Source organism: Colius striatus, chromosome 9 (assembly GCF_028858725.1).
Source record: "Colius striatus isolate bColStr4 chromosome 9, bColStr4.1.hap1, whole genome shotgun sequence".
NCBI classification, from domain to species: domain Eukaryota; kingdom Metazoa; phylum Chordata; class Aves; order Coliiformes; family Coliidae; genus Colius; species Colius striatus.
In genome coordinates this window covers 4,851,592-4,981,676 of record NC_084767.1, presented here as the reverse complement: position 1 = coordinate 4,981,676, position 130,085 = coordinate 4,851,592, and the positions used below count along the sequence as shown (strand labels likewise).

At 58.3% G+C, this 130,085-nt stretch overlaps 5 protein-coding genes and 1 long non-coding RNA gene across 11 annotated transcripts; 1 reads left to right on the top strand and 5 right to left on the bottom strand.

The window, feature by feature from the left end:
• Positions 1-12,318: 12,318 nt before the first annotated feature.
• LOC133626063 (uncharacterized) lies at positions 12,319-21,804 on the bottom strand. Its single transcript, XR_009819268.1, has 2 exons — positions 21,653-21,804; positions 12,319-14,323 (listed from the first exon to the last, which is right to left on the bottom strand). It is a non-coding gene; the product is annotated as an uncharacterized LOC133626063 (long non-coding RNA).
• An 8,559-nt stretch (positions 21,805-30,363) lies between these two features.
• On the top strand, positions 30,364-31,240 carry IL17B (interleukin 17B). Its single transcript, XM_010207630.2, has 2 exons — positions 30,364-30,623; positions 30,809-31,240. Exons 1-2 carry the CDS (start codon positions 30,364-30,366, stop codon positions 31,062-31,064), a joined length of 516 nt encoding a protein of 171 aa, XP_010205932.1. The 3' UTR covers positions 31,065-31,240.
• An 817-nt stretch (positions 31,241-32,057) lies between these two features.
• Positions 32,058-35,382, bottom strand: PCYOX1L (prenylcysteine oxidase 1 like). The gene is made up of 6 exons (XM_062002571.1): positions 35,277-35,382; positions 34,705-34,911; positions 34,000-34,174; positions 33,698-33,909; positions 33,465-33,605; positions 32,058-32,885 (listed from the first exon to the last, which is right to left on the bottom strand). The coding sequence occupies exons 1-6, from the start codon at positions 35,380-35,382 to the stop codon at positions 32,227-32,229; spliced, it is 1,500 nt and encodes a 499-aa protein (XP_061858555.1). The 3' UTR covers positions 32,058-32,226.
• Positions 35,383-37,441: 2,059 nt separating this feature from the next.
• On the bottom strand, positions 37,442-49,436 carry GRPEL2 (GrpE like 2, mitochondrial). Of its 3 annotated transcripts, XR_009819300.1 has the most exons (5): positions 48,726-49,436; positions 43,411-43,579; positions 42,537-42,618; positions 41,049-41,479; positions 37,442-39,566 (listed from the first exon to the last, which is right to left on the bottom strand). XR_009819300.1 is itself a non-coding variant. In XM_062002868.1 (4 exons), exons 1-4 carry the CDS (start codon positions 48,791-48,793, stop codon positions 41,124-41,126), a joined length of 675 nt encoding a protein of 224 aa, XP_061858852.1. In that variant the 5' UTR covers positions 48,794-49,436; the 3' UTR covers positions 37,442-41,123. The 3 variants fall into 3 exon arrangements, 2 of the variants coding, with proteins under 2 accessions (XP_061858852.1, XP_061858853.1); XM_062002868.1 differs by having other exon boundaries at positions 37,442-41,479; XM_062002869.1 differs by having other exon boundaries at positions 37,442-41,479; positions 43,411-43,546.
• A 698-nt stretch (positions 49,437-50,134) lies between these two features.
• On the bottom strand, positions 50,135-72,428 carry AFAP1L1 (actin filament associated protein 1 like 1). 4 transcript variants are annotated; one of them, XM_062002123.1, is made up of 19 exons: positions 72,346-72,428; positions 59,488-59,616; positions 58,555-58,638; positions 58,100-58,197; positions 57,833-57,944; positions 57,644-57,742; positions 56,770-56,981; positions 56,261-56,440; positions 55,462-55,548; positions 55,073-55,166; positions 54,778-54,930; positions 54,169-54,380; positions 53,505-53,650; positions 53,064-53,142; positions 52,820-52,937; positions 52,525-52,689; positions 52,052-52,233; positions 51,794-51,922; positions 50,135-51,397 (listed from the first exon to the last, which is right to left on the bottom strand). In XM_062002123.1, exons 1-19 carry the CDS (start codon positions 72,359-72,361, stop codon positions 51,374-51,376), a joined length of 2,319 nt encoding a protein of 772 aa, XP_061858107.1. In that variant the 5' UTR covers positions 72,362-72,428; the 3' UTR covers positions 50,135-51,373. The 4 variants fall into 4 exon arrangements, with proteins under 4 accessions (XP_061858107.1, XP_061858108.1, XP_061858109.1 ...); XM_062002124.1 differs by having other exon boundaries at positions 52,052-52,230; XM_062002125.1 differs by having other exon boundaries at positions 52,820-52,934.
• A 2,718-nt stretch (positions 72,429-75,146) lies between these two features.
• On the bottom strand, positions 75,147-128,990 carry ABLIM3 (actin binding LIM protein family member 3). The gene is made up of 20 exons (XM_062002128.1): positions 128,794-128,990; positions 97,382-97,522; positions 94,756-94,939; positions 94,268-94,380; positions 91,022-91,148; positions 90,823-90,916; positions 86,522-86,609; positions 85,587-85,645; positions 85,139-85,210; positions 82,836-82,965; positions 80,575-80,625; positions 79,104-79,223; positions 78,784-78,848; positions 78,354-78,501; positions 77,950-77,979; positions 76,919-76,977; positions 76,361-76,421; positions 76,144-76,151; positions 75,526-75,606; positions 75,147-75,275 (listed from the first exon to the last, which is right to left on the bottom strand). The coding sequence occupies exons 1-20, from the start codon at positions 128,804-128,806 to the stop codon at positions 75,162-75,164; spliced, it is 1,758 nt and encodes a 585-aa protein (XP_061858112.1). The 5' UTR covers positions 128,807-128,990; the 3' UTR covers positions 75,147-75,161.
• Positions 128,991-130,085: the final 1,095 nt, after the last annotated feature.

Below are 130,085 nucleotides of genomic sequence, written 5' to 3'. Positions count from 1 at the left end.
GAGCTGGAGAACAGTGTGTGCTAATAAACATTTGTATAGATAATCTGGGAGTTACAGGGAGGCAGCAGGTCTGCTGTGCAGTGCACATTTAGAAACTTGAGTCAACATGGCGTCTCTCTGTAACCCAGAAGGTAGAAGAAGAAATGTAGCTCATTCTTCTGGGTAGGATGTTTTGCCCTATCCCAAGAAGGATGTTTCACAATCAATGCCTCCTATGAAAACTGTTACGTTTCTGAGAACTGGTAGGTGGGATGCTTGGTTATGTCCTTATATGTGATTTCTGCTGTCTGGGCAATGTATCTGACAACATGCGTGGGCAGAAGGGGGAGAAACGTCAGTGACGTGCTCTCTCGGCTCCAGAGGTGGCTGCTTGGAGGTGCTTTGGCACCGCATTTCTTGCTTTGCTACGAGATATTTGAAGTGGGGGGAGATCAGTTGGTTCCAGCAGAAGAAATAATGGACAGAGGAAGTTAAATTTCCTCATGACTTGGAGGAGGGAGGGCTGTCATAGTTCTGAAACAAAGGTGCCCCTGATCGCCACTATAAGCCGTAAGAACAGTTCATGTGCTCAGAGTGTCAAAAAGCTTTGGTTTGCAGTTCTTTCACCTGCAAGCTCTGTCCTGGGGAGGAGCCTGGACTCTAGTCTTTCAGCCATGGGCTGTGGGGTTTACTTGCATGAGCTTAACTGTCAGGTGTGTGGTGCTGCTCTGCACCAAACCAGCCTGTACCAGAGGCAGGGGCCTGAAGTTTATCTACGGTCCTGACGCAGTCAAAAACTGCAGGCAGTCCCAGGCCCTTCATGAGTAATTGTCACAATAAAAGACACCATAAAAGTGCAAGAACAACAGCCTTACGCTCCCGGGAAAGTGCTAGAACGCAGGTACTGACATCAGCCTGTGACAACAGGTTTTTAGTCACCTTATTAAACTGTGGACAGGATTTCAAAGCAATTTATTAACTTCCTTATGGGCACACTGAGGCATCCTCTGGATAGCTTAATTTAGTGTGGCGTGTTCCAGTGTGCAACATCCTGCTTCATTATTTTAACCTATTTAACCCATTCCTTGATAGGAACAACTGAGAGCTTTTTTGTTTGAAAACAAGTCTCAGAAAGCTAGTTGTGCATCTAGTAGGTGGGTCAAGCCTGGCCACTGTGTGCCAGCCAGCTGTTTCTTGTTTTGTTTTTGCTGATTTCTATTGAATTTTATCTGTGCCTGGCTTGTTTTTCGAGCTTGTGTGTCAGCTCACTCTGCTGTTGTGTTCTGCCCGTGCTCAGCTTGGTCAGGTGTGTTGCTCATGATGCTCTGTGGGCTGTGCCGTCCCTGCAGCAGAGCCGAAGGTGCCCGAGCCGTGGTGAGTAGGGGGTGGGGGGAGCTGTGTCCCCGCAGGCTGCTCCAGCTGCAATTTGCGAGCCCGAGTTGGCTTTTTGCATAAGGCTTTAATTTCTGTTGACAGCATTCTCCAATTTAGAAGATTTGTTGCTTAGCCAGCTCCATCGGCCCCATCTGCTCCTCGCTTAATCGCAGTGAAATCATGATTTCACATCAACTCGACGTCATGATAGGAGTTTACGAGCAGGGCAGACAACAAGGGGACAGGGGCCGGGAGGCAGAGGCGGCTGCTGCGAGCGCTGCGGGCTCTGCAAGGCGAGGCGAGGGCCGGCGCAGAGCAAGCGGCCGCCCTGCTCACGGGGCTGCGGGGCCGGCGAGCTCTGCCGGGGAAATGGCTCTGTAACATCATCCTTCTTCTCCGGGGCCGAGCAGGAAAGGGGGAGGGAGCTGCCAGGTCTCTGTGCAGAGAATGGAGATGGATTGCTGTGCTGGGACAGCAGGACCTTCAGCATTCCCCCTGCATTAATGAAGCGCTTCATAATGGGCCCAGGACCGTGTCCTTCACTGTGAGGAAAGGTGGCATGTTAAGGGGCGACCGTCTCCTTGTTTTTAAGGGAACCACAGCGGGCTCAGCTGCTTTGCAACCCTCAGTACTAAAAGGACTGAAGTTGTTTAAGCCGCTAACATGACTTTTTCCATCATGAGGTGTTCTTAGATGTGAGTGCTGCTAGTGCGGTATTTGGGTAGCTGAACAGGGAGGAGGAAGGGAGGGTTCTCACACCAGTGACTGGCTTTCCAAGTATTTTTTCTATAAAATAACTGCAAAGGTGATGTTCCTTTTCCAGAGAACAGCTTGACGTCTGATTCCAGGATCTGCTTCTGGAAGTAACCTGAGTACACTCAGTCCTGACTCTTCTGTTTCCCCTCCCCAGGAGCCTTTTGTTCCTGTGGATAATGGAGATCGATTTCTGTAAATGCAGCTGGTTTTAATTTCATTTCCCTTTCCCAAGTTTGCAGGACAGCATCGATATGTGAGGCTGGCAGAGAAGCTCCTTGGGAGCTGCCGCGTGCACAGCTCGTGTCTGAGAGCGCAGCAGCTCCTGGCTCCCCGTGCTCTGCCGCCCTGGGGGTAACAGTGAGCCTTCAGCTACTTTGCAGGTGACGGACTTTGAACTTTATATTTTTTAATGAAAGCAATTTGAGATCATCAGAAGACCTTCAGTGGGTGTGTGTGCTGTTGTACAGGGCCGGCTGGCTTTTGAGCTTCCCATGTTGGAGCCAAAGCCTGGAATGATAAGTCGGGGCCGTATCCTTTACAGCCCTGTAAATACATGGGGCAGGTGCTCGGCTGGGCACAATTCAGATAGCTGGCAGAGGTGGGGCAGCAGCGCTGGCATGACTCAGCTGCACGTTGGGTGACCTCATGGTCCACCAGACCACGAGCAGCCTGAGCAAATCTTCCCTTTCCCTTCTTTGTACCTTGGGCGAGTCCCTCCTGTGTGCCTGTGGCACCTACTGATGCCAGAGGCGCTCAGCAGGACTCCAGAGGAGACCATCAGACGTGTTTAACTCAGAGCCCCTGGGGTTAAGGCTGGTCTTCTCTGCACAGCTCATCCGGATCTGTCTCACCCTACTTCTGCTGGGTTTTGGGCACCAACTGGTAACTCCACTTCTCGGCAGCACGGGTCATTTTAAAGGTCTTTGAGCCCATCTCTGTACGATTACACCGACTGATGCTTCACACATCCTGCTGTCCTTAGGTGGGCACAGAGGGCTGAGCCCAGGGCCAGAGTGGGGCTTGCAGTTAGCTCCAGTGTTCAAAAGCAGTTTCTTATTTCTGGACCAAGCTGGCTGGCCTCTGCCAGCTCTGTGCCTGGTGGCAGCTGTGGGTAGGGCTTTGCCCAAGTCAGGCTCTCTGCCTGAGCAAGGAAGCATTTGCCTGCCTCGGTGGAGCAGGCAGTGGGGGAGGAGAGCCAAGGGGTAAAGCTAGAAACTAGTGCAAGTCCTTTCAGCTGAGAAAAATCACTTGGGCAGCAAATAGTTTTGTTCATATGTGCCAGAGGCGTTTCCCCAGCACAGTTCTGACTCGGGCTGAGCTGCTCCCTCCTCAGCTGCTGCTGGTGTGGCAGCAGCTGCCTTGGGCCGGAACTATTGGAAGCAGGGGCCTGCAGGTCGGAATGACCTGGTGGGGCAAAGCCTGGGAGCATCAGGAGTGTTTGCACAGTGGAGAGTGTGTTCACGCCCCCCCAGAGCTGGCACTCGTGTTGTGCCACTCAGAACTCTTGCTACACGGCATTGTTTGCAGGTACAGCCGGAGACTGCTGCTGACTCACATCCTGGAAGTGCTTGCCTTCCTTAGGAGACCCCTTTCTTCTGGGGGAGGAACAGGGAGGAACCCAGCTGTGGCCATGCTTCCTTTGGGCTGCCCAGGAACTATTAATTGATGGCTTTTATTAGATGGGCTGGTGCTGCAGTGACCTGTGCCTGGGTAACCGAGGGGCATCACCAAACCCTGTCTGTGTTTCAGCCCTGGTGTGGGGAGGGGCTATGCCAAAGCTGAGCTGACACTGGCTGGCCCGAAGCTGATCTCAAATCCCATCAGCTGATTATGGGCAGAAGTCACTGCTCAGTGACCTTTCAGCTTTTTACATTGAACTTCTTGACCTGCCCTGTACCAGCTGCAGGCAGCACAGGAGGGCTGTGAGCCACGCACAGGCCATGCTCTGCCCACTGTGCCACGGTGGCTGTGAGCTGGGCTTGGGCTATGCTCTGATCACTGTGGCTGAGGCTTGCTCGCGTGCCAGCAAGCAGCAGGCTCTGCAAGAGCCTGGCAGCGCCTTCCCAGGAGGAAAGGCATGGGCTTGGCAACTTGACGTTGATTGGAAGTGGCTTGTTTTTGCTTCCCAGCATGCAAACAGGTCACGGGGGCTGATCTGTGCTGCACTCAGCCTTTCCTAGGCAAAGACCATCAGGGTTTGTCAGCCTACTGCTCCCACTCCTCTGTCTGCTGGAACCCCAGCAGCAGGCAGGGGCAGCTGTGTGAGCAGGATCCATTGCAATGGCCACCGAGAGGTGGAATGGTGGCACTGGCCAGACTGGCTCATTTGTGGCTGGGCAGCTCTTCCCGGGCTGGCTTTTCCAGGGAAGGAGTGGCAGGGGTGACGAGGGGCACAGGACGTGTGTGAGTGTATTTATGACCGGGTGGGGAGCAGGGACAGGAAGCTCTAACACAGCCCAGGTCCCAGTGCCAAGATTGTGCAGGCAGCCGCCTGCTCCTGGTTCCTCGAGGACTCTGAGGAGTGTGTGTGTCTGTGTGTCTGTCTGTGTGTGTATGTGCCTGGGAAGCCCGAGGGAGCTGCCCTGTCCCCATTCAGGTGCTGCCCAGTCCCTGTCCCAGCGTGCTGGCAATGGAAGGCCAGGCACTGCCTGCTTGCTGCCCCCCCTCCTGCCTGCTCTTCCCTGGGCCCAGCAGCTAGGCAGGCCCTGAAAGCTGAGCTGGGTCTGCTGTCCTCGGTAGGGTTGCCAGGTGACTGATAAACACAGCAAAGGCTGTTCCTTCCTGGAACCGGGGCCCAGCAGCCAGGCTGGCAGCGAGGGCCACGGCTTGAGGAGCAAATGGCCCAGAGCTTGGGGCAGGGTGAGCCCCAGCTCACAGGCAAGAGCCGTCTGCCATGCCCCAGCCAGGCTCGGATGTCCTCTGCAGGGCTCCCTGCCCGAGCCCAGGGGCTGCTGGCTGTTGCTTACCCCAGCATGGGGTTTGCCTGCCCGCAGAGCCCCGCTGCCAGGGGCCGACAGCCCAGCGCGGGGACTCGGAGCTGCAGCGTCCCCACAGCCCATGGGGCTGTGGAACAATTCCAGCAGCTTCCCTGTGACCTCCAGGATAAGTGTAAACCCAAGATACGGAACAGAGCGGGGCCCAGCCAGGCCCGTTGCAGTCCTGGCTGTCCCAGGGCACGCCATGGTGGTGTGGGTGGAGTGTGGGGGCAAGGCTGCGAGGCTGGAGCGTGCGTGGGGCTGGGGGGCTGTCGGCTGGCAGGTCACGGGAGAGGAAGGCAGTGCTGGGAGCCATCCTGCTGCTCTAAATAGCTTGCCAGCTGCTGATGTTCGTTAACGTAGCTGAGCCAGGGCCCTGTGGGAATGTGGGGGACCTGGGATCTTTGTGAGATTGGAAGGAATCCCAAACCCCGGGGAACACTTTCCAGGAAATAAGTGCTTGTGCCCAAATGGCATTTCTAGAAGGGCAGGGCAGCCTCCTCTGTGGATCTATGCCTGCTTTTATTCTCGCTGTGGTAATCCAGAGCTGGGTCTGAAGGCCTGATCTTGACCTCTCTGCCAGCATCCTGGGAGCTAAAGGCTGAACCAGCTCCACGTCAGCCCTGACAGCTTTCCAGCTGCCCTGGAGCCGGCTGCTGGCGTCTTCAGGGTGTTGCCCTGGTCTAGAGACCTGCACGTCTGCCCTGGAGCGGGTTCAAGGGAGCAGTGGGCAGACAGGACGGAGCTCAGGGCTGCTCCCTTGTGCCCTGACTGGCTCCTCGCCCTGGTGCTGGGGAGCAGTGGTGAACATCCCAGCTGGGGGCTGAGCTGCTGCCCAGAGGGTACTGAAACTGCTGCAGGGCTCTGCCTGCTCCCAGCCTGCATGGCAGCACACCTGGGGACCAGGGAAGCTGAGGATGTCCTCGGCAGGGCTGGCTCCCTACCGCCCTTGGACCCGCACCTGCGTGCCAGCAGCCTCCCTGGGAAATTCCCTGCTTCTGCTCAGCCCCTTCTGCCTGATCTCAGGTGAACACAAAGCAGCTGAAGCCTCAAGACCATCCTGGTTGCCGGGCCTGTGCCAGCCCATGGAGCCGTGCCCCAAGGAGGATGGTTGCTGGGGGATCTGCCACATAGTTTTTCCCCCAAAGAGAAAGGTTTTGTGCCGGGCTTTGAGTGTGGAGGAGGGTTTGGAGGTGCTGCTGTGCCAGGCTAGCAGTGGTGCTGGAGGCTGGCTGAGGTGTCTTAACAGCTCTGCTGCAAGAGCCTGTAAAGGAGACAGGGAGGGTTTGGCAGCACGGGCAGGCACGGCAGAGCCGGGTCAGGGCTTGCCTTCTCGCCGGTTTTGCCAGCTCAGCTGTGTCTCTGTCTGCTTGAGTAACCTCCTGCTCCCAGTGGAGCTTAGGCAAATGCCTGAGGTGCTTTGCATGGGAGTTCAGGATGAGGTACTGTAACAGACCATTTCATATCCACCAGATAACACAGCTCAGTCTGGCTGCCCTCTCAAACCCACCCACCCAGTTGCTGGGCCCCCACAGTCCAGCTTGAGGAAGAAACACCGCATTTCTTTCAGACGGGGACAGAATAAGCTGCTGGTTGCTTCAGGAGGAGCGTGGTAAATCCCCAGTGTCTAGCCAGGCTCTGCCCAGTAGCTGGAGTACGGAGGTGTTGCTGATGGAAAGCGGGGCACAGCGTGGGAAGTGCTTTGCCTTGAACCGTGTGAGCTGCCACCCTGTCTCCTTCCTGCAGAGACACCCAGGTGCGGTGTCTGCTCCTGCCGGGGCTGGGCCGGGGCCCTTGGCTTTCCCAGGCTCTGGAGCTGGAGGGGAGGTGCCAGCTCCTGGTGGTGCTGTCTCCAGGAGAGATTCGCATCTGACTCGAAGGGCCTGTTAGATAAGCACTTCTCCTTGTAACACGCTTGCTGGGCAGGGCAGGGCAGGGCAGGGCAGGGCAGGACCAACGCCTGCCTTTCAAAGCTGCCATCGAGTTGAAACATCGCTCCCTCTGTCAGCAGGATTTCATCAGGCAAGCGCCTGCTCTGACTCTTCCCCTGCTCCCACCTGCCGGCTGAGAGAATCCCCTGGCAGGAGAGGAGCCCAGAGCTTCCCTGCAGCTGCTGGAGGGGCTGCCCCTGCATCCACCTGCACTCGTGGTTCTTCTCCCTGCCTTCAAGGCCTTGGTGCTGGCCGAGGGCTGGCTGGTGGCAGGAGACACAGCCATATGGGCTCAGGAGGGAGGGTGCAGCATGAGGTTGTTTTGAGACTGGATTTCTCCTCACCAGCTATTAAAAGTTTTAGGGCATGTTTTCAAATGCTGTGAACTGGCTTCTCTGCCCTGTATGAATCTGGAGCTCCTGGGTTCAGCCTCTTTTGTGCCACCAGCTCCAGCTCCTTCATCCCACTTAGCCCAGATTTTCTTCTAAATAGGTCACTTGTTAATTGAGGGCAAGTACAAAGTTGTTCTGTTTCTCCTAGTCCTAGGCTGGACAGACCCACTTCAGGAGCTGGGAGACCGGGACAGGCTGAGTGATGAAATCCTCGTTGGCTGCTGCAGCTCTGGCTGGACTCTCCAGCTCCAGGACTGGGGTCACTGGTGTGTGAAGCTGGGGAGAGCAGGTTGGAGCTGACTCTCAACAGCCATGTGAAAGCCTCACCTTTGGTCGTTGGCAGGAGGAGGACAATAAAAGCAGGAGTCTGTGTTGTGGCTGTTAGGAGGGAGGAGTCTTGAGCTGGTGAGATGGAGCTGTACACTTCCATGGCGGAGGGGAAGCAAGTGCTCCGTGTGTTCCTGTCCTCGGCACGGGCTCAGCATGAGGACACTGGTGCCAGGCCAGCGCTGGGGGGGTGACAGCAGGGGTGCAGACCCCAGTGAGGGCTCCGTGCTGGGGAGGGGAGACAGGGAGAGCTCTGCTCTTCCCTCATGGTGCAGGGTCACTGGGCTGTGCAGGCCCTGTGGGTGCTCCAGGTGTAAGGGGGTACCGAGGTCTGTCCCAGCACCTCCCTCTGCCCTGTGTGGGCTCCAGCTCTCAGCCTCTGTGTGTGTGTGTATTTGGTTTTCCCTGCTCGTTTCCGTGCAACCAATGGTGGAGGGAGGGAGCAGGCTGCAGCACCTTGTTCTGGCTTAATGGGCTGAAATCCAGCTGGGAGCACAGCCACAGCTGACTTGTGGCTGTGAGGCCTTTTGCTGCCTGTGAGGGCTAGACAGGCCACAGCTTAGGGTCTCATCACCCTGGTTATGGCATTACCTCGCTCCTGGATGGTGTGCGGTGGCCAAAACAGCCTTAAGCTGTTTATCCTGCACAGGAACTAATCCCTAGCCCCGGGGTAGGGCTTAATGCAGCTTGGGAGCTGATACAAGGGCTTGGGCGACTTCCCCAGAGGAGGAGACGAGATAAAGTCAGAGCTTGGCCCCTGGCACCGAGGGTGAAGTGTGCCTTAAGTCAATATTGGTCAGCAGCAGCCCGGGGGCCATGGCAGGGAGAGGAGCGGGGCAGGCAGCTGCTGCCTGCCCGGCCTCTGCTCACAGGGCAGGACAGGGCCAGACCCAGGAGGACCAGAGCCAGACCTCCCCCAAGCCCCTGGGCAGGAGAGGAGGAGGGCAGGACATTGGGAAACTGCCTCGTTGCTCCCTGGGCTTGCGTGGCTGCCCCAGGCTGTGGGGGCAGCGGGGCAGGGCGAGCCGGCCTGGCTGCGTGCTGGGCCAGGACCAGCAGCTTGGGGGCTGCTGGACTGTGCTGAGCAGGTCTGGGGTTGGTGCTGCTGGCTGGGGCAGGGAGTGCTGTGAGCTGCTGAGGATGTGGGCTGACCATGCAGTCAGTCTGGGGTCAGCCTCAGGGGTGGGCTGGGCAGGGCTCTGGGGGCTGCCTGGGCTGCTCCCTGCTCCGGGCTGTGTCCTGGGGGACTGCCACCAGGCTGAGCAGGGCTGGTGCTGGGTGCTGGCAGGACTCTGCCTGCCCACGCTGGGCTCAGCCAGCACAGGGCCGCCCAGCTCCTGCCCCGCTGGGTTTGGCACGCGGGGGCTGAGGCTGGGTGCTGACTCAGCAGGGGCGGGTGGCTGCGAGCCCAGGCTGGGAGCCGGCGTGGCCACAGGTGCCAGATGGGATGAGCCCTTCCCAGGCACAGACACCCGTGTCCCCCAGCCCTGCGTGTGGGCTGGCAGCCTCCCCCGCGCCTGCACCCGCTGCCTGCCTCCTGCTCGCCTGGCCTCCTCAGGGGCCGTGCCCGCCCCCTCCCTCTCCAGCTTCCCAGCACACGCTGATCCGTCCTGCTGCAGCAGCGAGAGTAGATCAGCTCTGGCCAGGATGGCTTTGCAGGCACAGCCCCTGAGCCGAGGGCTGTGGGATGCTGTGAGTCCCCAGCACCTGACAGACACAATCCTTCCTGGGCAGAGCTGCACAGGCCCACATCCAGCACAGCTCTGGGGAGCTGGGGGGCTCGGCAGTGTGGCAGGAGCAGGTTTACCCTGAGGACGCTGATGGGCTCTGCCCTTGGCAAGAGACACACCAGAGTACCCCACAGCAGCTTAGGGTCAAGCACTGAAGCACGGCAGTACAGGGCCCCAGTGCTGGGCACTCAGGACTGCCACCGGGGCATGTTCAAGCCATGTCAGCCTGTGGGAGCTTGGAGAAGAGCAATGGGGTACCCTGCTGTGGGTGCTGCTGAGAGCCAGGGGCCAGCTAAGGGCTGCCACACCAGCACCCACCACCCCACTGCTGAAAGTCACCCAGTCTCCCTCCAGGCCCTGGCAGCGGGTGGCACCTCCTGCCCCTCCAGGGCCCTGTGCCCGGGGCCAGGGCAGGACACAGGGATTAGTTTTAAGCCGATTGCTGCTGCCCGTCAGAGAAGAGCTGAGGTACTCGGCAGTGGCAACTCGGGGGGGATGGTGGCTGCTGGGAGGCTGGCACTGCATCCTCACAGGGCAGGATGAGGTTCTGCCTCTTCCCCAATCCATTTGAGTTCGCCACCACAGCTTACAAGGACTCATCACCCCGATGGACTCCAGCAGGGAGGGTGAAAGGTGGCCTGTCCTGCCCAGGCACAGGGACCCTTCTGCCCCCCTCCACCCTGGGTGCTGGGGCAGGGAGGACTGCAAGAGCTGTGGTTTGGCTTCCAGTACGGTGCCTCTTCTCTCTTGAGCTAAGCAGGAAGAGACCTCTCAGCTTGTCTTTGAGGGACGTGGCACACCACATGTGGGGCTGGGAGGACGTGGGGAGGAGGCAAGAAAGCATGAGTGGGCAGTCCCTGCAAGCAGAGGATTTGTGGCCACCAAGTTTCTGCAAAGACAATAACTGTGTGGGACTCTTGGAGGGGGTGGAGGGGGAAAAGCTGCCCAAAAAAGGGAGTGTGGCAGCTCTGCCTCCCCTCCTGGGGGTTTTCCAGGGCGCAGGGAACATGGAGGGGCTTGTCCTGCCAGGAATAAGAAAGGAATGAGCATGTCTGCCTGCGAGCCTGGGGGAAGCAGCCCTGCACTGCTGTTGCTGCCAGTTCCCAGCCTCCACCTCCTCGCTGGGGCGCGGGTGCTGCTCCCAGGCTGTGCCTGCTGACTCAGGGCTGCTCCCATCCCAGCACGGCAAGCCTGGCATGGGGCTGAGCTGTGCCAGGTGGCTGAGCACTCCCCAGCCACACCGTGCCAACGCTGTCTCACCAGTGCGGAGGGGGTGTGCATGCCTGTGACTGATGCCACGGTGGCATCTCACCTGGGGGAGCAAGGCTCTGCCATCCTGGGGCGAGTGCCTCAGTTTCCCTGTCAGGCAGATGCATCAGCACCCTGGGCTTTCTGCCCCCAGCTGCTGGGTGCGCTGCTAAGCCGTGTGCCTGGGGCTGGGGGAGGCAGGGATGGGTCCCAGGGGAGCCAAGCGTGGGGTCTCTGCTCTGCCACTGCAGCTGCTGGCGCCAGTGCTGCTGCCCAGGTGGAAGCTGGCTTCCCTGTGGGAAGCTGAACCTGGCCCTGCTTTGGTGAAGAGACTGGTGCTTGCTGGCAGTGGCAGGCTGGGGGGAGCAGGTCAAGGGTTCTTTCATTAAAGAACTTTTTCTTGGCCAGAAGTTGCCAATATTGTCCAAACCTAAATCTGTCTCAAGGACAGGGTCAGCCTTGATACATTTTCTGGCTGAAAAGAGAGAAGGGAACAATGAAAGCTGAGCTGGTGTTTCCTGGAGTGCTGTATCAGGTGTGTGTGTGAGAGACACGGCTTTCCACCCTGCACCGGCACGTCCTGTAACCCCGCAGCAACCCGCAGCAGGACGCTGCTTGGAAAGGGAGCAGCCGGAGCCCGGGCAAGGCGGCAGCGCTGCCGCAGGAGGGAGGCTGGGTCTGGGGCTTGGCTTCGTGTTCCCACGCAGGTTTTGTGCTTTCCACTCTCCCTCCTCGTGCGGGACGGGAAGGGCTTTCCCCAGCCCTGCCCTCGCACGGATGGGCTTTGAGGTGGCATCTCCTCGCCCTCCCAGCCCTGTCCCAGCCGCCTGCCCACCCCAAACCCCGCTGTGGGCCTCGGCAATCCGAACGGCAGCCAAGTCTGCGGCAGCCGAGGCCGGGGGGCAGGAGGGGCACGGGGTGGGGGGCACTGGCTCGGGGGGGCTGGGGACGTGTTCTGCTGCTGCGTGGGGCGAGAGTGCCGGGGGGGCGGGCACGGGTGGGCACGGGGGGCAGCATGGGCAGCCCGGGCCGCCTTCCCCGGCCTGGCCACCACCGCCACCTGCCGTCAGCCCTGCTCGCCGCGCCGCCACAGCCTGCCCGCCCCTTCTCTTCTCCCACCGCCCCTCCGAGACAGCCTGCCCGCCCCTTCTCTTGTCCCACCGCCCCTTCTCCCATCGGGACAGCCTGCCCGCCCCTTCTCTTCTCCCACCGCCCCTTCTCCCGTCGGGACAGCCTGGCCGCCCCTTCTCTTCTCCCACCGCCCCTTCTCCCGTCGGGACAGCCTGCCCGCCCCTTCTCTTCTCCCACCGCCCCTTCTCCCTTCGGGACAGCCTGGCCGCCCCTTCTCTTCTCCCACCGCCCCTTCTCCCGTCGGGACAGCCTGCCCGCCCCTTGTCCCACCGCCCCTTGTCCCGCCCCTTGCTTCTGCCGCCGCCGCCCCCCGCCCGCCCCGTCGGGCCCGTCGGCGGCTGCGTTCGTTCGTTCGTTCGTTGGTTCGTGCCGCAGGAGCGGGGCAGTTCCACTCTGTCTGCCCCAAACTGTGCTGGCCCCGAGCCGCGGGCTCCCACCCTGCTCCCAGCCCCAAGGACCGGCCAGGACAGAGTCGTTTGGGAGTCGAGACCTTTATTGCCCCCCGGCTGGCCGTGCAGGGCAGGGCAGGGTGCGAAGCATCAGCGTGACCCACGGGGTCACCCCTTGGCGTGGGGGAGCTGCGGCTGCCCGGGCTGGGTTGCCCACCTCTCCATGTTTGGGGGAGATGTGGGCTCTCCCACACTCACAGCCCCCCGTTCCCACAGCCCCGTACCTCAGTCACAGGCTCCTGTGCAGGCAGCGGCTCGCTGCCCCCTCCAGCCGCCCAGCCGTGGCCCCAAGAACAGTATTTCCAGGAATCCCCAACGTAGTGCCTAAGGGATTCCTGGGAAAACTGGACCCTGAGGGCACGGCGAGCAGGGCTCTGCGCCAGCCCCACGCGGCCTCACCAGCCGGGCCCCACGTGTGGCTGATGGGGGATGTCCCTGCCGTGTCCCTGCTGCCCCTCACCACACAACGGGCCCCCTGCCCTGTGCCCAGCAGACACGGGGGTGCTGCAAGGAGAAACCTCCCCACTCACTTCTCCCCCCTTGCTCTTTGTGGTGGGCCCTTTCCTGGGGCCAGGGGTCAGCTCTCCTTCCGCCTCTTGTCCTGGCGGGTGGGTGCCCGGCAGTCCCCAGGTGCACAGTTCCTCCCTTCCCGAGCTACAGTGCTTCATCTCAGACTCCCAATTGACCAGAGATGCAGCACTGCACCTTGGGCTGGGAGACATGGAGGAGCCCGTGGTCAGCCTCGCTGCGGCTGCTGTGCGTCCGTGGGTCGTGCCATGGCGAGGCTGTGTGTCTGCCCACCTTTCTGGCTGTGGCACAGGTAGCCCCATCCTCCTCGAGAGCCATGTGCCTGCATCCCCTGTGCCCAGCCCCAACACGATAGCAGGACAGAGCTGGGCTTGGTAGCTCAGCCTAGTCACAGCTCTGCAGGGACAGACAGGGACAGGGACAGATGGGGGTGGGGGATTCTGCCTCCAAATCGGTGTACCCCACTCCCCAAGAACTGGTGTGGGGCTGGGTGAGGGGGGGAGGGTGACGGGAGTCAGCCCAGGGCTGCCACTCAGCAGGGCCGGTACACTTCAGGATGGTGTGGGGCTGTGGGTACCACGCAGCACATCCCCCAACCCTCTGCCCTTTCCCCATCCTGGGGTATGAGGAGCCCGTGACGGCTCTTGCTGTCCCTTCCCACCCTTGTCCCTGTCCCAGTCTCCATCCCCATGCAGCTGGCCAGCACCTCGGCTTCCCATGCTGAGCCAGCCCTTCCCGCGGGCAAGCACCAGGGGCTGTGGGAGGGAGCCCATCCAGAGCCAGGGGCGAGGATCCGGGGTGGGGGAAGCAGGAGGAGAGGGAGGATGGAAGGAGCGGCCAAGCCCAAAAATGTCTTTTGCAGGCAAACACTAACATCCTGAGCAAAGCTGCAATGTGATAAACACACCATCTATCAGAGCCCCGGCAGCTGTGGTGCTGCCGGCAGCCTGACAAGAAGCAGATGCTGCAGCCCTGGCCCAAGCCCCTGGCTGCCTGCACCCACTGCGAGCCAGGGCAGAGCCCCCCTGGGCTCCCCAACTGCTGGGAGGAGGAAAGAGGGGGGGAAAGAGCCCCGTGGTACCCCGAGCTCACAGCACCCGTCAGTCAGGAGTGAGGTTTGGAAGCGGCCTCAGCCAGCACAGGGTTATCTCCCAGCCACCGCCAGGCCAGCCCCGAGCTCTGGCCACGCGTGGAAACAGCCCCGGGGACCCAGAGCCAGAGCAGGTGCTGCAGGGACCCTCCTGCTGCCCTGTGCCATGGCACAGCTTCTGCCTGGCCCCCTGCACACCCCAGGAAGGGGCTGCTGAGCTTCGGGAGGGAGCGATGAGCGGCCCTGCAGCGTGCCCGGGGGCAGCCCCTCCGCATGTGTGGCTGCCTGTGCCCAGGGAAAGGGCACGCGCTGCTGCTCTGCCTCTGCCTCGCCGCTGGACACGTTTTGGGGGCCAAACAGTCATCAGGTGCTTTCAGCAGCTTCCATGTCCCCAGGGCCTCCCATGGCTGAGCCTGTAAGACACAGAGGATGGCAGTCAGCATGGCAATGCAGAGCTGCTGTGGAGCTTTAGCTTCTGGGGTCCCTTCCCGGGTCCCTTCCCAGGCAGCTGCTCTGGGGCCTGGCACCCCATGGGCCAGCAGTGCCAACAGCTCTGTGAACACAAGAAACCCATCAACAGCCACTCAAAGGAAGTCCTTTTGATTGCTCAGGGCCATGTGTGCCCCAAGAGTGTGAGGCTCGCTCCCCTTTCCCAATGATGGCTGCGGGGAGCCTTGGGGATGGCTCCTGTCCTCTCCCTGCCACCGTCTCAGCCTTGGTGGGAAAAGATGGGATGGCGCCTTCTCTGCCCCCAGGTCATGGGTCTGGGAGCTGCCATCCCTGGGGAGCTGCTGGTGGGGAAAGGAACGCAGAGAAAGGCCGAAGGAATGTGCTGGGCTGTGCATCCCGCGGGGCGGAGGCAAAACATCTGCCCGAGGGGAGGGTTTGGGGGAGAGGGAAGCACCCCATCCTCCCACCCATGTCCCCATCCTCCCACCCATGTCCCCATCCTCCCACCCATGTCCCCGTCCTCCCTCCCATGTCCCCATCCCGTGGCCCCAAGATGGGGCAAGAAAGCCAGCTGAGGCTGCCCCTTCCCCCCTTGTCTCCACTCGGTTTTGTCCCGGTTTCCCGAGGAAAGGAGGCTGCTGCCAGCGTGCCCTGCAGCCCCCCACTCTCTGCCCCCAGCACCCCTGCTGCTCCATGCTGGGGACACCAGTGTCCCCTGAGCAGTGCCAGCCAGGAGGAGAGCGACAGCCCCAGCTTGCCCTTCCCCTTGCTCGCGCGAGTGCCAACGTGCCAGAAGATGAAACCAAATCAAGGGGACCGAACCGGTCCCGCCATGCCCAGGGGCCACCAGCCCCCAGCCTGAGCTCTCTGGAGAGCACCCAGACAGTGCCCCTGCTCCTTCCCTGGCCACACCAGCGCTGCCTGGCACTGGCCTGGCTCCTACCCGCCGCTCACCTCGCCGAGCCGTGTCCGCGCTGGCCGGCCCCGCGCCGGGCGCTGGGTGTGAGGACGGCAGCGGGCGAGCGCTCGGGGCTGGAGCTGCCTCCCCCGCGGCGCTGGGCTGAGTCAGAGCTCGGCCCTCCCCACGCTTACAACACCGTGCCCTTTCCCCTCTCCAGGCAGGCGGCCGCTGCAGGAAATGTCCTTTTTTAATAGCAGTTGGGATTTGTTTCCTCCTTGAAGTTCTCCAGCCCCGTGAGGCTGTTGGTGAGGCCAGGCCTGGGCTTCAGGGCCCTCCAGCCAGGAACGCTCTGCTGTGAGCGGTTCCGGGCTGCCCTGCTCGCTGAGGGAGGGTGCGAGGCACTGGGTGATGCTGAGCTCCATGCAGGCACCCTTTCACCTACTCCTGGACCCCAAAATCTCCATCTCCCCCAGCCATCAGGGCTCCATCCCTGCTCCAGGTGAGCTCTGATCCAGCTCTGGTCACCAGCCATCCAAGCAGCACTGATGCCACCGCCTGCTGGCCAGGACACTCATTTCTGGGTGACACCTGGCAAAGTAAATCCTGCCCAAAGAGCTCAAGGCATGCCTCCTTCCCAGGTGGGAAGTGCTGGAACAATGCAGGGGAACATGCTGTTGCTGGAAGAACTCAGCTCTACGGACATCTCAGGGACTGACCCCGCCTGATGGGTGCCCCTTATGGGCAGCAATCACATGGGGATGCTGCTTTCTGTCACCTTGCAGCACAAGCTGGTGTCAGGACAGCTACAACACGCCTTCCCAGGAGGGCATTCCAGCTCTCCCAGCATCTCCATCCCATCCCCAGCATCTCCATCTCATCCCCAGCATCTCCATCTTATCCCCAGGATCTCCATCCCATCCCCAGCATCTCCATCCAATCCCTCAGCATCTCCATCCCATCCCCAGCATCTCCATCCAATCCCTCAGCATCTCCATCCCATCCCCAGCATCTCCATCCAATCCTCCAGCATCTCCATCTCATCCCCATCATCTCCATCCAATCCTCCAGCATCTCCATCCCATCCCCAGCATCTCCATCCAATCCTCCAGCATCTCCATCTCATCCCCATCATCTCCATCCAATCCTCCAGCATCTCCATCCCATCCCCAGCATCTCCATCCAATCCTCCAGCATCTCCATCTCATCCCCATCATCTCCATCCAATCCTCCAGCATTTCCATCCAATCCCGCAGCATCTCCTTCCCACCCACAGCATCTCCATCCTGTCTCCCAGCATTTCCATCCATCCCCCATGGATCATAGTGGCCTCTGCAGAGGAGAGGTACCTCCTCTCTCCCTTCCTCCTCCCTCCCTCGCCAGCACTGGTATTAAATCAAAGGTTTATGAGAAAATGGAGGGGCCAAGAGAGATCCTAATCTGGTCGCAGGCTGATTAACCCTGAGTTCAGGCTGAGGTCCTGATGCTCAGCTATAAATAGCTCTGCCTTCCCTTTCCCATCCTCCCGCCGGGGCTGCGGCGTGCCTGCCCTTTTATGGTCAAAAAGGCAGATTTGGAGACCGAGCGGCCCCCATCTCCCATGCTGGGGGCGAGCCAAGGGGGCCCAGGGGGATGCTGCTCTTTCTCGCTGGGTTTTGCTGGGATAAATTACAATACCAAGAACAAAGGAGCAAGTTTGGGGGGCTGAGAGCAGGGGATGGGTGCAGAGGGGAGAGCGCATCTGGCTTGTGCGCCTTCCTCCTGGGCCAGGCGGCACCTCTCCTGCTTCCAGAGTGAGGGAGAAATCGCCTCATTTGGTGTCTGTGCAGAGCTGGGCTCCTCCAGCCCCTGCCTGAGGAGCAAGGTGCTGGCACTGTGAGGGTGGTGGGAGGGAGCCCAGGGGCAGAGGGGGCCTCTGCTACCTCCAGGCTGCACACACGAGCTGGCATCTCCCTGTTTGTCACGCTGGGGCAGGGCAATGACCCGCTGAGCCCACCTGTGCCCAGTCCTGTGCTGCTGTGCACAACCCGCTGGTGTCAGATGCTGCAGCGAGGGGCTGCAACCCCCCAGCAACACCAGAGCCTGGCCAGGGGTGAGAGAGAGTCCCCAGATGGGCAGAAGCAGCAGGAAGAGGCTTCGTGGCTGGAAGCAGCACGGCTTGAGCAGGGCCGAGGCACACAGCAGCCCGGTCGCCGTGCCCTCCGGCTGGGAGGTGTTTGTGTGCCGGGGAGCCCACCGGCGAGGGCTGTGGGCTGGGGGCTGGGGGCTGGGGCAGCCGGGCCGTGGGAGCGGGGCCGGCCCCAGCCCTCCCACTCTGTTTACACGTCCCGTTCCCGCTCTGGAGGAAGCGGTGCAGGGGTGAAGTCCCAGCGGGGACAGGCCGGCACGTCACCGGCCTCCAGCCCTCGCTGGGAAGGGCTGGTGGGAACCAGAGCTCCCCGCAGACACTGTTCCCAGGCGGTGTGGGGCGGCTGCTCCAGCCTCCTCCCCACTCCCCGGGCTCTGCTCCTGCACGGTGTGGCTGCCAGGCAGAGCTGCCCAGAGGCTGGGCAGGCAGCAGCTCACACGAGGCCTGCAGACAGGATGGAGTTGGAGTGGGCAGGGAGCAGCCAGGCTCCCTGTTCTCTCACAGAGTCTCAGCCGTGGTGTGGCTGGGGCTCATTAAGCTGCCAGGCTCATGGCTGCTCATCTGGGCTTTAACATCTTCTCTCTGCTCCAGCAAGGGGGTGGGGGAGGTGTGTGCAGCATCCCTGGTCATGAGAGGAGCGCAGTTAGTAAAGCACTTCCCCTGCAGGGCCCAGCTTTCCCAGCCCTGCCTGCTGCCCGCCCAGCCCAGGAGGAAAAGAGACTACAAGAAAGTGCCCTAAATGGGCAAGCAGGGGAGGGGATGTGGAAAAAGATCAAGCACAAAGGTTCCATCAGGATTGGCAGGCAGGTGCTGTTTCCCTGCAGAGCTATGGGAAGGGATGGGCTGAGCATGCAGCTCCTCTGCTCAGGTGCTGAGAGGCTCATGGGGGCTGGAGGTAGAGAATAAGAACAATGACATTTACAAAATAAGGTTGAAAAGGGAGTGGGACAAAAGGAAGGGCAAGTGTGCCATGAGGGATCCCAGGTATGAAGGCCAGGCTGAAAGAGAGATGTTGCCCTGTGCACCAGTGAGTCAGTCCCATGGCCACCACAGAGTATCTGCCCCACACACAGTGTGACGGGTCCCACAGCCCTCTGCTGCTGTCCTTTGTCCCAGGGGAGCTGCTCATCCAGCTCCCAGCAGTGCTCAGCCCAGGGAGAGCCCGCGCTGTCCTTCCCGTCCCAGCCCTGTGCTGTGCCCACCGTGCCAGAGATGTCCCTGCAGAGCAGGGGACCTGTGCTCCCTCCCAGTGCTCTCAGGGCAGACCTGGCTGCCTGCACTGGGAAGCCTCCAGCATTGCCAGCACATCCCACCTCCCTGCAGTCACTGGGGAAGGGGCTCAACAGAGCTGTTGCATCTGTATCCCAACAGAGCCTCAGCTGTGGGGTTCTCAGGGACAGCGTGCCAGGCCCATGGCAGTGCCTGCTGCCCAAGTGGGATGGCAGCCTCTGGGCACGCTGGCTGATCCCACACAGCACCTTGCTTCCCTGCTCCAGTGACAGTGGGACAGGGAGGATGCCGATGCTCGGCGCTCCTGCTGCCGTGTCTCACGTGGAACAGACCCCAGGCTGACTGGCTGCCTCTCGCTCAGCCCTCCTGTCTCTGCTCACCTGCCTTGCACACAGAGCACTCCCAGTGTGGGCACAGGGCTGGCCCCAGGGGCTTGCTGGCCATCCAGCAGCCTCTTCCCCATGCCCACGGTCAGTGTGACCATCCCCAGGTTGCCCAGGCAGTCAGGCACCGGCTGGCACTGCCCTGGGCTCTGCAGAGGCCAGCCCTGCCCCGGTGCCGCTGCTGCTCCCTGTCCCAGCACAGCCTGGCATGGCCTGGCATGGCCATACCAGCTCTGTGCTCAGCCCGTTGCTGCACATTCAGCTGGGATTTGGCTGCCAGTGCCGGGAACGGTCCCTGTCTGTCCCTAGGGCAGCCCAGGGCATTCACTGGCCCCTTTCCCTGCTCAGGCTGGTGTCTCTGGGCTATGGGACACAAAAGCCCAGTTCCCTACAGGTCCCCACGTCCCTGGCTATGCACAGAGGCTGACTCTAGCCTCTACCTCTAGCCTCTGAGTGTTGTCCCAGCACCCGCTGGGCTGCAGCCATGGGACCTGTGGGGGCCTTCACCCCACCCCCTGTCTGGAAAAGCCTTGGAAAAACCTAATGAGAAACAAGGCTGATTCTCAGATAGAAAAGGAGACCAAGGGAAGGGGAAAAAAATGCGCCTTTAATCATCTCCAGACTGCCTCCTGACAAGCAGGGAGGGAAATGCCACTGTGTCCAGCAGCCACCCAGAGCTGCAGCCTGTCTAGACACAGCCGTCCCCGAATTCCTGCTGATAACCAAAGGGAAGCCTTTGGTGGAGGCGTCTGCTGCGGGGAGGCAACGGCACTGCCCTGCAGCACAGCAGCCTCTGCCGTGCCCAGTGAGCTGGGGCAGGGCAGCCCTGTGCCCGGGACACATCCTGCTGGCACAGGGACACGGGCCATGTGGCACCAGTGGCTCCTTGTCCCCATTCACAACGCCAGTGCCGAGGTGCCACCGCTTCCCTGGGAGCAGCCAGCCGCAGCGGCGAGCCCTGGAGGCACAGCGAGCTGGGGACAGGCCGGGACCCAGAGGTTACGGTGTCCTGTCACCTATCACCAGCCCCTTGCAGAGGGACACGCTGCCCACACAGGAGCTTGCATCCCCAGGGATGGCCTCGTGTCCTGGCTGGGTGCGGGCAGCAGCTGGGGGGTCCCTGCGGCACTGGGAGCTGCCCCGCAGAGGAAGGAGTCTGGGGACATGGCAGCTTGTCCCCGGGTGACACACTGAGAGGTGACAGCCGCTGCTGTCACCCTGGGAGCAGCCATCCACAGCCCAGGCAAAGGCAGCAGCGTGTCCTGCGAGGGACGGGCAGGGAGGAGGCACAGCCCAGCCAGGCTGTCCAGGAACGAGCCCTGTCTGTGCCCTCAACCGTGTGGGGCCGGTGCCTGCCATTGCCCTGTGCCCTCACACTGTGTGGGGCCGGTGCCTGCCATCGCCCTGTGCCCTCACACCGTGTGGGGCTGGTGCCTGCCATCGCCCTGTGCCCTCACACTGTGTGGGGCCGGTGCCTGCCATTGCCCTGTGCCCTCACACCGTGTGGGGCCGGTGCCTGCCATCGCCCTGTGCCCTCACACCGTGTGGGGCCGGTGCCTGCCATTGCCCTGTGCCCTCACACTGTGTGGGGCCGGTGCCTGCCATTGCCCTGTGCCCTCACACCGTGTGGGGCCGGTGCCTGCCATTGCCCTGTGCCCTCACACCGTGTGGGGCCGGTGCCTGCCATTGCCCTGTGCCCTCACACCGTGTGGGGCCGGTGCCTGCCATTGCCCTGTGCCCTCACACCGTGTGGGGCCGGTGCCTGCCATCGCCCTGTGCCCTCACACCGTGTGGGGCTGGTGCCTGCCATCTCCTCGTCCCCTCTGCACCAGCCCCACGGCCGGCCAGACCCAGGCTGACTGTGCTCCACAGCCGCTGCTGCAGCCCCAGGGGATGAGGATGGGGCAGCCATTCAGCCCTGGGGCTGGCTGGGGCCATGGGCAGCAGGGCAATGGCACAGCCTGGGCTGGCAGCGGGGTCCCACAGCGACAGCTCAGTGCAGGAGCGCTGGGTAGAGGGGCTTCTGTGCCCTGCAAACCCTCGCTACTGAGCCCCAGCCTCACCCCCTCCCCAGCCCGTTCCCCCCAAAGCAGCAGTGGCACGGTGGCTGCAGGAGCAGAGCGAGTGGCCGTGGCCCTCTGTGAGGGGACTCTGCCTGCCCTCGTCCCCGGCTCCTCGTGTTTGACGCCCCAGACGTACACCGAACAGGAAGCAATCCTGCCCCAAGCCCCAGCATGGCCCTGCTCCACCTCTGCAAAACTGGGTGAGCCCCACCAAGCTCCTTTCCCTGGGCCAGGATGCAAGTGGAGGGAAAGTCTCTTTGCTCAGCACTGCCTGGCCCTGAGGCAGCTCTGGCCACTCCTGGCCAGCCCCATGGCCAGCAGGATTCCCCACCAGCAGCCTGTGGCTGCTCTCTGCTCGCCTCCCTCCTTCCCCAGGCACAGTGTCCGTGCGCCCCTGCCCACCTCCCCGCAGCCAACTGGGCTGAGCATCCCACGGCTGGCAGAGGGGGCTGCTGGAGGGGCTGTGCTGGGGCAGGCACTGGCACAGAGCAGGAGCACCCACGCTGCTGGGGGATCTCAGCACCGACTTCGCCCCATCCCCGCCACCCCACACACCCAGCAAACCCGCCCATGCACCCACAGGCACCTACCTGCCGCCCCACACCTGTAGCGGGCACCGTGGAGCTGCGGGCACACGCCAGCCACCTCCTCCCAGCACCCTATAACCTGCCACTGGCACCCTGGAGCTGCCGGACGGCGTGCTTTAAGCATCTGGCACGGGAGCCCTCGGCGAAAAACTCCTTCCAGGCTGCTCAGAAGCTGGAAAACCTTTTTCTTTTTACCTTATATGAGCTGCAGGAGGAGGCCAGGCCACCGATGGCACTGCTGTCAGGGGCGCCTCGGGGATCCATTGGCTGGGGGGCCGTCACGTGGGCCCACCGCCGCGACCCGCCGCGCGCAGCCGAGTGTTGCTTTTACCCCCTAAGGAAGGGCTGCTTGACAATTTTCATATTTCTTCTAAATTTGGAGATTTCAGACAATGCTGGGAGGCTTGGCTCGGGATGCCAGAGGCCCATGTGGAAGTCATTAAGCCTGAGAGGGGGAGCGAGGGAAGGAGGGCTGGGGGGAGCGGGGAGGAGAGGCAAAGGGGGGGTGGGGAGGAGAGCGGCCAGGGCTCTGCCGGCTGCCAGCGACGCTGCCTGGGAACTGGAACCCAGGCCATCCCGCCCGGAGAAAGTTGTTTGCAAGAGCTGACTTCCTCCCAGCCCCAGGCCCCTGCATGGGGAGCAGGGGGGGAACACACGTCCTGGGGGTGGGGGTCTGGGCGACCCGCTGCCCGCGGGGCCGGGGGTGCTGGCGGCCGTCCCGCCGGCCGCGGGAAGGAAGTGGAGATGCTCCCTGGCCCGGCTGGAGGCGGCTCATGGTTCCCATTACTTTGAAAAGCTCCATCTGGCCTGGGAAAAAAAAAAGATGAAGGGGAAAAAAAAAAGGCGTTTTGGCAGCCATGGGGCCTCCTGTGTGTGCAGGGTGAGATCCCCGAGGGGCTGCGACCCCACTGGGGCAGTGGCGGGAGGGCTGCCTGCCCATGGCACCTTGCCCCAGGTTCTAGCAGCATGGGGAGCTGCAACACCACTCCAGCTGGCACCAGGGCCCCGCTAATGAGCAACTAGTTGGCAGCTCAGGAGGGAAACCCCCCACCCCAAAGTGCCTTCCAAGTGCCCCAAGCAGCAGCCATCAGCCCCCTAGCATGGGAAGGAGGTGGGTGGCTGTGCTGCCGACAGCAGGACCCTACTCTGGAGCCTCGGCGGTGCTGGGTTCCCGCAGGCAGCGAGGGCAGTGGCTCTGGAGGAGGAGAGAGCAGCCTCTGCAGGACCCTCGGCAACAGGCGAGAACTAAGGCAGGGCCAGGCAGAAAGGAGGAGGCATCAACAGCTTCTCCTCTGGGTTTCCCAAGGTGATGCCACTCCCTGGAGGAAGCAAATGGCTGCTCACTGGGGTCTCATGCCCCGAGAGGTCCCCTGGGCCGTGGGAAGGAGCTTGATCCTAAGCCACGCGTGGGCACAGTGGCTGCTAAGCACGCTTGGAGACATGCATGGGCTGCTCCAGCCTCTATGGGGGCAAACATGGAGTGAGAGACTGACACGGTAGGATTTCCACCAGCAACACATGCCAGAGGGGTGGGAGTGGGGAAAGGATGGTCCTACCACTGCCAGATCCCCAAGACTGGGAGCTGGGGACAGCCCCAAAGACAGGACCAGGGCCCCTCTGCCCTGCTAGGCTTTAACAGAGACAGTGTGGAGTGCTTGGCATCCTTCCTGCTCCCTCCAGACCTACACACTAAAGGCAGAAGCCAAGCACCCTCTGTGTTCCCCCCGGGACATCCCTCCCGTGCTGAGGTCATGGCTGGCCACCAGCACTCTTTCCCCACTAGCCCTATTCAAACCAGGTGGCCACCAGCCTGGCACAGCTCTGGATGACTGCAAGCATCTCCAGAGTGTTGGGGCAGGCAGCAAAGCCTAGTGCCTGCAGCTGGCAGGGAGATGGGTGCTCAGGCTCTGCCATGGAAGCTGCAGGGCTGGCAGTGGGGAGGGCAAGACGTGGGTTAGCAGCTACCGGCACAGCCCTGGGGTGCTCAGCATCTGCCAGGAGCACAGGGACTGGAGGGACAGTGCCTGAACCCACGGGCAGCCTGGCCAAACACGGGCAGACAGGCAGCTGGAGCTGAAGCCGCTACCGAGGTACCTGCCCAGCAACACAGAGGACTTCCCTGGGGCCGGGGGTACCCAGCTCATCCCAACCCCCTCATGCCCACTCCTCACCCTCACCCCGTGCCCCGGCAGCCCAGCAGCCTCCCCAGGAGCCTCTCCCGGCCCCTGTTCTTGGTGGGCTGGCTTTGAGTTGAAGCACAACTAACTGCTGCCATTAAACAAACCCTATAATTAGAAGCCAGGTTTCCTAAATGAAGTGAAAAATGTAACGTTAGCCTCTGTTTGTTCGCTGGATGCTGCTCTCTTGTTCCATGACCCAGAGGGGTCGTGCCCTGTGGTTTCTGAGAAGCCTTAATAAGGTAATGTTTAGGAGGTTACTATCTTTACAACTCTTGTCTTATTACAACTCTATAAGAAAAACATTTGGGGCAAAGCAGGATTCCTTGGCGCGGGTTTGTTTTTGTTCCTTCCTCACTAAGATGCTGCCCAGCAATCCCTCCTGGCGACACATTCAGTTTCAGTATCTCCACAAAAGTCGAGGCTTTTTTTCCCACCCTCTGCTGACCTGTGGCCCTTCAGCTGGGTGTGAGGGCCCGAGTGGTCAGGGAGGTCAGGACAGCCCCGCTCCCATCCCGGGCAGGACCTCACCCTGGGGCAGCAGAGGAGAAGGAGCCCCTGGGCAGGCTCCTCAGGCTGCTCCCAGCTTCCCAGGAGCAATGAGAGAAACTCCTCAGCCACGAGCCTCACTAACATCCAAACACATCGAATTTACAGCCTTTTTCTCTGCTGCCTGCCATCAGAGGGGGCTGCTGGGGGCAGGTACAGCTGGAAGCAGACACTGCCCTGCCTCCCGAGTCCCTGTGCATGTGCTGTCCCAGTCACAGAGGCAGGACAGTGTGATTAATGGGTGAGCTGGGCTGGAGCAGCTCTGAAGGTGACCTTTAGGACTGCTCTGTACTGCTTTGTAAATCCCTTTGCTCCATGGACTGCTAAAACAGCAGCATGTGGAATGCAGGGCACTGGGATCAGAGCAGGAGACTTTGTGCCCTGATTTCACCAGTTCTCCACTGGTGATGGTTCCCCAGGAGCTCGGGGATCCCTCACAGACGCTGCAGTTGCCCTGTGCTGTGGTGAGAAGAGCTTTGACTTGAGCGTGACCTGCCAGGGCAGACGTTTTTGCCACCACGGAGCTTTCCCTCTGCCTTCCACCTTGCCCTGAGAAACTGGGAACTTGGATGTTTGCCCACAAGCAAGAGCCACCAAAGCCCTACAAACAAGAGGCTTTCTCCTTGCAGCCTGGAGGGCATCGCTGCCCTGGAAGCATGGCCCTGGGAGCTCCCTCCAGCCCTGTGGCCTTGCAGGGAGGGCAGCAGGGATGGCTCCAGACTACTACTGCATCCCGTGGCCAGGAGAAGGGAGGCGGAAGGGATCCCTTTTGCAATCCACAATAAAATCCAGCCACTCGTCCCAGGTGCCCAGGGGTTGGTGTCTGACCACCACGTTCTCTGCCTTGGGCTGTGAGGAGGAAGCAAAACCAAATCATTTGGAAACTCAACATTGGCTGCCCGTGCTCTGCACCAGCGGGCAGCAGGGCACTGCCCATGCCCTCACCCCATTCCCTCACGTCTCTCCCACAGCAGCCAGGTGTGGGGCAGCAGGAGCAGGGAGCTGCTGGGGCAGCGGCCCGGCGGGCGCCGTGCCGGGCAGGGGCGGAAGGAAGCGGGTGTTTCCAGCACCGGGAGCGGCAGAGCAGGCTTTTTCCATCAGGTGCTCTGTCTCCAGGAGCAGAAAGCAAAAGAAAACAAAAAGCAGGAGAGAAGCGGGACAGGAGGAACCTGTGTGTCTGGATCATGTAACCAGCGACGTGCTGTAAACGCTGGGCGGCTGATGGATGTGCCGCGGCAGGATGTACCGGACACGCTCCCTCCCTGCCTCCCGCCGTCCCGGCGCTGCCGGGGGCCGCTCTCCCAGGCCCCTGAGCTGCCGGCAGCCTCCTGCTCCCAAAGGCCCCTGGCCCAGAGGCTTCCCAACGCCACAGCCTGGCTGTGCTCCCATGCCCCTGCTCCCTAGTGCGTGATGTACGGGCTGCCCCAGGCATGGCCCAGCTGCCTGCCCAAGGGCTGCCCCAGGCATGGCCCAGCTGGACAGGGACTCTGGGGAGGGGAAACGGCTCCTTGTGTGTGTCCCAAAGGAGCTGCCCAGGGCAGGGCACCCACCCCCCTGCTCGCCGCCAGCAGCAGACCTGGGCCGTGGCTCCGTGTGCAGGAGTCAGCGGAATGAAGCACTTTTGGGTTTTCCCTTTGTTGGGAACGGGGAGTTTTAATTCCCACCAAACAATGTTCTTTTTTCCCAGCAAGTTTCAAAGCAGTTTTTCTGGCCCCGGCGTCGCTGGAGCCACGCAGGGGCTGAGCGGCTGTTGTGCAAATATGGATGTGAGGCACTACCTGCCGGGGGGGCACGGGGGGATGCCCTGGCCCAGCCCTCCTCAGGCTGGCTCTGCTGAGCTCTCTTGTGCTCAAGGAGTGGAAAATGTTGCTCATGCAGAGGTGGGAGGTGCCTGGGAGCCTCCCTCAGCCCCAGCTGCATGGCCCATGGGTGGCTGGGTGAGTGGGTGTGCACTCAGGTGTGCTTCACAAACCCGGTGGAGGGTCTGTGCTCAGGAGCAGCCTGGTGCCTGGAGATGTGGCCATGCCTTGTATAATGGCACCAGCAGTGATGCCACCCACTGGAGGGCCCTGCAGGAACATTCCTGCTTCTGAAAATAGGCAAAAAAGCTGTTTTCTGTCAGTGTGGGAACTGTGGTCTGATTCCTCCCATCCCCTTACCTGCAACCTACATTGCTCCTTCCCAGGGATGCTTCCTGGCCAGCACATTCCTCCTGCTGAGCATGGAATGGCACAGCCCTGTACCACTACCCAAGCAGCATGGGCTCAGCTAGGGGCACAGCAGGAGGCTCTGGAATGGTTACCCTGGGAAATATGCACCTGGGTTTACTCTGGGCAGGTAAAGCCTAACTTCACTGCCCCTCCTGCCCTGTTTGGGGGCCTGATTCTGTTTTCACCCAAACATTCTGTGGCAGTGGGCCAAGGTGGTGGGCAGGTAGCAGAGATGAGCACCTACAACAAAACCCAAAGGCACAGCCCTTCTCCTCTCCCAGGGGAGCTGTGTGGGGAGGTTCCAGACTTTCCTAGCCACCTGCTGCAGGGCTGAGCCCAACATGCCTCATTGCTGCAGGGCTGAGCCCAGCACCTCTCACTGCTGCAGGGCTGAGCCCAACATGCCTCATTGCTGCAGGGCTGAGCCCAGCACCTCTCACTGCTGCAGGGCTGAGCCCAACATGCCTCATTGCTGCAGGGCTGAGCCCAGCACCTCTCACTGCTGCAGGGCTGAGCCCAACATGCCTCATTGCTGCAGGGCTGAGCCCAGCACCTCTCACTGCTGCAGGGCTGAGCCCAACATGCCTCATTGCTGCAGGGCTGAGCCCAGCACTTCTCACTGCTACAGGGCTGAGCCAAACACACCTCACTGCTGCAGGGCTGAGCCAAACAGACCTCACTGCTGCAGGGGTGGCACTGCAGTTGGCATGGGCACATGGAGCCCACTGGCCATCCCATCCCAGTTGGAAGCAGGGGCTGGCCATGCCCCAGCCCCTTCCCTCCTTCCAGCCGGTGGGGAACAGCCTCCTTTCCCGCCCCTGCCTCTCCCAGCTTATCAAATTTGGCCATGTCTGAAAAGGCCTGGTTTCCTTTTCACCAAAAAAGATCAAAACTGGGTGAGTGTCTGGCAGTGCAGATGCCTCTGAGCCTCCCTCATGTGTAAACAGCATTGCCGAGCGCTGACACAACACAGGCGGCCGCGGCACATGCAGCCAGGGGCACCATCCGGGCACCTCGGGCACAGGGCCTTTCCCTGCCCGGCTCAGGGCACCAGGGAATAAAGATGACACTGATGAGGTGCAGGCAGGGGCTGGCTCAGCACCCCAGGAAAGGCTGGTGGCAGAGGGATTGCCTGATGCAGCCAAAGCAGGAGGCTGCAGCACCACAGCCGGGTCCCCTCTGCCAGGTGACAAAAGGGATATGCTGAGCTCAGTACACAGCATCAGACCTCACCTGAAGACCCCAGGATGCTGTGCTGGGCTGTCCTTGGGGATGTTAAGGGGGGCTGCATCCCAGAGATGGCAGGGCTGGCTGGAGGAGAGGGGCAGCACGAGCTGTCAGTGCAATCTGACCCTATTTGTGGTGTTTTTCTAGAGACCCAGTTCACGGGCTGGGAGATGAAAGTGGCAAGTTCCCATGGCCCCACAAAGCACAAGGAAACTCAAAGCCCTGGGGATGTACAGTGAGCCGGGAGGCTGAGGGGAACTTGACACCTAATGCTGCCACAAAAGCTGGCGGTGCTGGGGAGGGAGTGGAGCAGGGGAAAGAGGAAGCAAAAGATATCAGAGGGGTGGAGCAGCCTCCCGACGCTGCCCTCGGAGCGGCAGCCCAATGGATGGAAAAGAGCAGGGCAGCCCCCGCTGTCCGGGAGCGTGGGGAGGGAAACAGGGAGGGATGGCGGGGAGAAGGGGTGGGATGGAGGGAAAGAAAGGGGGAGGGGGGGGTTGGAGAGGAGGGATGTCACGGAGGAGGGACGCAGCGGAGGGATGCAGGGGAGGAGGGACGCAGCGGAGGGATGCAGGGGAGGAGGGATGCAGGGGAGGAGGGACGCAGGGGGGGCTGGATGCAGCGGAGGGCTGGAGGGCGGGCGGGCCGGCGGTGCGGTCGGGTGGCCGACAGCACCATCGTGTGGCACAGCCGCAGGGACAGGGACAGCCCAGGGCAGGGGAGCTGCGACGCCGGGCTGCTGCAGCCCCCGGCCCGCGCCCAGGGCCAGCCCCCTCCCGAGAGAAGCTCCCGTGCCTCAGTTTCCCCTCCCCGCAGCACCCTGCATCGCAGCGCTCGGGCGCTGGGAGCCAGAGCAGCCCAGCACATCCCCCTCGCCGCCGGCCCCGGCGGCTCTGGGGCCAGCCCCACGGCCGCCCGTGAGCAGAGCCAGCGGGTCCGCGCTGGCAGGGCCCGGGGCCGGCTCTGAGAGGAAGGGCTTGGGGACGGGCAGTCCGGGGCTGCGGGCAGTGACGGGTGCCGCCGCGTGGCTGCCGGGACAGCAGGGCTGGAGGTGGCACACGGGTGCCGGTGAGGCCTCAGCCGTGCCCGGAGGTGCAGCAGGACAGCAGGACCCGCGCTCCCCCAGCTCGGCAGCCCTGTACCCCAGGTTCTTGCCCAGCGAGCCCCTCGGGGCCGCCCGGTGCAGCGGGAACCCGCCGCCGGCCACGGCCACAGCCGCGGCTGGAGCCGGCGCCCGGGGAGGCGGCGGGTGGCCGAGTCCCAGCCCACGCTGGCCCCCGGCCCTGCCACGCCGGGCTCCCTGGCACCTCGGGGCCCGGACACACCTCCGGCGGAGCGGAGCTGGGGCTTTCCCTTTTTAGCTCGCCAGCTCGCCGGTGGCGGCCAGGCTGCAGGAACGGCGGCCGGCAGCCGCTCCGCCGGGATGGAGCGGGCTCCAAACCTGGTAGGTGGCTGCGCGGCGGCTCGGGGCTTGCGCCTCGCTGCCCTTCTTCAGGCTGATGGTTCGCACGCTCGTTTACGGCTGGCGACCGCGGCTTGTTTGCTTTGGAGATGCACGGGGTGGCCTGCCGAGCTCATCGCCTGGCAGGGGGAGGATGCAACAGCAGAGCGGAGCTGCGACGGTCCGAACCGACAGTCCGGGCCAGGGGTCTGTGCCCCGGGCAGGGCTGCGGGACGGCGGGCAGGGCTGCGGGACGGCAGACAGAGCTATGAGACGGCAGACAGAGCTGCGGGACAGCAGACAGAGCTGCGGGACAGCAGACAGAGCTATGGGACAGCAGACAGAGCCGCGGGACAGCAGACAGAGCCGCGGGACGGCAGACAGAGCCGCGGGACGGCAGGGAGGGCTGCGGGACAGTGGGCAGAGTGCGGGGCTGCCTGCAGCTGGCTGCAGTGACACGAATAGCAGGGAGCAGGACTACAGAAAGCAACTTTGTTTGCTGCTGGGCAGCCTGCCGGGTGTCAGCACACGGGAGCTCAGCCCTGCAAGGCCGGAGGGAGAAGGAAAGGAAAAAGCATCTTTCTTTTCTCTCTCACCGTCCTTGGAGCACAGAGGGAGGGAGAGGAGGGTTTGGATAAAGATCCCATTCTTGACTGCCTCATCTCTAAAGCTCCTTTTAAACCAGAGGCTGCCCAGGTACAGCCTCAGCTGAGGGTGTGCTCATCCCTCCCGGCACGCAGCAGCCTCGGGGTGGGCAGGGAAGGCAGCGGGCTCAGGTGGGGCAGCACGGGCAGGGGGCACTTTGGGCAAGGCAAAGGGCCAGCCGTAACCAGCATGAGGGGTTTTGCAGCCACACAAATCAACTGCAACTTGGGCTAGGGGCCAGACACCCCTGACAGCTGCCCTCGTGTGCTTCCATGGGTCTCACCCACGGACCAGCATTGCCCATGGGGAGTTGTACATGCCCCCCCTAAGTCAGTGTGGCCCTACTCTCACCCAGTGGCCCATGGGAGGAGGGAGAGTTGCCCTCCTATGCCAGTCCTGCAGCACAGGGAGCCACAGACCATCCTCCTTCCTCCTCAGCTTCTCCTCTGCATCTTCACCTTCGCCATGGTCCTGGTCCCTGAAGCGAAGGACCAAAGCAAGGCAGCGAAGGGCAGGAGAAAGGGCCTGGCACGGCCCCCCACAGCCCCTCCTGCCCTCTCCTGGGCCCCAGACGACCCCTATACCCCCATGGCAGACTACGAGCGCAGCATCCAGGACATGGTGCGCCAGCTGAGGAACAGCTCTGAGCCGGGTGACACCAAGTGCCAGGTCAACTTGAGGCTCTGGAGGTCCAACCAGAGGAGCCTGTCCCCTTGGGCCTACAGGTGAGCATGGGGCAGGGGCCTCAGGGACATGCTGGGTGGCTGCTGAGGCTGCTGGGAGCTGGGACATGAGGCAGCACCCCACCTCACCTCACCCTGCAGAGGAATCGCCCTGCCTGTCCCCAGCCACCCACTGCCCCCCATCTCACCATCTCTCCAGCCTCGTCTTTGCTTTCCCTCTCCTCCAGCATAAACCACGACGCCACACGGATCCCGGCAGACATCCCCGAGGCTCGCTGCCTCTGCACCGGCTGCATCAACCCCTTCACGCTGCAGGAGGACCGCACCATGGCCAGCATCCCCATCTACAGCCGCCTGCCCGTCCGCCGCCTGCTCTGCCAGCTGCCAGGAGAGCTGGGCCACAAGGCCTCTGGGAAGAAGTGTCACAAGAAGTACCAGATGGTCATGGAGACCATCGCTGTGGGCTGCACCTGCATCTTCTGACGTTGCAAAGCTAACCCGTGGGCACCTAACCAGCTTGCTCTCGCTTCCCGAGCTTGCCCGGCCCTCTGGGAGAAGGTGACCCGGCTGAGCATCAGGGTGAGGAGAGCTCTCACAGCTCCCTAAAATTCCCACAAGCCTCAGCCCAAGCAGTCACTTTTGGGACACCCAGTGTGGGGATGGCCCCTGCAAGTCCCCCAGCTACGCAGTCGTCTGGCCAGCCTGGCAGTGGGAAGAGGAGGGCAGGTGCCCACCCGTCCCTCCAGCTGGGCAGGATCAGGCATCCTCCCTCCCAAAATCCCCATTTGCCTTCCTTTGCTCCATTGGACCTCTGGGAGTGCCCAGTGCCCCCCAGCCTACCTGCACATCCCTGTGTGCTGGGCCAGGCCCCCTGGGATGTGGCGAGCGGATGGTTTGGGCAAGTTCTGAGGCCTTCAATAAAGCGCATCGCTGGCCCCTGTCTGCGCAGCCCCTGCCTCGGCCGTCACAGGGCCCTGCCTGCCCAGGGCTGCTGCTCCCCAGCCTCACCCAGGCTCTTCTGCCCCAAAGCCCAGCTGAGCCTCGGGCTCGGGAAGGCCTGGATACCCCCAGAAACAGGGAGCATCCATCAGCAGGCACTTCCACCTGCAAGCCAGGACCTGCCCCAGCCCACCCTGTATGCCCATCCCTGGGCACCGGGTCAGCAAGAGGGACAAGGCTCCAGGCACGCAGGGCACAGGAGTGGCTGTGGGACCTCCTGCCCCAGCCGGGGCCAGCTCTGCCGTTCAGCTTCCCAGGGCAAAGCCAGGAAGGCAGGAGAGGCTGTGGAGGGAGCGGGGCAGCTCGCTATGGGGAGGACACATCTGCTGCTGACGTGAGCCAGCCTCATCCTTGAAAGCCCCTGGAAGACCCTCCCAAAACCAGAAGCATGGTGATCCTTTAAAGCACAAGCTCCTTTCCAGTAGAGCCTGGGGAGGGGGCAGAGGGAAACCGAGGCACGTGGTACTGACACACAGCAACACTGAGCAGGGACTGTATTCCTGATGGTGACGCGCATTCAAGTCATCTGGGACCCATCCTGTCCCTTATCCCTCTGCCCCACCCCCCTCTGCTGTCTCCCAGGCAATAAATCCTCCCTGGGCTACCACACACAGAAGCTCCTGGCCCACCAGCCCTCCCCTGGGCATCACAGCTCCGTCTTCACCTTGTGCATCAAGTCCTTCTGGTCGATTTTCTCCAGGTCCTGATGCCAGCGGTTGTAGGCCAGCAGGGCCACGTTTTTGGCCGCCACAGCTATCATCTCCATGGAGCTGGCCACCCACTCCACGCCACTCAGGTAGAAGAGGTTGTCGTGCAGCACGATGGGCGGGAGGCCCTTGGCTGCATCGTAGCGGGGATACGTCTGCCACTCCGTCACCTGCACCGAGTAGTAGGACCTGAAGAGGGTCTTCAGCTGCTGCTTGTCCAGCGGCTGCGGGGAGAGGACGCGCCAGACCGCGGCCTCCTGCGGCTGCTTGCGCCGGAAAGCCGCCGAGATGTTGACGGGACAGATGTTGTCCATGGCGTTGAAGAACAGATCCGGGGTGTCCGTGGTGAGGATGTTGGCAAAGGGGAAGAGCTTGGGGTCAGGGAAGCCGAAGTAGGAGGAGTTGAGGTAGCCGTGCACCACGGAGGTGACGGAGGGCTGGAAGGCTCCGGGGAAGTCAGCGATGGGGGGCTCAAAGTTCTTGAAGGTGAAGTTGTTCCTGCTGGGGTGCAGGGGAGTCGTCACCACCACCATGTCATAGAAAGCTGAGCCCTGGCCTTCGCTGCCCTCGTAGTGCACCTGGTACAGAGCTCTGCCCTCTGAAAAGAGATGGTGGACACTTAGGAGCCTCGGGTCGTATTGCCCTGGTCCCCTTTTTTCTTGCATGGCCTCCATCCCCTGGTTTTCCAGTACACACCAGTGCTGGACCATAGCATCTGATGCTTATGGATGAGTTGCAGATGCAGCAGGACAATTTTGGCAAGCCTGGGGGAGAAGGTTTCCAGAGAAACTTGGCCTAGTTTACTGCCTGGGGTAAAGTGGACTGGGGCAGCATGGGCAACTCCCCAAACCCCAACTATCCAGCCCTTCTGCTGTGCTAGATGGATAAACAAGACTGCAGCAAGAATGGTGCCATAGAAGAGACCTGAGAGACCTCAGGACGGGGAGAGGGATCTGTAATGCAGGGCCCTCACCAGATCAGACAAGGAGAGGAGATGGACAGACCCCTGGGCCCTCACTCAAGTGCTTTACCAGGACCAGGATGCTTTTCAGCCTCCCACCTGAGGCTCTCTCTGCCCCAGCATCCCCATGCTGCCTCCACCAGCCTCCCACCCTGGTATGCCCACACCCAGACCTCATCCTGGGCAGCAGCACCCAGAGCCCGTGCCCAGGCTTACCTGAGTTGTGCAGAGAGATGCCTGTCACCCTGGCCGGGATGATGTTGGCTTTGGTGAGCTTCAGCAGACCCGAGCACACCAGCTTGTTGCCTCCTTCCACCGCCCAGGTGCTGCCCTGGGCTCCCGCCAGCGACATGGCTCCTGCAGAGAGGAAGAGGAGGGTGGCTCAACAGCCTTGCCCATGGAGGGGATGCTGAGAAGGAGAAACAGACAGGGGGGGACAGAGGTCCCACCTGCGAAGGCGGGCACCAGCACCGACTGCCCGTAGCTGGAGCGCAGCACGGCCGCGATGACGTCGTCCACGAAGCGCTGCGTGACGCCCACCTCCAGCAAGGAGTCAGCCACCGACCGCTGCGTCATGTTGACGAAGGCCTCACCCCCCAGCGAGCGCAGCAGCTCCTCCAGGCTGGAGAAGGCGTAGCCGTGTGCCTGGTATTTGTAGATCCTGGAGGAAACAGGAGCATAGAGTGCCTGCTGCTGCCCTTGGTGCCAGGGAACACTCCCCGTGTCCCTCCAGCCCCTCAGGCTCTCCTACCTCATGAACTTCTCCATCACCTCCTCCACCCACATCTGCAGGCGCAGGAAGCTGATGCCATAGTGCCACCAGAGCCGGAAGAGGTTGAGCAGGTACCAGTCGGTCTCTTCCAGGACAAAGTGCTCCCCGCTGAATATGGCACTCTTCCCTGCCACCTCGCGCCGGTGCTTGAGGCCTGCGGGGAGCAGAGGAGCCCGGCTGGCATGGCCTCCCTGGGGCTGGCACGGCCTCCTGGGGGGTGGTGCAGCCTCCCTGGGGCTGGCACGGCCTCCCTGGGGGCTGGCACAGCCTCCTGGGGGTTGGTGCAGCCTCCCTGGGGCTGGCACGGCCTCCTGGGGGTTGGTGCAGCCTCCCTGGGGCTGGCCAGCTGCTGGGAATGCCCAGTGGGGATGCAGGCAAAGCTGCTCTTGGAGGGAGCATCAGGGAGTATGAGATCCCAGGGCACCGGGGCCTCTGCCAGATCCCGTGTGTTAGGGCATCCCATGGAGTTGCTGCTGTCTACTGGTGAGAGTTTGTGAACACCCTCCCCCGGCTCAATTCCAACAGGAGCCCTCAGCCTGACGCTCTGCAAGGCCACCCTGTCCCATTCCCTTCCAGGGCCGGGGTGCGGGGACAAACAAGGGGGTCACTGCAGGCCTGCGGTGCTGAGGTGGCCTGGCAGCAGCCATCCCCATGGGCATCGAGGCCACGGATCGAGCAGCTCACCTAGGATCTTGACAAAGTCCTGCATGTGGAGGCTGAGGGCGTGGATGGAGGCTCCCCGGCTCTCGTACTGCTGCTTGTTGACGGTGATGGTGGCCAGCCGCCCTCCCACGCCCGCCGGCTCGTACACGTCCAGCTGCACCTGCGGCCCGAAGTGCTGCTGCAGGAAATAGGTGACGGCCGAGCCGCCCAGCCCGGCGCCCACCACGGCTGCCGACGGAGAGGGGCAAGAGCGGCCGGGTCAGCAGGGCGAGCGGGGACAGCCGCTGCCCCCAGCCCGGGCTCCCGCCGAGGGGGTGAAGGGGCTTGCGCTCGTGGGAGGGCAGGGATGCAGCGGGGATGCAGCGGGGATGCTGTGGGGTGCAGCGGGGATGCTGTGGGGTGCAGCGGGGATGCAGCGGGGATGCATCGCAGCACGCCGTGCGCCCACTGCGGAGGGTGCCGAAGCTGCCCTCTCGCACCCCCGGGGGCGGGCAGCCCGGGAGGAGGCCGGGTGCTGCCGGTCCATGGGATGGGCACCCCCTTCCCACCCCGTACCCCCCTTCCCCTCTGCCCCCCTTCCCCTCCGCCCCTACCGATGCTGCGCGGCGGGGCGCGGGCGGCGGCGGGCGGGAGCGCGGCCAGGGCCGGCAGCAGCAGCAGCAGCGGCGGCGGCAGCGGTGCGGGGGGCCGCGGGGCCATGGCGCGGGCGGCGAGCGGCGGGCGAGCGGCGAGCGGGTCCCGGCAGCGCCCGGCCCGGCCCCCGGCGCAGGCTCCGCCCCGCTCCCGGCGGCCCCGGGCAGGCGCGGGTGAGCGCGGGGAGGGGAGCGGGCTGTGCCCCGCAGGCCGGACGGGAGGAGGCGGGCTGGGTTCAGCTCCCGCTCCGGCCTGCGGGAAGCGGCGGGCTGGGTTCAGCTCCCGCTCCGGCCTGCGGGAAGCGGCGGGCTGGCCGGAGCAGCACGGCAGGGCCAGAGCAGGCCTGGAGACAGCTTGTCTCCCGGCATCCTTCCGACGGCCAGGCCAGGCCTCCCCTCGCCGGCTGCGCTCGGCAGCATCCCCCTCCCCGTCAGCCCGGGCGTGAGCCAAGGGCCCAAGCCCAGGAGCTCGCCCCGCATCCCCTTCCCCGCCCCGCTGGGCCAAGCTGCTGCCGCAGCACGTTTCCCACGTGCTCAGCCTGCACATGGGTGAGCGGAGCAGGCTGGATCCTGCCTGGCCCATGCATCACCACCAAGGCTAGTTCAAGCTTTTACTTGTACTTCCTGCCCTGGGCAAAACCAAGGTGCCTGACAGCAAGGAGCCAGTCCATGGGGATGCCAGGTGGGAGCCTGCTGCTTCTCAGATTACAAAGGATAGCAAAGACTGAGCAAAAAGTCTCCAACGAGTAGGACGGGTAATTACAGCCCCAGAGCCTGCTACGGCCCTGAGCTGGCTCCTTACCAGTGACAAACTTAGTTTGAGAATCCACTGTTTGAACTTTGCTTCAGGAGAAACACAGCACAAGCACAGGCTGCTCCTTGCCCTAGCCAGGAGCTGCTTCAGATCCAGAACCCAGAAACTCAGGTGTGAACATTTTAGGGGGCGACAGGTAAAAACCACAATTGCTCAGCTCCCAAGCTGATGCTTTTCTGGAGATGGCAGTGGCTGTTGTTTGAGAACTCCCAGCTCTCCCCCTTGCCACAGAGAAAAAGGGAAGAATCACAGGATGATGGGGTTGGAAGGGACCTCTAGCACTCATCCAAGTCCAACATCCTGCTAAAGCAGGTTCCCCTCCATCAGGTCACACAGGAATGTGTCCAGGGGGCCTTGGAAACCTCCAGAGCAGGAGCCTCCACACCCTGTCTGGGCAGCCTGTGCCTGGGCTCTCTCACCTCAACAGGTAAACAGCTTTTCCTTGTGTTTAAGTGGATCTTTTTGTGTTCCAGCTTATGTCCATTACCCCTAGTCATGTCACTTGAGACAACAGAAAAAAGTGCCACCCCATCCTCTTGACATCCACCTTTCAAATACTTGTATTAATGAGATTCCCCCTCAGTCTCCTCCCAGCTGAACAGCCCCAGTTCCCACAGCCTGTCCTCATAAGGGAGATGCTCCAGTCCCATGATCATCTTGGTGGCCCTGCGCTGGACTCTCTCCAGCAGTTCCCTGGCCCTCTTTAACTGGGGAGCCCAGAACTGCACACAGAACTCCAGATGAGGCTGCAGTGGAGCAGAGTAGAGGGGGAGCAGAACCTCCCTCAACCTACTGGCCACACTCTTCTTGATGACCCCCAGCATGCCATTGGCCTTCTTGTCCACATTGCTGGGCACATTGCTGGCTCATGGTTAGTTTGCTGCCCACCAGCACTCCCAGGTCCCTCTCCACAGCAACACAGAACTGTGAGAGAACAGAATGGCAAAAACAGCCAGGAATTACGATTCCAACCTTTGGCAGAGTTGTGCAGGAGGAACCTTTCCCCCTAGCTGGCAGGCAGCACATCTCCAGGTGAGCGGCTTCCTAGGAAGCACCAGAGAAGCACTCACCAGCAGCTGATCCGTGCAGAGCTGCCCAGCAACTCCCCCACACGAGGACAGAGGACACGTGCACATGGGTGTGCTTTCCCTGGCAGTCAGATGTTCAACAGAGCACAGCCATGGGCTCATGCCCTTGTTCCAGGCAGTCAGATGAGGAACAGTGAGAAACCCTCCAGTGGCAGCCATGTGAGTGGCACTCGGAGCAGGCAGTGCTTTGGGGCAGGGAGAAAAGGAACAGGAAGCAACTGCAATTCGGTTGGTTCTTTTAATTAGCAAACGGACAGGATCTGGACATCTAAAGGAAATGAGCCCTTTTCAACACCACCTCAGATGCCATTGTCAATTCCCTGTGCCACTCCCACACTTTTTTTTTCCGTATAGCCTGAATCCTTTGGGTAAACCAAGAGCATAGAAACACAACAAAAACTACAAGACAGGCAGGTTTGCCACGAACTGACAGGGCTCCCGTTTCTGGAGCTCAGCAATGCTTTGTTCATCTGACTTTGCAACTTGTATCAAAACAGCTCGAGCTCTAAAGTAAAAAACATACTACAATATTCACAATAAAAAACTTAAATACATCTTTTTGGTAGGAAAAAAAAAAGGAAAGGACTGTTAATAGCTACTGCCTTATCCCAGCTGTCTCTTCCAACAGAAGCTCTGCTGCTGAAGCACTGAGAATCCAAGGTTGGCAAAGCAACATTCACATTCTGCACGGCTCCTGGTCAGAGTGAAGGCACTGCCACGCTGAGGAGACAGTGCCACCATCACACCCATGTATGTCTACTTGTCTGCACTCCCAGCTCCAGCTCAATTAAGCACAGTGAGGTATGTGAGGCTTCCTCTCCCCTGCTATTCCATCCTTTGTTTTGTTAAACAGTCGTTGAACAAAGTGGCTGGAGAGAAAAAGCTCAGAGGTTGGTCTCCTCTCTGGTGTAACAGTGCAGGGGCACCACACCAACAGGGGCTCTGCCCCAGTGCTGAGTGTGCAAGCTTTACACAAACAGGGCAGGCGAGGGAGCAGGAACCTACAGGAGAAATTCAATCCACCCTCACATTATCTCATCCACCACAAAAGAGATCACTAAGTGTGCTTGAAAGGCAAGACAATCAAATTCTGCCTTAGAAGATTGGATTCTGTGACGGAATCCAGGTTTGGTCATTTCGTTTTCACTTTGCCATTCAAAGGAAGCAGAAACTAGGACAAACAACAGCTACAGTATTTATCTCTTTGGTAACTTCTGTAAAGAGTCTCTGAGCAACGGGCACAGCTTACAGTAACCATCACAAAAGCCTGATAAGATCCTGTAGAAGTTTCATAGACTGAAAAAAAACCTGGGGCATGAACTGGGAAAACAGCTCAGCCCAGAAGGAAACAAGGCCTGTGGGAGGGTGACAAAGACTGCAGGAACTGGATCCCTGATTCCTGCTGTAGCCACTCGACAGCGCCGCAGCCAAAGCAGAGCCCGGATACATGAGCTCAATCAAGAACCTCTTCGTACAGACAGAGGGTCTAGAGTGCATTGTAGGGGATTGCTTTAAGGCAAAAATGGGAGAATACTATCTGAGGAGACAGGCAGGCTTGGCAAACAGTGCCAGGGTGGACCAAGCAGCTGTAGTATAGTCTCACAGTCAGGTGGGTCAGTTTAAAGATGATTTGGAGCCCAGAGCTTCTGGTCACAGGCTACTTTTAAACCTGGCTCAAGTAAGCTGAAGCCAATCTGCAACAGAAAGCTACCTGTTGGGTAAAATGCCTTTGCTTTTGTTTAGTTCCTTTTACATCAAGTTTCACATTCAGATTAAGTTTCCAGAACCAGCTTCCCCCTCATTCTGTAGAAAGAGTCAGCAGGAGCTGGAGGCAGCAGAGAACCCGAATGCTCCTTCCAGTTGAAGCCAGAGTTTCCTCAGAACAGGCTGCAGGCAGTCTTGAGGCAGAACAGCAAGACTTGCATTGCCATCTTTCATATTTGACCTGTTGTCTCGAGCAACAGCATAACCTGGTGACCCAGGCAGCACATAGACTGGCAAAACAATGACCAGGAAGTCCTGAGTATCTCTGAAATTTCCAACTACATGATAAAACAAGAGCACTGAACAAAGGGTTTGTCCGAGGTGACCTCATGCTGCCATGAGGCACTGTTTCGGGGCTGGACTCTCAAGTACCTGCCTGAGGTGAGGCAGAAAGCCACACCTCAGCTCCAGTGTCACTCCCCCATAGCTGGCACAAAGCATATTAAAAGTGGGCATCTTCCTTAATTTTCTGGCCTGACAACCAAGGAGCTGCAGAGTCCCCCCAGGTGAAAGACTGTTGATAGCTGCTAACTGAAGACTGCAGTAATCCCGGAGTCCACCACAAAAGGATTATGCAACTGAAGCCTGCAAAGGAATGGGAGAAGGATAAGCTTCCTTCCAAACCAGTGATGGCATCCACCTCAGCAGAGAGTTTTGGCAAGTGGATCTCAAATAACTGCCAGGCCACAGATCCACTTCCACAAAGTATAAAAAGCAGGAATGAAGGAATTGGTAAGAAACAATCTGAAAGCAACCATTCCTGCCTCAGCTTTGTGTAGTGCAGACCACAGGCTGGTTTATAGAACTCTTCTCTCATTCTACTGCTTGCTGTGCTGTAAAGGGTTAAATTGTGATCCTACTCAGCAACTGCATTCTCTCAGCTGAGACAAATGGGCTCCCAGGCAAAAGGACTACCGGGAGATACATATGCCACGCTGTGACAACAACATGCCTCCAACTAAGAGGATGGCTTGAGGTCAGCTTTCACTTCCTCAGCCTTCTGCTCCTCCTGCTTTCTTGTCACCGCTGCTAAAATTGGTCCAAGGGCACTTGAGACTTTTAGTAGAAAATATTTGTCCCCTGGCATCGAAAACCAAAAGGTTTAATATTTGCTATGGCCAGGCAAAAGTAGAATCTGAACGTGAACTGGGCGTTAGTGTTATCCGAGTACCATCATTGGAGAGCTGTGAAAACAAAACAGTCCAGATTTCCTGCTTAAGGGCACATCTCCATTTTGCCAGCAGCTGCAACAAAGAACATATAGTTTATCATGCTTGAAAGCTGCACAAACACCCATCGGGGAAGAGAAATTGCTCTCCTCTAAAATACACTTTTTGGTTGGAGGAAAAGAGATTTGAGAATGGTTTTGTGGCTCCACCGAGCAGCACTACTCCCTGTTCTACCTTTAGGAACAAGGAGGCAAGCTGAAATTTTACCTGGAGAACAAAAATTACAGGTTAGCCCGAGCTAACAACCGAATTCTCTTTGAAACCTCATCCCTGTTCAGCTCTGGTACGACAGAGATTTCATTACTTCGGGATTGTTTTCCTGAAGCGACATAAGAAAAAGCTGCCCTTAAATGTCATTTCAAGTGATCATCTTCATCCCCACGCAGGTCTGGGGATGAGGGAAGACACCAAAACCAGTATGATAATAATACTCATTCCTTTGGGCTTTTCCTCTTCCGAGTGCTTTGCAAAGAAAAAGCCTCAACACATCCCTGTGAGGTAGGTCAGTATTATTATATTCCCTTAATGCAGATACGGGGACTGAGGCGGGGAAGTCACTCTCCTGAAGGCCACTGCAGGAGTCTGTCTTGGAGATGGAACGAGATTCCTTGGCTCCTGGAGGATTTCCCCTTCTCTCCCGCATCTCCCCTCTTCCCCAACCAAGTCTTAATGGAGAAATGAGCAATGGAGAGAGGGGCTACAGTGCCACGCTTCTGACAAACAGCAGAGCTGCCAGTACTGCTCCTCACACCAACAGGACTCTTAAATATACAAGTACCTTAGAACCGATGGCAAAATGACCACACACGTTATAAAGAAGCCAACATACAATACAAACCTAGCTTAATAAATAAGTAAAGACATGCAGCTGCAGCTGTGGCCGAGGGCTCCTCAGCTCAGTAGGGTCCCCTGGTCACTCCTGCGACTCGACCGCCACGCCGACGAGCGCGTGTCTGATGGTGCGGCCGTGCAGCTTGTAGCCATCCTGAGTCACCAGCGCTATCGTGCCCGGCTGCAGCCCCTCGGCTGGCACGTGGCAGACGATCTCGTGGTCGTACGGGTCGTATTTGCCACCAACAGGGTTCATCTTCTGAAGGCCGTGCTTGGCAAATACACTTTGCAATTTGGCCTCTATGAGAGAAAGGCCTTCACAGATTTTCTGCAGGGTTGGGTTTGGATTGCTGGGCTCTGCTTCCTCTGCGGCACTCTCGGTTGTCTTCTCCAAGATGTCTGCTACCTCCACGAGGTCCCTGCAGAAACTCTGGATCCCTAAGGCCATGAAGAAGCAAGAAGTGAATGCAGGGCAGTCTACAGATCACACAGAGCTGCAGGATCAACAGCAGGCACAAGGCCACGGCGGTTTGAAAGCACCTTTAAAGCTGCTAACTGCTTTGAACTGTTACTTCAGTGAGAGCAGATGGTGCCTTCTGTGGCAGGAAGCTTTAGCACTACATGGGCAGTAATTGAAAGACTTCTCAAATCAAGGTATATGCAGGAAAGGCACATCTATACACATCAACATATATACACGTGACAAAGCAGAGCGTGTATTTCACTCCAAAAAGCTCTTGCAACTAAGACTTGTCATCTAGGACACTGTTCCACGCCCTCTTATGCAGTCCCAGAGACATCAATGTTTGGCCAAGCAGCTGGCACAAACGCCCATGCATGTGGGGAACAAGCACAATGGGGGAAGGAAAAACAATACATGACCATTGACCATCCACAATTGTATTACTAAGTGAAAACCACTGTGGAAGGGCTGGACAAAATGGTCCTTGGGTTGGTCAAGAAACGTCATGCAGTCTTTTTCATTAGGAAAACAGGGTTAGATCGTATGCATTCCCAGAAATTGTGTATTACACTGTGCAGAAACTTCAGGGAAACCAGCTGAAAACCTTTGTCCCAAGCATGATCTATCTCCTAAAAGCTAGTGCAGAAGAGGTGAGGCTGTTAGTGCAGTAAAGGAGATCACAACCTGATGACACGGCAAAGAGTGTGAAACACACCCTGCCAGAGCCGATTCCCAGCATACAGAAGAGTCTGTAATTCCAACCAATTCAGAGGAACTATTCTCAACTGAGCTGAGCCTATTTTATTTTAAAAAGCCACAAATCACAAAACAAGTTTCTGAGGTAAACCTGGCAGGACACACATTAAAAGTGGGAGTAAGCCCAGGCACCGAGAGTCCAGGCCAAACATCATGCCGGACTTAACAACAAACAAGAGCAGGACAGGGGGAGAGAAAAGCTGTTGATCAGCATTTTATGCTCATGCAGGAAGAGAGGCCATGGTAGTAAACACAGCTCTGCCTCACTTTGCTTACCAAAGAGCTTGGCATCTTCCACAAACTTCTGCGTCCTCCTGCGGACGTTCTCAGAATCTGCCAAGGCTTTCCGGTACCGCTCCTGTAACCACAAGGGCAAAGGGGAGCCATCAAACCCTGTTTCCTGACAGCTGGCAGTCCCTTAGAAAGGCTTTAAGAGCCCACTTCACCCCAGAAGGCTGGGCTGTGCTCCTGCATTTTCACTACATGCAAAGCAAAGCCCCTTTCCTACTGATTAATCAGCACAACCGCAAGTCTCTCCAAAGCTGCACGCGAAGGGCAGATGCACTCAGGGCACAGCGCAGCTGAATGCCCTGTTGTGAGGCTGCTGCTTGGTGTCTGACTCACTGTGGCTCCCCAGACACTCCTTGCCCCATGGCAGGCAAGTTGGTGGTCTCAGCAACAGATCTGCAACCCACTCACTTATTGCCTGGTGCAGCAGTCTTCTCGGGGCAATGATCTCTAGAACTGCTCAGCGCTGCAGTATTTAATCCCCTCCTTAGTCACATTTGTTCCTCAAAGTGCCTATAACAATGCTCCCACCACACCGTTGTCTCCTTCTCAGACAATCTGGATCTGGTGCAACACAATAGGTGATGCTCATCAGGACAAAGCTACTGCTGTTCCCTCTGTATGATGCTGTGAAAGCACTGACCACACCATCTCCAAGATAGAGATTTGCCCGCCAGGATCATACTCTCAGTGTCTCGCTCCTAGGTGCTACTGCCTGACGGTGTGTCTGTACTTTCACAGTGCACCCTCTCACACTTAAAGCACCGACAACATCACTGTGTGTGTCTTATGGGGCTTACAGACAGACCAAGTCCAGAGTACCAAGCGAAAGGCATCAGGATGCCACCAGCAGCAGACTCACTGTTAAATCCCGGACTTGTTCTTCCAATTTGATGGCTTTGTGCTCTAAGGCACAGTCAGAAAGGGGATGCTTGGGCTCATCATGGGGATCTTCTGGGCCACACTCGTCTCCTGTACTTCTCTGCTGAGCTGCAGTGCTGAAAACACAGGGGGACTCCCTGAAATACAAACTAGTGACAAAGTAGGAAAGTTAAGTAACAAGAGGGTCAGTAAGACTTCTAGTTTAGTGTCATTACTAAAAGTAGGCCCTCTCAAAACCTGTAGATAAGAATCCAGATAAAACTTTACCTCTTTTCAGAAAATATGGACAAGTAGCACAGAAACACAGAGACATGGATGTTTTGAAAAGTCCTTTTATTTTAGGCTCACATGTCACCACAGAGGCTGTACACCACTTCTTTGTCTTGAGATGAGCCAGATTTCCACAGGAAAACAAGTTGTGGGCTACATTTTTGCTGACCTGCCGGTACAGGTGGCCAATACCAAATGACAAACTTCAGAAACTGTTTTGCAAAGCAGTCTTGGAAAGGAGGCAGGTAGTATAAAGCTGTTTTTTTACAGTTATTTAAAAAGACCCTCAGTGTTCTGAGCAAAATTCAGTAAGGCCTACAAACCCATGGCATTTAAGAGAGGCAGGCACACCTGTGGAATGGCTGAGGATTTCTGGGAGGCAACTCAACAAGCAAGGAAAGACATACACATCTCAAACCTGCTGGCTAATGGAAACTCTGATTCTTGGGTGCTCTGACCTGTCTGTCCCCTCGGTGCAAAAAGACATAGTATTTGGTGTATTCGATTTCCCTCCTGTTGAGTGAAGAGTTTGAACCAATCAGTTCTTACAAAGCAGACATCACTAGACTTGTGTACCCAGCCTTCGTGTCCACTGCACAGCTGAGAAACCAAAGAGAACTGTCAGAAACATGGCCAAATTGTGTGCACCTCAATCACTCTGGAGCCTTCTGCCAGGACCTTCACAGCTCCATTAGCTGTGTTTGGAAAGGGACTGAAAACTTTCCCTGATATTCTCCAGCAGTTCCAAGCACCTACTGTTTTCCTCTCCACTGGCAATGAAAGAGTCCCAAAGGTAAAAACCCCACAAACAAGCCCAGGCCTCAAGTGCTGCAGCCTACCTTATTTTCAATGACTTTTTCATCCCAAGCATGCTTTTCAACTAAAAAGCCCACTTGTCAGGGGTTTGTGTTGGTTCAGCAGGAGGAGCTTGCCCAGGAGGCTGACTCCACAACTTGCAGATGAAATGATGAAACGAGCAATGAGTCAGAAAATTGGATTGAGCTGTTATAAATACCACCTAGCTGTATTTCCCCTCCCTCCCTCCAAAACTTAGATAATGTTGGTCTGGCTGAAAACTGTTTGGTCAGAAGATAATAAACCAGCATGCAAGACAATTTGAAGAATAAAGAAAATGGGTTTTGCTTTATTCTGGTCTTTTCCAGAAAGCCCTTCACCTGCTGTAACAATGCTGCCACTCTAAGAGCAAAACCAAGAGTTTCACTCCCCCCTCCTACACCATTTGCCTTTACAAACCCTCAGAGACAGGACCCTCTCTTGCCAGGACCCACTCCTGCCAAAGCCTCAGCCCACCTCCCTACCATGCCTTACACCAGGATAGGCAAAGAAAGTTCAGTCTGCAGAAGAAAGTTCAATTTACTTCCAAAGCAGCTCCGCTCTGGAAGTATTTTAGTGTATGCTTCACAAGGAAGAGTCTCTCCTTTTTTGGAAACACCTGGGCTCTTTCTCTGAGTGGGGTTTTCAACATCCCCTTTAATAAAGGGATTTTGCATATACTAAGTGAACATCTGCCAAGTGCAATGCAGCACAGCACATAAATCACCCCACTGGCACTGACTTAGCTTCTGCCTTCATACAGCACCATCCAGCCCTGCACAGAGATGCTAATTTAGGCCCCAGAATCAATATGAGTTCATATTACCAGGCCTGCACCATTAAGCTTTCTTACTTTTCAGCAAGGCTGTATTGCTCAGGTACAATGTCACAGAACTACACAACTTTTGTTTCTGGGTCTATCAGATTGGTAATCAGAGCTAAATGCTGATCAGCAATCCAGCTAAACTGAGCTTATGCTTACAGAAGCAGCTGGAAGGGGAAGGTTTGCTCCCCTTGCTCCAGAACCAGAGCTGTGCAAAATGAAGGTTCAGGGAGTTAAACCAGATGAAAACTTATCCTACAAAACAAAAAGACTTTTCTGTCTGTGTCCCTGAACAGGTTTTCTGACAGACCAGACAAGTGCAAGGGCCAGTGCAAAAGAGAAGACAAAGGTGAAGCCTAATGAGAGTATGGGGAAGGGATGTCCCCCCTTGGCTGGCCCAGCTCTATGACCAGAGTACAGTTTAAGAGATTTACATCTGCCCAAAGACCACCAAGCATCACCTACCACTCCCTGCTTGGCAGCTCATACCTTCTCCCATTTTATCTTTGATACAAAGTTGCTAAACATCCCACAACACTAATGACAAACTTCCTTTCCCCCCACATTTGCATATGCAACTTCTTTATTAAGTGGGCACTTAAAACATGACCTGTGTGACAGACCACTCCTTTTCAATACATTACACATCAAATACAAGTCTGAGAGTGCTTCTGGTTCCTAGGCTTGCTCTGGAAGAGGAGGTTCCTCACATTAACCTTTAAAGTACCCGATGGGGGCCATCATTACACTCTTTTCACAAAGCTGTGCAGTCACTGTGGCTCTGGGTTCCAGGAATGCCAACACAGAAGAAAACCTCATATTTTATCCCCGGCTGCAGAGAAGTCTGTTTGGCACAAGACTCCACTGAATGAGTTACTACTTAAAACTGAATGAGTTTTAAGATACTTGTCACATTCGTTTTGTTAACTGGTGAACACAGACTTTTTCCAAAGTTAAGAGAAAGCAGGCTAAGCCAGAGGAGAGGACAGAGAAGGATCCCCTCCATCAAGGCTTCAAAATCAAGACATGAAACTATAAAGAACTGCAAAGCTTTTTTGCACATCAAGGGTATGTCTGTGGGAAGCACCAGCTACAAGTTTTATCCTTTATCATCTCACATTTCATTTAAAGAGCTTTGGGGGTGGAAATGAGCCATGCCACAGGTGAACCAAAGAACCTGAAACGCAGCTGAGACAGCAGCCTTGCTAGGCACCACACAGGCTAGACTCCCGAGCCTTAAAATAAGCTACACAAACAAGTTAACTCTTTTGCATCCAAGAAGCAAAGCGGAGTGAATCATTTTCCTCTGTAAGGGATTTGCACTAAACGAATGGGTGTGTTTTAGTGTGTAGGAGGAGAGGGGCATGAAGGAGCCTCAGCTACGGGACCTGCCTACGTGAAGCAGAGAGCTGCCTGCATGGACTCCTTTCTCCTGCTTGTGAAACCAACTCACAGAGCACTCCCCCAAGCCGTGGTGAAGTGCCCTGGGTTCATGTGCTGCTCAGACAAGCCTGCCTTGAAAGTCGTAGGCAAGTAACAAGAACCACAGACTGATTCCAAAGGGAATCCTTAAGAAGGACCATTATGCAGAACTGAAACTGCCGCTCAGTTTGCTTCTACCTTCAGGATGAAAGAAATACTCCACTAAAAAGGGGAAGTGCTATTTACAGTCTGTCCACTGCACTGTGCTTCATTTTCTAAACACATTCTTCATCACAGCCACCCTAAAAATAGGCAGAAATCCCACTGGGGGAAGTTGACTCCTCCTAAAGTGACAGACACGTGGAAGTCTGAGAGCGTGTGAAGGGATTATACAATTAAGCTGGTCAGCCAGCCAGATTTATAAACTGTTGTCACAGAAAGCCAAAGAGGTAGATGTAGCAGAGAAGCTGATCGTAGCCATGGGGTTTAAGACAATTATCCTTAAAGACTAGAATTTAAATGAACAGAACAGGCCTCTCTGGTCAGAACAATAAAATCATCTCTTTCTCTGGAGTATAGGCACAATACCTGAATGTCCCAAACAGACTCTGTCATGTTCCTGTGGACACAAGAGTCCTACACCCCACCTCTCCTTAAACATTCCTTCCTCCTCCCAGAGCAGCACTACAAAGCATGCAAGTGCTGACACACAGAGAAACAACTGCATTACTGTTTTAGCTCTGATGAGTGTGCCTCCAAAGGAAATCTAATTATCCCCAATTACTGTGCTCTGTTTCATCGGGGAGTGATACCAGAGACTAATAACATGTGGATTCTTCCTCAGTGAAACTGGAGAACAAGCTTGTGTGATGCACCTTGATGCAGGATGGCTGTAAACTGGGCAGTAGGGTCTCACACTGCAACGAGTCCAGGGCAAGAAATGAATCGAGCATGAAGCTCCAGGGCCTGAGACATGTGCAGCATGGGGTTGGGGCCCCATCACCCACAGCTGTGCTGCGCTGAGCTGCCCCAGAACTGGGACGGCTGCAGAGAACTTGGGTACAAAGAGGAGCTTCACACCAACGGCAGGTCCTGGCCATCCTCCACGAAGGAAGCTTGCTCAGCTCCCAGTAGACCAAGTCAACCATTTCAAACTTGGTGCATGTTGTGAGGAGCAAAGCAGTTTTCACACGTACACAAGCACATGAAAGCAGAGGGACGTTCAGACACACATCTTTATATTTAGTCCCAAACACGGCTGTTTCTATTATGTGCTGCGGATTTTATTGCATTTAAGCTGGGGTTTTTTTCTTTGTTTCCTATTTTCCACTGAAAAAACCCCTCTGGAATAAGCTAACATGCTTTTTGTGGTCATTTTTCTTTTCACCTGCCCACCTAACCAAAGCACCCTGTTATGGACTTCCCTTCCATAAGCCATATTTTACAATGAATGGACACCGTTTTTCTGCCTAAATATCTACACAGTTAAGTGGACCCTCGTCCCTTGACCACCCAAAACATCCTGAAAGCACAGCTGCTGAAATCAAAATAAAACCCGAGGAGCCCATGAGGCTTCATGAACAAACTGTTCAGTCGGGCAAGAGGAGACACGGAAATCACGCCTGGAGACGCGGTAACGGCAGGAAACACCCTCACAACGTGACTCGCCGACCACGGAAACGCTTTTCCCTAAAAATTAAGATGACTTTTGCCTCAAAATATCCCTTTGCCAGGAAAAAGGTTGCTTATTACCAGGTAATTGTTAGTCGGGGCTTGTTGAGGAGTTAAGGGGGGAATGCCCCGGGCCCGCCGCCGCCGCATCACGACGGGCTCAGGCCCGGGGCCGCTGCCACGTCTCGCACCGAGCCCGCCACGGGAGCGCTGACGACCGTTACCGGTTGTGGGAAGGGGACGACACGGCCTCGCCCCTCCCCGCACTCACGTACCTGCCGCCCCGCGTCCCGCCGCTGAGGGAAAAGACCGTCCTGAAGCGCCTGAGGGAACGGGCGGCCATCGCCCCGCAGACCGACGGAGGGAGTGAGGGAAAGGAAGGGAAGGACGCGCCAGCGCCACCCAACTACAGCTCCCAGAAGGAGCTGAGCGGACTACGAGTCCCGGCGGGCAGTGCGGCTCGGCGGGAACCGGCACCCGGGGTTGTGTCCCCTCAGCCGTGGCGGGAACCGGCACCGGGACCCTGCCCCCTCAGCCAGAGCGGGAACCGGCACCGGGACCCTGCCCCCTCAGCCAGAGCGGGAACCGGCACCGGGCCCCTGCCCCTCAGCCAGAGCGGGAACCGGCACCGGGCCCCTGCCCCCTCAGCCAGAGCGGGATCCGGCACCGGGACCCTGCCCCCTCAGGCAGAGCGGGAACCGGCACCGGGACCCTGCCCCCTCAGCCAGAGCGGGAACCGGCACCGGGACCCTGCCCCCTCAGCCGTGGCGGCAACCGGCACCGGGACCCTGCCCCCTCACAGCCATGGCGGGACCGGGGCCATGCAGCTTCTGTGTGTGTGTAATAACGGGACAGGTTTCACCTCAGTAAAGACCGAGAGAGGCTCGGGCCCGCAGGCTGAGGTGGAATACACTGTTTCACGGTGAATAAATATTAATAAAACCCACCCAAACTGTGGCCAGGTGCTACCTCCATGGGGATCTCCAGGAAAGATGGGCAAGGGACTTTTTACAAGGGCATGTGGTGATAGGGTGGGGGGAGGGTTGGGGTACTGGCTTTAAACTGACAGTGGGTAGGTTTAGATTAGATATAAGGACGATATTCCTTGTGAAGGTAGTGGGGCACTGGGAGAAGGTTGCACAGAGAGGCTGCAGATGCCTCATTCCTGGAAACATTCAAGGCCAGGCTGGATGGGGCTTTGAGCAGCCTGGTTTAAGTGGAAGGTGTCCCTGCCCATAGCAGTGGGGATGGAACAAGGTGATCTTTAAGGTCTGTGATTCTCTGATGTGCATTCACAGGCTGTGGTGGTCCAGCTCCCTCCCCACTGTGGGCACAAGCTTCTGTTTTCTTTAGTGGGAGAGGCGATGCTTTGAGGAGAGGGTTTTTAATGCTTTTCTGAAGTGAAATGGGACAGTGTAGCTTTAGGTCCCAGAGACGACAGGATCGGTGACAATCACCCCAGCAAAGCTGCTGCTGAGAAGAGGACGAGCAGTGTGAGGGATGGGGCTTTCCTGCACCTCATCCCTGGGAGCTGGGAGTCTCTGCAGCCTGGGCAGCGGGCAGCTAAACTCACGGCTCTGAGTTGACCACAGTCGCTAACCCAGTGTACGAGAGTCATCCAGCCTGGGAAGCGCTGCCATGGGGGTGCTGAGCCTTCCCAGACCCATTTCACAGGGAGCGGGAGTAGTTTCACCACTGTGCCCCCCACAGACAGGGGAGGGGGCCATCCAGTGCCAGTGTTTTTATTAAAAGCTGCTTACCTAGTGCCAACAAGAGGGCTTTGAAAGAGCGAGCTCCAGAAGTTAATTGTGGCAGTCAGTTAGCATGAGTGGGTGACAGGCCCGCTCCCTTGTTCCGGCCACAAAAGCCTGGACCTTTCCTTTTTATTTCTGTCCCTTTTTATTGCCTGTGCTAAATGACCTTCCTCTGCTTCTCTCTTCTGTTCCAGTCCTCTCATTTGAAAGCACCTTTTAAAAAAAAAAAGTTAAACTTCCCTTCACTCCATTTTGACCACATGCCTTGGCAAACTTGTGTCTGACTGCTGCAGCAATAGTGTGAATGTGCTGTCGGCCAGGAGACAACCCTGTCCCTTTCCCTGCTCCCCTGAAAGCTGGCATGGGGCTAGGGCAGAGAGAGACAGGCTGCCTCCAGCTCAGCCCTTTGCAGCACTTCTAAGCTGTTTAGCAGGGTTGAAAGGTGTCCACTGTTAATTTGAGTTCAAATGCTGACACTTGGGCTTTGTTCATTCCCAAGTGGAAGGGGGAGGGAGCGTGCCCTCACCCTTACTGCCTGGAGGACAAGAAGGAAATACTAGACAAGGGTACTTGGTTGAGGCACAGCGAGCTCGAGACGTGAGGAACCCTGAGATGAGACCCTGCGGAGCTGGGAGCAGTGAGCAGGGTGAACGATCGGCGTCTCTGAAGTGTCCGGTCCTGAGCAGCTCATCAGCTCCAACACTGAGGGGGCCAAAATCCCCAATGAGTCTGTGGTTGCTTTGGAAAATGTTGGCCTGGCCTCCAGCATCCTCAGGGTGGCACAGGCTGATCCTGATAAACCAGAGTGCTGGCTGCCAGCACCCAGGCTCCTCACTCCTTCTCTAAGCACCACCACAGGCACATACACCATGCGCCCAACTCCTGGCCCCAGGGGAAGCTTCTCCGAGAGATGGCTTTCCCGGCAATATGTGACCCTGATCCACGAAGGACTCTCCCACCCGCCTCCCAAATCCCCCTCCCGCCCCCTTCCCCATGGTTTATAGTGTTGCCCACGAGGCAGACGGTGCTGTAGTGGCGGGGTGTGGGAGAGCATCTCTCCCCCTGTGCCTTCCCAGCACCCTCCTGGCAGCTCGGAGGAAGGGGGCTTGCAGCTCCTCCGCGAGCCCCATGGTCTGGCAGGGGCTTGGCAGGCGTTCCCACAGCCTGGCTTAGGTCTGCTTCTTTTCCCATTCCTGCACAGAAAGGAAAAAAAGCAGGGGATGAGGAGACATCGCTGGAGAAGTGAACACTGAGCCTTTCCAGGGCATCCCTCTCTACTGGACGCTTTGGACCACCCTGGTGTCTTCACAGGCTATGGTCACTGCTGCCCCAGACACTGCAGAGTCGATACTCTTCCCCTGCCCACCCAGCCCTGCACCTCCCAAATCTCCCTGCAAGCTGGACTCATGCCAGCAGTGAGTGCTGCTGAGCTGGGTCAGCCCTGGCTGCAGCGGGAGTCTGGCAGTACCCTTTGCTTTTTGGGGTAGGGAGCATGCCCAGTCTTCAGATTTCATGGTCAAGCAAGGGAGACAGGACAAAGACTGAGAGTTCCCATGGGACCAGGGAGGACAGGGAGAGCGAAGCAGGACCTTGGCCTTCCGCAGCACGTTTCCCTTGTTGGCAGGGCGGATGGAGGGACTTCTCTTCCTCAGTTCGGCTGCAGAGTTAACAGGGATCAAGTGCTCAGGGGGGGTCCCGTTTGGCTTGTTGGTAGTTTCCTTCGAAAAAAGGGTGAGCAAGAAGGAGGAGGATTTAAGAGACTCGGGGGAAAAAAACCCAACAGAAACTGTCACCCCAAGCACTGGGGGAAGCTGGAGCTATGAGAGTGAGGAGGAAGGGCTGCATACCCCATTCTCAGCCTTGCTGGTGACAGCCAGCCCCAGGGCCGGCCCTCCCGCCAGTGACTGCTTCAGCCGCTCCTTCACTTCCGACAGCTTGAGCTCCAGGTCAACACGGCGCTGCTCCTTCTGCCGGCACTGCTCCTCCAGCTCGGCCACCCGCTGCTCCAGCTCCTGCAGCTTTGTCCCTGCTTGTGCAAGCGCCCTCATCTCAGTGCCTTTGCCCGGGGCATGGAGAAGCCACCCCTCCTCCTGGATGGGGACGCTAGATGGGGCTGCCAGCCCGGCAGCCTGCTGCAGCCAGCCGGGCTCACCGCCACAATGCCGCCACCACCGCAGTGTCCCCAGCCCAGCCCAGCCCAGCTCTGCAGCCCTCCCCATGTGCCCACTCGAGTACACTCGTGTGCCCACCCCGCTGTACCCACACTCAGGCTCAGCCTTTGAGCAGCCACAGCCGCAGCGCTCGGACAGCCCCAGCCTACCTGTGCTGCCCTTCATGGCCTCCCGCAGCTCTCGCTTCTCTTTCCGAAGCAGCACCAGCTCGCTGCGGATCGACGATTTCTCCTTCTCCAGCTTCTCCTTTTCCGTCAGAAACCTCCTGGCATCCTCCTCAGCCCGGTTCTTCCCGTACCTGTACTGGTTGGCATCTGCATGCACAAGGACAGCCCGTCACCAAGGTCCAGCTGAGCTGGCGCAGCACAGCCCGTCACCGCAGTGCCAGAGCCCCAGCCTGGCTGCAGCCGCCCCTGGGCACGCTGGCAGAGGTTTGGCACTCACTTGACGCATGTCTCTTCACTGTCACCTGCGGGTCCACCCGCCTTGACTTCTCGCTGCAGGAGGAGGCATGGCGCTTCACCTGCGCTCCCGCCGGCCGCCCCGGCTGCTCCTCGGCCTGCTGCGGGACAGGAGGGAGGGAGAGTGTGCTGAGACACCCCCAGGGCCCCAACGAGGCTCCTCAGGGCATCTTCCATAGCCCCTGATCACGGTGATAGGAGAGGGGGAGCCCCAGAGCCACGCTCACCTGAACCTTCTCATAGGGGACGTCATCATACACCACCCGGGAGGAGTCTGGCCGGTGATCCTGGGAGGAGCTGGCCCACCTGCAGAAGCAAAGGTGGGGGTTTACCTTTCCAGGACATCCTTGCCCTCAGCGAGCCCTTTCATCTCAGAGGGCTTCCTGCTTTGCTCTCACAGCTTCACTCACTGCCCTACCGTTTATAACCCTTAGGTCCTTCACCAGCATTGATGAAACAAACACCTTCCACCCTGCCCAAAGGAAACTGCCCTACTCTGGGAATCAATAACCCTTGGGATGCTGGCTGTCCCCAAGACCACTACAAAACCACATCCCAGCCCGTGCCTTTCTAGGGAACACACAGGGCTGAGGACTGCCAGCCCCAGCCCAACTCTCTGCCCTTGGCACGGCCCCTTCCCAGCCCGTGGCACAGCAGGAGAGCCTTACAGGTAGGAGTGCCTCACAGCCGTCACTATGTTGGCAATCGTCTCCACGTCCACATAGTCATAGTGCAAGGCCTCTGGTGCTGTCTGCGAGCCTGTCTCCACCAAGAGGAGACCCAGCCAGCGGCCCAGGTCTTCAGAGCAGCTTGCCTGCAGGAGAGAGAAAGGGTAGGGATGCCTGCCTAGCTCCTGGCTCTTTGCCATCGCTCCTGCCTTCTGATGAAAAGCCTTGCTGTGGAGAAAGGCCCTCTGACACCTGTGTGTGCAAGACTGAGGAAGGTCCAAGATAAAGTGCAGAGGTACATGCGGGAGGTCCCAGTCCCACCCCCTCTAGCCTCACAGCTTCCCTCACTTGTGCAGCTGCTCACACACCTTCACTCACTCACCCTACCATGCATAACCCCCAAGCCCTTCACCAGAGTTGATGAAACACCTTCCACCTTTCATCCCATCCAAGTGAAACTGCCCTACTCTGGGAACCACTAACCCCTGGGATGCTGGCTGTCCATTACCCCCTGTAACCTGCCTGCAGATACCCCCAGCTCACCCAAATGATGCCCTGGGCTTCCTTAACGTGCAGCGGAGTGCAAAACGAGGCACTGCTTGCACACAAGTGTTAATCCTCACAGGAGATGGACACGTTGCCAGTCCCCTCCTCATGAGCTCACCTCCAGCGCAGCCACCTCCTGCCCGCTGCGAAGGATGCGGAAGGCGAAGGGGTGCTTGGGGCCGAGCCCCGGGACCACCTCGCAGCCGCGGAGGACGATGGCGTTCACGTGGGTGCGCAGGTCCGTGCGGTCCTTGTGGAAGTAGAGCACGTTGCCCTTGAGGCGACACCAGCGCTCCTTCCAGCACTGGTTAACCAGGACGCTGAGGTAGCCTGTGGGGCGGCAGGGCCCAGGGAAGGCTCTCAGTGCCAGACCTCAGGCAGGCTTTACCAAGACACGGCTGCACAGATGTGATGGCACAGCTCCCTGCTCCCTTTTATGCCTCACAGAAACCCCAGGCCCAGGTGAGGAGCCAGCTCACTGCCACACAGTCACCTGTTTCCTGACACACAGATGACCCCGTACCCTTTCCCCGACACCATGGGATTTTGCAGAGCTGGGACTGGGCACTCCTTCATACCCTGTGGCAGTATCAGAGCTCTTGCAGCAGCTCGGTCAGCTTGACCCCACTGGCCCCCATACAGCCAGGCTGGGGGAAGCATGCCAGCTCCCCACTGCTCCCAGCCCTGTGACAGCAGAGCCCCGTCTCAGCCCCTGGCCCGCACGAACCGCAGCAGGGGATGTCCTCCTCGGTGGAGGACGTCTGCGTGTCCTCGGGGGAAGGCTTCTTCTTTGAGAAGCTGATGATCCTGGTGATCTTCTTCCCCGCCGCCCGGCTCATTGAGCCCTTCAGGTCAGCCAAGCCGCTCTTTTTGCCTTTCCCTAGAAGGAGGCCAGGGTAGCTGTGTGCTCCCGGCACACCCCACGGCATCCCTCCGGCAGGGAGAGGATGCTCTGCGGCCGTGGTGCACACAGCCGGCTCCCCGGGCTAGGCACAGCCCACCTGGCTGGGGTAGGGCCCTACCGTGCTCGCTGGGCTCTCTGCGGGCTGCTGGGGAGCCGGTCTCGCCCGTGGCCATGCTGTCTGAGTCAGAGGTGTGCTTCTCCTGCGACAGCCGCTGTGGGGGAATGCAGCAGGCACCATCAGCTGTGTCCCCCTGTGCAGCCCCCACCCACAGCCACTATCTGCCGTTTGTCCCTCCTCTGCAGGGTTGGGACATCCCCTGGTGCCAGGGGAGCCCCATTCCCCTTCCCCAGCAGTGGGGAGCCCCATAAGCCCTGCAGAGCTGCTGCAAGGATGGGAAGGACTCCTCACACAACACCAAGAGCTCAATGCTCCCCCAGCCCCGTGTTCCCCAGGCCTGGCCACATCAGCCCCACAGAGCACCTTGCAGGGTGGTTAGAAGCCATCACCTTATCCAGGTCCATCTTGCACGGCATCACCGGGGAGGTGGGAGCTTCCATCCCGCCCGTTGCCGGACTGCTGGCTTCCTTTATCACCTGCAGACACAGTCCCCAGCAGCTGCTCAAATCAGACTTGAGGGCCAGGGCTGCTTTTCCCTGGCTCAGCACAATCCTGCCTCATTGAATCATGGGGAGAGAGGCCCTGGTCTCTGCAGGTCAGGACAGTGAGCCCTGCTTGGGGCTTGCCTGGGGGATTGGCTTGGCTTGTCTGAGAGATTACACACACTTGGCCCCTTCAAAATTACAACCAGTTTAGCAGATTTTCAGAGCCTGTGGAAATCTCAGAGGTGAGGGACTTGGATGCCAAGGTGCACAGTCATCCTGTCAGCAAAAGACAGCTCCTGAACCCCCATTTCACATGCAGGCACAGTGTAGCCTTCCCCAGCCATGTAAAATAACCCTGTTTTCCCACATTTGGGGTAACAGCTGGGTTTGTGGTGTGCACAGAGGCTCCTTTCCCACCCACAGCCCTTGCCTCCCAGCCCCTGAACAAAGGCAGGAAAGGGCCATGGGGAAGAGGAGGGGGAGAGCAAACATCCCCACCCCGCAGGGGCTATCAGCGCCGGACGCCCAGACCCTGGGAAGCAGCTGGCCAGTCCCCCCCAAGCTGATAAGAGACAGAAGTAAAGCCCTTTTCTCTTCTGAGGGGGGGAAGACCTTTCCCAGGGCAGCCCCCTGCCCTCCTCAGCCAGAGAGGATGCTAAGGAGAGCCTGTGCACCCCCAGTGAAGCAGTGGCGGCTGTGGTACCTTCAGCCACTCCTCGGCCTGCTCCTTGCTCTGCACAGCCAGCACCAGCGCCTCGGCCCCCGGCAGCGAGAAGCGCAGCTCGTGCTTCTTGCGCCGCCCATCCTTGGGCACGTAGATGACATTGCAGGTGACCAGGGGCACCTCCACATGCGGCTGACGGTCCTTGGAGCTCTTGTAGCACTAGGGGACACACACAGGGAACTGCTCAGGGCTCAGCCAAAACCTGCCTGTCCCGCTGCTGTGCCATCAGAGCTGGGGTCCTGCTCAGGATCCCTTGCAGATGGCACAGATGGAGGGCTGCAGGGTGCCCTCTCACTCCACAGAGTCCCCAAAAGAGAGGAGCTCTTTATTCACTTGCAGGGGAAGCGAGGGCAGCCTCTGAATGTGCTGCAGGGCAGCAGCAGCCGTGGGTCAGGGTCTGGGCTTGGACAGTGCTACATTTTTCAGCTCAGACCCACCACCCCCATAACCCAGCGAGGAGTTTCTGTCGCCACCAGCTCCGGGCTCACCAGCAGTTTGCTGTCCCGTATGATGGTGAGCTGCTTGGCCCACTGTCCAAAGCGCTTCTTGCGCAACAGGAAAGCACAAATCCTGCAATCCTTCACCAGGTTCATGGAGGCTTCCTCCGAGGGCCACTGGTGTGTCAGCTGCTGGCCCTTCCCCTCCTCCTCTTCCTCGTCGTAGGACTCATAAGAGCTGCTCATCGCATCCGAGTCATTGTCTGGAAGGAAGCAGGCAAGTCACCCCGAGTGGCACCCCGAGCCCTGCCTGCTGGGCATGCTCACACGCTGCCAGGGCTCGCTGCACCCAGCAGGCTCTGGCACAGAGCCTGGGCTGCCTGCCAGGATGGACAGACTCCATGTCATCCTCTGCAAACAGCAGTGTTTTGGTCCCGGAGTCTCCATTTCCCTTCCAAACCAGGCAGGATGCTCACGGGCTGAAAGCCAGGCCCAGGTGCATCTATCCAAGCCCCTTGGGCTGGCTTATTTCTTTGCAAGGCTCAGACTTTGAAAGCCTGGATCAATTCTACCTGCAACAGAGGATCAAGCGCTGGCCCTCCACCCCACACCTCCCAGGCAGGGAATGGAGGAGCAGGGCTGTGGCAGAGACAGCTCACGCAGGGCATGTGCACAGGCATTGACACTCCCTCCCCGAGCTGGTGACAGACATGGCACCCGTTACAACCCTTCCACAGCATGAAGGTTCTGGCTTGCATGACAAGTAGCTCTCCATGCTCCTTGCTCCTTGCCCAGCAGCCTCTGGCACGTGAGAAGTCCTCCAGCCTCAGCCCCTCCATTCCCCAGCCCACTACCCAAGCCCCAGTCTCAGGAGTGGACTTTGCCAAAGCTTTCCCCTGCCCAGCGAGGGCACCCGGATACCTACAGGAGTTCTTTTGCTCCCCATTCATCCTGGTGACGGGATAGTTCCTGTCTGCGTCCTCGTAGTAACCATCCTCGATGGAGTTGGGGGGGCTGGAGCTGTCTGTGGAGGATGCAGAGGGCAGCTGAGGCTGTTACACCTTGGTTTCCAGTTCAGGGGCTCCCACCACCCTCCTGCTGCCCCAGGACTCACTGCGGGACGTGATGTACTCGGGGGCCTTGCCAGGGCCCAGGGGCAGAGCCTCCTCGTAGTAATCCTCAGGTGGGGGAGTGGTGGGCAGCGGAGGAGCAGGGTCCGCAGAAACCTACGGCAGAAACACCACTGGTGTTTGCCAGGCGGCGGCTATGAGTGCCAGCAGCTGCTGTGCTGGCAGGGGACAGGAAGGGGTCCCAGCCCTGGCACTGCCACCCCCCCGTGCGGTGCAGAGCAGAGCTCGGGGCTGGGCACTCAGGGACTCACGGTTTTTGCAGGCTGGCTCCTGGCCAGATCCAAACCAACGCTGTCACTGGCGTCCCCCTCGTCCTCCTGCATGTCCCGCAGATCCCGCAGGTCACAGTCTGCCCCGGAAGGGAAGCACAGAGGGTGAAGGGAGCAGGAAACCCCAGAGCTCAGCTCCCCAGCCATGTCCTCTGGGGACCCCTGAGGCAAGCACCCATCGCCCTTCACTGGGAAGGTGCTGGGAGACGAGCATCGCTGCTAAACACAGCTGGTGCATGGACCCCCCGTGACCATCCCTCAAACAGGGGAGAGGGAGAAAGTGCCTAGTGTGATGGTGCCCACCCTGGACACAAAGATTTCACCTTCTTGCCCTCGGGGCACTCTAAGAGCCCCTGATGACAGCGGGGACCCCAGGGCCAGCACTGCACCCACCCAGCGTGACCCCCTGGGCATCCCTTTGGGTTGGCCCCACGTACCAAACTCCTCAAAGAGAGACTCCACGAAGCTGGTGCCATTGCTCAGGGACGCCGTGTTGACGTACATGTAGTCCACGTCCTTCCCTGGGGGCAAGGGGGATGCTCTCAGCCTGGGGGGTGGGCAGGGTGCCTGGGGCCAGCACCTCCCTGCAAACACCAATGCGAGGCCCCAGGACAGCCCACCCTACTGTGCCACGGGGCATCTCCCCAGAGCAGGCACCTGGGGAGGAGCCCCCAGGAATGCCGCCCCCCCCACTCCCCTAATTCCTGGGCGGGCAGGAAGGTGGGAAGGCTGTGAAGCCCCAGGTGCAGAGCTCTCCCCACCTTCCCGCGGAAACCCCTGTGCTCAGCACAAACTGCTGGCAGGAAGAGCTCTGGAAGCAGCATTTCCGCAGGGAGCAGCACCCCCCTCCCCCACAGCCCTGGCAGGGCCATGGCCAGACCCTGCCCTTGGGGTGGGAGAAGCTGGGAAGTGACAGTGAGGAGCAAAGCACCACGAGGGGGCTGAGCAGGTGCCAGGCACTGGGCACAGAGGCAGCTCATCCCAGTCCTGCAGGTAGTTTTCCCTACTCCACTCTATTTTTGGCCTGGAGCAGATGCTGGGAGCACCCACTACCCCTAGAGACAGCCACCAGGCACCCACTGCCCCTGGGGACAGTTGCTAGGACACCCAGTACCCCTGGGGACAGTCACTAGGACACCCACTGCCCCTGGGGACAGCCACCAGGCACCCACTGTCCCTGGGGACAGTTGCTAGGACAACCACTGACCCTGGGAACAGTCACTGGGCACCCATTGCCCCTGAGGATGGACACCAGGACACTCACTGCCCCTGGGGACAGTCGTTGGGCACCCACTGCCCCTGAGGATGGACACCAGGACACTCACTGCTCTGGGGACAGTGACTGGGCACTGCAGGAGCAGGACACAGACCTGGAGGTGGCTGCAGCTTCTGTAGGATGCTGGAGACAGCCAGCTTCTTCTCCTGCGTGGTGGCACTCAGGTACTCGTGGTCCAACAGCTTGAGTAAGACGCTGAGCTCTGGCAGGAGCTGGTCCAGCACTGCAGGCAGCAGGAGAAAGTCCATCAGCCTGGGTGGTGCTGGGGTTTAGACAAGGCAGAAGGGGCTGGATCGTGTGGAAAGCCCCAGGATGGGGGTCGTTCCCAGCACAGCTCCTGTGGTGTTTGCCAAGTGCAGACGTGCTCCTCCCATGCACAAGCTCTCCCACCTGCACGCAGCTGCCAGGATGCAGCCTGCTGAGCCTCTGAATGGAAACACCAGCTCTGCACAGCTCCTGGACAGCTATCAAAGGGCTCAGCACACAGATTTTTCCATGCAGATAAAACTCCACCTCTGTCTGCCTGACTGTATCATTGCTGCTGGTCCCCCTTGCTGTGATGGGGGCTGGCTGGTGGCAGCGAGAAGGAAAGGAAAGGAAAAGGAAAAGAAGGGACTAGATGACCTCTAAAGGTCCCTTCCAACCCCTACCATTCTATGATGAAAGGAAAGGAAAGGAAAGGAAAGGAAAGGAAAGGAAAGGAAAGGAAAGGAAAGGAAAGGAAAGGAAAGGAAAGGAAAGGAAAGGAAAGGAAAGGAAAGGAAAGGAAAGGAAAGGAAAGGAAAGGAAAGGAAAGGAAAGGAAAGGAAAGGAAAGGAAAGGAAAGGAAAGGGAAAGACACATACAACTGTGGGTCTTCTCTTTGGTGTGGTGATTCATGGGCTGTTTTTTACCAAGTGAAAGCACTGCAGCTGTGGTGTTACCCGTGCAGCAAGGCTCCACAAAACACTGTTTGCATTTCAGAGCAGGGCAAGCAGTATGTACAGTGCTGGCACCAGCTGACTGATAGCTTTGGGAAAACACAATAGCCAAGGATGGCAAGGGTGGAGAAGACTTGAGCAAGGTGAGCTCTGGACCCTAAATCTCTCATGAGCTCCCCTACTTCCAGTTCTGCAGGTGCATCTCATCCTGGGTCTCTTCCACTTATCCTCAGAGCTGGATAAGAGAACAGAGCTGGAGCCAAAGCCAAGCTCCTGTGTCACATGGGACCATGGGCCTGCCCAGCTCCACTGGTATCCAGGGCAGCTCCCACAATGCCCAGCACGGGCAGGAGATGCCTGCACAGGGGAGGTCAAGCTCAGGGACACCAGCAAACTGCAGCTCTGGAGGCTACTGAGGGTGGGAAAAGAAAAAGCTGCTGTTTCTTCTAGCACAAACATGAGCAGGATCCCTTCTCTTGGCAGCAACCAAAAACCCTCACAGCACAGCTGGGGCAGCCTGCAGCTGGCTTTGGGTCTCCAGGGACAGGAGGAGAGGGCAGAGGTGACAGCAGAGGCAGCTTGGACGTGCTGACTGATGGGGATGGTTTGCAAAGAGAAGAGAGCACACGTCCCTGCAGCATGGAGCAGTGAGGACACCCTGCCCAGGCTGTACCCATCCCCATCGCTTCACCCCCAGGCTCTGCTGAGGCAAAGGTCTTGGAGGTGCAGAGCTGGGCAGCAGCGAGGGCTGGCACAGAGCAATATCCCACAGGGTGCTGTGCTGCTGCAGCTGATGGGATCCTCCTTACTCATGTTCTTTAACAAGCCTCTGCTGGTCCCTATCCACTCTGCCCAACACTCATCAAACACTGGGCTGCTACAGGTTTGACCCAAGATTTTGGGCACCCACTTTCCACCCCTGTAAGCCACAGCCCAGAGCACAGAGCCTCCCAGGAAGGGTGGGAAGCAGGCTGGCACTGCTGCCCACAGCAGAGACAGCACAGTAAAAATAGCCGATGTTTCAAAGGTTTTTGGCTGATGGGGACCCCAACATGAGTGGATTGATGCAGATCAGCACCTGGCCAAGACCAGCCCCCAGCCCCAGATCGCCACCTCCCCAGGACACGAGGCAGGATGTAGCTCTTCCTGCCGCCCTGGCCGATGGGCTTCTATCTCCACAGACCTTCTGCTTCCTCCTCCCTCCCCAGTGCCAAGCTAAACAGCAGCCTCAGCCCTTTCAGCAAGAGCAGCCTTGCCAGTGCCCATCTCCTGTGGGCAGGCCAAACGAGGACAGGTAGCCCCCAGGCAAGGGGAGAAGCCTCAGCACAGCTACAGCCTGCAGGGAAGGCGAGCACAACCAAAGGGGAGTGGGGGTCCTGCTCCTTGAGCTGGAAAAAACACCCCACAGCAGAAAGGCAGCTATGGGAACCAGCTCCTGCTGATGTTCTGCTTGCTGTCCCCCTCCAGCACGCATCTCTCGGGGTGGCGACTTGCTCCAGCTACAGAAGAGCCCTGTGTGATGAGCAAGGGTAAGCACTCAAGTGCCTTGGCCCTCTGCAGAGGCAGGAAGGGAGGGAAGAGGGGCAGATCCTCCCTGGGATGTTTGCAGAGGAGCAGGCTCCTGCTCAGATATGTGGTGGTGGCCTCCAGGCCAGGTGAGACATAGTCCCCTGAAGGGTTTGGTGGAGCAGGGGACTAGCAAGGAAGCAGATGGGACAAAAAGCAAGACGCTGTCTTGTTTATCCAGCACCTGCAAGCACACAGAGAGACGCCTATAAGCCCGCCCCAGCTCAGGAGGCTCTCAGCTGGCCATGAGCTCTCATGGAGGAGACAGGGACCATGCACTTTCCCTGTACCAACTCCCCATGGCACACAGGAGCCAAGCCCATGGTGTTCACCAAGCACTCTCCTCCCCTGTCGTGTGTGAGACATCTCCCATGACAGCCACCAGCTCCCACCTCATGGCTTTGGCCGAGCTGAGAGCAAAAGAGCAGGCAGGTTCCTATTAATAGTAGTAGAGCAGACAGTGAGGGGGGTGAGGAGAGCTCACTGTGCAGCAGCAGTGAGTGCCTGATACAGGAGGATGGGGGCCTGGCCCACCATGGCCTGGGCTGGCAGCTGAGCTCATCAGCAACGCCTTGAGCGCCGGCGCTGAGCTGGGCACAGAGCACGGCACAGGGCGAGCACTGAAGGCGCCTTTGTTTCTCCCCAGCTGAGCTGTCCCCTCCATCTCCCTTGTTAAACAGCCTCCAAAATACAAGGGGTGGGGAGGGGGAGGCAGTCAAAGAGGCCTGTGATCCATGGAGGCTGCCAGCCCAGCTGATCCCAACCTCTGCCCGCGGCAGCGGAGAAAGGGAAGGAATTAATTTCCTACACTCGTTAGGCTCCCAGCCTAAATACAGTTAATGGGGTGGCTGCAGGAAGCATGGGGAGATTGCTCCAGGGTTGCTGTGTGGAGGGCAGCAGGGACAATGTGACTGACCTATGAAGGTGGCACAACACCAGAGCAGCCACATGCACTAAGCAGCCAAAAAGAGATCCCTCATTCCCCACCCACCAACCCCCCTACGCTGATGGGACACCTCCGGCCCCAGCCTTAGGTGATGACAACCCACTGCCTCTGCTGAGGCTTCTCTTGTAACCAAAATCCTGAGATGGGCACTGCTTCTCTTGTAACCAAAATCCAGCCTTTGCTGGTGCGATCGGACTTTGGACACAGACACCCCAAGACAGCAAGTGATGCCAGAAACTCCCTCCTCCCCACGACTGCAGCCTGTCCCACTGCCAGTGGGATGGGGAGATGTCAGGGAGGTTTCTGAGAGGGATGAGGAGATGTCAGCGAGGTCTCTGAGAAGCATGGGGAGATGTCAGTGAGGTCTCTGAGCCTGGGAAGCCAGGAGCTGTAGCAGCAGATGGCTTTAGCGTTAGCTAACTTGGGCTGGATGGGCTGTGGGAAGCCAGGGCAGCTTCGCTGGGATGGGGTGAGCTGCTGCCGTTGAAGGGCAACAGGGCAATATTTCCACTGCTGCCAAAGCCTGCCCTAGAAGCAGCACCAAGTGTGATGCTGGCAGAGGAGCTGTGTCCCCTCCAGCACCCAGCCCCCCTCTCCACCCAGGCCAGCTCTATTTTTAGACCCTGAAAGCTCTGCCCTCCTCAGGGAGCTGCTTACATACTGCAGAGACAAGGGTCTGGGTGCAGACTGCAGCTGCAGAACCCATCTCCCACCCTTGCTCTGTCACAGGAGCAAAAATCAGGTCTTGCTCCAGCAACCTGCAGAGAGGAGGAAAAGGAGGAGAAGGAGGAAGAGGCTCTGGCCAAGCCAAAGCAGGAGTTTCCTGGTGCACAGACCCAGCTTCTGCAGAGGGAGAGATAAGACATCGCATCAGGAGTTGTCACCCCAAGCAAACCCCATCTGCAGCCTGGGGTGGGAGGAAGGTGCCGTTTCAGAGCATCCCCATACCCAGAGGCCGTGGCACTGGAGGTGCTGGGGACCCCAGAGCTGCGGCGCTCCCCGCCTCCGCCTGCCCCGGCCGCGCTTCCTCCCGCGCCAGGTGAAGCCCGGGGGCGAGGGGGGAAATCGGATGCTGGGAGTAACAGCCATTGTTTGTAGCTAAAATAAAAACCAAGCAAAAAGAAATCCTTCCTGTTGGGGTGGGCAGGGCCCTGGGACGCTCTGCCTGCCTGTGCTGGGCTGCTTGGAGCTGCCACCCACAGTAAACAAACCTCTATAGCTCCTGGGATGCTGTAAATAGATGGGGTGTGGGCCAGGAAAACGGGGCACAGCCAGGGGTTACCCCAGCACCCAGGGACAGCGGTGGGGACATCCCAGCCCCAGAGGAGCCCTCCGGGGACGTTGCCTGTGGGACAAACAGCCCCAGCGCTGCCGGAGGAGCTGCTTGCAGTGCACAAATCCCTCTGCCCTTTCCACAGGCTGGTTATGAGCCGCCTGCAGACACACCCGAGTGCCAGGATGTGCCTCCACACCTCACTGCCAATCCCTTGCCCCCTCCTGCCCCAGCACGGGCTGTTGGTGCCGAGAGCCCCTTCCAGCCCCAGCGTGCTGCTTCCTGCCCAGCCAGGCCAGCTTTCCCCCGCTGCTGCTCTGTGAGGAGCCACGGCCTCCCGAGCTCTTTGCTGAGCTCCCGGGGCAGTTCCTGTTCCCATTTCCATTCCTGAGGAGGTTTCTTTCCGATGGGGAGGCGGCAGACTCACAGCCAGCGAGGAAGTGCCTTGTCAGGGGTGGTGTGGCGCTCCCAGAATTGTTCCTTTGTGCGGGAGACAGGGCAGGCCACTGCCTGCACCCTGCCTGCAGCCACTGCTCCTCTGGTGCGGGCAGAAAGGCCCCTGCCAAGCAGGCAAATGGGCAGCCCTCAGCCCCCCAGGGAGGTGGCAGGGTGAGCTAGGCATCCGTGCCAGCCAGGCTCAGCTCCCCAGCTGGCTGCAGGGCAAACTGGGATGACTGGGGACAGGCTGGTGGGGCCAGGAACACCGGCCTGAAAAGTACTTCCTTCTCCTCCTCCCAGCAACTTGGTGTGTTCCAGCCCAGAGGGTTTTATAGAAGAGCCAACCATTAACGATCACACTTGAGCTCTGACAACATCCCTTAACAGTGGAAGATTTGCTAAGGGGCCACTCCATGCACATGAATCATCTCCTGCCTGGAAACAAGGGCCCCTTGAGTGGGGCGGATGGGGGGAGAGCCTCTGACTTGGCATCCAACAATGTTAGTGGGAGCCTGAGCGCTTGGGGTTGACTGCTGCATGGCCAGGAGTCCCCCATCCCCCTGTCTCTCCAATCCCAAGCCAGTGCCTTTTCCCACCCCTGGCTGTGAGTGACCCCATCCCTGCTCCCTCAGCACCTCCCAGCTTGGGTGCTGCAGCACTGGGTGAAGCACAAGGTGAGCTCAAGCCTTTGGACTTGTCTCCCAAACTCCCAGCACCCCACGCCCTGCCAAGCCAGGCTGCAGCAGGCAGGGCTGGGATGCACATCTCCTGGGGATCTCAGCATCATGACCTTACAAGCTGATAACCTTGGAAAATCAGTCCTGGGAGATGAACATGAAGCCTCCTTGCTGAAGGGAGCAGAAGGGCCCCTGCCAGCTCTCCGTCCTGGCAGTCTCCTCCTGGCTTCTCTCCTTGCATGAAAGAGCCACAGGGTCCCACTCTGGCCCTGGGAGAGGAGGAGATGAGCAAGCGGAGAGGTTAAACAGCAAGGAGGCTGCCCTTGCTGTGCCCGCTGAGCCTCCTTTTCCTGTGGCCCCATCGCTCCAGGCACACGCCCCAACGCTGACAGCAGCTCAGGGAGGGAGGATTCCTTTCCCAGCACAGCCATTCTCAGTACTGCTTGTGTGAAGGGTCCTCATCTGGCCTGAGGCCTTTGCCAGCAGCAGCTCACCTCCCCAGTATAAATAGCTCTGCAGAAAGCCTTATCATACAGCCTTGCTCCCAACCGCTCGCCTGCCCCAGCAGAGATTGGCTGAGCAGCCAGTCCGACCCAGGAAAGAGTGGCACAACCACACTCTCAACCATGCTCTCCCCAAGCCCTCCTGCTTCACCCTGGCCCTTCCTGCTGAAGCAGTTTCTTGAAGTCTTTGCCACCCCCTGAAAAGTGGAGAAGAGCTGAGGGAGCTGCTCTGCACACCTGTGGCTGGGGCTGTACCTGGGGGTGATGAGTGCCCAGGCACGAGGGAATGGCCACAGGAGCAAAGCCACAAATATCCCTGTGCACTCTTTTCTGGAGGAGGTACAGTTTCACACTCTCCCCACGGTGTTACACATGAAAACGGGAGTCCTGAACAGAGAGAAGTGTAATTACAGGCCGACAGACCTTGCAAAGGGCAAAGATTATCACTCACATTCATGCACGCCCCTGCCAGCTCAGCCCCTGCAGAAAGCACTGCTCGCTGCTGTGGGGCCAGCCAGGCCTCTTCTCCACACAACTGCATGAAAGTAGAAACTGCAGAACAAAGGAATGATGGTGGTCCCCATCCCACCCAGCCAGTGCCAGCAGCACACCCCTCACAGTGTGGCCCAAAACGAGGGGAGCTGCCCTGCAGCTGGACCAAGATCCTCCAGCCAACATAGGGCAGCCCTTGATGGGTTGCAGTGTATGTCCTTCCTTGCAGCAGCTTCCACCAAAGCACAGCAGCTTCACAAGTGGTGCAGGTAATAATTAACAGGCTGATTAAATCACCCACAAGCAGCTCCTGTGACCCAGCCAGGTAAAGACCCTCCAGTGCCTTGTGCTGCAGCAGGACTCCTTCCCCAGGGGCTGCCGTGCAGCATCCCCACTGCTGATGCCTTCACAGCTCTTTCTCCATGTCCTTGAGAGTATTGTGGTGGTTTGCTTTAGCTCCCCAAAAGCAAACTTTATCCCTCTAAGCCGAGGAGTAAGCTGAGGAGGAGGGGGGAGGTTTCTGGATCACCCTCTCTTCCTGCTGAGCACAGCAAGAAGTCGAGCAAATAAACCCATCCAGGTGAGGTCTGAGATCTGAGTGACCTGCTCATGCCCCCCGGCAGGGCTCAGGCTGCCTCCTCCCTCTGCCCCACACCTCTCAACCCCGGGGCCCTCCCAACCCTAGGCACAAGTTGCTTTTAATCACAGTTCAGCCCGATCAATGCAGTTAGCTCTGCAAATACCAGATTCAGTACTTGCAGGCTCCACTCCAAAGCTCGGTGCCAGCCTCAGCGGCTGTGTAGTAGGATGCTCTGCTGGGCCAGCCTGGGAGCAGGGCTGAGAGGATGCTGGCTGGAGAATGTGTTTAAATAATGAATGAAAAGGAGAGGTTTGAGATGCCCTTTAAAGGAATAGTCAGGCAGGGGCGAGACCTGCTGAGTAATGTATAAAAAACAAGCTTCAGGCAGAGGGGAGATGTTAGGATTAGTCAGAACGCAGAATAAACTGTGTTTTCTCCAACCAAAATGTTGGTGTCGGCCTTTTCCAAACAAACTCAGCAGAGCAGAGAGCAGCAGGTTGGCCTGGGCTCCCCTCCAGCACCAGGAGAGGCCCCGGGACCAGTGCCACAGCCCCTGTGACTTCCCTGGGTCACACCTTCCTGCCTGCTGCTATCGCAGACATGGGGAGACCTGAAGCTCTCACCTCTCTGTCTCTGAAGCCCGCTGTCTCCACCAAACCTCAGCCTCCAGGGCGGCAGGAATTACAGCTAATTGTAGGCACTGTGATGGGAAAGCTGCTGACTCAGCAGCCTGGAGCTGATGATGACTGTGCTGTGGACGTGCCCTCCCCACTGCCCTGTGTTACTGTACAGGGCCAGCTAGGTCCTCTAGCCCCCAGATCTCCAAAGCACACACCCCAGCCTGGTTGACAGGGCTGGAAAGCTCCCTGCATCCTCAAAGGCTGCTCTCTGTGTCCTGTACATCCCCTTTCCCCAACAACATGATCCAAAACACTTTGGGTGCAATGGAGACAGGCAGGAGCGAGGCGTGGGGAGGCTGCTGGGGCTGACACATCTTTCTGGGAGGAAGAGTCAGAGGAGGTGGCTGTGTCCAGGCCCTTGGAAGCAGAGGAGGGTACAGGACCCTCACCCAGCAGGCTATGGGCAGGGAAGGTGTGGGATTTACAGGAAGGAGCTGGCTTTCCCTAATGCTTTCAGCCACACTGCACAATGCAGATCCCTCTTCTCAGAGGTGGTGGGAGGAAAAACCACAGACCCTCTGTGGGGGAAATATCTCCATGGAATCAGAGGGAGGCAGATGAATGTTCAGCATCAATCCTCCTGTGTTAGCATCCCTGCCCCGACCCCAGCACTGCCCAGGAGCTGGGGAGCTGTGCCAGGCACCAGCCCCCCCTGCCTGGCACCCCAGTAGCAAAGCGATGTGTGTGTGCTGAGGCAGGCAGGGCACTGCAGAGGGGCTCTGTGCTCGGGGGGCTGGGGCCCTGCTGCCCCAGAGGACCCTCAGAGGGCAGGATAAGCGTATTTTCTCAGCTGAGAACAGCCCTTCCGTTTCCTTCCCTTGCCCAGCTCAGCCGGGAAGAGCATCAGGTGCAGAGCAAGGCCATAGCATTTCCTACCAGCTTAACCCCTGCAGGGCAGGGATGGAGGGGTAGGAAAGCCAGTTCGTCCCAGCAAAGCCGAAATGCCTGAGCACAGGGGAAGATGTGACTGCTCTGGTCACTGCCTCTGCCAGGATTGCTTCACTCTATCTGCATTTCACCCCAGCACACAAAAGCCAGCTATCAAACCTGTTGCTACATAACTTCTATTCCTGGCTCTGTGCTTCACAACCTCGGTTTCCCTAAGCGTAAGATGACACTGGGACCACATAAACTGTGAGGCTGAACCCACTGGACAAGGAGCCAAAAGAGGTTCCTCCATCACCAAGTTCCTCCATCACCAAGTTTCTCCATCACCAACTCGGGTGGCTTGAATGTTCAAAAAAAACCCCAGAAGAAAGCCAAAGCCATTCTTCAAGCTGCCCCTTACACAACTCCTGCTAATTGCCAGCAATCAGAGCATACCAGCGTCTCCCAGAGCTCTCTCCTATCACTTTCAGGATCACATGCACACGAAACCCACTTCAAAAGGAGATAAAAAACAAGAGCACATTTTGATCATGGAAACCCCTCACAGCAAAGATCTGTTTTCCTTCCAGACTGTTACGAAATGCCAGCGTTTTCCCCTGCCTGCCTTTGATGCCATGGGGGGCACATGGGGAGCACAAAGGGAAGGGGCTTTGGCAGCTATGTCTTGGGGGGAGCCTGGGGCCTGGAGGGCCAAAGAGGTTATTTTCATTCTTCCCCACTGCATAGGCTGCAGGTTGTCAGCACAGTGTCTGCAGAGGGACCTGAGCCCCCTCAAATGCTGATGCCTTTAGGGCAGGCTGTTGGTGGCTTCGCAGGTGCCCTCCTCATGGGTGCCAGGACCTGCTGCATCCATCAGTGGGTGCCCTGGCAGGGCTGCCAGCCCCTTGTTTGGACAGGGCTGGCAGAGACAACTCAGAGAGCAACTTGGGAGGCTTCCAACCCAACTGCCCTGCTGCTGCTTTGAAAGAGTGGCATTTCATAGCTGTTTTGCAGGACTGATAGTTGTGCCATTAATTTTAAGGTTCCTTATATGCAGGAGATGTGTGTTCCTCAGGAGAGAGCTTTAGATGTGCCAGACTAGATAGCAGCCAGTGTAGGGAAGGGTTAAGGGGTTAGGGACATAAGTCTGGGATGCCAGAAACCACTTAAAGCCTCCACTCTGCTAAATCCTTATCTTCTGTAACCAGCAAGTTATTTGGCTACTGAACAACAGGCAAATCTTGAGTTAAGACCAGTTTTCACTCCTCTGAAAAGCCTTCCCACCGTTGGTTTGGGATATGACAACTTCTTCTAAACCTTAACCAAGGTTTTACTGGGCTGGGCTAAGACCCACCCGCCGGGGAGAGGCTTGTTGAGGCACACAGGGTGAGAGCTAGGCCAAGGCGAAGGGTGCGTCAGCCCCACAGCTCAGCGCATCCGCACCCCAAACCAGCATGGGGGCAGGGAAAGAGGTGGGTGTGCAGCCAGCCCAGGCAGATAGGTCAGTCTCCAGGGCCTCTGGCTGGAGGACACTATCCCCCAGCACTCCATCTCCTCCCCAGCACAGCTGCCGCTGCCACCAGCACTCGAGACAGCCATAGCAGGGCAGGCCCGTGCCCCTCCGCCGCTGCCAGCCTGGCTTCAAACAGCACTTACACCCAGACCCACTCCCCCTGGTTAAGGGCACGCAGGAGGCCATCAGAAGATGTGAAGGGGTAAATAACTCCAGTGCCTCCCTGCTCTGCTCAGCACCAGCATCCCCAGGGCCAGCCTCACCTGGCTTTACCCGGCCGTGTGGGCCCGGGGTGGGCTGAGCCCCCTTCCCCACAGGCTCCCAGGCTACAAACAGCTGAGTGTGCAGCGGAAGGAATGGCTGCAATGCGGGGGAGAGCTCGGCACTTGCCTGGCGTGCTAACAGCTGGCTCGGGCTGTGTTTCTCACCCACTCCTCACCCCCTTCCTGCGGGCTGGGACCGGGGTGGGGGTGTGTGGGGGGATTCCTGCTGCCAGGAATGATCCGGGCTCTGTCCCACCAGCCCCACAGCCTCCCCATTCCTGTGGGCAAGCTGGAGCCAAGTTTATCCCTGACACATCTCCCCTGGCTTTGCTGGATTTAGAACCAGATAAGTTTGGTGCAGGACCTAAATTCTGGTGGCACAAAAGGTCAGGGGAGAGTCACTAATGAGGAGAGGCCATGTGTGAGCACAGCTCTGTTAGAGCAAAGGCTCGTGGCACACATCATCTCTCAGATCCTGCACACAGGCACTTCTCCATCAGGAAAGCCTGAAACAACCCCCAAACAGCTTACAGCACCGATGCCCTTGCTTAGCAGCCAGTGTAGCCTGGCCTGCTGGGGAAGGCTCAGCTGATGCAGGGAAAGCCATGAAGAAGCTGGCAGATCGTAAAGCCAAAGCAAGTCAAGATACAGACAGGGCACGAGCACAGCTCCAGGTAAAGAAAGAGGCTGCCAGAGAGCAGAAGAGGCTGAGAAGGGCACCCAGAGCTCCTACCAACCACCCTCCAGCCCTCCTTTCCTTCCCTTCATGAGCCACAGCCCCCACAGAGATCCAGCAACTCTGGGTGATGAGCAGGAAGGTCTGGAGAGGGTTTACATTCACAAAGAGTCATTCAGGTGCCAGCAGCAATTCATTACAAGCACTGGAAGCAAAGTAGGCAGGCACTGCTGCTGCTACCCTAACAGGAACCCGTGAAGGGGATAAAACAGCAGAGTGGCTCTTGGCTGGCAGGGCCAGCCTGCAGAGTGGTCACATCATGCCAGGGCCTGGCTCCATGATGCTCCAGCATGGTTTCTGCAGCATGCTGGGCACCCCCTGCCCTTCTCTGTGGTGAGATGCCAGGTTTGATTTTTGGGGTGGGCTGGGATGCAAACTGGGGTAGCCTCCCACCAGCTCACACAGCAAGAGAACAGGGAAGTTAAGACCCTCTGTTCTCCCTTCTCCTCATCAGAGAGATCCTCTGGGACCTTGAAGGATAGCTCTGGCATCATGTGTCATTTGACAACACTTCCCTTCCTGCAGCAGCACCCTCCTTCAGAGCTGGCAAAGCCAGCCTGGCTGGCAGGCACGGTAAGCTGCAGCCGTGCAGGAAGGCTGTCCCTGACCCTGTCCCCATCCCCTCCAGGGCTGCTGACCACTGACACTGCTCTGAGCACTGACACCACATGCTGCAACCCCAGAGTCAAAACTCCTCATGACTGCGTTTCCAGTGCGGAAACGCCACCCCATCCTTTTACATCGGGAAGGGGAACTCTTGACCCTCAGGTCCTTCTGGTGCTGACCCCGAGCTGCAGACGCAGCACTGCCCCGGGGCTTCAGCAGAGTCCCATCCCCAGAGCCGCACTGATGCATTTTTGGCTGGTGGTTCTGTAGAACCTCCGAGGACCAGTTAAGGGCCAGGAGCCCCTGTGCTACACCATGTCACCACCTGCTGCTCCTCCGCAGCCCCAGGCCCATGTCCAGCAGCAGCAACCCCCCTGAAAGCCTCCCTCTGCTTCCTCCAGGGACCTGCCAGCCCCTGCAGAAAGCCAGGACCTTCTCTGGAAAGTTGGCCCAAAGCCCCGGCAGGTTTATTCATATCCCAGATCAAAGCCTAACAGCTACGTGAGCCCGATGCCGCAAGCTGCAGGCAGGAATCACACACATGTGGGAGCCTCCCAGGAGGGTGGGGATCAGGCCCTGCATGGCTTTACGAGACCACCGGCACCTTCCCCAGCTAGGCAAACGCTCTGCATCCCATCAGCTCCATCCACAAACACCAGCCACCTCCCTTTCCACGGCCACAACTTCCCCTAACAAGTGCTCAGCACCCCACAGACCTTGCTTACAAGCCCGCTGGCTTCTCACCAGGTTCCCAGTTTGTGTCGCAACCGTCCCTCCCCCAGGGACAAGGTCTCACATGGCCCCGGGGATGTTCACCCGACCCCCAGACCCTCGGGCCCGGAGGGGCATCCCCTCTCCCCGCCGCGCCGGACGCGGTCCCGCCGGCCCTTACCGCTGAGGCGGTCCATGGTCGCGGAGCCGCGGCAGCACCGGCCGCCCCGCCAGGCGCGCACGGCCGAGTGTTACCGGTCGCAGCCGCCCGGCGGGGCCGGGGCCGGGTTTCGGAGCGGCCAATGGCTTCGTCCGCCCCTCCCTCGGTGCACGGCAGCGCCCAGCCCCGGCACGGCCCGGCACGGCACCGACACGGCTCCGCGGGAGATGTTCTCTGCGGCAGCACGGGGAGGGGGGAGTTTGTCAGTCTCCAACCCCCTGGCACGGATGAGGGTGTCCCTGAGTTACACCCTCCCCCAACCCCTACACCGAGCCCCGAGACCCCCCTGTGAAGGGCGAGGGTCCGGAGCGGGGCACCCACCTGCCCCTGGGGGCTGTTGGTTTGGGCAACTTCAGTTCGGGCAAAGACCCAGAAGGAATTTGCTACCCAGCAAGGAGCCCAGCTACCCCTTACCCCCCACTCCCCGCTTCACCTCTGCTGTCCCTCCTTCCCCCCCAGTTCCTTCCCATCTGCTCCCTCATGCGCCCAGCCTCTGCCATGGACCTCTGCACTGTCCCTCCCCAACCTCGGGCTTGGGAGAGCATGTGCCAATGCCTTCTGGCACCCCCAGGACAAGTTCTGCCAGCCCCAGGACTGCCGCCGAGCCCTCCTCAGGGGACAGCAGGCTGTGACAGAAATAGCACCGGGTTTCACACATACTCAGTCCTCACTTGGAAAAGCGATAATTGAAACAGGAGATGTGCATTAGCAACTGGCCTGGAGGGCTTCCCCAGTCAGTCAGGGCACTCAGCCTGGGGCAGCAAGAAGCACTGCTCCCCCTGGCTCTCCTCAGGCAGCTCCTGCCCCATTTTTCTCTGGTAACACAGAGTCACCCTCAGGGCTGTGGTCAGGCACTTGCAAAGGGCTCTGGCTGCTTTGTGGCTGGGACCTGCAAAGCAGCCCAATGTGAGCAATGGCTTCCAGGGCAGCACTAAAGCCCCTGGGTGCAGATCATAGAATCACAGAATCATTTTGGTTGGAAAAGACCTTTAAGATCATTAACTTCAACCCCTGCCCTCACACTGCCAAGCCCAGCACTAACCCATGTCCCTCAGCACCTCAGCTACATGGCTTTTAAATCTCTCCAGGGATGGGGACTCCACCTGGGCAGCCTAGAACAGTGTCTAACAACCCTCTTGGTGAAAAAGTTTTTACTCTCTACCTAAGCCTTCCCTGGAGCAACTTGAAGCTATTTCCTCCTGCCCCATCACCTGTTATTGGAGAAAAGAGACTGACCCACCTCTCACTACAACACCCTTTTGGGTAGTTGTAGAGAGAGATCATATCTCCCCTCAGCCTCCTCTTCTCCAGACCAAACACCCCCAGGTTCCTCAGCTGTTCCTGATCAGACTTGTGCTCCAGACCCCAGATGGGTGCCCTCTGCTCTCACAGGGTGCCCAGAACAGCGCAGGCCACGGAGGCTGCCTTGGCTCTGAGAGACAGCATGGAGCCCTGCCTCAGTTTCCTCACCTTTGCCATGCAGGTAGTTGTAGGGAATGGTTACTGAAAATGAAAAGACTCCTGCTGTTATGATTATTAATAATAATATCCTCCAGGCTTTATCACCAACTGCTGCTGGAGACTGAAGTTTCTTATAGCCACAAACAGTTGAGCTTGATTTAGGGAGCCACAGTTTATATGCATAAAATCATTATAAATAAAACTGGCTCATTTACTGCTGCACTAAAGCAGACAGGAGCAATTACCAGTGCAATATTGCCATCTCCACCTCAGTCCCCAGCCCCTTCCATGCCAGCATAAAGCTCCCAGAGCTGGGGCTGCTGCTGATGGTCAAAGAGGACCAGAACAGGCAGAAGCAGACCTGGCACGCGGCACAGGGAAGGTGAGACCCTCGCTGTCTCCTCAGTGCAAACCTGCTGACCCAGCTCTTGCAGAGGTGCCCTGTGGCTTGTTGGCCTCTTTGGGACTGCTCAGTCCTGCCTGAAAATTGTGCCTGACAAACAATTAAGAAACCAGAGCAGCACAGACACCAGGAAAGGTGTTTGTGTGGAATTAACCCTATTAGTTTTATGAAAAAAATAAGCAAAGGCAAAAAAATCCCACAACTCAAATCCCAACCCACCAGTAAGGGCTTGGACAGCCTGGAAAACCTCCCTTCTGGCACTTGGGGAGGAAAAGCTGGCTCTGTAGCAGCACCAGGTTTGCAGGGAAAGCCACCAGCTCAGAAGACAACAGGGTTCAGGCTTGCACCCTAACCCAGGAGGTGTGCCCTGCTACCAGGAGCTCCTCACCGCTTCTCCTTCTTGCCTCCTGCCCCACGCTCCGTATCGCTGACCCCGAGGGTGAGGCTGGTGGTGCTCCCAGTGTGTGGCCACGTTAAAGGCAGGGAGGGCATTAAGGCAAGGCCCTACTTTCCTGCAATTGCACACAGGGCCTTTTCCAGCCCCTAAGTAAACACACAAACCATCTGAGCAGAGGGAGATGGGGCACCCTCAGTCCACTCCCCTACCCCAGAGCCCAGCTCCCTCCCTGCTCTGGGTGCTATGGCTGCAGGAAAACCCTCCCTCCTGTGCCCCTGTGGGACAGCTATGAGAGGCACCAAGTGCTTCAGGTCCCACGTGCCTTCAGCCCCAGGGAGAAGCCAAGGATGGAGACAGAGACGGGGTTGGAAAAGAAAAGGAAACAAAGAGCATAAAATGGTCTGCGAGACTCCAATTCACTCTCGGGCAGAGCACCGAGAATCATACAGAGCTGCAATATAGACATCTTTCTATGTATATATTTATAGGTATGTATATATTTATAGTGCAGTGGGGTTAAAACAGCCGGGCCTGCTTCTTCAGCTCGTTCCTCTTCCACAGGGCCAGGCGGTCGAACTCGGCCATGGTCATGCCGAAGATCTGGTAGAACTCCTCCTGGGAGAGGTGGCGCTGGGGAGAGATGGGATGCTGGGCCAGGGCTGGCAGCTGTGGCCAAGCCCCCGGGGCTACCAGGCAGGCCCCATGGCTGCAGAAGGGTGGGAGGGCACGGAAGGGGGTCTGAGAGCTGGGAAGATGCTCCTCACACGTGCAGGAGCCCCACACAGCCCCACACTGGCTGCCCAGGCTGAGGGGCACCCTGCAGGATCAGGTCCCTCTGAGCCCCGAGGGCATTGTTCCTGGTGGGAAAGGCTCTCCTCACCTCTAACCGAGTCCTGTCCACATCTTTGGGCAGCTGGTTCCTCCCTCTTGTCTTCACCAGGAGCAGCTCGTAGGGGTATATCTGCACAGGGACAGGAAGACCAAGGGGTAGCTCTGGAGATAGGACAGTTGGGGCACAGCTGGGAATGAGCCCATGGGGCCTCCTCCTGCCTCTTCAGCAGGGTTTGGGTGGCACAGCTGCCTCCAGGGCTGGGATGGGACAAGGCAGAGGGGAGGAATTGCTCTCAGGGTGCCCTAATCCACCTCGAATCACCTGGGTGGCTCTGGAACAGCCTGCTCACTCTGCCAAACCACAAGTGACCCAGGGATGAGCGTGAAGGGAACCACCAGCACTACCACCCTTCTCTGTTCCTCACCCAGGAGACACTCCTGCTCAGCCACATGCTTGGGACCCTGGGAGGAGGGGAAGGACTCCAGTCCGAGCCCCACAGTCCCGGGACAGGGCTGTTGGATGGGGGATGGAGGGAGGTGAAGGTAGGGCACTGTGGGCAGAGGACAAAGGTCCTCCTGAAGGGTCTAGGGACACATTTTGGAAGTCCCTCTGGGTGATACTTGCACCTCCATCTGGCAGCTGTTCCTTGTAGCAGAAGCATCTTACCTTGTACTCTGTGGAGGGAGAAACAAGAGAGACATGAGCCACACTGACTCCTCCATTGCCAGGATCCCCCACCCCGGGCCTGCAGGGAACATGCCTGTCTCCCCCCCCTCTCTCTCCAGCCTGGACATCATTGTCCAGAGCTGCCTGCAGTGGGGCAGCCTGCTCCCTGCCTGCTCCCTGGCTCCCTGCCCACTGCTCCCAGCCCCCAGCACCGTACCTCGCATCCCCCAGTTCACGGCATTCGTGCTGTCGTAGTGGAAGAGTTCGGCACTGGGAGGCTGCAGGAAAGATACAGAGAGGGATGTGTAAGAGGAGGTCCCCTCCAGATGCTCAGCTTCCCGTGTCCCCAAGGGGGAAGGCACTCATGTGCTCCCAAAGTAGGACCTGGCACCCCACACCTGGCAGTGGGGAAACTGAGGCAGAAGAGGGGTGAAGTGCCATGGAGGCAGCACCAAGTCTCCCAACCCCCAGAAATCGCTGCCCCAGGGTATAAAGCAAAGCTCTTGTGCTGGGAAGCAGCAGCATCCCTCTGAAATGTGTCCTGCAGGACGTTCAGGGCAGGCATCTCAGCCCTGTGATGTTGGGACAGGGCACTTTGGTCCCCAGTAAGGGTCATTTTGGATTGGCAAAGACCAGCAGAGACAGCAGAGGTGCAGAGAAGTGGAGAGCAGGACACTCTAGGCATGAAACACCAGGGAATTCAAGGAGCCTGAGGAGAATGATGAAGGGTGCAGAGATGCCTGGCAGCAGGAGGCTGCAGGCAGGAGGCTCTTACCCTGTGCAGCCCGTTCCTCCGGTAGGCAGGAAGGGAGGCCGACTTGGAGATGAGGGGATCTGCAAAGAAACCATCAAGGTGCATAAAGGCAAAGGCAGGGGTGAGCCCCACACCTGCTGGGCCACCCTACCCCTGTGCTCCCACGTCTCTACCCAGCTCCATGTTCACATTCCAGTGAGCTGGAAGTGGAAGGAGAAACTCATTTCCAGCCTGGATTTCTCCTATGCTGATATCCCTCTCCCCAAAATCCCCTTTCCATGGCAGCCTCACCCTTCAGTGCAACACAATCACTGAATCCTTTTGGTTGGAAAAGACCTGTATGATCACTAAGTCCAACCCCTCCTCTCACACTGCCAAGCCCAGAACTAACCCACGTCCCTCAGCACCTCATCTGTGTGTCTTTTAAATCCCTCCAGGGATGGGGACTCCCCCACCTCCCTGGGCAGCCTGGGACAGTGTCTGACAACCCTCTCAGGGAAAAAGTTCTTCCTAATTTCAAATCTAAACCTCTCCTGGCACAACTTGAGGCCATTTCCTCTTGTCCTAGCGTTCATTACTGGGGAGAAGAGACTGACCCCCACCTTGCCACAACTCCCTTTCAAGTAACTGTAAAGAGTGATCAGCCTCTTCTCCATAATAAACACTCCCAGCTCCCTCAGCCATTCCCCATAAGGCTTGTGCTCCAGACCCCTCACCAGTTTTGTTGCCTGTCTCTGGATATGCTCCAGCACCTCAATGTCCTTCTTGTAGTGAGGGGCCCAAAACTGAACACAGCATTTGAGGTGAGACCTCACCAGGGCTGAGTACAGGGGGCAATCATGTCCTTGGTCAATCTCCTCCCTCAGTTTCCCTGACTTATCCTCTCCCTGTGCTACCACTCGCTCTGCCCTGGGTCAGTTCTGCCCTGGCATAGCCTTTCAAGGCCTCCTTCTTCTCCCCCTTCCCCCTGTCCTGGTGCCAGCACCTCCTCCTCCAGCTCAGGCTCAGGACCACACAGCCACGGGGGGACCTGGCCATGGGCTCACACTCACCGCTGTCAGCCAGGTAATGCGTCCGGGGAGCTGCAAGGAGAGCAGAGCTGGGTGTCGGGGGCAGCGAGACCCCCGGCACACAGAGGAGGTACACACACAGCGAGCCTGAAACACGCCAGAGCAAACCCAGCGTGGCTGTGCTGTGACATTCCCTTCACCCACCCCATGAGACATGCTCCAGGCTGCAGTCAGGCTGCAAACACCGGCTGGGTGATGCCCTGTCCCGGCTGGGGCACAGGGAATGGACGGAGCCCACCAGAGAGGAAAAAACCCCTCACAAGTCCAACCCTGGTGCCCAGTACCTCTCCCCCTACCCTTTCCCAGTCCCCTGTTCTTCCCTCTGCCCGTCCCCAGCAAACATCCCCCAGGGGTGGGACGGGCAGATGTGGAGAGATGGTCCTTACAGCCTTTGAGGGAGCCCTCGTAGCCAGCCGTGTGCAGGGCTTCTCTGCTGCTGGCCGAGCTGCGGGGGGGAGTCCAGGGGTCTGCGTAGGAGTTGGATCGAGCCTTCATCTCCTCCCTCAGGATCAGCCTGCCGATGCCACTCTGGATCTGGGCAGGAGGGGAAAGGTTGCTTCACACCCCTCCTTTCCCTGCCTGGCCCTCCCTGCCCCTGGCATATCACGGCAGGGTATGGCACCTCTGGGCATGGGCTCCATGTCTCCCATCTGCTCCCCCATTCTTGGGGATGAGGTGCTGGAGCACACCTTCCCCCTCCTTAAGATCCCATGCTGGGGGTGGCCAAGTGGGGAGAGAAGGCAGAGGACAGGGGGGGTGGTGGTGGCCCCAGGCTGGGCCTCCTCCCCAAACACAGCCCCCATGAGAGCAGCTCACCTTGTGCATGCCCCGGTCGTAGCCGTCCTCCTCACCTCCCGACGAGAACCTCCGGGCCCGGGGGGCTGCAAGGAAACACGTGCTGGGGTCAGATGGGGATAAAGGTGGAGGCAGGTAGGAAGGAGACAGTCCCCAGGTGACAGCTGAGTCCTGAGGGCTGGTGGGATTCTGGGGTCACCTTGGCAGGTGTCTCATCCCAAACCCACCTTCGAGAACGTACACAACCCAAGGAGGGGAGTGGGAATCCCTCCCAAGGAAAGGCTGGGTTTGGGGGCAGGACTGGGTTTGCCTTTCTCCCAGCCCAATATAGGGACTGTTACCTTTGGGGGAGCCTTGGAAGGACCAGTACTCTGACTCAGAGTGGTAGTAGGGGTCTGGGGAGTAGACAGGGCTATACTTGGATGACTGTGCGATGTCTTCGCTGGTTTTGCTTTTCGTGGCTGCAGGGAGGTTGTCTGCAAAGGGAGGGGGCAGAGCTGTAACCAGGGCCCTGAGTCCCACTGGCAGGACTTGCAAAGATCCTCCCTGGGATAAAGGCAAATCCTCTTCCCTCCCCTCTCACCCATGGCCACCAGCAATTTCTGTCTGGGACAGCACAGAGCAGAGCTGGGAATAACCTGCTACCAAACCGCTGACATCTCCTGGAGATAGGGCTGCAGGGGCAATGGTGGGGATGGAGGGGCTGTCGCTGTGGTGGTGGGAAGGGCTCCAATGGCTCCCGGCCCATAGTATCACCACAAGCTCTGGCTCCTGCACAGTGCTGAGCCCAGCCCCAGTGCCACCAGCACCACCTCCCCGTGCCCCTGTGCCCCAGGCAGCCCCACCACCCAGAGCGCTACAACTGCTCAGGCAGGAGGGGATGGCGGAAGGGTCAGTCCCGGTGGGGAAAGGGCTCTCGGTGGGTACTGCCAGAGGAAAGTGGCAGCAGGGCTGAGCAGAGGGGTGACCCCAGCAGCTCTGGCTCTGGCAGGGGCTCAGGCCCCTACGGCAGGGCAGCACTGAGCTCCACTCTGGCCGGGGACAGCCTCAGCAGCACCCGTCAGAGACCTCAGGGTGAGCCTTGCTCCTTCCTTCCACAGGCCAGGGGACCTGCAGGGAAGCAGCCCCAAGGGCCGGCTGTGGCAGAGCCATCCCTCCCCCTCAGACCGGCGCAGGGCCCCGGCCAGCGGCAGCTACTTACAGCAGCGGGAGCAGGCGGCAGCGGGCAGCAGGACACGGGTGGGTGGGAAAGGAGAGTCCGGGCAGAGAGAGGAGACAGTTACTGCTCTGGGGAAGCTGCTGTCCCTCTACACACAGAAGCAAGCAGGGACAGGGCAAGCTGAGAGACACCAAACACCCCCATGCCTCCTCCCCTCAACACCCCCCAGGCCTGTTTCACCCCAGAGTGCTCATCCAGGATGGGCTGCGATTCTTCTCCAGTGTGAAACTGCAAATTACCTTCTTCATCCTTTTCCAGAGGTGGCTCTGGCTCCTGGCATCAGCACACAATGGCCACCCTATCTCCTCTGCCACCCTTTCACGGTCTCACTCCTCTGCCAGCTATCCCGGTGCCCCCCACAACCTCCACCTCCAGCCCGGGGACAGAGGGACAAATGGACGGGGACGTGCTGCAAAGCCTTTTCCTCACACTGCCCCTGTACTCTGCTGCCCAGAGGGGAAGCAGAAGCATCACTCCAGCACCCCAACATCCCCCCCGACGCCATCCATCTCCCAGCCCGTCCTTAACCACGGCTGTGCCGTGCCGGGCCCCGCGCCGCTGCCGTCCCGCATGCCCCCCGGCGCAGCTCCTACCGTGTCGCTTATAGATGGGCGGCTTCCGGTAGATGTTACTCTCGCCAGCAGCTGGGGGAAGAGGAAGGAAAGAAAGGGGAGAAAGAGGGAAAGAAGGGAGGTGAGCATGGGTGTGCTGTGAGCGGACAGGACACAGGTCCTGCAGGAGACGCTGCCCTCACGCTGTGTTTCCGTCACACAATCACCTCGGGGCTCACGCGTTGCCCTCTGGGCTGCAGGGCGAGCAGGGCCCTGGGGCTGCCGAGGGCGAGCAGGGCCCTGGGGCTGCTGAGGGGACATGCAGTGAGTGCCCAGGCCAGCATGCACGGCCAGCAGCCCCTGGCCACCCCTGCCAGCCGGCAGCAGCGCACAACGGCTCGCTGCCAGCGCCCAAAGAACCGCCTGCGAGCTACCTGGGGCCAAACAACATCAGCCAAAGCTTCTTTCCACAGCGGAGAGGGAAAAAAAGAGCGAGCTGGGAGGGGAAAGCTGGAGCCTGGCACTGAGAGCTACAGCCCGCAGGCAAGGGCCTGGCAGCGGAGCTGGCAGAGCAGGGAGGGGGCCATCCATAAACCACCGACCGGCAGCGGGAGGGCAGGGCACGGCACGGGAGCGGGGACCACGGTGGGAGCCTCTGGGTGCCCTCACAGTGCTGTCCCAGGGCAGTAGCTGGATGTCACGGAGGACAAGGGCAGCGGGAGATGCCTACAGCTGAGCAGAGAGGCCTGGGGCTCCAGCCCTGCTGCGTGTGCTGAGGGATGGACGGGCAGCTCTGCCCGCTTCCCTCCCCACTCTGCCTCCTGCCCGCTCCATCCCTGTACCCGTGGGCTCTGTGTGGCCAGGAGTGGGGGGTGGCCCTTACCTGGTGGCCCCCTGCAATCCCTGCAGAAGGGGAGCAGGCATCTGGCAAGCCCAGAAGACTCTGGGGGGAGGGAGCGGCGGGCCCTATGGGGAGTATAAAATAGTCAGTGGCAGGTGAGTGCGGAAAGGCCTCTGGCACTCAACACTTGGGCTCCTGGTCCTGGGGGGAGGCAGGGGAGGGGGCAGGGTCTCCACGGGGGACTCATCTTCCTGTGGGAGGTGGAGGAAGGTCAGGGAAAAGGGGGACGTTGCAAGGATCGAGCAGAGTCCGGGCAGCTCCGGGTGGTGATGGGGAGGGAGGAGGGTTCAAGCTGCAGGTCCTGTTTATGGATGGCCTCTACCAGGGGTAGATCCTACTGCCAGCTGGCTCTAGGCAGGCGGCGGAGCTAGGCATGCGACACAGGGGCACGGCACATGCGGGCATGCCACAGACACGGCGCTTCCCCAGGGCTGGGGCGCTCCGGAGCCTACCTGGGATGTGGAAATGCTTGGGTGCTTGGTATGAGGTTGGAGTGGAGGACCTCACATCTAACTGGCTATAGTAGGGGGAGCTGCGCCCGCTCTCGGTGCCTACGCGGTGCCGAGCAGAAGCAGCCATAAGTGACCGAGAGAGAGAACGAGAGGCAGAAGAAAAGAGCTGTTAAAGGCAGCGGTGTTAGAAGAGCAGGGGGGGATCCGGGTGCAGGGGTGCCGGGCCGTGCTCCAGGATGGGCCGTGCTGGAGCAGGGGGACGTTCCCCAGCTCTCCGGAGGGAGGTGGGATGCAGGGGAAGCCCCGTGTGCGTGCAGGTGGGTGCTGCTGCGGGGCCCTGGGCTGCTCTGCTGCCAGGGAGAGGAAAGCTGAGCGTGCTGCAGCCACAGGCCCTCAAGCAGCGTGGCACGGGGCAGCTTGGGGGATGCAGCACCTTCACACTTACTGACCTCACAGCTTCCCAGTCGCTCCTCCCCAGCTCCAAAGGGCAGCAGACACAGCGCAGACACACTCTGCTTTCCCTGACATGCTGCAGGGTGTGCATGCACGTGTGTGTGTGTGTAAGGACCACCCTTACAGCACTGTCTGGACACAAGCACTCTTGTGTATGCCCCTCCCGAGGAGCTCCTAAGCCAGCAGACCCAGAGATCACCTCCCTCCGCATCCCATCCTCCATGAGACCCAGCTCAGATCTGGGCCACGACAAAGCCCCCTGGGCCTCTTGCCACTGCTTGTGAGGCAAGAGTGAGGGGAACCAGCAGATGTACACAGTGGAGCTGGTCACTGCCCCACAGCTCTTTTGCTATCAGCCCCCATGGGCCCCTCTCAGCCTCCTGCCCACTTGCCAGAGGGACCGCTGGGATGTCCTGGGAGATGAAGGGGACAGTTTGGTGATCCCTGCCTCACCTGGGGGTCTGATCCCAGCCTGGGGTCACAGCTGAAACCCTCACCTGAGCGGTAGAAATGGTGGGGGGACCTCGGGATGGTGGGGGACATGCCCTGGCGACTGTAGGTGGGGGAGTCGATGTAGCCAGGGCTGGAGGCTCGCCTCTGCCGCGTGTCAAAGCTCTCGTAGATGTCCTGGGGATGGGGAAAGGCGTGGAGAGAAGCAGGGTTAGAGCTGGCGGGCTGAGGGCTGAGGCAGGGAGGTGTCCCGTGGCTGGGGGTGCCAGTGCTTGTGGCAGCCTGAGCGGGTGCCCACTCTGTGGTGTGATGTGCAGCGCAATGTGAGTGGCCTGTGTGTCTGGAGGAGATCCCCAGGCTTTGCTGCCTTCCTGCTGCCAGAGAGCAGGCAGCAAAGCCCAAGGATTGGAACCTTGGACAGTGTCCAGCCAGAGGCTTCCATCCCCCTACTTGGACGTTATCCCCTCCCCCTGTGCTTGTTGCCAGTTACTGGTGTCCCCCTTGACGGGTCAGAAGCTGCACCCTGGGCTCACTCTGCCAGGCAGGGCTTGCACACTGCTCTCCCCAGGGCCTGACGGACAGGATCCTCCTGGACAGGGTCACTCCTGTCTACCCCCACCTCGGGGGCATGTTCAGCAGAGCCCCAGCAGCCTTTGGGCAGAGGGACACTGCAGCAGCAGCAGCAGGTGACAGATTCCCTGTGGGATATTACCTGTGAGTACGGGGAGAGGGCTCCCAGGGACTGGACAGCAGGAGACAGAGGGGGGAGAGAGAGAGAGACAGCACATGGTTAAGGAGAGCAGTGACAGACTGGGGTCCCACAGCAGCTCATGTTCCCTGTGTCACAGCCTCAGCACAGCTGCCAGGCAGCGAGGGTGGCTGTGGCACACGGAGCAGAGCTGTGGCACATGGAGCTGAGCCGTGGCAGAACACTGGGCAGGGAGGCCCTGGGCAGGAGGGGCGCTGGCGTGAGGATGGCACCCCCCGAACTGGCAGCTTGCAGCCCTTCTCAGAGACCTCGGTGGAGGGGCTGCAGCGGGCCATGGCCGTGCTGCCTGCATCATCACTGGGAGGGCTGGGGAACACACACTGCTGATAAGCTTCAGGAGATGGAACAGCTGCTGCTGCTGGCCTTTGCAGAATCCTGTTCCAGTACCACTTTGGGTTCCCCACCTCTGTGCGAGCTGCTCTGACCCTCTTCTTCCACGGACGTCCTGAAATCACCCAGCAGCCCCAGCCTGCCTGTGGGAGTGGGTCCTGTGCCACATGCTGCCTGGGCAACACCTCACCACACACTGGCAAAAACGCAGTGCCCAAGCCCCCTTCCCCTGTGTGTGGGTCAGCACCCAGCACGGGCAGCCCTGCCGTGCCCCAGAGACGCCGTGCTGGGGCTGGGTGGCCAGCAGGGGCTGTCCGCCAGCGGCCAGGCTTCGGGACGGGTCTGCCCCTCCATCCCAGAGGGATGCACGTGTGCTGCCTGCCCTCCTCCTCCTCTCTCCTGCTGCAGGCTGCCATGGCTGAGCCTCCTGCCACATCCCTCCCGAGGGTGCCATCCCCTCCCACTCAGCATCCTAAAGGCACACTGTGGGCACGGTGCTGCCATCAGCTGATAAGGTCACTGGTTTCTTTCTTGCTCTACCAAGACTCTCCTTCCAGCCCAAGTGATGAGGAGCCTCTGGGAGAGGTCTCACCCACAATCCTGCCTCCCTGCAGTATTCCCACTGGAGGCAGTTTTCCCCGTGGCCCCAGGCTGAGGCCCTGCTCTGGGCACGTTGGGACTCAGTACCTCCCCATAGCTATATCTCTCCAGCGTCTCATCCGACGTGTATCTGTGATAGGGCTCGTAGGAAATGAGGTCAGGACGCTGCACTTCATAGATGGCTTTAATCTTGGGAAGAGCTGCCAGGTCTTTGTAATTAAGGATCTCATTATCCACTTTAGCCTAGGGAGAGGGAGAGACAGAGACAGAGAGACGGAAAGGAAGAGAAGGAGAGAAGGAAGAGGAGGCTGGAGCGCAGAGTGCAGCCAGCACAGAGCAGACAGAGCCCACCATCACCCCAGCAGCGGGAAGAGGTAAGAGGAGATGCCCAAGAGGCAGCAGTGGGAAGGAGCAGAGGAGCTGTGAGCGTGCGGCCGTGCCCCTCTGAGCACTCCTGGTCTGTGCCAATGGCAGCAGCAGCACAGCATGGCACTGGGCAGAGGGGGCACGGCTTGTCCCTGCCTGTCCCCAAACGCTGGGCTTGTCCCCAGGGCACACCTCACCCTGCAGAGCAGCGCTGGGCACTGCTGCTCCCTCCCTGGGGCCGCAGCACCGTGTGCCTCGTGGGCACGGGGGCAGAGCTGTACTTACGCAGATGACACGGTTCGGGGAGCCGATGCTGGAGCCGGGGGGCGAGATGGACGTTTCTGACGTCCTCCTGTGCTGTGGAGGCACAACAGCAGGGCACAGGTGAGGGCTCAGCGAGGGAGGACCCCTGAGCAGGCACACTGCTGGGGCTGGATTTCACTCAAGATGCAGCTCCTCTGCCCTGTCACCCCCTCGCTGCCGGTGCCCGTGGCTGCTGCAGGCTGCCCTGCCGTCCAGCTTTGTGCCCTGGCCTCTCCGGGGCCAGAGCTGGAGGCAGGCGAGCGGCCCAGAGAGACCCAGTGGGCAGCTGACCCCACGGCCAGCCGGGCACAGAGGGAGCAGCAGCAGTGGGGACAGCTCATGCCAGCCCCAGGAGCCACCCCAGGGACTCCAGGGCAGCATCATCCGGGAAGCGTCGCCTCTCAGAGGTGCCCCTCACCCTCCTGCCTACCTTTAGCTTCTTCTCTGCTCTGGCTGCTTGCTTACAGATGGGGTGCCACACTTCAGAGCCTGCAAGACAGCAAAGAGAAAGTGTTTCAGCTCCCCACTGCTACCATCCAGTTTCCCCTGCCATGGAGGAGTCCTGTCCTGACCCTACAACACCCACAGCCTCCCACAGCTCTGGGCCGGACCACCAAAGCCAGCGAGCTTTGCCCAGGCGTGCCCCAGGATGAATGCTGAGCACACTCATCCTGCTGCCCACCAACCTTGCTGGGACCCCCACCCTGGCTCTCTCAGTGCACAATTCCCCCTTTGCCACCCATGGGATCATTAGTGACTGGGGGTGACAGGCATGGACAGGTCACTGAGAGAAAACAGGTTACTGAGAGAAAGCAAACCCTCTCTGTGCACTGCCAATGCCCCCTAAGGTAGCTCGAGGCAGGGATGAGCTCCAGCTGAAAGCAAACCCAAACCATGTGGCTGTGACAAACAGCAGCCTTACCCCTCCAGTGCTGCTTACAGTGTAACCTGGGCGGGGCAGCTGGAGAGGGACCTGGCCCACTCTCCCTTGGGGCTGGGGAGGGCAGAAGCCTGGCACAGAAGCCTCTACGTGCTGGGCACAAGCCAGGCACACATCCAGGTTTGCCCAGCAGCACTCCCCAACTCTGCACAGAGACCTGCAGGGAGCAAAGAGCTGCCAACAAGGAACAAGGTCTCCTCCAGGTCAGTGGCAGGGAAGGATTCATGGAGAGAAATGATTGTTGCACAGCCCAGGAACAACGCAGGGGCTGAGGAGCAGCAGGGAAGGGGACTTGGGCACTGCTGCACAGAGACCCTTTAATAAGGACCCACATCCCAAACACCCCAGAGGCAGCACACAGTATGGCAGGACACAGCAAAGCAGGACACAGCCAGTCCATGCCCAGGGGACCCCCCTTCCCCTACCTGTGAGGTACATCTCCTCTCCTTCAGTGAACATCTGGTGGCAGCGGACACATCTGGCGCAGGTGGGGTGGTAGTGCTTCCCTCCAGCCTGCAAGGGTGAGTGGAGAAGAGGGGCCCCTGAGCAAGGCAGGACACGGTGCCCTGCTTGCATCCCCGAGGGTGAGTAGCCCTGGCATCAAAATGGGGCAAAACTGCCCAGGGGTGGCTGAGAAAGCAAAACAACATATGGAGAAAACCAGAGGCCACTTCATCACTAATGCTCTCACTCACTGGACTGCAAGTCACACTGGGAACTTTCTGCTCTCCTTGAACTGTCCAACACACAGGAAAGCAGGGCCAGGAGGTTTTAAACCCCTAAGGAAAGTGCCCTTACAAACCTCACCCTTAACAAACTATCCTTGCACTCTGGAAACAACTGAGCCCCTCTGCAGTAAGGATGCCACAGCAGGGAAGCAGTAAAGCGCAGAAGAAGGGCCCCAGAGATAAAGCTCACAGAGCACAGGCCTCCTCTTGCTGTCAGACCCTGCCTGGCTATCATTACCAGCCCCTCTCCCTAAAGAAATGTCTCCTCCTGTGAAGCCATGCCCAACCTTCAGTGCTAGTGACATGCCATTGCCCTGCTGAGCAGAGCTGGGCTGCTCCCTTTGCTCTCTGACAGGGAGAACAGCTTTAATTGCCAGCTTGCTTCCACTCAGAGGGGCTGCTGGTGCTTCAATTACAGGCTCTTTTCTCTGGGCTGGGAGATGGGAGGCTAGAGCTGGCTCCTGGTAGGAGGAATCTGGGCTGTGCTGTTAGGGCTTAACCCCAGAGAACATGTTACTCCTATAATAATCCAGGAGAAGAGGAAGGATAATTTAAGGCAGCAGAGGGAAGGTGAGGCTCTCACTGATGAAGAAAGGTGTTAGGATAAGATGGGGCTGGAGCCAGTTTGGCACAGGGAGGATCAACTGGTAATCTGCTGGTTGATTGTCCATGTAAATCAACTTGGAATTCAAGGTGCAGACAGCAGCCAGTGGCTTTTCCTCTCCAGTTTACCACAAAAACGAGTGGAAGGTTTTGGGGTGGGCAGGGAGATGAGTGGGAGAGTTTGGACCACTCTTCCTTTCTCTGCAGTGCACCCCAAGCTAATGTGGGGACAGCCCCGTGCCCCAGGCACTCCCTGTGCCAGCAGGCAGCTCCTGGGCTGGCCTGAGTGAGGCCACAGCCCAAACATCCCCACTTCACACCCAAAAGCTTGACAACACAGCGGGAAAGTTACCGCTGGGGGGTGCTGCAGAGACGCACCCGCTGTGAAGGCAGAGGAGCAGCAGGGAAGGCTGCAGCACCCTCTGACTCTGGGGAGATGGGGAAGGCTCCCATGGCAGCCCCAGCAAGTAGCCACCCTCAGCCCCAGCCTGGCTGCAGCCCCCCCACCCACAGGCTGCACTGAATGCTTCACCAGCCCGAGCAAACACACGTTCTGCTTCCAGGCTATGCTTCTCCCAAACCAACTGCACCCCTCAAAGCCTCAGCTGGACCCCCAGCTGTCATTGACATTGTGCCAACAGGCTCATCGTGTCTCATGCTCTTTGCTCCAGGGATGGCCAGCTCCTCCTGCTCTGCCCCAGGAGGATCTCTGCAGCAGGATCTCTGAGCTGCATCAGCTGGAAGAGATAGCCATAAACACAGGGGAAAAAAAGAGATGAAAAATAGCCCAGGTAAAGCCCAGCTCTGCCACACTTCATGCCAGTGTGCCCACAGTTCCCAGCACTTGTATTCCCATCTGGAGACAGCTAATGCAGGGGACATGGGGCCTGCTGACTCATGGACCACCTTCCCCACTCCCTCTCTGAATCTGGGATGGGTTTGGTGCTCTTGCACCCTCTCAGTACCCTAAAAGGCTTGGTGTGCTGACAGTGAGGAAAAAAAAGCCCCATATATATACATCTTTTCCTCTCTAGGCTATATGGGCTGTTGTCACAGGTCAGCCTGTGCCAAAAGGGGATGTTTGCAGCTGAGGCAGAGGGGGAGGCTGCTCCCTCAGAGGTGTGTATCAGCTCAGGCCAACTTTCACTGCAAACCACTGGGTTCTCTCCAGAAACCACCCATTACTCCCTCCACACCAAGTACAAACCTAATTCACTTCCTACTGGTTAATATCACAGCCTGGACAAGGCTGGTAGAGGCTGCCAGGGAAGGGACCTGCTTGTTATCACTTGGAGTCCCTTAAAGACTCATTAATCACCCAAGGCTGGCTGCACAGCCCCAGGGGCTGCCAGGACAGCACAGGAACGCTTCTCAAGGCCCCAAATTACTTAAAGGCTCCCTTTCCATTTCATGCTCTGCCAGAGAAGACAATGAAAGGCTCTGTTTTTCCAGCTGATGCGATGCTGTGAGCAAGCATGTCCCTGGGGAGGGCTCGGGCTTGGCTGTGGGGAGGCGAGGGGTGCCCGCAGGTTCCATGGTGCTCGCCTGGCACAGCCCTCCAGCACCAAACCCCGCAGCCCTCTCGGCTCCACAGCAGCACCTCGGCACTGCCCACGGGGACTCTGGTGCCAACCCATGTTACCTGCAGCCCGTGGAGCCCTGTTGTGCAAGGAGGGCTCCTATGGCCAGGCACAGGCAGCAAGGTGCAGATGTGAAGTGGCTGTTGTCCATACTGTATAACACCCAGCCCGCGTGCCAGGCTGGGCTGGCTCAGGATGCTCTGTCCTGGCATGAGGTTATCCAGCCTGTACTACCTGGGGGAGCAGCAGCAGGGATTCCATGTCAGAGGAGCCTCTGGCTTCACCCTGTCCCATTCAGGCATTTGCTGATGAAGCAGCCCCAGGATGGGCAGCAGGACCACGGCAGCCGCTGCAGTGCTGAGCTCACGCTGGGACTGCTGCCAAAGCCTGGAGTCAGCAGAAAGCCTTCCCAGGCAAAGACAGCTCTCTGATGAGGGACATGATGCTGGAGGGCTCCTGGCACCGGGGTCCAGCTTCAGGAGAGGTTTTGTGGCCAGGCTGGGAGCTCTCAGGCCAGCCCATCTGGCAGGACCAGAGCAGGTAACCACTTCTTGGCAGGCTGTGAGCGACACAGGCTGGAGGTGTCCTGGAACAGCTCTCAGGATGCTGGAGATCTACACAGCCACTACCAATCCAGCCCACAGCACCTGCGGTGTGGCTTGTTGTGGAGCTACAGTGCCTCTGGTTCTGGGACAGAGCTTCCAGGCGCTGCTGGCTGGGGATGGCAGAGCTGTGGGTGCCAGTGCTGCCCCAGGAGCACTTCCCTCCCGCTCAGCCATGCAGAAGGGAAGGTCTCAGGACCATGCTTTCAGCATTTCTGCCTCTCTACACCACCACAGCCTGGCTCCACAGTATTAGCAGGGAGGCTAAAAAAATCACCACAGGCTTCACTCTCACATCTTTCTCTATGCCTCCTGAGCCTTTAGTTTACCATCAGATTGAATTTTCTGTCTGTTTTTTTTTCCCCCTACAAACATTAGGGTAGAATCAATGACAGGACACCTCACCTCTAAGAGCAAGGACCAAAGGCAGGATGTGATCACCTAGTTGATGGGAAGGATCAGCCCTGAGGGATCAATCTGTCCCTCCCTCCCCAGCAACAAGCCCCTTACTGGCTGTGCAGCTACACCATTCCCCAAAACACCCTCCATACCCCCCTGCACCCAGGTGTTGCTGCGGGATCACTGTGAGACCCCTGCATCCCTCGGTGCCTCTGTCAGAGCAGTTCCCACCGGCCAGAAGCATGATGAGCAAAGCCCCCTGGGATTCAGCTGAGGGAAGGGGACTCCTGCCCTGTGGCTGCCCTGCAGAGGGATGTGCCATGGGGATGGCTGCCCATGGGCAGGGTGCTGCAGCCCCCTTCCAGGCTCCGCAGCAGGCAGCATTGCTGGATGTGTTTCCAAGGAAACAGGCAGGCTGCCTGCACAGGGATGCGCTCAGGCTGGGTGAGCACAGTGGAGACGCTCCAGAGCTGGGCATGGTAGCAGCTGGTTAAGGCTACTGTTCCCACATCTTGGGCTCAGGATACACTCCAGCACACCCAGGCTCTGGCTGCTTCTGGAGCTCCAGTACCAAAGCCACCTCTCCAACAACCTGTAGCACAGAGATGCTCCTTCCCCCACCCCATCCTCCAGAGAAGGTGGTCAGACTGTGTCCATGCACTTGCTGCAGGAGAGCCATGGCCCCTAGAGATCAAGGGCAGCATGGTAAGGGTGCAGGGGGGTGGAATTCTCAGACCTCCCCAGGCTACACACCTCCAGGCAGGACACACAGGGTCCCTTTTACAGAGGGGGCCAAAGTGGCTGCAGGACTCACCTCCAGCACTCTGCCGCTGATGTACCGGTCGCACGTCTCGCACTTGATGCCAAACTGGGCATGGTAGTCAGACTCACAGTATGGGACACCATCCCTTTGGGAGAGGGAGAGGAAGGGGGTGAGCTGGGCTGGGCACCCCCTTGCTGCAGCCCCAGCCCCAGGGGCACAGCCCAGCCTGCTGCCAGGATGTGGCACTCACTTGCTGATGTACTCGCCCGTGAGGATGATCCCGCACGTTTGGCACTTGAAGCAGCTGACGTGCCACTGCTTCTCCAGGGCCAGGAGGGATTGGCCTTGCTTGATCTCCTCCTTGCAGCCTGCACAGTCTGGAGGGGCAGAAAGGGGAGTGGGGGAGTGTGGGACCACCACAGCTCCCTGGCAGGAACACTCATATTTGCTGGCACTCGTTGAGACACCTTGGCTGTGTAACCTGGCTCACCCCTCACAACCAGAGCAGAGCCCTGCCCCACAGGACCCTTTTTCTAGGGGATGCTGTGGTTATAAACACCTTGATCTTGGGACAGCCTCCTGGGGACCATTTCTTTATGGGGAATTGCTTCTTTATTGGAACATTCATTCTCAGCAAAGGAGCCAGGAGGAAAGCCTGCTGCTGGAGCTGGGAGCCCTGAGGCACCACTGGCACCCAGCGACGGGCTGGGGCTCCCTGTGGCAGCCAGACTGAGCCAGGGCGAGTCTGTGTCCAGTTCTGGGCTCCCCAGTTAAAGAGGGCCAGGGAAGTGCTGGAGAGAGTCCAGCGCAGGGCCACCAAGATGATCATGGGACTGGAGCATCTCCCTTATGAGGACAGGCTGTGGGAACTGGGGCTGTTCAGCTGGGAGGAGACTGAGGGGGAATCTCATCAATACAAATACTTGAAAGGTGGATGTCAAGAGGATGGGGTGGCACTTTTTTCTCAAGTGTCCAGTGACATGACTAGGGGTAATGGACACAAGAAGTTCCACTTAAACACAAGGAAAAACTTCTTTCCTGTTGAGGTGAGAGAGCCCAGGCACAGGCTGCCCAGACAGGGTGTGGAGGCTCCTTCTCTGGAGGATTTCAACGCCCCCTGGACACGTTCCTGTGTGACCTGATCGAGGGGAACCTGCTTTAGCAGGGGGTTGAACTGGATGATCTCCAGAGGTCCCTTCCAACCCCACCATTCTGTGATTCTGAGGGCTGCAGAGGCCACGCTGGCCCCAGGGGCTTCCCTGCGGGGCAAGAGCGCTGGGCAGCGTCTGGCAGCAGAGGAAGGGCCGTGCTCTCCAGCAGCCGCCTGCGGCCCCGCTGCGCTATTTACCACACTCCCTTCCTTCCCTGCTTCCCCTGGCTCCCGTCAAGGCTGGGAGCAGGAAGCACATGGGCCTCAGACCCCTGACCTTGACTCCTCCTTGACCTCTGCTCCCCCTGGGCAGCAGGTTTGCCCGGATGGGGTTTCTCCTTAACCAGCAGCACTGCACAGGCAGCCTGAGCAGGCAGCCTTTTCCCCTCAGCCCATCCCCGGGCAGCTCTGCACCAAGGCACTGCCCGCTGGACAAAGCTAAGCAGGGAGGATTTTTGCTCCCTGGCAAATGCAGGCTGGCCAGCTTGGCTGAGCTGGGGTCTGTTCCCTCCCATATACGGGTCCTGCTTGTTTTCCAGCTGCTTGCAGGGCTGGGGTTGCAGGGAGAGGCTTGGCATCCTTCTAGGGATGTTCTCCTCACAGAGTGCTCCAGCATGGGCTGCAGCTGGCAAACCTCCCCTCCACCTCTTCTGCTGGCACTGCCAGGGCACATGTGAGCAGTGAGCTGCTGTGTGTTGCTGCCTATGGATAAAGCATGGTGCCTTGGGTAACCTGCTCCACAGCCCAGGAAGGGGACAAAGGCAGGGGAGAGGCAGAGTGTGCCACTGCCCTTCCCCTGCCTGCTGCCTGGGCAGACAGTGGGTGCTAGGAGCTGCTCACAGCCTGCCCTTGGGCAGCTCAGGGTGCTGATGGAGGAAGATGTGAGAAGTTTCTCCCCACATTCTGTAGTGGCCATGGTGAGAGCTGGGGGAAGGGGCTCCCATGGACCTATCAGCTCTACCAGCCCCAAGCACAGCACCCACTAGATGCTCTGCAGGGGCCTGGGGCAGAGAGATAGCAGCAAGGGAAAATGTGGGGGTTGAAGCATAGTATGAAGGGAGGGTATCCCAAGGAACAACATGGGATCAAAAGCATGGCCAAATCAACCCTGTCCAGCTCTTGTTGAGCCTTAGCTTGGGCTCATCAGAGCAAGGAAATGAGTGTTAAGAGGCTTTTCAGTGCTTGCAGAGACAGTGAGTAACGCCAGTGTTGGGCACACACCAGTGGTAGGGCTGGTAGGGCTGGCACTTGTGTACAGACTGAATACCAAGGCACACCTAGGCACTGCCTCACAGCCAAGCTGGCTCCAAAAGCTCCCACTGCCCCAGACAGCACCTGCCGAGCTGGCAGCACCTGCCCAGGTCACAAACAGGTCACAAGGGAGTTTCCGAAACCAGTGGTGCCCTGTGATCCCAGGTGCAGCCACGGGACGGGACTGCCCTGCTCCTGCCCAGACCCCTGCCAATGCCCTGGCTCTGTGCAGTGCTGGGTGCAGCCACGGCACTGCCCTGCTCCTGCCCAGACCCCTGGCTCTGTGCACTGCTGGGTGCAGCCACGGCACTGCCCTGCTCCTGCCCAGACCCCTGCCAATGCCCTGGCTCTGTGCAGTGCTGGGTGCAGCCACGGCACTGCCCTGCTCCTGCCCAGACCCCTGGCTCTGTGCACTGCTGGGTGCAGCCACGGCACTGCCCTGCTCCTGCCCAGACCCCTGCCAGTGCCCTGGCTGTGTGCAGTGCTGGGTGCAGCCATGGCACTGCCCTGCTCCTGCCCAGACCCCTGCCAGCGCCCTGGCTCTGTGCAGTGCTGGATGCAGCCATGGCACTGCCCTGCTCCTGCCCAGACCCCTGCCAATGCCCTGGCTCTGTGCAGTGCTGGGTGCAGCCACGGCACTGCCCTGCTCCTGCCCAGACCCCTGGCTCTGTGCACTGCTGGGTGCAGCCACGGCACTGCCCTGCTCCTGCCCAGACCCCTGCCAGCGCCCTGGCTCTGTGCAGTGCTGGGTGCAGCCACGGCACTGCCCTGCTCCTGCCCAGACCCCTGCCAGTGCCCTGGCTGTGTGCAGTGCTGGGTGCAGCCATGGCACTGCCCTGCTCCTGCCCAGACCCCTGCCAGCGCCTTGGCTCTGTGCAGTGCTGGATGCAGCCATGGCACTGCCCTGCTCCTGCCCAGACCCCTGCCAGCGCCCTGGCTCTGTGCACTGCTGGGTGAAGCCACAGCACTGCCCTGCTCCTGTTCAGACCCCTGGCTCTGTGCAGTGCCTCACACCAGCCCCACAGCCCATCCCACTGCGGAAATATGGCCTCTCTCCTCGCAGCCATCACGGAACACGAGCGCAGCGGGACTTACGGCTGGGCCCGTGGATCTTGATGGGCTTGGTGCTGATGAGGGAGTGGGAGCAGTTTTGGCAGACACAGTCCTTCCCGCTGAATGTGACCTTGTCTCCGATGGGGAACGGCTTCCTGTGGTCAACGAGAGGTGGGGAGCCGTGAGTCACTCCCCTCCCTGCAGAGCCTGGCGCTGCCCCTCAGCTCCTTGCCCAGGGCCCGGCAGGACTTGCAGTACTGAGGAGCAGAGGGGCTCTGGGAAGGGCTACAAGAGGAGGCAGCGAGTGTGTGCTGGGGCAGCAGGATGGAGGCACTAAGGCAGGTCCCCAGGCTGCAGAAGGAAAGGTTGGAGCCATTGCACTGCCTCCCAAGGGTTTACCCAGAGGAGGTGCCTGCTGCGGTGCTGAGCAGACAGCTGGGGCTCTGGGCAGCCCCCTGCCTGGGGCACAGCTTGAGGGCTGCACAGGGTGTCTGCGGGGGCCCTGCACCAGCCAGGATGGCTTCACTCACCTGCAGGTGCTGCAGACGAAGCACTTGGGGTGGTAGGTCCTGCCCAGGGCGGAGATGACCTCTCCGGTGATGAAGTCCCCACAGCTGTCGCAGCGGGTGCCGTAGAGCTGCTGGTAGTCGTGGGTACAGATGTACTCCTGGTTCTTAAAGAAGAAGCCTGACTGGGCCAGGTCACAGCCACACACTGCGGGGAGAGGACATTCACCCATCAGCGGGGCAGCCCTCGGGGCTCAGGGCAGCTCTGAGCACACCTCTGCCACCCTCAGGGCAGCCACGGCACTGCCCTGCTCCTGCCCAGACCCCTGCCAGTGCCCTGGCTGTGTGCAGTGCTGGGTGCAGCCATGGCACTGCCCTGCTCCTGCCCAGACCCCTGCCAGCGCCCTTGCTCTGTGAAGACACAGCTCTCTGCAGGCATCTCAGAAGGTTTCCAGTGCCACCAGATACGCCGGGGCCTTTCCCCAGCACCACCAGGTGTCAGTGGTGGGCTGCGGCGGGTGCAGGATGGTGCTGCCTGGGCTGAGTGCTTCCAGAGGAAACCCCTGCAGCCCCGGCTCTTCATCCACAAATTGCCTGGGAGGGCTCTGGCATCTTCTTCTGGACCCACAGCACCTGCATGAGGCTCAGTCCTTCCATCTGACACGGTGTCAGGAAGCTGAGAGCAGGACTGGCAAAGAGCAGCCGTGCCCTGGGGGCAGCTGGGGGTCTTCTCCACACCCTGGTGCATGGCCCTCTCCGTGATGAGCCATCTCTGCTCCCTGGCCTGACATGAAGCCGTGCCCTAATGGGAACAGGTCCTGGGACACGCTGGGGTTGGTTCTCTCACTGCTTGTTTTTCCACAGTTGTCCAGCCCAATCTCACTTCCTTCCCTGCTGTGGGAACCGTGGGTGGTGCACAGCCCATCAGCGTGATCCAAGGAGACGTGGCAAGCCCTGGCCCTGGCTGCCATTTCCCTCCTACATCTTCTTCACTCACAGAGAGACTTTAAGAGCATCAGACCCTGGAAGGCACCTCAGGAGTGGCACCCTGTCCATCAACCATCCTGCAAGGTGACAGGGTGGAGGAGGAACTACAGAGCACCTGCTGGCTCAGCCCATCTTGGTCTTCACCCCCAGTCACTGCTCTGCCCTGTCCTTGCACACCTTGCCCCTGGGTGCCAGCCCGTGCCACAGGCATCCTCCTCTCCCAAAGGCATGGGCTCCTCTCATCCCCTGGCAAAGCTGCTCCCTGAGCTGCTGGCACACAGTTGGGAGATAAGGGCTCTGCAGTCTCTGCTCTTCCAAACAGCCTGCCAGTGCCTGCCCTGGTGCCAAGGGATGTGCCATCAGCTCTGGGACAGCAGCAGGGAGCGGGAGCAAGAAAAACCAAGGCAGTTCAGAGCCCTGTTTGCTGTGGGACCCATAACACGTCCCCAGGGGCTGCCCCAGCTGTGCCAGGTGCCTGGGGACATTCAGGGACAAGCCGTGGGGCTGGCGCGGGAGCCGGCAGCCAGCTGGAGATGGCAACGTGTAAGAGCTGTGAGGGAAGGTGAGACAGGAGGATTTCCTCTCATTATTTATTCCCTTTCACTTGGAAAGCAGGCAACAGCACTGCCAAGCTCTCCCCGCTGGCTCCTGGACTCTTTGAAGCTAGTGGCTGTCTGAGCTCTTTGTCTGGATGTGGAGCTCCCGCTGGATCCTGCGTGTCCAAGCTGGGAAGGAGCAGGAGGCTCAGCATGGCACATGGCAAGTGTAGGTCAGCCCCAAGGGCAGCCTGGGGCTCAGATCCCCTCCCAGAGACACGGAGCTGACCGTGCCATGGGGCACAGGGCTGCAGTGGAGGTGGTGATAGCCCAGGGGCAGAGTCCCCTCCAGCCAAACCCTCTGTTCCCCAGGGAGGAGCAGTGAAGCATGGCCAAGGGGACTAGGATTTATGTCCTAATTACACAAGGTGCTGGGAGCTTGGAAGACCAGAGACCTTTAAAAGGCCCTGGTAAAGGGATGCTTTCCTGCCTACACAAGAAGCTACTGGCCTGGTTGAGAGTGGCTGCTCTAACAAACGCTCTGAGGAGCCCTTCAGCACCAGCTCTGGGCCGTTAGCTTTTACAGCTCTGCAGCTCTCCTCTTGTGCTCAGGGAGGATGCAGGCAACCTCTCTCCTTTATTTCTGCCAGCCTTGGGGGGCTGCCATGCCTCAGCTGCATCCCACAGCATCCAACGTGTGGGTGGCAGCGATTTGTCACCTGCCCCAGCTCTGCCAGGAGACACTCTGGGCATCTCCCCCACTTCACTGCCTCTGAGCCAGGCTGGCAACACCTCCTCCTCCCAGTTTGGGGCAGGCGGCTGAAGGACATGATGGTCACAGATGGTCTGTGGGTATGTTTGGGACCAGGGCAGCACGAGCTGTCGTTACTCAGGCAGCTCAAGGGTAGTTGGCAGCCACCCCTCTTCCCAGTAGCATCATGCAGGGGCACAGCCTGTGCCGTGCCAGCCCCATGTACCACCCCACATCCACCCCCATGGGAACCTGCTGTCATCAGGAGTGGGACCACAGCTCAGTGGGTTGGGTAGGTCTGTCCCCAGCCTTTTGATCTCCAGACTGCAGCCAGGGCTGTGGGGCAAGCTGGCCTCTTTGGGCAGCACCGTCCTACCTTGGCAGGTGAAGCAGCGGATGTGGAAGTGATTGCTCTGGACACGCACCACCTCGCCCTTGCAGGTGTCCCCGCAGCGGTAGCACTGGATGACGGTGGAGCTGCTCCCAGAGGGGTAGGGGTTTTGCTGATAGGGAACTGCTGGCAGAAAGGAGGGAGAGAAAGGCGAGAGAGGGGAAGAGTCTGTTAGCACTCGGGACGCAGCCAGGCATCACGGCACCGATGTCAGCTGGGCAGCTGCGACATCAGGTCATTGCAGGGGTAAAGGACAGTGAGACTGTGCCAGTCCCAGTGACCCTGAGCTGGAGGCACATTCCTGCCTGGATTTGAGATTTCCCAGTCCTCCCCAGAAGAGCCACTCCCCATGTTTGGCTCATGGGCACTGCTCTCTGTCCCTGCATTGCTCACCAGGTCACCTGCACCATCGCCCCAAAGCCATGCGCAGCTCCTCAGATGCCCTCCTGTCTCCTAAGCAGGTGCAGAAGCACAGCACAGGGACCCACCATCTCTGCTCTGCTCAGCCCTCAGGCAGTCCTGCCTCACTGCTGACCTGCTCAGAAACACGCTGGCAAGCACCGGTTTGGCAGCATCATGGGAAGGAAACTGTTGTTGTTTTGGAGCTTCCACTTGTTTGGTTAGGAACTGGAGAAGTAATTTGTCAAGGAGCTCTCAAACATCACAGCAATTGAGTGTTTGGGACTCTCACCTCCTCAGTGAGGAGCAGCATCCTGGCCCCACTGCTCCTTCCTGGAGCTGCAGGGCATGGAAAGGCACACAGCTCTCGTGGAGCCGACCTTCTGCTGCAGCCGCTCCTGGGACTCACCTCCGCTCCTCATCCCCCTGCAGCAGCTCTGCAGACCACCACGAAGGGCTGATGCTCTGCAGCCTCACCCCATGCTCCAGGGGAGGAACCATACGGCGCAGAGAGGCTGTCTGCTGCCTCAGCACAATCCCCAAACACACATGGAAAAGATTTTAAAGAGCGGGTCTCGCTTCCTCTGCCCCACCTGCAAGCGCATGGGCTGCTCACAGCAGCTCTGGGCTGGCTGACACCACGCTGACCGCTACAGTGAAGCAGCAAAGGACTTGTTTGCTGTAAGATTTCAGAGAGGGAGCCGCAATTTGGGCGACTCGAGAAGTAAAGGGCAGGATTTCAATGGACCAGAGGCTTTCTGACCCAGTGCTGCATTCCCAGGAACAAGAGAAGCAGCTGATTGAAACCTGGTATGTGAACTCTCTGCAGAGCAGGGAGGCAGGGGCACCGGACAGAGGAGATCGCTCATCAGAGAGGCTCCTCATTCACCGTGGGGCAGATCGTGTGACAGGGAATAGAAACAGCCCATTATTGGCTTCAAAGGCAAAGAGTGAGAAGTTAAAATGACATTGAGACTGTCTCAGTAAACTCCCATCCCACCTGCCAAGTGCCCAGACACACGTTCTAGGGACACGCAGCACTGCTGACCCCTGGGAAATGGGCTGACTCTCCTGCAGAGCTCAGGCTCCAGCCTTGATGTGAACTTCCAAGAGTTGCTAGGGCTTCTCTCCTGATCCTGCTCTTGCAGGCCAAGAGCTCTCAGAGGCCAACAGAAGTACTTGAGGTACTAAAGGGTAACAGTAGCTATTCAGGAGGCAGGCCTGGAACTCAGACCAGCAGAGGCACTAACTGGTGTAGATCCAAATCACTCTGAGGTTGCAAATATGTAGGATGGAAGTGAAGGGAGCAGGGCACTGAATTAAAGAAGTTATAGAAGCTTCATACTATAGAAGCATCACTTAGACACTGACTGTCACTTTCCCAGCATCAGTACCCCCATCCATGCTTTTCCAGGCCTGTTTTGCAGGGAGGGACAAGCCCTGGGAAGAGGGGTCCCAGGACCATTACAGCAGCTGCTGGTGATGGTTGCCCATGAGCTCTGAAGCAGCCTGGGGGGACCAAGGTCTGGGCCCAACAGGCTCTCTTGAGGCTGAAATAAAGGGGACCCCTTCTGTAGGGGTTTCCAGCAGAGCAAGTTACAGCACTGAAACTTCCTCCCACGCACCCCATGCTCGCACCCTCGCTGGCAACGAAGCAGGAGCCAAACCCTGGGACATAGCCACGGCAATCCACACAGAGAAGGAGGGAGGTGGGGTGAAAGGCTGGGAATTAATCCACACTTAAACAAACATTTAGGATAAAAATGTAAAAAAAGAGAGGAGAAATGAAAAAAAATCAATGTCAGAAAATGCAGGCATCACTTATTCCTGGCTTCTGGTCTCTAGGGGAAACTTCGTGGTGTCCATAGCAACACACCACCAAGCCCTGCCAGTGCAGGGCTGATGGGAGGGAAGGCAAGAGAGAAGAGGAGGATGGAAGAGATGCTTGTGACTGCCTCACACCCCTGGCAGAGAGGAAGCTGCTACAGTCACTCCTCTTTGTACCCATGGAGATGGGTCAGGTCCCGGCTCGGGGCACCACCGCTCTCCCGCCTGCCAGCTCTGTTCTGCACCGTGCCAAAAGCTGCCTGATTTGTGATTAACCTCCGGCCCACGCTGGAATTTTGCTCTGGGAACATTAACGCATTGTTTTGCTGGGGCTCTGCTTGTTTTGCAGCAGGCAGCTGCCCGCCTCGTGGCCTTGCTCAGGAAGTATTACACATCACAACAGCCCTGAGCAGGGGGACAGCTGAGCAGGGCAAAGCCCATTACACCAACATAATCCAGTAATAATGTAAGTAGCATTAGCGGCCTCACAGGCTGAGATACAGCAGCGGGGCCAGGGGGTAGGAGCTGCCCTAGGAATGCCTTAATCTCACAGCAGCTCGCTCCTGCTGCTGTGTGCAGAGCGGGAGATGGAGCCAGCTTCCTTCAGCACCCGGCACCGTGTGCTCCAGGACGCAGCACCCAGGGCTGTCCAGAGCCCAGCTCCCCAGGGCTGCTCCGGGCCACAGGCTGGGCAGGGAACTGCACAGGGCATCCAGTGGATGTCCCACTGATCCGGATTAAGGTGGCACCTCCGGTCAGGGATCGGTGCCCAGCGCAGCCCTAGGGCTGGGCAGCAGCAAGGCAGCTTGCAGCATGGGTGGGGGGAGAGGTGATGCCCTCAGACATCATCCAAGGCTGTGCAGAGGAGCTCCGTGCCCCAGGAAGGTGCAGGGACTTTACCCAAGAGATCCCTCAAGCCACCACAGTGAGCGACCTGCAGGCTCCTGCCGTGCATCCCCAGGCAATTCCCCTCCTTCATTCCCTGGGCACTCACCTTCCACTTCAGGAGGGTCAACAACCTTGTTTGCCTTCCTCCAGCACGAGAGGCAGTGGGATAGGGCAGTGCTGAACCCTTGCACTGCCTCTGAAACACTCTGAGCCCTTCAGGAGGGGTAAATGATGGGAGATGAACCCCATCTAACTTTGGGAGATGGCAGCTCAACACCAATGCAAATAACAGGGCACAGCCCCCAGGGTGGCTCAGGGCTGAAAGAGCTGACACAAAGCCAGCTCCACTAGCTGCCTGGGCCCCCCACCTCCTACCCAGGCAGCCCCAGCCCTCACCAGCAGCAAACCAAGACCAAGTTTCCAGGAGCACAAGCTGCAGGGAACAGGGCACCCAGAGGCATTTATAAAGATCCATCCATAATCCCTTACTGGGATCAGACCAGGCCCTGCTAGTTTCCCACCCATCTCCCTCTCCCAACCCAGCAGCTCTCCAGGAAGGTCAATTAGATAGAAACTGCTGCATGTGGGGTTTGCATCATTAGCAACAGGTAATTGGAAGCTCCCGCCCAGCTCGGGGAGCCTGCCCTGACGCCCTGTCTGCTGTCAGTGTGTTTACGAGACAGCATCTCCACAGGGGGATGGGGAGGCCTGGTTTAATTAATTACCAGTAATTAATATTTGCACAATGCTCCCAGAGCCACAGGTGAAGGGGAGTGTGAAAAAGCAAAGCATTCTGCCTTTAATTAATAGCAAGAGGCAGTGCCATGGTGGGAAGCTGAGGTGGGTGGGTGCTGTGTGTGCAGTGAGGTGCCAGTGAGCGGGTGCTCACCGTGGGGTGCAGCTCCAGGGGTGCCACATGTATGCCTGGGGGAGCTGTGGTGGGTGCTGGCTGGTGAAGGGGAGCTGCAGGAGGGTGTCAGGGCAGACAATGCTGTTAGGAGTCCTTACACCTCTGTGGGGCTAAGCCTCCTTCCAGCAGCCGCTGTGTCCCATCCCTTCCCACTGCCTCACCATGAGTGATTCATTGCAGTCACCCTCTGCACTCTCCCTGTGATAACTGGGGATGTAAATCACCCTCTCCCCAAATCAGCTTCTCCCCAAAACCCACTGGGGGTGGTGGGACCAGCATGGCACAGGCTGCACGCGGGATGCAGTTGCTGAGGGGAGGGTGAAGGAAGCTGGGCATCCCACTGGACACCTGAACGTTGAGGCCGAGCTCAGCTGGCAGACCCCTGCCCTCCTGTCCCCTCCTGCGAGAAGGGCTGATGCCATGGCAGTGGGCAAAGGCAAGGAGGGGGCTGGGAACGTGGCGAGGGCTGGGGCAGCTCAGGAAGAGGAAGCCCAGCCCTACCAGCACGCTGGCCCTGGAGGCATCAAGGCTGATGGGAGGCAGTGACTGGCCAGAAAGGAATTTGCTGGAAGCACTGGAGGCTGAGGGAGAGGCTGGGGTGAAGCACCGGTGATGGGACACAGTGTGCCGGGCTGGGGACACAGAGCGAGGACGCGAAAGAAATCTCCCCTGGGATGCAGGGAGAAAGAGGTGGTGCTCTGGCAGGCTGCAGCCCAGATCCTCTTGCCACAGCAGGGATGCAGGGTGACCTGTCTGGCTCTGAGCCCCGTGGGAGCTGAGGGGGAGGATTTCCCCTCCGGGCAGGAGCTGCGCTGCGCCCCAAGGGCAGCCGGGGAGGAAGGGTGGGAGCTCCAGCGGCTGCGGGATATGGGATTCTCATCAGCAGCAGGGCTGAGGGCTCCTGCCTGCTGGCCTCAGTGGCCAAAGAGCTCGGCCACAGCTGTAAAAATGCCTTGGGCAGGAAGGGAAGGTGGGCTGGGAGTCAGCTGATGCTGGTGCTGCGTGTGGAAGGGGGAGAGCGGTAGCCAGCCCACGGGGCTGCCCCTGACCCCAGCCTGCTCCAGCCACCATGGCTGCTCGTCCACTCCAGCTCCCTGCCCTGAGGGTGATGGTGGGGAAAGGCATCTTGTGGATGTCAACAGCATGGGGTGACACTTTTTTTCTGTAGCATCCAGAGACAGGACAAGGGGTAACGGACATAAGCTGGAACACAAATAGTTCCACTTTAACATAAGGAAAAACTTCTTTCCTGTAAGGGTGAGGGAGCCCTGCAACAGGCTGCCCAGGGAGGGTGTGGAGGCTCCTTCTCTGGAGGTTTCCAAACGTGCCTGGACATGTTCCTGTGTGCCTTGAGGGAGGGGAACCTACTTTAGCATGGGGTTGGACTGGATGATCTCTAGAGACCCCTTCCAACTCCATCACTCTGTGATTCTATGATCACGTGAAAGGTGCTGAGGGGGCTTACAGCAGCAGATAGCTGGGTAAGGGGCACAGTGTGGGCACGTGCACCCTGCCATGCCAGTGCTGGTGGCCCAGTTGACAGATCAGCCAAATGACCCTGGAAATAAGGGGCCAACAGTTGGGATGCTCAGCTCGGTGGCAAACCAGACACCTGCCATGACATCTGCATGGCCATCTCGGGCAGCTGGCCACTGCTTTCCACCACGCTTCCACAGGTAAAAGTCATGTTGATAAAGGAGGTAAAAAGGATCTCTTTTGATCTTTCCCTCCAGTAAAATTCAGAAATGTCACGACTCCTCACCTAGTATTGACAAGCCAGTGCAGGCTGGGTGCTCCTGATAAAGGCACAGGCTGAGGGCAGGTACCATGTTCTGCTGCGGGACAGCTTGAGCCTGGAGCGGCTCCGGGTGCTCCTCCCGATGTTTGCAAGGCACCCATTGCTGTCCCATGCTTGGGAGGGCACTGGCAGCTGGGGCAGGCAGGGAGCAGGCACTGCAGGGGCTGGGAGCAACGAGGACCACCCGCCTTACACGGACCAGGCACTGAAGTGTTTCCAAGCCATCAGAAAACAGCCCTGTTAGTGGCACCAAGCATCATACAGGCAGGGTTACAAACCCCTGGCATGTCCATGCCAGCCTCTCCTCTCCCAGCTCGCAGGCAGAGCCATCTGTGGCTTACAGCTAAAAACCCTCCACTGTGTCACAGCTCCTAATCTAGCCCTAGGCTTCCCTAATTAGATCATGACCAATTATTGCTTCCACCTGCCTCACGCTGTGCCCTCACTGCTGTCACTCCCTCGGCGGGATGCAGGACACAAACAAGACATGGGTGCTTGGCAGCAGTAGAGCCGGCATGGCCAGACCCAGCATGGGCATGTGGCTGCAGAACAGCAGCTGAGCTCACTGCAAGTCCTTCTTCTGCAGAGGTAGGTCAGGGATGCAGGGCAGAGGTGCCAGCCCTGTGCTGCTCCCTGTGTGCCACTGCCTGGCCCATCTGTGCCCCCTCCAGCCCAGCCTGTCCCAGGAGGGCTCAGAGCTGGGCCATGCCACTGCAACAGGCTCCAAAACATAGAATCAAAGAATGGTGGGGCTTGGAAGGGACCCCTAGAGCTCATCCTCCCTGGGCAGCCTGTGCCAGGGCTCCCTTACCCTTACAAGAAGTTTTAACTTGTGTTTAAGTGGAACTGTTTGTGTTTCAGCTTTTGTTCAGTATCCCTTGTCCTGTTGCTGGACACTACAGCCCCATCCTCCTGACACCCACCCTTTAGGTACTTACAAGCGTTGATGAGGTCCCTCCTTGGTCTTCTCCAGACAAAACCACCCCAGGTCTCACAGCTTTTCCTTCTGAGAGAGATGCTCCAGTCCCCTCATCACCTTGGTGACCCTGTGCTGGCCTCTCTCCAGAGGTTCCCTGTCTCTCCTGAGCTGGGGAGCATCAAGTAGACACAGGACTCCAGGACACAGGAGTAATGAGCCCCAATGTATTCTCTGGCCTCACTCCAGCCCCTGGCTCTGGGGCTTACTGCAGATCTGAACCTCAGACCCTAAGTTGGCAGGATGGCAGGTGAAGGATGGGGAGTGGGCACAGCCCGCTGAGGTGACAGCACTGGGCTCTGCACTGCTGCCCATGCAGAGGGCTGGAGCAGGCAGAACCAGCAGCTCCCCTTGCTCTGCTCCCCAGGCTCCCAGCACCATGCTGGGAAGCATAGCAGGCAGTGTTGGGGGGGGCAGGATGCTTCCCAGTGCTGCGGAGGGTCCCCAGAGCTCACCTCAGGCTGGACCTGGGAGGAAGCAGCAAACTGTCACTGTCACACAAACTCAAGTGGTGGCAGCTGCTGTGACTGGCCAGTGAGGTGGGAAGGTGCCCAAGTGCCCAAAGCCTTGTGCTCATAGCAAAGGACCATGTGCCAGGGTGGGAGCTGGTCCGTGGGAGAACACACTGCTGTTGCTCAAAAAGGAAACAGGAGGGAGGTCAAAAACACAGTCTGAGGAGACAAAGGAGAAGGGTAAAGAGAAAGGAATAAAAAAGGAAAAAGAATCAGCAGTGGATAGCAGGGCCCTGCCTGCACAACAGAGTTTGCTTCTGGCTGCATTCATGGAAATTGTTCTCCAAAGGCAAGTGCTGAGGAAGTGAGGAACCGTCTCCCCGCACTGACCTGGCTGCTGGCAGCTGCCCGTGCCTGCTGCAGGATGTTTACTGCCCCAGCACACCCCACTGCCTGCTGAGGCTGCAGCAGGCTTTACCTCCTCCCCTACCAAAACCTGCAGCCCCCTGGGAACCCTTCTGCCAACCACCCAGCCCCAGTGCCAGCAGGGCTGAGGGGTGTGCAGGGCAGGGCGTCCCAGGACACCCTCGCTTTGCTGAAAGCACTGACTGCTGCAACTGTCATTGTACCACAGTCTCAAGAGGAAAAAGTTGCCCTTCTAGTTCTTGCACCTGCAGGGAAATGTGAAGACCTCAGCGCAGAGCAGTGTGACAGCAGAAAGCCTTGTGTAGTGCTCACAAGCTTCCCCAGCCTGACAGCTACTCCCTGGGCTGCCCAGGACTGGGAACTCTAACAACCCCGGATCATCCGGCCTGGCAGCGGCCAGGGAGCACCATGGGGAACAAACCAGGGGCCTGGCAACCTCACTTGCAGGGCTGCAGCCAGCCATGGACCAGGGAAAGAAGTCCTTTCCCCACTCACCAGGCAAAGGAGGAGGGTGAGCACCCTGCCACAGGCTGAACAACAGCCCCAGCCAGAGCCTGAGCTGTGCCCCGGGGTGGGTGCCTGGAGCTGGGCTGCACCCCTGGCGACTCATGCTCTCAGCCTGGTAGCAGCACCTTGCTCACAGGCACTGGGCTTTCCAGAACAGCCCTTTCAAGTTTAATTGTCACTCCCCAGTCCCTGCTATGAAATAAATGGAGAAGCAAAGGGCTTGGTAGGCACAAGCCTGTGGCAAGTGCTGCAGCAATGAGCTGGTGTCTCCCGAGAGCATCACTAACACCTTCCTCCCTACTCCCTGCTCCTCTATTCCTTCACTAACTCCATCCCCTCTCCCCCTCTACTTTGCCCTGGTGAGGCCTCCTCTGGAGTCCTGTGTCGAGTTCTGGGCTCCTCAGCTCAGGAGGGGCTGGGAACTGCTGGAGAGAGGCCAGCACAGGGCCACCAAGATGATGAGAGGGCTGGAACATCTCTCTGGGGAGGAAAGGCTGTGAGATCTGGGGCTGTTTTGCCTGGAGAAGACTGAGGGGAGTCCTCATCAACACTTACAAATACCTAAAGGGTGGGTGTCAGGAGGATGGGGTGGCACTGTTTTCCCTGTAACGTGCAGTAACAGGACTGAGGGTGCTGGGCACAAGCTGGAACACAAAAAGTTCCACTTAAACACAAGGGAAAACTTCTTTCCTGTTGAGGTGAGGGAGCCCTGGCACAGGCTGCCCAGGCAGGGTGTGGAGCCTCCTCCTTTGGAGGTTTCCAAACCCATTTGGACACGTTCCCGTGTGACCTGATGGAGGGAAACCTGCTTTAGCAAGGCACTGGACTGGATGGTCTCTAGAGGTGCCTTCCAACCCCCACCACTCTGAGATTCTGTGACTGTGATTCCCTTTCCTGCAAAGGCCCTGCTGGGATGGCTGTTCAGGGTCTGGAGAAGGATGAGGGGCCAGGGACCGTGGCTGTGCACCTCTGTGCATGGCAGCTTGGTGGGTACAGAGCTCAGGAGGGGGGTGGAGCAAGGCAAGAAGACTCGGGGGTGTAGCCCTGGCACATATCGTGTGTTAGAAGGGGTTCACCTTGTGTGGTTGAACACACGTGCTTGCACATGTGCCAGTACATGGCTTGAGTGGTACCTACGTGCCCTCTGTGCTGGCTGCTTCTCTCCCAGCTTCCAGCACTGCTGGGGTCTTTTTTCCCAGATAATACTTGTACAGCTTGTCATGGCAACGAGATCTCCTTGAACAGCGACTGCAGCCGGGCCGCCTGGCGCTGGCACGTTTGCCTGTCTGCAGGCTTCATGGGAGCCCCTTCCAGCAGAGCTCTGGGCTCTGCACACCCCCAGACTGGGTGCAGGCAGGACCTCCAAGGGAGGTCAGCAGCCTGTGTCCCCCTGCCAGGCCCAAGATGCCCCCCAGCTGCATGCATCCAGGATGGGGGGATGTTTTGCAATGACTGACAGCACCAGGCAGTTCCCCCCGTTTTATCCCCTCCAAGAAGGGCCTGTGGGATGCTCAGCCCCCCTGCATGAGCCAGCTTCTCCCCACCTTACATATCTCCCCCCACAGCAACAATGTGTAGGAGTAACAAGAGAACTGGGTGATGTGGGAAAAGGAAGAGTGGGCATCCAGGACTCCCTCCTCACAGGCAGGGCAGGGGCTGCTCTTCCCAAGGTCACTGTCTTAGGCACAGCCCTTAGAGCTGCAGGCAAAACTCCCTTGTCTGCTGCCTGCCTCTGCTCCCAGCACTGTGCTTGCACCAGGAGCTGCCCTCCTCAAGCAATGCTGTTCTCACCCTAACCTGCAGGATCACACCCAGAGCACCTGTCCCATCAGGGCTGCATCTCAGAACTGACACCAGGCACTGCAGATGACCGTGCAGGTCAGAGATGAGGAGTTCTGCCTCATCTGACAGCTCAGAAGAGAGATCCCCCAGCACCTGGTGCAGGCTAAATGCCTCAGAGCTGCCTCCCCACCTTCCACGGCATGCCCAGGCTCCCAGGCAGCCGTGCTGTTTCCACCCAGCACGGGGCTGCAGCCGTGGTACTCAACAGGGAATCACAGCCTCTAGGAACGGCAATAAATCTCTAAAAGGCACAGCTCAAATTTCACAGTACCTATTTAATTCCCCTCCCTATTATCCCTGAGAATATTTTAGCAGGTCCTGGGGAGAGGAAGAGAAAAGATAGATTGCATTTGAATTAATAATGGCTGCAATGCATGGCTGCCCAGGGCAGGTGGTGAGCCCAGAGCAGGGAGTTGTGTGAGACAGGAGGGGATGACATGCCCAAGCACCTGAGGGTTGCTGCTGGGTCTTGTCTCAGGTGGCTCTGTTAGGATAGCTGAGACCAGCACCCACTGCCCAATTCCCAGGCAGGAGTAAGGATGCTCCACACCTCTGCAAGGCAAGCGGCTATTTTCCTCCTTCCTCTTAAAATCCTTGTGAGGACATTAGCTAGCCACAGCCCTGAAGCTCAGGCCCTGCTCTGACACAAAGTCAGACTCACACAGGAGTCTCAGAATGGCCCTGTGAAGGAGGAGCTGCCCTGATGGTGGAACTGGGAAGTGAAGCTTCATGGTCAGCCCCAGCTGCAGCACCTGGGGTGGCCGAGGCTCTTGGTTGCCAGAGCCTGGGTTCAGCCACGGTAGCCCCAAGCCTTTGGGCTGGGCAGGGGTGCTCCTTACTGGTGCAGCTCCCCAGCATTTGGCCATCCAACTGCTATCCAGATCCACTGCAGTGACACAAAGCTCCTACCAGCAATTTGGAACTAGCAGTGCTAGGAAGTGAGGTGTTTCCTCCAACATGCAGGAAACACATCTGATGGCTACATGTCAGTTCCCTGCCCTCAGCAACAGCAGCCTGGCCAGGAAAGCACTCTGGCTTGCACAGATATCAGGTGCAGCAGGGGTGGTGAGGACCAGATCAGAGCTGCTCTCCCCATGAGCAAGCCTCCAGGGCATCCCTACAGCACAGCTGGACCACATCCCAGTTCCACTGCGCTTCCACAGTCGTGCTGAGGCCCATGCACGTGGCACTTGCACCCCAAGCTTGAGTACTCGGTGTCTTTAGTGCCACAAGCCACTCCTCACAGTATGTGCAGGGCTGAGAAGGGCTCAGTTCAGTCACCTTGAGGCACCCTGCAGCTCCCAGGGCCAGCAGCCCAAGGGGCACCTGGGCTGGTGTGGGAGGCAGCCTAAGTGTGGTGGCACATGGGGCTGCCTGGCCCACGCTGCTGGAGGGCTGGAGCTGCACATCAAGCAGGCGACTAGCAATTCACTTTGCTTTCAGGGAAAACAGAGCAGTGAAGTCATGAGGGAGAGGGGTGAGAGGCACGCGTGTGTGAGCTGAAGGAGAGATGGAGGGTACAGACAGTTGAACAGGCATCCCCAGGGGCTGAATCCAGAGCATGTGCACTACCCAGAGCTCTTCTCTCCTCCCCATCCCTTGCCCCAGCAGCTGACAGAGGTTGCCCCCCCGCCCCAGGGGACACGCACACTTGGATGCCCCGAGCAGACACCTGCACGCACATCAGCTCTTCACACGGGAGGCTGCTAAGATGCTGGATCCAGGCCCAGAAAGCCAGAACAGGTCCCTCTTGAGGGATTGGCTCTTGATTTGGAGAGTCAGACACATTTTAGGAGGTCTGATGAAGCAATAAGCAGCAGGAGTAAATCTCAGGGTGACACAGGGATTCAGGAGGCAGCAGGGAGTTGCTGAGAGATCCCGGCCTCATGCTGCACAGCCCAACCCTGCAATGAGGGGTCACAGCCTGCTGGGCCCAGAGCCCTCAGGCACCTGCTGGGAAAGGCCACACCGAGCTCCTACAATGCTGCCCAAAACCTGCCCTTTTATACACAAAGCCAACGACAAACTGGGCAGGGGCACAGCAAGAGCCACACACACACTCTCAGCAGCCTGGGCACCGTGCTGAGGTTGCTGCTGTCGGCCTCCACCTCCTCAGCAGATGGGCAGCACTCTGCTATCAGCATTTTGGGCTGCAGCAAGGTTTATTTGAGGCAGGCAAGGAGGGATCCCTGCTGAGAGGCTGAAGATGGGATTTCATCTTTACATCTGGTTCAGCTTAGAAAAAAACCCACCCTGTTGCCTGAGCTGCTATAGATACAAATAAATTGTGTATGAGCGAGGGGGCATGAGGCAGATGAACACATCCTGCACACAGGCACATCGCACAGCCATGGCTCCAGCTCTGCCTGGCTCCCAAAGCGGGGCTGAGGACCACCCTGGGTCAGGGATCCAGGCAAGCACAAACCCACCCAAGCAGTCAGACACACAGCTGCTCTCTGCAGATCCCAGGTGCAGGAGATGCACCTGAGACCACATTCCATGGAGGACTCCATGCTGCCCAATCCTTGTGGGCAGCCTCCTGCTGCCCCTGGGCATGCCCCATCGGGTGGCACACAGTCCCAGCCCTGACTCTACAGTGCAAGAGGATGCTACAGAGCAAAAGCAAATATAAATGCTTTTACCACACCTTCCTCCACTGTGGCCACCCCATGACATGCCCTGCAGAAGCTTTGAGCCACCCAACTGCCACACAGCTCTCAGCAGCCCCACTGCTGCCCTCGGCCATCCCAGCCTCTCTCCTGCTCACCTGAGGTGATGCTGCCTGGGGAGGGGAGCTGGCAGAGTGGGCTGAAGGGAGACTGCTTGGCAGCCAGGGACACTGGCTGGAGCCCATCTCCTCCCCTGGATTTTAGTCATGAGGCGTGACAAGTGGGTGAGCTACAGTCAGCCAAACAGCTCACCCAGCAGCCTCAGACAGCAAGAATGCAGGAGCAGCGTGCCTCTGCTGGGGGCTGGCCCCAGCCCCAGCCCACACAATGCTATCTTCTGCTCTAACCAGGCTGGACAGGTTTGGGAAGTCCACGTGAGAGGATGCCCTTGGGTCTTCAAGTCAATGGGTGCCAGATGTACGCAGCAGAAGGGACTAAACTTGGTGTCCTGGCCAGAAGATGAAAACCGTTAGCTCATCATTTTACTGAGGCCAGATTTCCTGCTAAATAGAGTCTGTGTTAAGGCTGGGAGACAGTCCGTGCTGCGTGGGAGTTCAGAAGGACTCTCCCTTCTGCTGCCAAAGCCCACCCGCCACCAGCAGCCAGGGCTGCAGCAGCCTGGCTGAGCTTCCGCAGGAGGGATCTGTCCCAGCTGAAAAAGGACAACAAAACCAACCCACAAAAAACCCCCCAGAAAGCAGCAAAGGGGCTTTCTGAGGAAGGGAAAGGGCAAAGGAGCTGTCAGCTGGTCTCCGACACGGTGGCATCTCCCGCTGGGCCTTGGAGGGGGCTGTGGAGTCAGTGCCAGGGTGTCCGGGACGGGAGCTGACACAATGGAAACATTCAGGCTGGTTCCTCACACGCACACAAACACACCAGACACAGCCAGGACAGAAAGGAGCTTATTTCTGGCTGATGCAGGGAGGGATTTTGTTTGCTGCTGCGTTTTGTGTTTGTGGCTTCCCGTATGGAAGTGCTTTTTCCCTTTAACCTCCACCCACGAGCCCAATGGATTTCGGGGCAGTTTTCAAAACATATGGTGCATACATCAACAACATAAAGGATGCTATATTTAACATATTACAAAGCAACCCTGCAGCCAACATTTTTAAACTAGGGCAGTGTCTGAGGGTGAAAAAATGTGGGGATTTAGGATTTTTCTATCCCAGATCACAGAAACAGCCCCGTTAAATGAGACAGAGCCAGGCTGGCAACCTGCCACCTTGCAGCAGACTGTTGCTTACATAGTCTGGTACCCACTTCTGGGAGAGCATCCACCTGCTTAGCCCATGTGTCTGCACGCTGCTGTTTCAGAAGGGCCACAGTGCTGCTGAGCCCAGCACCTCCTTGCCCTGACCCCTCGGCTCAGCCTCCAGACGATACTTGGCAGAGGTTCCTGCACGTGATGCTCTAGAAAAAAAACCCAGTTCCAAACTGTAATGCACTGAGCTAATTCCTTCCTGGTTTCTTCTGCGATCAGTTGATTCCCTGATGGGCTGAACACCTCCTGCATTACTCCACTAATCGCTCTGTGTGCAGCATCATTTATCTGGCCGACTGCAAGCGCTGCAAGGAGGAGAAATTCTTGCCTTTTGCAGGCCCAGGTTAGAAGAGCAGAGACTCCTCCATGTCATTTCTCCAGGCTGGAGCTTGTTCTCCCACTCTGCTGAGTGCAGTACACTCAGTTGTTTTATTTTAAACCATATTCAGGCTGGCATTGTAACCTGGGAGACTGCGTCACAGCCAGGGAATGAGGGGTGTTGGATTTGCTATTTTTAACTCCTTCTACTCCAGGGAGGGAACTGAAATCAAATCTCCATCCAGAGACACTGTATAGATATTAATGCAATGAAATGGGAATTCAGAGTGGAGGTGACAGCTGGCAAAGCGAGCCCTGGCGTCACAGAGGGGACAATCTCCCCATAAATAGGATGTATGGAAGGAGTATATGTTACAGAACAATCTCAGTGCCATCAGCACCTACTCTGAGAGACGGGAGGTTCAAAACCAGCTGCCCTCCAGCCAGTCCCATTCCAGAGGATGAATTACAGCTCAGGGCTGGTGACAAAACACTATCAGGAGCTTCCTTGACAGGCTCCAAATTCCTCCATCTACTCTCATATTCTGGGAAGGTGCTTTCTAAAACAACTGGGATCTCATCAGCTGTGCTCCTGGAGTGGGGGGCAACACAGCCCAGGGCTGCTGCAAAGGGCACTGCTACATCCCCTTGGAGCCCTGCTGAAGCAAACAGCCCACCAACTGTAGGGTCAAGAGAGACAAAGCATACCCCTGCAGTCAAATAATACAGACTATCCCACAAAAACTCTGCAAACTCTCTTTCAGAGAAGGGCTCAGCAGAGCCTCAGCTCTCCTGGCCCCAGAAGGGTCCCTCCAGCCAAGAGCTGTGCAGCACCGAGGGTGTTTACTGATTTTCTTAATCTGCTGTGATCCTGCTCTAATTCTGTTAAAGGTAGCAAATGGAGTCTTTAAGTGGTCATAAAAAGATTGTGCCCACCCCCCATGGAGCTCATTTCAGACACCTGGCCATGCATATGGGTGGCAGCGAGGAGAACACAGGAGGCAGCAGGGTGGTGGGGTGCAGTGAGGGACAGCGGCACATCCAGGAGATCCCCATGGTTTCAGGCAGTACAAGCACTGCAGGATGGCACAAGGCATCAGACAGGCACACTGACCCACAGGCTCCTCAGGACAGCGCTAGAAAACACCACGTCACCAGCCCCTTGCTGCCTGTGTCCATCTCACTCACCCCATCCTTGATCCCTGCAGTTAAGGTAAAAGCCTGTGGGACAGGGCATTGGTTTTGTGGGTTTTTTTTTCCCCCCCTACAAGCTGTGAAGAGCACAGCCCCTTGGCACTGCAAGGGACAACAGAAAGACACCCCAGAGGGGATGCTCCCCTACCAGCAGCACCTCTGAGCCTCGTGATGAGGGGCTGGCCAAGAGCAGTATCAAGTGTCCCATGGCATCATCTGAGGCCTCTCTGCAAGCTACTGCCTCAATCCTAGCAGAGGTGAAAGGTGGGTTCAAAGGAAGGGAACTCCCTTCCTGCCACGCAGGGATGCACTAAGGAGTCCCCAGGACACAGCCAGGCTGGAGCAGTCATGGGCCACTCTGGTGCAGAGCTGCAGTGGGACTCTTGGCATCCTGCAGCTGCAAGCCCTGCCCTGGCTGTCTCCTGGCACACACAGGCATGTGTGGCCAGCCTCACCACAGCCTGGGTCCATCCTGCTGCCCGGGAGAGGCAGATGCTCCTTGGAGCTCTGCAAGGGCTCCAAGAGCTCCTGAACAGGCTGATGAGGTCTCCACCTGGTCTCACCCAAAGCTGTTAGCCTTTAGCTTCTGCCACGAGTCGGTTTCAGTTGGACAGAAACTGAGCTGTCAATATTAAAAGACAGCAGTTTTTGTTCTTCTTACCATCTGCATGTTTGTGTATTTCCCCTACCACCGTAATTAGCAGGCTGGGCTCCAGCCAGGCTCAGGAGGAGATCTTGGTAGATGTCTTCCCAACAATTTGAACAGCTTCATTTCTTTTGTGGCTCCCCTAGTGCAGTCACCATCACCGAGACCATCACAGCCCAAGCTGTCACTCAGTGCCCCGGGAGCAGGCACAGTGAGGCTGTGCTCCAAAAAGCAGCTGCAGGGACCAGCACCTGAGCAGCCAAGTGAGGGCTGAAGCCCCAGACCACGAAGGGCAGTGGGAGGTTTGCTGTGCCAGGTCCCCCACCATGGGTCGGCATCACCAGCACCCGCGGAGCTCTGCCACGATGAGCCCGGCTCTCTGCCCACTCTGGGGTGCACAGCCCTGTGTCCTGTTCACAAAAACACCAAGAATAAGTCACCATGGCCTTGACAACAAACAGCCCAGCATCTCCCTGCAGCTCGGAGGGAAGCTGGCAGCACCACATCCTGCCAGCCCAGGGCCAGCCACCTCCTCCCTTGCTTCATCCCCCTCACCCATCCGCTGCCCCAAGGGTGCTCAGGCCTCAACCAAGCCCAACGAGACCTGAGTCTCCATCCCAGGCTGGTGCTGCTGAAAGCTTCTGCGTGGGTTTCAGCAACCGTCCCTCTCTCCCCCAGCCCTCCCCACGCAGCCCCATGCCCGCACACCTCGGGCAAGCCCACGCTGCCCCAGCTGCTCAGCCTCCTCCTGCCCTCACTGCCAGCCCCAAGAACAGCCCAGGCAGGGCCATGCAGAGGGGTGTTTGCCAAGCACTTGTGTGTGAGCAGCCCTGGCAGCGGGAAGCTGGGATGTGCCGGGCTCTCCACGCGGGACCACAGGAGAGGAGTGTTGTGTTACCGCAACCGCTCCGCCTTGCCAAACCATATTCTGGAGTCGGGCTGTCTGATAAACAGACTTGAGCTTGCACATACACAGACAGCTGCCTGAGGCAAACAGCAGGACAGAAATGTACAAGCAAATCTGGCAACTTGATGTGAATCAAATGTGCATCTAATTGAGATTCATGGGGGGGGTTGCAATAGCAATTGATTATCAAAATCAGATTATTTATGGGGGTTTAGCAACTATACAGGAGATTAATGTTGTTCCCAGAATAAATCCTCAGTAAATGTATGTTTCCTTAGTAATCAGCTAATAACATGTCATCCTAATTGTCTCATGAAAGGGGCACAGAAGCTCTGAAAAGATACATTGTTGTCTGCAAATCAGCACCACCAGGCCACAAGCCACACTCTGCCTCCAAACCACAGCTCCCCTTGTGTCCTCCAACATCAGACCATGGCCAGGGGAAGCATCCAAGGCTCCACTGCCAGCACCAGACCTCCACATCATGGGCAAAGACTGGTCTTAGGATCAGACAACACTTTGCCTCAAGACAGAGAGATTTACACCTCGGGGCCCTGAGCCTAGCCAAGGCAAGAGCAAGTCACTGCAGTCACTTGCATGGCAACTGGTGACGACAGCAAGAGGAGAGATAGCATTGCTCCTAGGATGGGAAAAGGAAGCTTATTTCCAAGAGCAAGAGGAAAGGTGCACATGTCCTGCAAGGGGGTACAATCCCCTGTTTACACAGTTGTATACTCCTCTCTGCTGGTGGTGCCTCATTCAGTCTAAAGAGACTGCACATGCTGCAGCAGCTCCTCTTGTTGCCTTAAGTACTACTCACTCACTAAAAGAAATAACAAAAATTGATTGAGGATTAAGAGTTTTGGCAGCAAGAGGTGACTAAATCTGTGCCATGTGGCCAGGCCTGCCAGTTCCTGCCCCAGGCTGTGCAGCACAAGGAGCTGCACAGCTCCCTCCTGAGCTGATGACAGCCATCCCAAGTCCTCTACCCTCTCTCCAGACACCAGGATGTGTCACAGGAATGTCTCCCCAGACCTCCATCCCTGGGAGGAGGCAGTAGCTTTGAGGGGCAGGAGGGTGCCCTGCCACTCCTCGTGGCCAGGGCAAGCACAGGACCACTGCTTCGGGATGCAGAGATGCTCTGGCAGTCACCATGGCAACCCCGGTACACAGCCAGGGCGAATAAAGCTGACAGGAGAGAAACAGACAAAAAGCAAAGAGAAGAAAGGAGGCAGGGGAAGCAAAAGGAGAAAGAGAAGGAAAGGCAAGCCACCTGAAGTCATGGAGCAAAGGCTGCAGCAGGAGGGAGTGATGGGGTGGGAAGTCACAGGTCTTGTGAAAGAGGAAGAGTTGCCTTTAGGCTGCTCACCTTGGGATGACCTTCAGCAAGGTGGGCCAGGGTGTGCACTGAGTGCATCACCAAGGTATTGTCTGTCAGCCCTTCTGCCACTGTCCCAGCAAAGGGTCCCTCCAGAACACGGTGTGTGTGCCTTGGCAGCTCCCAGGACAACAGCCTGAGCTGTGGGCTATCTCACTGCAACAAGGGCCAGGAGGCTGCAAGGAGCCCTCCCCATGCCCTGAGGCAGCTTTCAGCTCCCAAACTGAAGAGTGCCTTAAGGTGATGGACAGATGGGTGTCTAGGGGCAGGTTACTCAGCACCTGCCTTCTGCTGCTAGTACAGATGGATGGACCCAGCTTTTGGGTCACAGCACATGACACACAGCACATCACCTCAGGGCTGCCCGCGTTTCCTCTCCACACTGCACCACAGGGGTGTAGGTCCTTTTCTCAGCCCTGCTGTGCCACCTCCTTATCCTGCTACTTCCTAAGCACAGCAGGCCTGCCTGCATCCCAAGCCTCCAAGAAGAAAGGCCAGACTAACAAGACCCTTCAGCTGACTACAGGACCCTTCAGAGCAACAGTCAGTCCTGACCCACAAAGCTGAGCTCCCTCCATGTCCAGAGGCAGTGGGGTACAAAGGATGCTTTGTTGCATGGCTTGGAACTCACCTGAACCCCCAATCCAAGGTCAGCGAACAGAGATGCAGCCATAAATACATTGATGTAAGCCCCTGTACTGCAGTAACACAAGCTGTGCCCACTGCCAAAGCATGTTCTGCTCTCGCTTCTCCATCCCACCTCATGAAAGGCAGAGAGTTTAAAAACAGACATCAAGGTTTGGGTCAAAAAGCAGCAACTACAACCTCTCTCAGTCAGAATGGAAAATAACATCCCACTTGGCTGTTTATTCTAATGAAAGAACAAATCCCAGAGGGAAGCTCCCCCTGTGCTGAGCTGCCCTCACGATGGCTGAACCGTAAACACAGAAACAGGCTCTTGCAGGCAGACACTGAGGGCTGGGATGGTGCCTCAGTCCACTGAGCGTGGGGATGAGAGGAGGGACCTGTGGAGCAGGAGGTGGTCAGCAGGGCTAGGTGTGCATGAAAGCCTGGGAGGGACAGCAGAGAAAACTCCTGGGAAAGGCACTGGGGGAAACAGCTTGGCCATTTTAGCAAAGAGAAGATGGGAGAAGCCACTGAAGTAACCAGCACGGATGCTATAGGATGAGCTGGAGCAGGGCAGCAGGCAATAGGCACCCCAAAACTGCTGCTGTGGGAGAGGAGCTGTCTCAGCAAGTAAAAGCACACCTCTGCACCAGTGCTCACATAGCACAACACTAAGGGGGCTTCAGATCCCCCCAGCCACAGCCAGGGCCCTCGCTGGCAGGACATGGGGCAGTCCAGCCATGGGGCCAAGAGGTGCCAAGCAGGGCTGGGTGCTGGGCAAGGACAAGGCAGGCTGGGGACAGCAGAGGACACAGTAGGACGAGGCATATCTAGAACAATAAACTCTCCTGAGTCTGTGAGGTGTTTGGACACAGATATCATCCTCTCCCCTCCTCCTTCCCTCACTTGAGCTCTGTGTACGCCCAGAAACCCGACTTCAAAAGGAGGGGGAAGCTGCCTGCATGGGGAGCAGCAGACACACAGCATGGCTGTCTCCTGCTAAAAGCCTTTTGTGTCTGTCTTCAGGGCCAAGGGAAGAACAGCCATCAGCTATCAGGCTGGCTATCAGGCAAACAGGCCAAGCCCTGGCATCGGGTCCTGCTGCCCAGTAGCCCCCAACACTGACCAGTCAGGGAGATTTAACCCTCCCTCCTGGACAGGGTGGGTTTAGCCCTCCCCATCCCACCTCCTTGCTATATATACACGTAAATAAATCCATCTGTGTACACTAAGCACCAGAGATCCTCTTAACCCTCCACGCTCCTCACTCCAGAGTCAGGGCTAAGCACTGCTGCCCGTGCCTTAGGCACAGGAATTGGGGCATTCTCCAGCAACAAAGCCATTGATGCAGCTCAGCTCACCCGTGCTGAGGTCACAGCTCCCTTCCCTGCTGAGATGTCCGTCCCCAGCCAAAGCAACAGCCTGTCCCCAACAGCCTCTGGAAACCACGTCTCCCAGCTCCTCATTAGCGACAATTAACAGGCAATCAACAGGCCCAGCACAGAGCTGGCACTTTCGAGGGAACAAGTCCCCTTTCAACAGGGGAAAATGAACATGTGCTTTGTGGTGCATGCTTTTGGCTCAATTGTGCCACAACCTGCCTGCCAAGGAACAGAATACTTTCCCTTTATGCCACCTGATCAGCAGAGCAGGGAGCGAGGCCTGAGGCAGCAGTAGACCACCTCTCTAGCTAACCCCTGCTCTGCCACACACCCACAGATGCCCCAACAGCAGCCCAAAGGGCAGGCAAGGTGGGCACAGGGTATGGGGGTGCTCCCTGCCTTGGGGAGGGTAACGGGCACTTCCCAGCAAGGACTGTGCTGCTGGCTCGGAACAACCTGCTACTCCTCCAGATGTTATTTGAGACCAGGTGAGAAGCTCCTCAGAATCAGCAGAGGCCAGCCATGAACCTCTTCACCCTCCCCATACCCAGGGCTGCCCCAGGGTTTGGTGAACGAGGTAGGTAGAGACCTCAGCACACACACAGGATGGCTGGGCTTGGGCTTCAGCTCCCATGTTGGGGGTGAAAAAAAGAGCAAGCAGCTATGGGCTCGAGAAATACAGAAAGATCATTGCAGAGAGGAGCAGCAACCCTTTGCAAGAGGCCAGCACAAGGGCCAGACAGCACATGCTGTCCAGTTTTGGCATTCCCCAGCCTGGAGCAGGGCAGAGCTAACCCATCACCAGCCTCTGCCTCCCTGGGTGTTTATCTGCTGATGAGGAGGGGAAAAAAAAAGGCAAGAAAATAAGAGGACATGACAGGCTGGCAAGTTTGACAGAGGACTCTTGTTAGAAGCATTTTTTCCCTGTAGTTGGAGTGGGGGCAAAGCCAAGGAATGCTTCCCAGCAGTCTGCACCCAGCGAGCGTGGCTGCACACAGCTTCCATCGCCAGGGGCACAGCAGGGGTGGGCAGCAGGAGCTGAGGGGTCTGAGAGGATAGAGACAGCAGTGCTGATTGCATCTGCCACACCATGAGCTCCATCCTTAGCTCCCAGGATGGGAAGCTCCTGTTGCCTCTCTAGCACAAGGAGTGCACTGGACCCTGCACTGTGCCTGAGCTTGGGGTGCTTGCCCCCAAGGCTGCGAGCGTACAGTGGCTTGGGCTGCCAGGTGTTTGTGGCCACGGCTCTGGGCCAGCATGGGTGCAAGCCTGCAGCTCAGCTGGGGCCTGGCAACGTGGGCATCAGCAGTGGCCACAGCAGGGTCTCTCCAGGGGAAGGAGAGGAAGGATCTGGCAGATCTCTGAGCTGACTAAGAGCTCTGAGTGCCCAGTGGCTCTGCTGTACCAAGCGCAAGCCAAAGCAATTAGCATTTCTTGGAGACACTCTGTGTAATCTTCCCTGAGTGATGGGGAGAGCTGCCACAAGCATAGAGAAGGGCCTGGAGCCGCTTCCCAGGACTGAGGAGACACTGTGCTGGCAGTGATGAGGAGGCAGTGTGGGGCTGGCCCTCTGAAGAGACCTCCAGCCAGGAGCTCTGGGCTCACAGCCCCAGCTAGGCACTGGGGAGCTGCACCCTCACTCAGCCACAGCCCCAGAGCCACCATCACCAGGTGCTTGCCTCCAGCTGCTGCAAGCCAGAGAGGCAGCTCAACATCTTGGAGCACAGCCCAGGTGGGAAAGGCCACCTTGGGAAAAACCAACCTCATCCATCAGCTCCTAGGTGTCAGCTTGAGCCTCGAGGCGGGCAAGGAGCACAGATGAGCCTGGAGCTGTTTGGGGAATCACACGAGAGCAGCAGCAGGCAGCCCAGGCCAGCCAGCCAAGAGTCATGGATTATTTTTAACAGCTACTTGTAGAATGCAGTGAGAGCCCACAGCAGAGACAGCCCGAGCTGATGCTCACCCCATCCCTCTCCCCCAGCACGTGCAAGCAACATATCTCCCAGCCCAGCTTTTTATAGGGTTTCCCATTCCTGCTGGGCATGCAGCTCAGTATGACCACACCACCCCCTCCCTCAGTAATCACTCACATGCCGTTCACTAAAGTCTTTCCATTCCCTCTCTAGCTGTTTCCTATTCTCCCCTTATTAGGGATCCACCTACCTATCCATCTTCTCATCCTCTCCCCCTCTGTGGCTATTTTTAAAATGCCATAAAAGCTTTCAACTGGTAGCACCTGCAGGGATGTGAGGGATTTTATATGTAACCCATCACGAGCCATCAGCACCACATAACTCACCATGCAGCCAGGGACTTTTTTTTGTTCCAAGGCAGGGGAGGGGAGGATATCCAGGCTCAATGCCTCAGCTCTCCATGGCCAGCTCACCCAGGCACCTCCCATCCCTGGATAAGGTCTGACTCGCTCCTCTCCCAAAGGGGCAGCTGGGCCAGATGGTGGGACAACAGTGCAAGTCCTCTCCTGTAGCATTGGTGGGTGTATGAAGGGATTGCTTGAGGAGCATCCAGCTTTGTGCTCTAGCATCTGCCACCACATGAAGGAAGGTTTAACTGCTGAGAAGATGCCTATACTCCTTCTTTCCTTCCTCTCTGTATGCCCGTGCAAGCTACCACACTGCTTGGTTCCCATGCTGGTCAAGAGGCATGTTGGTGCTGCCAGCAAAAGTCTCCCCAAAGGCACAGCCTGCCCCAAGAACTGAAGCTCTGGAGACAGCCTGGATAGGAAAGACCAAGGTTCTCCTTATCAACCCCAACTTCCAGCCTGGATGGAGGGTGTGAAGCAGCATGTGGGGACCACACAGGCACTGCACCAGCATCACAAAGCCCTCTCTGATCTGCTTAGTCCCTACAGAAGGGCTGCCTTCCCCTTCCCTCACAAAGGTCTGACCAGAGCCCTGGCACACATACCCAAGCCCCCTTGCCCGGGCCCATTCCTGCCACCTGCACCCCAGCACGACTTGGCAGGAACCTGAGGCGGGTTGCTAAATCTTTGCAGGCAGGGAGGGCTCCCTGGTGCCAGCTGCCTGGTGCCAGCTGGGATTAGGCCCTGCATAGCCTGAGAGGTGTCCCAGGCCGTGCTAATGCGCTGACACGCTCCCAGAGCTGGCGGGAGCCCTTCACACCACGGGCTTGCTGCAGCTGCCACAGAAGCAGCAGCACCCCAGGAGCCCAGCCTGGGCACAGCCCTCTCAGACAGTGCTTGGGTGACGCAGCTATTTATAGCACAGAGGAGGTTAGAGGGAGCTCATCTTACCTCCTTCCACCTTCTTCATCCTCTGAGCACCAGGAGCTGATGCAGAAGGTGCCGAGGTGGAGGGGGCTGTGGGGTGATGGGGAGGGACACCCCACAGCCCCTGGCGTGGCACAGGGAGGGAGAGGTTTGCAGGGACCAGCGCTGTGCTGTGATCTGAGTGCAGAGGAGAGGCTCGGTGAGCACAGAGCGAGCTGGGGAAGCCTATACTCTATCATACTCTGAGGACTGCTGCAACATGAGCAGAGAGAAGGAAAATCCGGAGCAGAGCTGCCTGCTGGGCTGGCAGAAGCTGGCACCAAGCCTCACAGCATGCTGCCTGGACCTGGCTCCCGCCCTGCACAGAAAGCTGCCCTACATGAGCTGCATTTGAGCTGGGTGCTGAGGGCAAGTGGGGTCTGCACCACCCTGGGGGAGGCTCTGCCTGCCCCAGCCACTGTTTCTTTGATCTATGACCTTTCCATGCCTTTGCTGTACTGGGCACTCAGCACCTGACCGTTGATCTCCAGTTTGCAGGGCAAGCACAAACCTTGGGCATGTGCTGCAAGACCCTTCCTGGAAGACTAGAGACCTAGTAACTGCTGTAGTCACACACAGGCACCCTGGCTGATGCAGACCTTGCAGCCACACCAGCCTCCTGAGAAAGCCACTCACCAGCCCAGCTGGGCACTGCTGTGGCCAAGCCAGATAGAAGTTGTTTTACCAGAGATGAGAACTCAGTGTTTCAGGGCAGCAGCAACCTACAGACAAGCCTTGATCCTGCCCTGCCTCATGGCCAAAGCAAGGAAGCCTCTTCTTTCAGAGATGGGCTGCCAGGGGGAGGCAGCTACCCCCTCTCCCAGCTCTGGGGCTTTGATGGGCTGCAGCTCCTAATGTGCAACAGAAAAGGCTTTCAGACACAACTTCCTTCCCTCCTCTTCTTAAGGTTTTAAGAGTGAAAAGTTCTTGACCAGGTAGTGAGACACAGCCACCACGAGCTGGTCACCCTACTGGGACCCTGCTTGCCTCTGCTGAGAACCTGGGCTGGGGAGCAGCTGCGACTGGGAGATCCCCACCACAGCACTCGACATGTCCCAGCAAGTGCTGCTGAGCCACAGAACATCCCACTCAGGCCCTCAGCTGCTTTAAAAATAGCTCTCTTTCACAAGCAAGTGCCCCAGGCTGGGTAGTCCTCCCTGGGATGCCTCAGTGCAAAGGGGTTCCCAAGGCTGCTGGGGAGTGGGTGCCAGGAGAAAAGCAGACAGATCTTCAGGGTCAGCTAGTACAAAACACAGGTGCTGGGAAGGACAGGCAGGGCCTCACTATGTGCCTTCATGAGTGAGATCCTGCCAGCATGTTTGTGAGGGGTGCTGTGTATCCAGAGGCAGACTGCAGCCTGGCTGCGTGTATTTGGGGAAGTGTCATAGAATTCACCGCTGTGAGAACAGCTCAAACCTTGAAGCTTTAATTCAGATTGCAATGGACTCTGAGGCTGAGGAAGAGTTCTAGGGCTGGCACTGCACCAGCAAAGCCTTTCTTGCCCCACAGCACTCTGGTGCTCTCCAGAGTGTGCCACTTGTTGCAAAGAAGAAACACAGAAGCCAACAGGATGGCTTCAAACCCTCAAGCACATGCTCCTCTCTCCTCCTGTCCTGTTCCTTAGAGAAACCTTCCCTCCAAGGACTCTTTCAGTTGTGCAAGTCTCAAACGTGATGAGTCAAAATGGAAGTGGAGCAAAATGTCTGTGAACAGAAAAACATGTGATGCTTGGGGCTCAGAGGACCTTGTCTGAGAGGGTAAGAAGAAAGGAAGGTCACACAGGCTGCATAAGGAAACCATGGCACCAGCTCCGTGTTCTTTCAGGCTGCCGCCCGAGGCAGTGCAGAAGGCCAGAGCTTATGGCTCATACTGCTAAAGCATTCAAAGACTATAACCAAAATGAAGCCTGCATGTATAAACTATGGCCCACCAAAAACATGAGCCCTCATCAAACAAATGGGAGCTGTACATGCAAGTCTGCTGCCATGATAGATCAGTCTGGTGGTGGTAAGCTTCAGACAGACCCTTTCTAGGAAGCAAAGTATGTTCCATCAGGACTGAGCATCGGTGCACTCCAGCTCTTCTACTTCCCCACAGTGATTTACTGAGCCTACAGACTCGAGAGGCAGAGATGCTGGGCACAGGAGGGTCTGGACCAGCCTAGGTATCCTCCAGGCAAGAATCACCTTCCCTGCTGCATGCTGCCAGTCACACTGCCACACTTGCCCTGAGCTGCTCACAAACTTCCTGGACCTGAACCATCCAGACTTGGGCTCTGCCTTCCCTTTGGTTACTCCCTACTTTCATCCTGCAAAGCTCTCTCCTTGCCTCATCACTCTCCACCTGAGTCCTTGCCATCACCCATCTACCCCCAGGATGCTTTCTGGAGGTGCTGCAGTGCTCATAACTGAGAGGCACTGATGTATTTAGTCTAAAAATATCTAATTAGATGTTCCAACCATTTCATTATGGCACCATCACGCTAGGACTGCAGGGTCTGGCAGGAACTTGGTGCGTTTGCCTTCTCCCCTTTGCAGCTCTGCAGAGAGTAAAGGCAGCACCATGTTGCCTCCTTGCTGATAACAGGACAGTCAGTCATTAGCCCAGCCTGCTGGCATCACAAATACAATTATCTGCCTAAACCAATTGTCACTTGGTCATTAGAAGGCTTGCTATTTATTTTACAAGAGCAAGGTAGGCCCTTGAAATAATTCAATTGCTTCCATTGCGTGCACTTCATTGGCCTGCAGGGCCACTTTCCATGGCTTCTGTGCTTCCAAGGGCAAGCTGCCAAGAGAGACAGTTTGCAGGAGAGCCTGAAGGAAGCTTGGTGAGAGCACACAGTCCACCAGCCTGAGGACAGACAGAAGCTGCCTGGGCTCTGAATTTTCTGGCACCAAAGTGAATACAACGGATGATTTCCCTTTGCTATTCTGCCCAGAAGAACAGAGGGGACAATTTATATCGGGTTGGTTGTGGCAGAGTCAGGCTTGGGTGCTAATTGAGAAGGCCAAGATGTGGGTAGAGAGCCTAGAGCTTTCCTTGGTGCCCAAATTCTGCAGAACACAGTGCTAGAGCCCTCCTTGGAGAAACACGGATGCTAGGTAACGTTCATGGCTGGGTTTGAAGACAACATACTAGGAAGTCAACTTTTCATCTCTTGCAAGACTGTCTTGCCTGTGTCTCTCCTTTCTCCCCATGTCCAACCTGCACACATGCCTTGTCCTCTGAGTCTGCTCAGAGGAGGAGGGAAGGAATTATGTGTGAAACCCACTCCTGCTGCACATCAGGAGCTGCAGCCCATCCAAAGCTGTGCTTTGTCCTCAGTTCACTGCACATCTGTGGCAAAGACAAAGGGAACCTATGTTGACCAGTAACCACAAGGTCTATGAATGAAAAAGCTCATCTGTACCCTTACCCTCCAGGCCTGGTGTCACCCCTGCAAAAACTAGAGCCTCCTTCCAGAGAAGACACTAATGCTGCTTGGGACACTGACAGGCTGATCCCTCCAGGATCACTGCACCTCTGAACACAGGAGAAACACCATGACACCCTCAGAAGGTCCTACCCCACTGGGTGGAGAGGGCTTGTGAATCATCCAGCCTAATGAGCTGTACAGAGCAGAGCTGGAGCTCCCAGAGATGGGCGGCACCATGGGATTCCTCTTTAATTACATGGGGACTTAATAGAGTTTGCTGGTAAACACCTTGTAACCACATGTGCTTGGAGATTACTGGGTAATTATGCTTAGTGGATCACCATGTAACAGGGAACACAACTTAGGAAAGACAAAAATAACCAAGTGAACATGCTGCATTCATCAATATCTGTCACAAAGCCTTCCTGCCCAAATGCTTAGCTGGCCAGCCTTTCCTCATGTCTCCTTCCCTGACTTTCTGGGACTAGGGATGCCTCTGAGCAGGCATTTGAGAGGTGCCAGGGGTTGGGATGGTCTGGGAAAGCTTTCCACTTTGCATACCAAACCGTCTGCAAGAGCTCCCCATGCTCCAAGAGGCCAGCAGCTGCTCAGAAGCGGATGGGGAATAGGTGGCAATGGTTCCCCTCACCCTGAATTCACTTGCCATGGTGACAGATCCTGGTCTCCCTCTTCAGGCTGCATGTTGGAGACAGCAGGGAGCCTGGAAGAGCTCCAGTTTGTGAGCCAGTTTCAATCACCTGTTGCAACACAAATCCCATTCGTGCCAAACCTGGTTTGACCCAGGAGTTCCCTGGGGTTTCATCTCCCCCAGGAGTTGTGTTTGCTCAGACTCCAGCAGCCCACAACAACAAGGGGCACTTTGGTCATGGCAAGACCAGTGCCATGACTTCCAGTAGCCCTCCTTCTGCCCCGACAGAGCTGGGCCAAAAGAGACAGTGCACAAATGCCATCTCATGTAGGTCCCACCAGGCTGGCTCTTACTCACAGGCTGTGCTCATTGCATGGGCCCACAGCACCCAAACCTGATGGCTCACTTCAAAGCAGCAGAAGGGATTATTCACACTTATTTCAGAGAGTCTTAAATCCCTGGGGCAGTTGAAGAGCTTTAACCCTTTGCCTTTTAATGAGCACAGACACAGTGTTGGTCACATGAAGCTTGCTGCACCACGCCAGTTTGAGGGAGAGGTTGAGCTCACATTTCAGTGGGTGATTTTAAGGGATGTTCTCTTGGACAAAGGTTTGTACTACAGGATCCAGCTTCAACAGAAAAGCAGAGCAACACTGATAGACCTGTTTACAAATGTATGAATCCATTTGCAACCAATTAGGAGTGCTAATCATAGTGGGAGGTATAAATAGCACAGCTAATGTAAATATCAACACCATGCCCTCCCAATACTCCCCATGCATCTGGTGAGACCAGGAGGAGAAGCCACCTTCCTGGCCAGCACAACCCCTGCACCCTCAAAGCCACCTGGTCTGCTCTGCAGCCTCAGGATATGAGTTTATACCCATGAGCAAATGCATTTTCCTCTTCCTCTTAAAAGCAAGATTTCCATATGGCTTTGCCTTCCCTGCATCATGGGAGTGACGATGACATGGAGACTCCAACTTCGGGACCCACACAAGCAACCCCCTGTCCCCTCAGTAAAGGCAGGTGAGAGTCCTGTGTGCTGTGCATGGATCATCTTCAGATGTTTTGCATACTAAGGTGGCTTGAGGCCAGCAGTGGCCCACAGCCTCAGCTTTCCTGCCTCACATCAGCTTCAGACAGAACACAAACATTGCCAAAATACACCAGGTGGAAAGGAGTGGTGGGAATTCACAGATCAGATAGTGGTATTTTATCCTCATCTGGGCATCTCATTGACTTGATGGCTTCATCATCCATCCTCCTCTTCTGTGTCCCACTCCTCAGATCTGCACAGGTAGAGTCCTGCACACCAGGGCAGAGACCAGACCAGGGCTGCTGGAGCGCAGGCAAGCCTGCCAGCTGGGTGCCAGCACATTCCAGCTCCACCCCACTCCAGGGGCTGGGATAAAAAAAAACAACCAACCAAAAACCCAAAGCAGAGAGCAGCAGAGTTGGCCATACCTGGGAGGCAGAGCTGCAAGCAGAGCTGGGAAGCCTTTAACCAACAAGTGGCACTGCACTTCCCTAGCAAGGGGCTGCAAAAACCATTGCAGGTCACTGGCAGGTAGCAGCAGTGGGGTGAAATAGAGATGGCACAGAAGGCACTGACACAAGGTGACTGGGCTCCCTTTTTGCTTTGCAGGCACACAGACCTGAGGGAAACAGGCTGGGTGGGAATCACAGAGCTGGGGGAGGCAGCAGCAAGAGGGTAGACACAGTTTTTGGCAACATTCACACCAGTCACAGAACATGCTGAGGATAGAGACAACATTGCTCACAGAACCAGCATTTGGGCATGGCAAGCCCTGCTTGGGGTTGCAATGGGAAGCTTTGCAGGGTTTGCACAGCTCTTGTACCCAGAGGGACCATAAGTCACCCAAAAGTAATCAGCCCATAGCACAGGAAGATGCCAAAAGTTCCCAAACCTTTACTTAAGCCCTTGTGTACTTAGAGGCAACAGCAATATTTGGGCACAGATTGCAAAACCATCCAAAGGGCTGGGCAAAAGCCATGTTAGCTGCCTGCTGCTGGCAAATGCAGAAGCTGAGGCATGGCCAAGTGATGTGCCTGAGGTCACAGAGCAAGGCAGTGGCAGAAGGAGCAGCACCTCCCAAGAGGCTCCCAGCTCTGTGCTTGCTGCCTGCCCCACGGCCTCCTCCCGTGAGTCACGGCAGAGCAACAGGCGGGCAGCACGTTTCTGCTGGCACCTCTCTCTGCATGGGGGAGGATCCAGGGAAGGAGTTTTGCAGCACAATCAGATAGATAGAACACACCAGTACTGTAAACAGCCCTTATCAAGGTGGAAAGGAATCCCAACAGGAATCAACATGCACTTGTCAAAATCAGGTTACAGGAAGCTTAACAGTCTCACCTGACTGCTGCGGTCACTGACCCCAGCGAGCACCGTGTGCCATCCCAGCCCTGAGCTCATCACCCAGCAAGGCAGAGGGAGAGCCCTTTGTTATCAGGCATCCAGATGGCTCAGAAAGAATCAGTCCCTATTGTTTCCTACCTGGGCACTGCCAGCCTCACTCCCTCAGGAAGGGGGCTAGCTCCTGTCCCAGGTGTGGCTCCTGCAGAGGACACCCAGAAAGTTCTCACCTCTGACACAGCCCAACAGAGCTGGAATCGCCTGTTCTGTTGCCTTGCAGCGTGCCAAGGCATTTTTCACGGTGTTTTGCTTGGGAACCACCCCAAGCTCTCAGATTGAGAAACCTCAACACACCAATGCAATGGAGAAGTCACTGCTCTGTTGCTGTCTGCGTGGGGGAGTCCTGCCTTGGCAAAGCCTGGAGGACCTGCAGGAGGGAGAGCACCTTCCCTGGGCTGGTTATCCCAGGGGGAAGACCCTCAGGTGGCCATCTGCATCAAGTCCTTTGGCTGGGAGGTCAGTGTTTTTTAAAGCAATGGATCAAACCTGTGCTAGTGGGGTGGGTACAGCTGTCACACATCATATCAGTGAGGGAAAAAAAGAGACTGATTGTGACTCGATCAGACCTGATCAATCCTTCCAGACTTTGCAACAAGGACACAAAAGCAGAAGTAACCAGACTAGTAGTGGGTGCCAGTTCTCATCTTATGCAGCACATTTCCAAGCCCTGCTTCTTTAGAAATTCATAGTGCATGAGTGCCTCTGTCCCTGCTCTCTCACACACAATAGAAGACACCCACATCCCCAGATGGTACTTGATTTTCAGTATTGCACCTGTGCTTTGCTCAGGTCCCTGGTTTCTGGGTCTCTCCCTGCTCCTCCTCCACGTTGGCTGTTCCCTGCTATGTTCATTTATACATCGGCAGTGGCATCAGCAAGTGAGCCTGCTGCCTGTCAGAGGGCTCCCTCTCACCATGTTGCATATAGACATTTAAGCCCATGATCTGCCCTCCAAACCCCAGAAATACGAGCCAAGGAAAGTACTCAGAGGAGATAAGCACTGGGGCTTAGCCCAGACTAGACAAGGGCCAGCAAAGCCAGAGCCTGTCAGAAACGAAAAGGCAGGCAGGAAAATGTTAAGACATCCCCCCCATTAGGCTTGTCAGCCCTGCCGTGACATTTTCTTTCCAGTTCCTCGCAGCCAGATCAGTGCGATACCAGCCCCACTCCCAAGCAAAGGCAAGGGAAAGCCGTACTTACTGCTAGTGCTCATCTTGCGGGTCCTCCTCTGTCCTTCTCATTCAACAAAAGGGGGGCAAAGATGCTCTTTAAATCCTTTTTCTTCCGTCCCCCCCTCACGTCAGCGGGAGGAGGGAGCTTCTCTCCTCCCTAGGAGAAATGTCTCTGTGCGATCCGCCGGCTAACGCATCCCAGGGCAGCTCCGCCGCCCAGCCCGCCGCGCTCCCCTGCCGCCGCTCCGGCTCCCGAGCCGCCGGACGCCAAGGTCACGGCTGCCGGCGGCTGGGCGGGGGGCGAGGCGGGAAGGGGGCGCCCGGGACCGGCCCGGGGGGAGCCGCAGGGTCCCGGGCGAGGCGCTGCCATACACTGCGGAGCGCGGCCGCGGCCGCTGCTCTTATAGCGGGTGTGGAGGCGCGGCGGGGCCCGCGCTGTGCCGCGCAGCGCCCGCCCCGCTCCGCCCCGCTCCGCTCCGCCCCGGCGGCTCAGCCCGCGGCCCACAGCGCCGGGCGGGGCGGCAGCGAGGGGCACGGCTCCGGCCCGAGCCCCGGCCCGAGCCCCGGGGGGCGGCTGCGGGATGCGCCGCTCCGGCACCGCAGCCATCTGCCGGGCACCGCCTGCCTGCAGTCCTACCTGCTGCCCTACCTGCTGCCCAGCCCTGCCCGCAGTCCTACCTGCTGCCCTACCTGCTGCCCAGCCCTGCCCGCAGTCCACCTGCTGCCCTACCTGCTGCCCAGCCCTGCCCGCAGTCCTACCTGCTGCCCTACCTGCTGCCCAGCCCTGCCCGCAGTCCTACCTGCTGCCCTACCTGCTGCCCAGCCCTGCCCGCAGTCCACCTGCTGCCCTACCTGCTGCCCAGCCCTGCCCGCAGTCCTACCTGCTGCCCTACCTGCTGCCCAGCCCTGCCCGCAGTCCTACCTACTGCCCCACCTGTTGCCCTACCTGCTGCCCAGCCCTGCCCGCAGTCCTACCTGCTGCCCTACCTACTGCCCAGCCCTGCCCGCAGTCCTACCTGCTGCCCTACCTACTGCCCAGCCTTGCCCGCAGTCCTACCTGCTGCCCTACCTGCTGCCCAGCCCTGCCCGCAGTCCTACCTGCTACCCTACCTGCTGCCCTACCTACTGCCCTACCTGCTGCCCAGCCCTGCCCGCAGTCCACCTGCTGCCCTACCTGCTGCCCAGCCCTGCCCGCAGTCCACCTGCTGCCCTACCTGCTGCCCAGCCCTGCCCGCAGTCCACCTGCTGCCCTACCTGCTGCCCAGCCCTGCCCGCAGTCCTACCTGCTGCCCTACCTGTTGCCCTACCTGCTGCCCAGCA

Coding starts and splice junctions, on each gene's coding strand:
- IL17B (XM_010207630.2), top strand. CDS start 30,364: ATGGTCCTGGTCCCTGAAGCGAAGGACCAAAGCAAGGCAGCGAAGGGC. Junction 30,624..30,808: donor CTGTCCCCTTGGGCCTACAG/GTGAGCATGGGG, acceptor CCTCTCCTCCAG/CATAAACCACGACGCCACAC.
- GRPEL2 (XM_062002868.1), bottom strand. CDS start 48,793: ATGGCCGCCCGTTCCCTCAGGCGCTTCAGGACGGTCTTTTCCCTCAGC. Junction 43,580..48,725: donor GGCGGGACGCGGGGCGGCAG/GTACGTGAGTGC, acceptor CTTTGTCACTAG/TTTGTATTTCAGGGAGTCCC. Junction 41,480..42,536: donor GGAAGATGCCAAGCTCTTTG/GTAAGCAAAGTG, acceptor TCATGGCCTTAG/GGATCCAGAGTTTCTGCAGG.
- ABLIM3 (XM_062002128.1), bottom strand. Junction 85,646..86,521: donor AGAGGAGATGTACCTCACAG/GTAGGGGAAGGG, acceptor GCTGTCTTGCAG/GCTCTGAAGTGTGGCACCCC. Junction 76,422..76,918: donor GGAGGAACGGGCTGCACAGG/GTAAGAGCCTCC, acceptor TCTTTCCTGCAG/CCTCCCAGTGCCGAACTCTT.
- AFAP1L1 (XM_062002123.1), bottom strand. Junction 58,198..58,554: donor GTCTCTCTTTGAGGAGTTTG/GTACGTGGGGCC, acceptor CTTCCGGGGCAG/ACTGTGACCTGCGGGATCTG. Junction 55,549..56,260: donor AGGCCGAGGAGTGGCTGAAG/GTACCACAGCCG, acceptor CTGTGTCTGCAG/GTGATAAAGGAAGCCAGCAG.
- PCYOX1L (XM_062002571.1), bottom strand. CDS start 35,382: ATGGCCCCGCGGCCCCCCGCACCGCTGCCGCCGCCGCTGCTGCTGCTG. Junction 34,912..35,276: donor CGCCCCGCCGCGCAGCATCG/GTAGGGGCGGAG, acceptor CTCCGTCGGCAG/CCGTGGTGGGCGCCGGGCTG. Junction 34,175..34,704: donor GGACTTTGTCAAGATCCTAG/GTGAGCTGCTCG, acceptor TGCTCCCCGCAG/GCCTCAAGCACCGGCGCGAG.